The 144,179-nt window shown below is 43.4% G+C and overlaps 1 protein-coding gene across 3 annotated transcripts; it reads left to right on the plus strand.

Moving 5' to 3' along the window:
* Positions 1-11,978: 11,978 nt before the first annotated feature.
* On the plus strand, positions 11,979-114,483 carry UBE2N (ubiquitin conjugating enzyme E2 N). 3 transcript variants are annotated; one of them, XM_085653199.1, is made up of 5 exons: positions 11,979-12,040; positions 69,571-69,817; positions 69,993-70,133; positions 75,739-75,831; positions 112,271-114,483. In XM_085653199.1, exons 1-5 carry the CDS (start codon positions 12,011-12,013, stop codon positions 112,309-112,311), a joined length of 552 nt encoding a protein of 183 aa, XP_085509325.1. In that variant the 5' UTR covers positions 11,979-12,010; the 3' UTR covers positions 112,312-114,483. The 3 variants fall into 3 exon arrangements, with proteins under 3 accessions (XP_085509325.1, XP_085509327.1, XP_085509326.1); XM_085653201.1 differs by lacking the exon at positions 75,739-75,831; XM_085653200.1 differs by lacking the exons at positions 11,979-12,040; positions 75,739-75,831 and adding an exon at positions 12,268-12,336.
* The last annotated feature ends 29,696 nt before the right edge of the window (positions 114,484-144,179 follow it).

Below are 144,179 nucleotides of genomic sequence, written 5' to 3' on the forward strand. Positions count from 1 at the left end.
TGGTTGGATAATTGGGCAAAGTTTACAAAAGATGATGGAGTTTTAGTATTTCCCGAACATGGTTCATTTAATTTAGCGGTTTTGAGAAATTTGAGAGAAAGAATGATGAATTTAGAACCGAGACCTAGACCAACTCAGTTTGAAGCATTGACAGAATGGGAAGACGAGATGCATGACAGAGAACGACAGAGGAATGGCGGAAGGTATAAGTATATGTTTGGTAGATCATATGGACAGGAGAATCATGATGACAGAATGAGGAGATGGTGAAGTGCAAACATGACTAATGGTTTGTTTCCAGTGAGAAATGCTGAAGAGATGAGCAGTAGAAAATGTATGGAAAAGAGAAATAATACAGAGTCAGGAGGGTATGGTGTGCATGAATCAGAGGATGATGTTCTTGATGACATGTTTTATAAACATCCACCCCCATATCAATCAGATTCCACATTATTGACACCAAGTGATCCAATGAAAGAGACACCACGAAATATAAAATTTGAATTAGTACCACAAGAGGTAGGAAGAAATAATCCTTTTAGAGAAATAGAGAAAACACAACATGGTAAAATGGGTAATGAAAATTCAGCTGAACTCGCGAAAACCACCTTAGAGTTAACGGAAAAGATTAGGGAATTGACCAAAAACTTGGAAGCTGTAACTGTTACTGTAACTATAGGACCTGTAATGCCTATCTTTGATAAACAAAAGGATAGTGAGCATTGTCTGACGATTCCTTATAACAGTAATAAACAGACCGAGAGGCCAAGAAAGAGTTCAGATGAGAATCCATGGAGACGAACAGTAGATATTTAAGAACAAAGTACGCCTAAAAACTTGACTGTAAATCAAAGTTTAGTGGACAGAATAATAATGACGACAGAATCAGTCCCAGGATCACCAAAGGGTTCAGAACAACCTAGTAACGAGAAAAAAACAGTAGGGCCTACTTCAGAAGAATTAAGTGAATGGTTGAGAAGCTTACAGCGGAAAGATACAGAACCCCAACCTATAGACGTGGCCAAGCTGAAGATTGTTTTGGAAGAATTAATAGTAGGGACTATCCCCACGGAGAAGTTAAAAGCTTATCAAGATGAAGAATTATTATTCTTATGCAAAAGTATAACATGGAGAGCAAGGAATCTACATGAAAGACTAGAAAACTAGCATATGAAATGGGTATAGACTTTGAAAGAGTAAAGTCTTTACTAAAAAACCATACCGAGTAGATTTTTCTGAAAAAGATATTGAAAATTTGAATACTACAGGACGAACAACTCAGATTAAAGACTTAATCTTTTTGTTGAGAAAATGGGGAGATGGAAATAAATAGAAAAGTAGGTGGTTTCGGAAACGAGATGATGTCTCAGACAAAGCGTTTGCAGCTTTCCCAGTGAGAGAAAAGGAAAAGGTAGTAACAGAATGTCCCATGAGAGAAATTCCAGGTGGAGGATATGTACATGTCCCCTGGACTAGACAAGACATTTTGTCATTTACCAATGATTTTCCTCGATTGCACGAAAAGCCAGTCGAGTGGTATAAAGCAGGTAGATAGGTTTGTGAAGTTATCAAAAGTTCTATGGATTGATTTAAATAGTCTTTTTGACATAATAGTACCAGCAGACTTATGGACAGAATGTAAAATAATGATTAGCTGGTCTACACAAGAGTACTCTAGAGACCCAAAAACAGGTGCCCCTGATCCCGAAGTAATGAAAAAATATGAACAGGTAATTACCTTTCTAAAAAACAAAGTACCTCCTAAAGAAACTGATTGGGTAAAAATTGACCGAACTCATCAAGAGGCAAAAGAATCCGTACATGCCTATTATGAAAGGTTAATTCTCGCCTTTAAGCAGTTTAGTGGGGATGAAAATTTGAGTGAAAAGGATTTAAATCACTTTGTATACCGTTTTGTATATGGGCTGCGATCGGAAATAAGTGAAATGATTAAACAGCATACAGTGGACTGGCAAAATAAGAAAATAGAGGAAGTACTGAGACATGCAAAATATTTTTGTGATGAAATTGAAGCAAAACAGCGTAAATTAAAAGAAAAAGCTATGTGGGCACAGGTAAAAGTGGCAGAAAGACAGGAAGCTCAAATAATTGAACAGGCAAATGGTGCAGGTATGAAACCTAAATTTAATGTTGGAAAAGGAAAGGGACAATTTAATATAGATAAAGCCAAAAAGAAATGGCCTTGTCATAATTGCGGAAGAATAGAGCATTGGAAATCCGAGTGTAAATTTCCCCCGAGTGCTAATGGTGATAATGCATCATTGAATTCACAGGTGCATAAAGAGGTGAGTTGTCAACCACAGCGACAGCAACAGGTGGTTGCCCAACCGAATCAGGCACCAAAACCGCTTTTTCCACAGAGCGCAAATCCTCAGAAATACAGTAATGAGACAGGATTCTACAACGAAGAACAGGTAACTAAGCTGCTGCGCGCTAGTGCTGTTTCACAGTATTGGCTACAATGTGATGAGAGTGAGTCAGACAAAAACTATTGACGGTGCCGAGGGGAGGAAGAAGAGTGCGTGCTTGGCGCAACTCTATAAGTAGACCAGACAGGCCCCTTTGTGGATGGAAAGGTAAATGACGAAATTACTTTCCTAGTATATACTGGTGCTACTCATTCAACTGTTAGGTCAGCTGATGTTAAAAATCTTCCTCTCTCGGACGAAACAATCCAAGTAGTTGGAGTGTCCAACAGACAGATAAAAATGTATCTCACTGATCCAGTCAAAGTTAAAATAGGGAAATTTTCTGAAATGCACCGTTTTGTTGTGTGCGATTCAAGCCCTGTAAATTTATTAGGGAGAGATTTACTTTGCAAAATGAATTGCACAATATTTTGTACTCCAGATGATATAGCATTTGAGACTCCAGATGAAGATGTGCTATACAAAATGACAATGGCTAACATGGAAACCCAAATTACTGAGGCATTTGCTGTATTTGATCCTGAGGAATTACCTCAAGAATTGAAAAAGACAGTAAAAACAGAAGTGTGGGATTTTACAGGAGAAGATGTGGGTTTGATGAAAAATGTAGATCCCATAAAAATTTCTGTAAAGGAAGGAGTAAGTTACCCGAATATTCCACAATATAAATTGACACCCGAGATAATTACCGGAGTCACCCCTTTAATAGAGAAAATGATTAAACAAGGTATTTTGAGAGAAATAATGAGTAGTCCATGTAATTCACCAATTATGGGTCTGAAAAAGCCTAATGGAACGTTTAGGATAGTGCAAGACCTGAGAAAAATAAACAAAATTGTTGTGTCATGTTGTCCTGTTGTACCAAATCCATCTGTGATTTTGTATCAGATTGCTCATGATGCAGAATGGTACACAGTAATTGACCTGTGTCATGCTTTCTTTTCCATCCCATTGCATCATGACAGTCAACAAATGTTTGCGTTCCGGTTTGGCGAACGTATTTTGGCATGGTGCCGAATCCCACAGGGATATACAGAGAGCCCCTCAATATTTAACCAGATATTGAAAAAGTCCTTAGAAGATCTAAAAATGCCCGAGAGCTCAGTACTGGTGCAATATATTGACGACCTACTTGTGGCGTCAAAAACTCGAGAAGCCTGTGTAGTGGATACCATAGCATTGCTAAATCATTTGGCAGATGGAGGACTTAAAGTATCTCCGTCAAAATTACAATTCTGTCAAAAGGAAGTACAATATTTAGGCCACAAAATTGAAAAAGGATTGAGGAAAGTGACTGCAGATAGGATCAAAATAATTAAGGGAATGAGAGCCCCAATGACGCAAAGAGAAGTGAGAATGTTCCTCGGAATGGTGGGATATTGCCGTCACTGGATAAGTAACTTTTCCCTGATTGCAAAATCATTAGTACGTTTGACAAGAAGTGATGTAAAAGATCCCATTGAACTGAATAAAGAAGAATTGATGGCTTTTAAACAATTGAGAGACAGTTTGTGAGAAGCACCGGCACTTGGTATGCCTGATTATGAAAAGGAGTTTGAGCTCTATTGCAGTGAAAGGAATGAATGTGCACTTTCTGTGTTAATACAGAAACATGGAAAACTGCAAAGGCCAATTGCATATTTTCCAGCTATATTGGATCCCGTAGCTGTAGCATTAACAGGTTGTCTAAAAGCAGTTGCGGCTACATGTCAGAGCCTTGAACAAAGTGAAGGAATTGTGATGGGATATCCTGTGCGAGTGTTTGTACCTCATGATGTGGCAATCCTTTTAACAAGGAGCCGTACACAGTTCATGACGCATAGTCGTCTGACTAAATATGAGAAAGTCATATTAGGTGCAACAAATGTGAGTCTTGTGAGATGTTTGAATGTAAATCCGTCAACATTGCTACCTGATGCTGAGAATGTGGAAGTCAGAGATGATGTGGATCATGACTGTTTGGAAGTGCTTGACTTCTGTACCAAACCCCGACCTGATATAAAAGATGTACCTTTGACAGAAAGTGACTATGTGATGTTTGTGGACAGATCATGTTTGAGAACGTATGAAGGAATTTTGAGTGCAGCATATGCTGTATGCACAGTAGCAGCGGTATTGGAAGCATCATGCTTGAAAGGAGTAAAATCAGCCCAAGTTGCCGAACTGTTTGCCTTAACAAGAGCATGTAAGTTGGGAAAGAATGTGAGAGTGACTGTGATAACCGATAGTCAATACGGCTTCGGCGTAGTGCATGACTTTGGGCAAATTTGGTCCCAAAGAGGGTTTTTGACTTCAAGTGGAACCCCTATAAGGAATGCTGAAGTGGTTGGGAAATTGCTTGAGGCGATAAAGCTGCCTAAGCAATTGGCTGTGGTGAAATGTGCTGCGCATTCAAAAGCTAGAGATTATATCTCAGCTGGCAACCAGTTTGCCAACGATATGGCTCAATATTGTGCACGCAATCAGAATTCTGTAAATCGGGCAAGAGAAAAGGAAATGAATTCATGTCCCCTGTTGTTTACTAACCTTGTGAATACATGGGAAGAAGTGAGGCAGCTACAGGACGAAGCAGGAGATGAGGAAATGAGACAGTGGGTAAAAGAAGGATGTGCACCAAGGGAAACAGATCATGTGTGGGTTTATCGGGATGGAAGACCAGTTATGCCTGACAGCATGGTGTCTGCTATGGCACGGATGTATGATGGACAAGCACATGTAGGGAGAGACGCAATGATTAGATTGTTCAAGCAAACATGGTATAATGCAAAATTCAGACTTGTAGCTGAGAGCCTTTGTCAAAGATGCCTTATATGTCAGCAGTTCAATCCTGGTAAGTCTAGGAACGATAGGTCGAGAAGGAGGGCCTTTCACCAGAATGCAGATTGACTTCATTGAAATGCCCCCGTAACAGATTGAGGTATGTTCTAGTGATGGTCTGTCTGTTTTCTAGATGGGTAGCAGCATACCCCACAAGAAGAAGTGATGGAATTACAGTAGCCAAACTACTATTGAGAGAGTTCATCCCTAGATTCGGGTTTCCAATCACAATTGAGTCAGATAGAGGAAAATATTTCCATAATGAAATCATGAAGCTAATTTGTGAAGCATTGAATGTACAACAAAAACTACATTGTGCCTATCGCCCAGAGGCTTCTGGTGTGGTGGAACAAGTAAATGGCACCATTAAAAACAGGTTGGGAAAGATGTGTTTAGCCACAGGGTTGAAATGGCCTGATGTCTTGCCTCAGGTACGCATGACTATTAGATCAATTGCAGATAGGAACACAGGTTTGAGTCCCCACTAAATTGTGATGGGGAGAGCAATAAGGAATGTATTCATACCAGTCAACAAACTGTTGCCTATATCTGATGACTTGGTGTTGGATTACTGTAAGGGGTTGGCTGACTCCGTTAATTCTGTGTTTCATCAGGTTGGATCGGATACCACCACCCTTGAAAAGAAGCAAGCTCATGATTTAAGCCCAGGGGACTTGGTGAGAATTAAAGTGCACAGAAGACGAATCTGTTTGGTCCCACGTTGGGGAAAACCACGTCAGGTGATCTTGACTACAACAACAGCAGTAAAGTGTTCATGCTAGTCACACCTAGCGAATTCCAAACCCAGTGGATAACCAGGAAGGAGAATACTTCGAAGAATCAGATACCAGTTCTGAATCCGATACTGAAGACACAAGAACAAAACAAACTCCTGAAAGGGGGGAAACAGAACCAAATTCAGTTATTGCCCCAGATACCAGCTAAGAATCGGACACTGAACCAGTACAAGTACATGAAAAAAGGAAGACAAATGGTGAAGAGATTGTCCAAGAAATCCTTGGCAAAGAGATTCCGAGTGAAAGTTCAAGAGAAATTCAACCTGAAGTAATAACATTAGATGGTGAGTGTCAGATCCCCACAATTCTTACCTCCTGCTTGTGGAGAGATCCCATGGGGACGACGTGGACAACCCCCTCCTGCGCCCTTCTCCTCCTGGAAGGACCAAATATACTAACCAGGTCAAAGAGGGAACCGGGGGAGGCTGCCAAGAAGCGGGTGAGGGCAATATGGTGGATGTCGTGGTAGGGCCCCTTCTGTGGTTCTTTGGGTCTTGTGTCGACACCACCTAATGGCAAGAGAGGATGCAGGTGTAATAACTGCGCCAATTTACAGTGGGCAGACACATGCGCCAATTACAGTGGGCAGACACATGCGCCAATTACAGTGGGCAGACACAGGTAACACAAAACATGAACCCCTAAATGGTCACCTGCAATAAAGCGCTCCTGCGCTGATGTGAAGGGTACGTAAGCGTGAATCCGTGCCATCGCACGAGTCACGAAGGAAGTGCCAAGCGCTCCTGTGCTGGGGTGAAGGACCAAAGCAAGTGCGACTTCATGTCGCCGCACGAGCTGCAAAGGAAGGTGTCAAGCGCTCCTGCGCTGGGGTGAAGGACCAAAGCAATCGCAACTTTGTGTCGTCGCACGAGCCGCAAAGGAAGGTGTCAAGGGCTCCTGCGCTGGGGTGAAGGACCAAAGCAAGCGCGACTTCGTATCGTCGAACGAGCCGCAAAGGAAGGGGTCAAGCGCTCCTGCGCTGCTGAGAGGGGCAAAGGTAAGCGCGACTTGGTGCCGTCGCACGAGCCGCGAAGAAAGGGTCAAGCGCTCCTGCGCTGGGTTTGAGGGGTAAAAAAAAGTAAGCGCGACTTCGTGCCGTCGCACGAGCCGCAAAGGAAGGGGTCAAGCGCTCCTGCGCTGCTGAGAAGGACAAGGCAAGCGTGACCCTGTGCCTTCGCACGAGTCACGCAGGAAGGATCTTTGGGCGCCCTTGCGCGGTCCGGACGGGGAGTCCGGTTGCTGATGGAGCCTTCGCGTACGCTCCTGCGTTCCTGCGAAGCTCCGTGGAAGTATCCGAAGCGCTGATGTGGGCGTCTTTGGACTTGAAAAGCAGAACAAACCGGAAGAGCCGGCCGGCCGGTGGCGTCAGCTGCGTCGACCTCCAACAACTAGACGGCTACCCTGCCAGGCGGCCTTTGGTGGGAGGATTCTCGTTACGATAGCAGAATGCCTCGCTTCCGTTCAGCAGGAAGCGAGGAGGTGAGCGAGAACATGACAGTGAGGTGCCAGATACAGAGAGTGAGGGAAAGATTTTTCCGGAAGACCCCCGAGGAGTTGTAGGGAATTCACACATCCAGTTAGAGGAAGGGACTGTTAGTCAGCAGGAAGATTGTGTGGAAGAACCACGAGGAGGGACAGAAGTATGTAATAAAAGAGAAGTGGTGGAAAAAAGAACAGCTGAAAGTAAAAGTTAAGTTGAAACTGAATCAGAGGACAGTGATGAAGAAGTACCAGAAGGTCGAGTCCTGAGAAAGAGAGCATGGAGAACTGAGAAAAATGGAAAGGGAAATAAATTGAAAAGATCAGCAAGAGATGAAATTTGGCCAAACAAAATAAAGAGATTGAGATACAGACTGACACAAGTGAATTCATCTACAGCTGAACAAGTGAATGAAGTATCTAGTCAAGACAAATTGAAAGACGGGGAAAAAATGACAGCAGAAGAAAATAAGAGAACAAGAAAACCTAACTAGAAGTATAAGTCGCCGGAATGGTCATATGTGGCGCTGCCTGAAATAAAAAAAGAGGCGGACAGCCAAGGGGATCCCGAGGAGACAGTACCAGAAGTGGTTGAGGAGGACGAAGAATCGGAAATCCTGAGAGTTATCTTGTCCGACATTGGAGAAGAGATGGATGTTCAGGAAGTTATGTATCAAGATTATGAAAGAAAAGTGAAAGATGATCAAATGCCAAACTGAAAAGACCAAAGTGATCTAAATGGAGAGACAATAATTTACTGGAAGAGACATAACTGATAGAACCAAGTAGGTGCTTAGAGCCTGGGGTTAGACAAAATTAGTCGTGAAGTAGAAGAGGCTAAGTCAAAAGATTCTGATCATTTTTCGAAATGGCAAACACAGAAAGTAGAAAAACTAAATGTGTATTTCTTAGAAGATGGTTTAAAAGGTGTTGTTGTTGTATAGGATTACTAATGCTTCTATGGAGTGCGTTGGCTTTAATGGTTTCATTTAAGGTTACACTAGAAACAATAGAAGGATATAGTGAGAATAAAACTAATGTAGAAAAGATTCAGAAAGTATACCCGACTAAAATAGATAGAAGTTATTTACATAAAGACAGGTCTATAAATGAGTTCTCTAACAATGTATTTTCAAAATTATTATACGAATATGTAAAGACGATGGACGTGAGGGACTGCTATGTCTGCATGCAGTTACCTGCATCTGTGTCTGAGGGAGTGACCTATCATCACCTCCCAGTAACATATGGAATAACATGTAGTGTAATAGCAAGTTTGTTTTACAAAATAGGGAAATTAGAATATTATTTTTCAGATATAGATAACATATTTTTACAAGTACCTGTAGTTAACAAATTGAATAAAGTGAAACCTGCAAAGGTGTTAGGTGATTTTTTCTTAGAAACTAAAGAACTAACATTAGAGTCCATATTTAGAAATAATCTAACTTGCAGCTTAAAGAAGGAGGAAAGGATTTTCTTAGATATGGTTGAAGAAAGGAGATTAAAGATGCTAAGGAAAATACCGGAAGGAAAAGAAGAAAAGACAGTTTAGGATGTTGAAAGAGAAAAGCATTTGAAGGGAGAAGCTAGTCCAACAATGGCTTTAGATTGGCCTCAGAAAGGAAAGTTGTGTATTAGAACGACTCAAACTGCATATGATAATTCTTTTGTAGGCACAAGTGATTGCCATGATACATATCGAATCATGGGTGGATGGGGATTTAAAGGAGGAAATGATCCAGTCTTTCCTGGATTATATTTTATCTGCGGGAATAAAGCATATTACCGTTTGCCAGACCATTGGTATGGCACATGTTATATAGGCCTTGTTTTCCCAAAGATATTCCATGTGGGAAGAGGAAGAGATGGTGTACATGAGTTAGGTAGCCAACTAACACGTAGAAAAAGAGAATCTTGGTCAGAAATTGTAGGAGACATTTTTGGAGCATTGATACCAGCAGTGGGAATATCTCTAAATGCACACAAAATTAGGAAATTATCCACAGTAGTGGATCGCTTGTCAACAAGCACCGCCGGAGGATTCTTATTAGTAAATACGGAAATGGTTGCCATGCGTGCCATGGTAATGCAAAATCGACTTGCCCTTGATATAATTTTGGCAAAAGAGGGTGGAGTTTGTGGAATGCTGAAAGTTCAACATTGTTGTACTTACATTCCTGACGAAAGTCAAGATCTAAAGACATACATTAAAAATATAACTGATTTGCATGAAGAAATTGCACCACTGGAGGTTGAAGGTGTTTGGGAAAAGATTGGAAAGAAATTTCCCTTTATTAAAGATTTCCTATTAAAATTAAGTAGTACATTTATAGGTAAGATCCTATTTCCATTAACATGTGTGATATTTGTAGTATTAATTCTGAGACTAGGATGTTTATGTTGCAAAACAAAGAAAATACAGAAAAACATCAAAAGAGAAACTTAGAAGAAGAGAGAAAATAAAAGACGAGAAAGAGAATTTGAAGAGGTGGAATTAGAAGAAATGAAAGATAGTATGTATAGAAAAGCAAGAGAAGAAGAGATAGGTGAAACAGAAATGTGAACTAATAAAAAATTGAATTCATTTCTTTTTATAGAGTTACAAAATTGTAGGTATTGTGGTGATATAATCACCAAAGGGTGGATTGATGGAGCAGGTAGTGCAAAATGTTGTATACCTCCTCTATTTCTGCATGAAAATACTAAGCAGCGAGCATCATTACAGTACCGGTATGGACACTGTATGGGTACTGTCATGATGCTCGCTGATTTCTACTCCTTGAATTGGTGATCACTCACTCGGATTCACCTCTTTCTTCAACTACTCTAGAATTCCTGTACTGAAGCATACCTTGGTTTTCATAACCTTGCCTTATGATATGGGAGATATTACCATTTTGTTTATTACTTGTCCGGTGACACGGTGACCATTTGTCCCCATACTTTCATGTAAGGACTTAGATTATCTTCATACTTCAATTGGCTTGTCTTTTTCTACTGTGCTATATACGCACCCAGCCGGGTTGGAACTATCTCCGGTTTTGAGTCGTTTTGTTTCTAAACCATTAGCTTCAGCCCTGAAGAGTCGTGGGATGACCTTCCCTGACGAAACACGTGTCGGCTGGTCATGTTTTCGAAAGGAATAAAGAACATCTATAATGATTGAAGATTTGGGTCCATTTTGTTTTCGCTGTTACAATATCTAATTGATTTTATATATATGTGTGCACAGGTTTTGTTTGTACTATTTTGTAGTAGGGCTTGCCCTACACACATTGAGGGGTTTGAAGGGTCTCCCCTTCCTGTATAGCACCATATCTACTTGTTTAGTTTACACCTTGTACGCATACACGCAGTGCGCCACCACATCCTATTTACTTAATATCCTCTTCACTAGTTTTGTTCATCGTAGGCAAATATTTAAAATGGGGCATCTTTGTTCTTCTTTAACCCTTATAAGAGTACCTTCTAATTTGTGAGTCAAGGCTGTGAGCTGTACAAAAATAATCTGATGAATTAAGCTGAAACGATTTATGTTAAATAAATACTTGCTTTAATTTTAAAGACAACATATTTCCAGATTGTTTGTTACATGATTTAGAAGCCAGCTCTTTTAAGGGCTCCACTTGTGCACGCTCTTAGAGCCCAGAGACAGACACCGTTGGCTGTGCGCTCCCTGATAATTTGTTGGCTCGCCCACCTCTACATATAGATGCCAATAAGCCCGATTCGGGCAGGAGACTCCCGATTTCTGAAGCCAAATATGGCTGTATTTTGGCTGTCTTCCATCCTAAATTGCTTCTGTTTAAATAGAATTCAATGGGGGAAATACATTTTCATTATTCTTTTTTTTAAATGTCCCACTTTCCTCTTATAAACGTTAGCATATACGCCGGAACATTCCACTTTTTTCATTAAATACATAGCAAGGCAGCTCAGCTGTTTCGTATTCAGCTGCTGTGGTATACGGGGTAGCATAAAAATATCTGGGATGAGTAGGAACATTTTTTAATATATTTGTGCATGGATAGTACTTTAACACAAACACTCACAGTCCAGCAAAATTACTAAACAAGCGTTTTTGCCTTGTCGCGGTCTCTTGCACGATACGAGTAAACCGTGGAGTTCTATGTGTTGTAGAACATCAACTGTGGCGGCCATTTCAAAATCAGGCAAAAGCCCCAGTTAGACTTAACAGCCACATGCTAATGCTTATATACTTGTAATACTGCTGCTCAGCCTAAACTGTAAATTGTCTCTCATAGTGACAAATATTTCTTTAACGATACCCGGTGAAGGTCTGCCTTTGTTTATGAAATACTGCAGACTACCCAGAACTCCATTTCCCAGCATATCCGGACAAGTGGGTGTCAGTGATGACGTTCAGCGGAAGTGGCAAAGCTGAGCTTCCACTTATGCGCGCCAGCGCAGAGAGTCAGAGCCAGAGTTCTGTATTGAGACAAGATGGCAGGGCTGCCCCGCAGGATCATCAAGGTGAGGCGCGGCACACGGGCACTAAGTGAACATGTTGGGGGTGTATTGGCCTGGCACTGTCTCAGCCGTAGCATTGCAGGGGGTGAGTTCTAGGCCGCTGCTAGCGCCCATGAAGGGCCAGTAGAAGGAAGAAGGAGGGGGGACTGGGTGAGTTATACCCCACCCCCAATGCAGCATGGCGGAGGAACCGGGCTCGGGAATGAGGGGAGAAAGAGGTCATAGGTCGGGGTGCTGAAACCAGTATGAGCCTTTTGTGTGCTCTGGTGTCCGCGGTGGGGAGGCTCGAGAGAAGCAGGGTGAGACCTCACTTTTGGTCCAACGGGGTGCTTCACTTCGGCGGCGAAAGTGAAGTACTCCAAATGCAGGAAATAGTGAGGCCGGGGTGCAGAACTCTTGTTTAAGATGTTACATTTCTGCGAGGGAGAAAAGGCTGCGCAAGCCGGTGCTAAATAGCCCTATCGCTGCTTGGCATTCCGAGGCCATTTTGACAGTGACATCTCCGAGGAACGCGCACGGGGCGAAAGGGCGGGGTGCTTCCACAGTGTTCGCATATACATTACAGCAGGGGTCGACCTAGTAGTTTCTCAGATGTAGCACCCACACATGGGGAAGCACCGTTCTTGACGGGCCGCCGAGTCCGTTTCAGGGGTGTCAGCGCTGACTTCTTATGCGAGCAGCACCCTTGTTAAAAGACTGTTTCGCATGTGCATCTTTATCGAACCAGATGTTTGGTGCATCCGGAAACGAGTGTTCTTGCTGGACTTATCGCATGCAGAGCTTCTTCCTTCGTGGCCCGACAGCGAAGACCGGAACACACTGCTACTCGATACAAGAAATTTCTAACAACCGAAAAGTGTTCCGAGATATACTCGGATGATGACCTATACGTATGTTCTGCAGGCGCCACTAATTTTTGCGTGGATCATCTTCCACGTGCCTCCGTCTTTAGGTTATGTGAGACAGCTTATGCTCCAGACCTCCAAGTACTACTATCATATTTCGCACTGACGGTATCGGCCTTGCACTTTGTTGCTTTTTTTGTCATTTTTACCAGTTTGGATGTGATCGTTTTTGGTAGGCCGGTCTGTTACTTTTCGTGAAGATGGTAACTGTGTAGACTAGAGGACAAACCTCTCTCTCTCTCCCCTACCACCCCCCCACCCCCCGTTACTAACACATGCACGAATATAAAGCGAACACTGTTGTGTTTTGAATCATAGAATTTACACACCTTCAATGTCTACTTTTGAGCAGTGGCTTTTACATTTCCCTGTCCTTTCTTGAATTTTGTGAACCGATTATCTGAAGACGGCCCGCATTTTCTTGGGTTTGCACGTATCACTGCTTTGTGTTGCTGCTCTTCGCAGCTAAGACAAGGATACTTTTTGCGGCGATCTATTTTAGTCTCCGAACAAAAACTTACATTAAGCACTTCACAAAACTTGGACGTGCTTGAGGAACTTAGTCTCTAAGGGCAGCTATAACTGGACCGACTCCTGATGCAACTGTTAACAGCGTCCTGCGTTTCACCTTCACAGCCTAATGAAACGGAACAGACATTTGGAAGGCCATTGACTAATATTCCAATACGTCTAGCCTTATGACTTTTTATATGATGTCCAGTTTGGTTGAATATTCTCTGGATTTGGTAGATATTTTTGTGAGGGTGGATACATACATGGCTTAAGTGGTCTTTTAGGACACATTCTTTTTCCAGATAAACACTCAAGCTTTTATCCCTTGTGGGGACTTGTAAAATCTCCTCCTTTATCAGAAGAAAATGTATACCAGTTAAAATTTGCCACAATATTCTTGGAAAACAGAAAATGTACCCCCTGAACTTGGAGGAGGGCTGTTTTTTTTGTCATGTAGCCCTACTCCCTAAAGAGTCCATTGGTCCGACGCAGACTTTGCCCAAGCATCAATTAGGAATCTAACTACCCACTATCTACTGCCCATCGCCAAAGAACCGATATATCCAGGAATAGTGATTCTGAGATGGTCCTAGACTTTTTTTGTTGAGATCACCACTCAGTCATTATAATAACGTCTCATTACTCACTTGGTGTGTTTTTTTTCCGTGATGGAGTCAGTGGTTACTTGGCAATTCTTAATTGAATAACAGTCGTTTCATCACTGCTGTTCAATGCGCTGAAAAATGATGCATTGTTTTAAGTGTAAAAACATCCTATATGTGTCTTGATTGTTTTGGTGGTGGTGAGACTGGACAGTAAAGGTTTTTATCTAGTTGCTCATTATAGATGAGGAGCCTATAGGCATTGTAACACCATGAATTAGCACTACGTAAGTTAATATTCTGCCTGAGCTAAAAATATATTTACACTTTTGAAAACGATGATTAACGAAATGAATCAGCTGGTCCTAGGGCTGTCTAAACTGAATTCCAAAGGCTGTCCCAGTTTTAACGACATTGAACTTTTTGCCGCATGTCAATTATCAGGACATGCCCTTTGTAAGCAATTGTCTGTATTTAGTTCCTGTGGGTAAGTGGCTCATGTCTCGTCTGTTGAAATATTCTTTACAGCAGTTCCTTGGCAAACAAGAGTCTCCCAAGTTAGTGCAGGTGACCTAAAAAATAAAGATTTGGGTTCGAAGCCATCGTGACAAGATTGTCTTTTTCAGTGTTCAGAATCTTGAGGGGATCTATCCTCGAGATAGGACACTTTCCACCAGGGTCACCTTTGGTGTCTGGGGAAGAATTACTAGGGGTTAGCTGCCCTAGTGTTTCTATAGCAGTGCACATGTAGGCAGGGTGCATGCTCTAGAGGCAATCCTGTATCTTTAAATCCATGCGTGGACATTTTTGAGAGACCGCTTCACATTGCTAGACATCAGGCTCTAGGAGGCAGTTGTACGATGTTGTGTGAATTTGTAGAGCTCCACCTATTTTGTTGCTGCCACAAATTGACCAGCGAAGGACAAATGCAGCTCCGCCCCATTCTTAGAGACCTCTGCATCAGAACGTGCAAGGAGGCACCAGATTGGTGCTTTTCGGAAACAAAAACCCACTACCTCGGAAGAGCGGCAATTTATTAACCAGATCAGACAGGCCTTAGATGCAAGTGTATAAATGACTTTCCACAAGCTCTTGCATTTCAGAGACTGATTAATGGGCCAATAAGGTGCTGGCATAACATCCATGGGCAAAGAAGAGGTAGCCCGTCACTCCCAAGTGTTTTGATTTGAATATTGTCGCAAAATGAATTAAACTCCCGGATTAAAGGCAAAATGGACTTTGCAACACAAGATTGACTTATCGGAAATGGGGTTTTAAAGCTGAAGGGACGGCTGGGGAGGGGGGCGGCATGGGTGGGTTTCAATTTTAGCTTTTTGCTCTAATTTGAACTAATCGAGCAGTTAACAATCAATCAATCAGCATGGCTAATCACCCATGAGGATATCTCGGTGCTGAGAAGGGCAGGCCTGATGTGGCTGGAGATTATGCTGTTTCATATGGAAGAGCCGTGTCTAGAGGTTTCTTCGGAAGTCTATGAGGGAATGGGAATTTCTGAGGGGTTTTGGGAGACCGTTCCAGGTCTTGGCTGTGAGAAGGAGCGTCCTCCACTTCTGGGCTTCTTGATGCAAGGGAGGTATGCTCTTGCCAGAGAGGCAGATCAAAGGTGTCTGGTTTGGTGGTAGAATTTGAGGCGGTGGTTGAGGTAAGCTGGACCGGTGTTGTGGAGAGCTTTGTAGGTGATTACCTTGTACTTGCATCTTTCCCGGACTGGGAGCCAGTGGAGATTTTTGAGTTGTGGAGAGATGTGGTTATTTTTGCTGGATGTTTAGGATGAGTCTGGCAGTGGCATTGTGGGTGGTTTGGAGTAGACGTAGGACATGTGCTGAAATTCTGATGTAGAAGGCATTTCTGTAATCCAGTCTGCTTGTGAGAAGAGCCTGGTTGACCGTCTTCTGTTTTGTGGGATCCAAACAAAAGTCTTGCATAGCATTCGCAGAATGTGGAAGCATGATGCGGAGACGTCATTGATCTGTTTGTTCATGGAGATGTTTGCGTCCAGGATGATTCCGAGGGTCTTGGCAGGGTTTTTAGGGATGGGCCAAGTTCAGAGTGCCACGAGAGGCATCTCGGGGGAGTGGTTGTTGCCGAAGATTAGGGTTCCAGTTGTCTGTGAATTGGTGGCAGTTGTTTTTCATCCAAGCAGTGATGTTGTGCATGAGGTGGGTGAAGTTTGCTTTAGCAGTGCTGATTGAGTCGGTAAGGGAGAGGATTAGCGGTCTCATCGGCGTAGGATACTATGTTGATGCTATGGGCTCTGATGTACGTGAGGGGTGTCATGTAGACTTTGAAGAATGTTGGGCTGAGCGACGATCCTTGAGGGACACCATAAAGTTCTTTAAGGATATGTATGTTTTTCTAATTTACTTAATCTCTTCTGTGTAGTGAATGTGTTTTTAAACGCTGTTCTGTAGAAAGTAACCTTGGGAGTGGGCTAGACACAGCATGTGCCATAGGAGGATGCGCATCCTGACCTGTGCTTTACAGTGCCTCCTCGTATACTACTAGGGGTAATGGACATTATGCTGCACTCTCTACAACTCCATTATCTACCCCTCTTCCTTCCGGCAAGCACTCTGTTTGAACACCTACATCAATATCAGAAGTGGGTCACAATAGCAGTATATGATTGTTAAGAAACAGAGAAATCTGTGCCAGGAACCTGACACTCTACTGATTTTGTGTTGTAATGCCATTCATGTAGAAATGATGCCTCCGAATGCATCTTCCTCCACTGAAAAGGAGGGAGGGGATGCTTTTCTGGAACCACTTAGTTGAAACACAAAAGAACATGAGAATTTCAATACTTATCCTATGTTACTTTAGGGGCAAAGGAGGCCCCTGACTCTTTTCCAAAATGGGACCACAGGGCATTTTATTGTGTGGTTTCCGCTTGATGCTCCCAAAGCATGGTTTGTTCCTGAGGGCATTGCAGTTTATAGTAGCACGTCTACTCTATTGGTAGTCTTAAAGTTGTGGATTATCATTCTCGTAACATCCTTTTGTAGTTAGTGTGCTGAAATATCTTCACTCGTATAGCTGAGTAGAGGAATAAGAGTTCCAGACCATAACGTCAGACTTGGTTTTACTAACAATATACTAAGATATTACGCCAACCTATTTGAGAACGTCATCTATTCAAGGGTTCCTGTCATATCTGATTGTTGTACTATGAAATATTTTGTGTAGAGGGCTATTTTGATACAGTATCCACTGTACCTGCACTAGAGTAGTTATGATTCTAGTGTCCCACCTCAAATACCGCAACTCAGTAGATAGCAGTGAAAGGGTGCGCCTGCTGGGTGTCCTTAACCTTTGCGGTTGTTGACGCAGCCTGAGATACTGACAGATATTTTACTGCAAATTTAGCTCATTGTAAGATTTGCCACAAAGAGGATTATGTGGGCAGGATGAAAGCCTTGGCATTTACTGTGCACATTGCTGACGGGCCCTCATTTGCAACTGTCCATTTGATCAGGTTGATCATCGTGTATGAGTCATAAAGGTGCCTACCTGGAATGAACCTGTTCTGGCATTCATACACTCTACACTATATACACCTATTCAATCTCCTGGCTAAAGTTCCTGAAAATACCTTAGCAGATTTGTCTCACACTCAGTGCCTAGGTCCCCTCTCTGGCTTCCATTTTGGAGTGACCATTTATACCACAAGCCCATGATCTTTTTCCCTGCCAATATAGTATTAAAAAGAGGATGCACAATGCTTCAACCAATTCTTTCTATAATGTCGGGACCAGTTGCTTACCCTCCCATTAAAGTACCAACAGCGTTTAATTTCCCTTACAAGGCGTTGCACTTTCTGGTTCCTGCTTCTGTTCCATGTTCGCTTGGCAGTTCGGGCTGGACTGTTCCCATGAGGCACAGGGTCAGACTGATTTGCATATGGCCATGTCTGAACTGGGGTGGCAGAGTGGGCTAAAGAACGGTGATGGATTAAACCCAGATCAGTTGACTGGGGGTGAGTGCTTGCAATGTTCAACACTCCGTCCATCATTTCCTTTGGTTCTTGCTCTGTTCCATAGTGAGCATGGGTAGATTAAGCCTCCTTAACCAATCCGAATACTGATTTGATTGGACAATTGGTCTTCTCTTTAAATTAACTCGAGCATCTTAAGAAAGGCATACTCCCTTCAGCTCCATCCTAGGGGAAACGTGTGATAATAATGCAGGGCTCTCAAACCCCTGTATAAAGCTGTGTGGTCTTTCTTTCCTACCCTACCAAGGTAGGGAGGCTCTGTCAAACTTGTTACCTTCAAAGCTCTGGACCCAACTTTCGATCCTCTCAGACAGGTTCCTCATGAACTCACCAATGTTCAGCTTGTACCTCTTCCAGCTTTTTGGACATCCTCTGTCACACTAGGGATCTAGGAAAAGATAAGTTAACCTTTCTCCAAGTACTTTTAATTCACAATATTTGTGTTTAGATTCTTAGGCCATGCCCATTTTATAGGTTGATTAAAACAGCCCGGAAGTAAAGCTATAAAGGAATCCCACTTTATTGTAGCTGTCCCTCCATTGATTGTGGAGAAGTTCTGTCATGATAAAGTACTCAAATGATGATCATGTGAATCAGTTAAGGAAAGAAGGACCATGGTAAAAACATTCCATTGGCTGCAGGATTTCATAATTAAGAAACTGATAGACAGCAATTGATCCTTTTCCTGCAGACTCCTTAGGTTTTGAGAGGCAGTCCATGACTGAAGTTTCTTTCAACACCGTGGACTTATTTCTGATTTGCCTTAATCAGGACAGAGATTAGGCATTTCAAAATGTGACCGATTGTCTTCTGTTTTGAGATCTATTCGTTATTGACTGGACTTTAAATCCCTCAACATCATCCACCACATTTTTAATGCCTAATTTCTTACACTGAGACTAATAGTACCCTGTATGTTCTACAAATAAAAACAAATGCCACTTTTCACACAGTAACTGATAAATCTAAGAGAACATGCATTTTGGATTTACACAGAAATGAAGACCAGAAGTGTTTTACAGGAAAAGATGCAGAACCACACCCCAACAAATTGGACCTGAGCCATGGAAAGTTTAACTCATAACATATAATGTGGGGAAATTATGCAGGTGAAGTCTAATGAGCATTCCCTAGCTGTAATTACAAGATGTACTTAATTCTTTCAGTGAGAAATCAAATGTGTATATTTTTCTTATGGACCACAAAGTTGAGCAGATCTGGAAGATTTGATAAAACTTGAAGCAATGGCACTCGTGCAAAATTCAACATATTGTGTAAGAGGAGCAGTTAAGCACAGTTTAGAAGTTGACATTTAAAGTGTCATATAAAAAAAAAACCGGGAACAATTCAAAGCAGTGTTTGTAAAGCAACTACTTTATATGTTGTCTTGCTTACGCCTTTCAGATAATACCGCTCTCACACGATGGCTCAACACTTGGCGAAGCAAAAGACTTTAACACAAAACAAACAACACCTTTAGAAAAGGGTTTTATTTTACAAAATGCAAGGACAATCTCTTTTAGAGTAAGGCTTGGGGTTTTATTTTACACAATGCTCTCTAACAAAAAAGGCTTTCCCAGATGCCAAATGCACAACATTCAAATATATGTAAATATATACAATAATCTAAATGCATGAATAATACTGATTAATAAACAAGCAGCAAATAATGAGGTAAGACTTAAGCAAATATACTGGGACGTCCTGCAAGAGATCAGAAAGCTATATATACATCAAATGAGTACTTTGGACGTGCACCTTGACTCACTCACACATCCCAAAGAAAACTCCCCAAATGATCAAAGCCACTGGCCATAATCAAAACTCAGTACTTCACCTGGTGCAAACGCTGCATCTCAGCCCATTCCTGACTGGGGAAGTTAAACAGCCGTGGTTGAGAGCCTCAGCTCTGAAGTAGATTCGTCCGTCCCTGTTCGGATTCCAAACTCCAGGTTTCTAAGTCAACAACCCTCCGCTTTATAATCTCAAAACACTCGAAGGTTCGGGAAAGACTTCCCCCGCGCCAGAGCAATCTGACCAGAACTGGCCAGGTTCCAAGCAAGCACTCCCATGGCAGGAAGGAGTTCTCACTTCCCTTCTCCAAATCTCGCATGTTCCAGCCTTTATCTTGATGAAGCTCACAAAAGCCTTCAAGGAACATTACACAAACCATCTCTCATGAAAACAATCCTTGAACGTGATTAACCCAAACAACTTGCAAGCGCTGCTGTGCATGCCGAAAAAGCTGAAGCAAGGCAGAGTCAGAAAACAAGATGACTTGTATCAACTGTAGGTTGCACCACCTTACAAAAGAGTCCATAGAGAAGTAAATATACGAATGTCCGTCCAGTGTTGAGAAAAATCAAAAATTCTTTATTCTTCTTTATTATGTTGACAATTGTACAGCAAACGGCCAAACAGCCAACGCGTTTCATTCTATACCAAGAACTTCATCAGGGCTGTTAAACATTTAAAAATCACTACTTACTATAATACACTATAATGAAATACATATTGCTAAACATGTAATTTATTAAAATACATACAATTAATACCATAGCATAAAAACAGCAGAGCCTGATTTGCCTATAGAAATTTTAACAAGGCTCTCAATTTTAACCTTAAGACCTCACAGAAAATTACAATTTGTTATGAGAATTTTGACAGCATTAATTTTTGTTGTCTTTTTATCGTTTTCAAAAAGCCCCATTCCTACTTAACATTGTCACTAATAGTTACTGATTTCTGACCCACTATGTAACCATTGTGTTGCTGTCCATACGTTCAACTCAATTCATTTCAGGAGAAGCAACATTTATACATTGTATCCCCATTATTAAAGCAAAAGAGCCAGCATCAACACATTTTTGGAAACATTCCCCATGTTCTCTACTGGAATGAAACCAATGATCTAAATCCCATCATTTATCACTTTACGAGTTTAGCACCAAAACCGACATAAATTACAGCAATGTTGCACATTCCAAGTCTATTTGATGTTTCCAATTTTTGACCAAAATGAGCATATGTGGTCATCTAGTGTACTCCACTGATCAATCACCGTGGCCTGCCGCTTTCCCTCAAAAATAACAGCAGGCAAAGACCTAAATAGGTCTAGTTATGCCTGCAGGATATCAAAAAAGAAAGATACAAACGATAGTAAGCTTGCCAGGGCCGTAGGAACATTATTTGTACAGGAGTTCAAACTTTTCGTGAGAAAAGATAAATAGCGTCACACTTTCATCGGACCCATCATGGCATGAATCTCCAATCCTTTGATCATACTGATACAACCCCATATACCTATCTCAGCTCTTTCAGCCCATACGTATACCCAATAAAGAAAGCATCATCTTACCTATTGAGAGAACTACAAGTCCGACTCGGAAGATAAAGCATATAAATGGCTGATGTGCCTGTAATGCAATTGTACAGCATTAGGCGACCGGCCTCGTTTTATATTATATACAATATATAACCACAGAGTTAAAATTACCAATATTTAGTTTGTAGTATAAACCAGTTTAAACGGGTCCGAAATGTGCCTGCAATGCAGTTGTGCAGCGTAATGCGCCCGGCTTCATTTTACATCATTTGTTATATATAACCCAAAATTTCGGGTAGCCATTGCTAAATTCGTTATTGAAACGACTTTTAACAGTTACAAAATACGTGTCCCTACTAATAAAGTTCTCAAAACTTCCACTATGTTTATATTCAAAGTCGTTCCACGGGTGATTCTAATATTCAACCATCCGCCAAAGTCGATGTCAGAAAACAAGATGGCATGAGGCCATGTCAAAGCCAATAGTAAGAACTTCAGAATTCTCATCAATGTACAACACAATGCACAATTGTGCACAACTGCTTATAGATTCACATACTCCCATCTCTCAATGTCCTATAGCATCACATGCTTTATCTCTCAATATACAACACCGAGCACATGTGTGCGTCACTGCCAACAACACTGCACTTCAAGACCAAAAAGTACATTCTACCTCTCTCTCCCGCTCATGCTTTCAAATACACATCCCACATGTTCTGTTCTTGGCAAGGCTGTCCTACTTCGTGACAGCTCCCACTGAAAGACAGCAAGATTACAAGAAAAACTTTTAAGAGAAACCGGCATATGCAGGACATCGTACATTCAGGCTAGGATAAAATAACACACTAAAGTCAATTAAAATAATGGTAGTCAAAGTTAATCACTGGGTGTCAGACCATAAGAGTGCCTCTAGCACTACATATGTACAGGGATTGTAGGGTTGTGATGGGGAGGTGCTTTGTTCCATTGTATGATGGGGGGTTTTTAAGTTCTTTAGTTTGAAGGTGATATTTGGGGTATTCTATAAATTGTCATTTGCTGCTTCATTGGCACACTGGCTGGTTGGCTGCTAACTGTTAAATGAATTACCCTTACACATCAGAATACATCTTTTCAGTGGTGATGAGCTATTCTGGTACTAGCCAGTGGTCCATGCTTCAAATTGACCCAGTCCTGGACTGCTGTGTGTGGTTATTCTACAGCACATACACATTTTTACTTCATTGGATATGTCCGCTGCCTATCTTCAAGTAGAGTTGTAGCATGACTCGAAGCATCTTGCATCTATTGTGACTCCAGGGGTTGTTTATCTCTATAGGTGCATGCCTTTCTAGCTGGCATTGACGTCCTCTGTATTTCAGCGTTCCATGAATGTGTTGGTCAAGGATGTAGAAGGAATCGTGTTTCCAGGATGATATTCTGTTGTATATTGAAGTTCTGATCCAACATAATGAGGTTATTCAAAACCTTAAATTCTTGAGAGATGGCGGATTAACCATTTGAAAAGACAAATATAAAGTTGTACAAGGTGGGATTTATTATTTAGGACATTATATGGCCAAGAATGGAATTGAACTGATCCAGCGCTCAGGGACTAAACAAATTCTAAAGCCTATACCCAAATTCCAGTAACCAACAAGCCCTTTTACGTTGGGTTAGATGTAATTCTATGACTAAACCAAACTTACCGTTCCCTATTTATGTCTCTCTAATTTACCAAATATGGCGATTATATCTTTGTAATCAGACAGGGTAGACAAATTAACAATCATAAGTAAAATATAATAAAGACACTCGTTTGTAAATTTTATAATAATTATCTAAATAAAAATGTGAATGAAATCTCAGTACATACAAGAAATACAGATTCAATCATGGATCGTCACCAAGTAAACAATATTAGAAAAGAAAATGTCAAATTCATAATCCATGACAATACTTTGAGTGGATAGATTAAGAGACAAAAGTTTCAGAGAGAAAATAAATTTGCAAAGATTATGCAAACTTAGATATCAGGCTAATACTAAACCAATTAGGAAACCCTGTCACCTGGCCAGGGCAACGGCATAGGCCTTTCAAGTAGATTTGAAAGGTAAAGATTGAATTCAGGAATGCGAGAAGAAACAGCAAACCGACCACATGCAACGATCTCACCCCAACAGTTGCGGAAAAGTCTGTCCTAAACCTTTCCCTCCAGGCACCTCAATTAAACTTTCAAACCCAAAACACCATCCCATAAAAGAATCAAACTCGGGCTCTACTAGTGATGTGATTGGCTAGGAGGGGGGTGTATGGTCACTCCACTGTCTACACATACACATTTTTCTAAAGGCCATTATTTTACAAACGGGCTATGACATCAACCACGTAACCCAGGAAATATTCTTCATTTCATTATCCACATTTCCTCTATTCTAACATGTTAAAACATTGTATATCATTCTTCCACTATGCATCTTTATGCAGAGGAAGTTTCTCTTCATTCATAGTAATGTCCTTTTTGTTCTGAATTTTGGCACGTTCGTGAGTCTCTGGAGGTTACATTCAGGCTCTTTCTCTTCTGCTCGCACTTCAAATTTTAAAATCTTTTTCTCCGATTTTTCTCTTCGTGTTAACCCTCAACCCGTCATGCAGAACAAAACCCCATGCTTTGTTTTCCTAAAGAATGAAACACAAACATTTATTATTTAATGAACATATCTTCTTTACGCACCAACCCAATGCTGCATCCATCCCTGCGCAACCCATGTTGGATGAATTATTTTATTTTCAGCCAATATTAATAACGTGCATCATTAGCCATAAACAAGTTTTGCGGCCTACTTGTCAATTTAGTTTCGCACTTGCACATAAGTATTTTACTCATGTTAATCTCTTTCATTAATTTTCCCCTCTGCACATATTTAGTAAATGTTAATGAGGGTTCAATCCAAGCAGGTTTTATTTTACGAAAAAACCCGGCTCCATCAGAACAAAAGTGTAGAGCACTAAAAGCCATTGAAGAAGCTCCCTTTAATGTAGACCTATCTCATTTGCCGTCTTACTTGGGCTTGGTGGAGCATTACTCCATATTCTGCAGATAATACCTTTGTGTAAACTATTGAAAAAGAATGAAAGGTATGTGTGGGATAGTGTGAAGAGACATTTTGATTAATTAGGCAGGACATAGTTTCTACAAAACTGTTGATTGTTTGATTCTGGAAATACTAGTGACTGTGACTGATATTAGTGATGATGGTTCAGGAGCGGTTTTGATGCAAAGAAAGTCATGTGGCAAAAAATAGATTGGTGCCTGTGGTTCCAGGGCATTGAGTGGAGCTTAAGCTACTTATTCCACCGTTGATAAAGAAGTTCTGGCTTTGTGGTGGGTGTCATGTATTTTAAAAACTGTGTGACGTACAAATTTCATCTTGCGCACTAATCACAAACTTTTGTTCAACCTATTTTCTACCTGTAAGGGGGGGGGGGGGGGTGTTACCATTTTGCAGTCTGTGGTATAGCATCGCCTGCAAGAGTTTGCTTACAAGCTAGAGTATGTTCTGGATTCAAAAAACACCACAGCTGATAACTTATCCACACTACAATTCAAGAGGGTCCAAATGTCGTGGAGGATGAGGATAATATTAGTGATGTGCATTGTAGATCTAATTGCAGGTGCATTGGAAGTGCATGAATTGGATACAATGTATCACAAGTCAGAAAATATATATTTGAGGCGTGACCACCTATTAAGGTTTTGTCTTCGGACTAGGTGCTTCTTGGTTGCATTAGAAGTAAGTTGTCATGTGATCAAAGAGTAATCTGTTGTGGTTTATTGGTGGTTCCTGTTACTATGTGATTGGGGGTGCCATCTTTGACATATGAGGGTCACATGGGCATAAGGGAGAACTCCGAATCGGGGTGGGTTTTAGATGGTTAAATGTTCACAAAGCCACTAAGAGGTTTGTGCGGGAGTGTGATGCCTGCATAGTCGGCAACAAATCCCAGATTACCCTGCCGTCTCCTGTTGAATGTGGATGCAACTTTAATTTCTTCAAGATCTTGGTTGATATTTGCGGCCCATTTGGTATGTTTGTGGAAATTACAAAACATGTTTTGGTCATGATTGACTACACATTCGAGTGGGCAGAGATCAAGTTTGTAGAGAATGTGTGTACTCTTAGTGTAATTGAATTATTGCATGAAGTATTCATAAGGGAGTTTTATACCAATTCTCTCGTGACTGACCCCTGCATTCTGTTGGTCTCAGGCGAAATAAGACTTTTTACACTCCATGGGGATTAATCATGTCAGAACATCACTGTTTCACACTAGGAGTAATGACTTGGTGGAGAGGGTAAATCAAAAAACATCAAATGTAGTTGAATTTAGTGGATATAAGTGGTTGGAAGTCTACTTTAAAAAATGTTGTTGTGGTCCATTCTAACTCTTCATATTTACACCTGTATGTCACATTTTACCTTGCTAAGGGATAGGGTTTCCAAAACCAGTATGAACAGAGAATGGATGGGAAGGAAACATATTGATTCACAGAAGTTAAATGGTGAGGTTGATGCGAGAAACACTTTACAGTAAACAAATAGCACCTGAGCAGAAGGAAAGACGGAAACTTGGAGTAAATTGTGGTGTCTGGGTATGGTTTACAAAAAAAAAAACAGCCTGTGAGAATAAGGTTTATCCTCTTTATCATTTCTAGTGCATGTAAAGGAAGAGTAAGAGTGTGGAACAAAGTCAACTTTTCAGTTGTACTTAAGAACATGACCAGCTATGTATTGGATTCATTAAGGAAGAGCACACATTACGATGGAAAAGACAATATTGTGCAGGATGACAAGTGCAACAGGAGTAGGTCCATTCTAGTTTGGCATTTAGATTGTGATGTCATTTTTTTTAAATTTCATTTTCAATAACACCCGTCGGGTGTTGCGAAACAGTAACCACAAATACAAGGAGGACATTTGTTTTGTACACTTGTTCAAGCAATGGTAAACCTGTTGGAGAAAGACAGCATAGTTGGAACAAAGTACAACATGAGAAATTAAAGGACCAGTTTGGCCATACTTGGAATGTCCCAAACATAAATCCACAGGCCCTAGCATTTGTAAGTCATGTAGGGATCCATGCTTGCTGGAAGCCCTTCTATCCAGTCTCAGTCCCAAGCCATATTAGTCTATACAGTGACCCCCACACCGTGAAGAATATCTGTGGTAAGTCAACCTTTTGCAGCTATATAGAGGTCCATACCTCTCTTCCATTCCTAGGTAGTGGATTATATCTGCTGCTCTCCAATCTCTGGCTATAACGCGCATAGCGACAACTAGGTCCAGGGTAGTGAACGCAAACGTCGCTTGGAATGCCTAATATTTCATTTATCTGGGGTCCAGGCGGAGGGTAACCTCGAGGATAGTGCTTAGTTTGAGGATCTCGCACCAGTAAGCCTGAACATGGGAGTACCCTCATGTAGTGTATTAAAAAAATCCACCCCTAGCTGCATGTCAGCGTAGGACATGTGGCAGCCACCCTTCCCATGGTGTGTAACCTGCATCCGTCATAATAAACCCTGTGTACAATTTGTATACTGGATCAGGTGTCAGGATTTTAATGGCCACCTCCCTGGGGTGCATCATGGTGGCCTCCCAGTCAGTGTCCTCAAATTCTCCTATGTATCGCTCCCATCTCCCCTGGAGGGGAACCAATTTGTCAGGCATGTTATTGCTCAACGTTCTGTATGTTCGTGACACAGCTCACCTGATCAGCTCTTCTTGTAATAGTCCCCATTCCAATGGTGCCTACTCGGGTATCTCCGAGCCCACCAGGCCCTCTGGGTACCATGCATGTCTCAATTGAGCATATTTACAAAATTGGGACTGGTGCAGATTATATTCTGTGCGGAAAGTTGCTTGGGATTTGAACTTTCCTTGTTCCAAAACATCTCCAACTGTTGAGATCCCAGTCGAGTCTCACGACTCTAACTCTTTTTGCTTATTTCTTTAAGCGATGAACCCCTCCACAGCGGTGTTGCCCTGGTAATTTGCCAGCCAGCCACTTGTTCCTGATGATCTGTCCCAGGCTTCCAGGGTCTCCTGTGTTTCAGGAAACTATCTCCTGGCACCCTTGTCGCCATATAAGTAATGCAAGTGCAAGAGTGCTCCAGGATGGCCCTTTCCAGCCGATTCATAGGGTGATCTTGTGATGCATGAGTCCAGTCATTGATGGGGATTAGATGTGCTACCCAAAAATAGGTTTCAGTTTCGGGGAGGGCAATCCCACCATTATATTGATTATGTTTTAAGGTCTTAAGGGCTATTCTGAGGTGTCCGCCCTTCATTAGTAAATGCCTTGTGTCGCCATTTACACCGGTGAATGTGGTCCCAGGGAGTGAGTAGTATGTATTTTGTAGGGCGTATAATAACTGTGGTAGGCAGCCCTCCCCAGCAGCGAGAGAGGGAGATCCCTCCATTGCTCAGCATCTTTCTGGAAGTTGGATATACCCTCCCTGTATTATAAGTGTGGCACATTTCTCTATTCGGCGTCATGAATATCCCAAGATACTTAAATCCGTCGGATGCCACTGTAGTTTTTCTGGCAACCATGGCATGTCCCTGGTTGGCCCTGGGGAAATATCAGTGATTTATCCCAGTTGATTTTATACCCCGTTCGTGTCTGGAAGACAAGTGGGATTGTGAGTGCAGACTCCGGGTGTAGAAGAATATCATCCTTTTAGAGGGAAATCATTTCCTCTACCATGCCAGTGGGGGCGGTTTGAAAGCCTTTGAAACAAGGGTGAGTATGCATCTTACAGGACAAATATTCCACAATCCGGGCAAAAAGGAGGGGGGAGAGAGGGCATCCCTGGCGCGTCCCTCTTCTAATTGCAAATTCTGAGGACAGTATTTCGTTTTTTCTTTCACAGCTGCAACTGAGTCACGAACCTGAATTTGGGCCCAAAGCCAAACTTCAGCAGTGTGTGTTCCAGAAATGGCCAGTGGACTGCGTCAAATGCTTTTTCTGCATCTAGGGACAGGAAAACGTGGGGGGACACTAGGTCCACCTTATTGTCCTGCCGGTCCCAAGCAATCGACCTCCACAACACAGTCAGGTCTAGTTCTGGGTCCCAGTCTAACGAGGAGAGGGGAATGATTTAACAATCTCCGGGTCAGGTGCTCTTACTGAAGTATCTCTCCTACCTTACCCTCTGGGGCAAACACATAGTCTAGTTGGGAATATGTCCTGTGCGTTCTGGAAAAATACCAGTATCAACAACCCTTGAGGTGAGGACTAGTGACCCCCAAATCACTAGTCACAGATCCCAGACTTTTGGCCTACATGGTATGGGAGTCTGGGCTGCTCCTCTAGCCCAGCCCAGGCTTTCTCTGGGGGATTGAAAGGAAATGGGTTTGCCATGCTAGAACTTAACTTTGCCGGGAGCATCTACACGTATTACAATTGGAGGGTTCTCAGTTTTGCTTTAACCGAATCGAATGTTCGGCGTTGTCGTTGCACCTCCCGAGTATACTCAGGCAATACCATGATTTTCGAGTTGTTGTAGTGCACTTTCCCTTTGCGCTGTTGTTCTCGGAGGATCATGCCTCAATCCAGTAAGTTGAGGAACTTTGCTATGATGGGCTGGGTTGGGGCTCCCAGGGGCGGCCTACCGCCCAGGACTCTGTGCGATCTTCCTATTACAAAACAAGTGGAAAATTGGTCAGCGGTGAGCATGTTTCTCAACCAAGTTGCCAGGAATGCACCATTGTTGGTACCTTAATTCCTTCTGGAAATCCAACTAAACAAAAGTTGTTTCTTCATGCGCGATTTTCCACGTCTTTGAGACTCCACGTGACAACGTTACTAGTAGTGCAAAGCTCTTCTACCCCTTTCTTGAGGCCATGTGTTGTATCTTGATATTCTGGCAAGTGCATCTTAGTGTCATAGCCGTGGTATCTTAGCTACCCCAGCATCTGGTTGCTATCTCCACTGGATTCTGGAGTGTGGAATCCAGGGGACAGAGCAAGCAGTTGCTGAGAAAGAAGGACCTCTATGCCTTGGGGGTGGTTGTTGTACCTGCTAATAAACCTCTTCTTACTTATACCTGGACTCTTGTGGACTTTAAAAGTGGCGACGAGGATGGGATGCCTTTGATGGTGCTGCCCTGCGTGCAAGAAGAAATTGGAAACAAAATCGGAATTTTTTATGATGCTGACAACCCCTGGGGTGTGGTTTTCGTTTGTGAAGACACTCTAAACTGAGTGGAGAAAGGAGTCGACTATCTGCTGTTGGTCTGAACTACGTCTTTCAGTGGAGGTAAGGCCAAGTGAAAGATCTTTCAGGCCTTCGTGTGACAGTTGGAGGGTGCAGAGGTGCGCGCTCAATAACTCATGCCTACCTCGGTTGCGAGGCTTCCGCATTTACATTTGAATGGTGCAGGAGGTGTGCGCCCGACGGCTTGGCTCGAGTTGACTTTGTGACCGAGCCTGAGCCTCGTTGGCTGCATTACGACTGGTTACCTCGGTACCTTGGTCTTTGACGTGCGTGCCGTGCATAAAGGAATGCAGTGACAAATCGGCGTAGGGATGATTCATGTTGCCTGACTTCGATTTGCATGACCTCTGTTGTGATGTAGGAGTGTGTTCAACATGAAGCACATAGATATCTGTTGCCAGGAAACGAGTAATTGCGACCACAGCGACAGCAACAGTGCCAAGCAAGAAGCACGGACAGGCGTTTTGGCAGAAGTACAGAGACTTCTGCATTGCTGTTGGTGGATTGTTACGGAGTTTTATATAGTGCGAACTTGACCCAAAGGTATTGGGTATCAGAGCGCTTTACACTAGTACCATTTGCGTTACATGAGGACACATTCATTTTTTAGGCCCGGGGAGACTAAGTGATTTGCCCAGAATCACAGGATGTTGCACGCCCTTGCTAAGAACTCCTCTCCCCGGATTATATGAATTATTGGTAAAGCGCAACACGCTGTGATTGTGTATGTACTAAGAAGGTGAGTCCAACACAAGGATATAATTGCAGAACCAGCTGGAACAAAGATTAGTAAAGCTGTGACTTGGCAAGATTTTGTTGGTCAACGGTGACGACTTCTGTTTTAATTTCTTGTTTTGCCAAGCTGGGAGAATGTAGTCAATCAGGACTCGTTGGTTGTTTTAAATGTAGAGTGTTGTCAAATCTTTGATAGAGCTGTGGAACAAATTTCATTACTGGTGGGAGGTGTTTGTGTCCGTATACCGTTAAATATCTAGTTTTACACAGTATTTTTACATCAACACTTTATACTTTGAATTCCATTATAGAAGCCACATCTGTGCTTGCATCACCTACATTTTTACAAGGACCAGGGATTCCAGCCATGGTGTGGGAGGATTGGCGTTAATCTTTTGAAACCTATCTTGAAGCAATAGGGGGTGAAACGTTTGTAGCATCTCAAAAACTTGCATTGCTAAAACATAATTTAGGTGTTGAAGGCAGGAAAATGTTAAAAACTCTACCTAAACCTGCCACATCCACCAACCAGGAAGGAGAAGGAAGTAGATGAAACAAGTTCTGATGAAGTAATAATTGATGAGCATCTTGAAGCCTGAGACGCGTTAGACAATTATGGTAAAAAAAACAGTATAGTTGTGGAAAGACAAGTTTTCCTCTAGGACACAGTTAGTGGGTAAAAGTGTAGAATAGTACGTAGCAGTTTTAAGAACATAGACTGCCACATGCAAATTTAGAGACTTGCATGAAGAAATAATTAGTGATCAGTTCATCAACCGTACTAACAATGTTAAAATTCAAGAAAGATTGCTTGAGTTGAAGGATCTGTCCTTGCAAAAAACTATTGACATTGCAAGGAGGGTAGAGAACACCTCTTGTTATGTTAAGGAGCTTAGCAACGAGCAGGGAAGGGACATTCAGTGAATGTAAATGTGGTTCATAAAACTAAAAAACTTGCTGATAAGATAAAAACTCAGATTCGATTCAAACCGTTAGTGGATACAGCATTTGCTAATCAAAACAGACGCACAAGTTAAAGGTGCGGATGTTTCAGACACACTACTGAAGCCAAAACATGCCCTGCTTCTAAAGTCACTTGTTTCAGGAGCAAAAAAACTGGGTCATTTTTCCAGAATGTTTAAGTTTGGTAGCAATGATGCTTGGAAACTTTCTGTAAATGTAGTGAAGGGGCATGAAGACTAAGAATATTCTGATGGCGAACAAGACAACGACGTTTAGGTTATGGTAATTTGTGGTGATAGTGTAAATAAAATATCAGATGGGTATCAGCCACCCAAGTGTACTCTATCAATGAACGAGGTCAATGTGTCATTGTGAGCAGATTCATGTTCTCCTTACGCTATAATTGACAAAAGAACATGGGAAACCACAGGCAAATGTGAGTTGTCACCACCGGCCGTTGAACCTGAAGGGTATTGTGGCACAAAATTACCGCTTTTGGGGTACTTTGTGTCATTTACTTTACAAAGACAGACGCACACATAGTAAGGTGTATGTAGTGGAACAAGGCAGAGCTTTGTTGGGATGGAGAGAATAAAGGAATTTGGGAATCATACTGGATCCCAATCACTCTGACGAAGTTTTGTTGACACAAGATACTGCAAGATCAAACTGGCATGTGAAATACCCGGAATTATTTAATAACCAATTAGGATGCTTAAATAAGTTTGAACACGGCGTTGTTTTAAAGGCTGGATGTTCCTATAGTACACAAAGTCAGAAATGTACCATTTGTTCTACGCACACAACTTAGAGGAATTGGACAGGTTGTGTGAGGCCAAAGTTTAATGAACCAATAGAAGCTTCAGAATGGCTTAGTCCCATAGTTTTGGCACAGAAACCTAATAGCAAATTGCGTATGTGTGTGGACTTGAGGGATTTAAACCGTAACATCTGGGTAGATCGCCATCCCCTACTGCGCATCAGTGAGCTGATGGCTAGCATAAAGAATGCCATGTATGTTTCTTCTATTGATCTATCCAATGCATATAACCAGGTGAAATTACATTCTGATTCCAAACTCTTGACGTCTTTTTTTAGACCCAAAGGAGCATTTCAATTCCTATGCATGCCGTTTGGTCTGGCATCCGCCTCTGCGGTTTTTCAGAGGTTCATGAGTAGCATTTTGAGGGGTGTTACTAATGTAAGAGTGTTCCAAGATGACATTTTTGTTTGGGGAAATGACATGAATAACCATGATGAAGTGATGTTAACAAGGTTGCAAGAAGCTGGATAGACCGTGTGTGCTGAAAAATGTAAATTTGGAGTTAAGCAAATAGATTATCTTGGGCACACACTATCTAAGGATGGAGTCAGGCTCAAAAAGAATTTAGTAGAAGCAATTGAGGGAGCCCCTGCACCATCTGACAAGGAGCAATTGCATTCCTTCTTAGGACTTGCCGAGTATTATTTGAAGTTTGTTCAACATTATGCGGACAAGGTGCATAATTTTAAGACTTCTAATGAAAAAAAGTACACCATTTGTCGATAAATATCCATGTGTGTTTGAGGGAATTAAGGAAGACATGAAGGCTGTGGGTCTTAAACCGTATGATCCACGCGACAAGTCGATAGTCATGGTAGATGCTAGTGCATACTGTTTAGGCGCTGTGCTTATGTAGAAACGGTAGGGTGCTGAGTGTGTAATAGCTTTTGCTTCACGCACTCTTAAAGGTGTAGAAGCAACTTGCTCAGTAATTGAAGAAGGGGCTCTAGCCTGTTGGTGGGGGGGATTCAGTTATTTTAAAACCTATATATGGAGAACAGCATTCGAACTTAGAACTGACCACAGACCTCTTAGCATTTTCACCATCAAGGGTGCGGAAAAGGCTACGCCTAGAATCGCGAAGTGGTTATATCGTTTGCAAGAATATGATTTTCAATTGAAATATGTACCTGGGCACAAAAACATTAATGCTGATTGTCTATCTCATTTGCTTATACCCTATCAAGAGGAAGGTGTGCAGGAGGATAAGGAGGAGTGGATAGTGGCAAACGTAGAGGAATCATGTAAGGGGGCTGTGAGGATGAGTGGAAACCGGCAGTGGCGGAGGATGCCGTGATGCAGCAAACTGAGTCGTGTTTGAAAAGCAACACAGGACAAGTGTTGATAAAAAGGGAATTTGCTGACTACAGAATGGTGTGGTCAGAATTATCTGTTGTGGATGGTATCATTAGGAGGATTGACAAATTGGTAGTACCTTCGGGACTACGCGCCAGGCTTTTGGAGTTGTTGCATGAGGGACACAGCAGCATGTCAGGCATGAAGAGGAGAGCCAGGTGCGACTTTTGGTGGCCATGCATGGATAGATAAAGAGATAGATGTGTGCACAACTGTGTAGTGTGTATGTGTAGTGATAAATCTCATAAGTCACAGGAAACGTCTATATCGTCCAACATTATGCATAACAAACCGTGGGGAAAGTTTGCACTTGACATTTTTGGTCCTTTCAGTGCTAGAGACATTGAAAACAAATATGCCATAGTTCTGGTGGATTAATTTTACTAAATGGCCTGAAGTTGCTTTCGTGAAGGACATCAAATCGTCCAATGTGATTAACTTTTGTGAAGACTTGTTCCGCAAGGAAGGGTATCCTGGGTCAATTTTAACAGACAATGGACCGCAGTTGGTTGCCGACGAGTTTGAAAAATATTTGGTCAGAATAGGTATTACGCATCTCACCACTGCAGTTTACAATCCCAGAGAAAACGGTCTTGTGGAAAGATTCAACCGTGTGTTAAAGGTGTGTGTACAGTTGGCTGATGTGTGTGGGGAAGAATGTAAAAACACGGTGAAGGAGATGTTGTGGAGCTATTGGAACACTCCTCACACGGCCACAAAGGAAACGCTTTTTAGTCTTCTTAAAGGTCGTGTCGCGGGGACCAAAATGTGCAGTTCAAGGTTTACGTGTAGTAGGGATAACTTGCTATGCAGAGGGGAAAGTTATCAGGATAAGTATACTAACAGACCAATGATAGAATAAAGACTTGTGCATACAAAATTAGAATTGGTGACTGGGTAAGGACTTTTGTAAATGAAGAAAGGTACTTGTATGTAATCAGTCCAGTAGCCAGTAGTATAGATAATGTAGATTTATTCAGTTACAGGCACGATGGTACAAGCCCCTCCGGGAACAGAATCCTGCTGCTCAGCCCCACTCATTCCATCTGACCACTCATGCAAACCATGCACTCGTGAACATTCTATTCCATCACACTCACACAGGCTGAGCAGCAAGGAACTAGGAGACATAGGATATAACACATCACCTTGCTTTAGGAAACAATAAAAATGACAGGAACCAAGGGGAAGGAAAATACACATTCACACCTTCTGTATATGTAAGCAACCAATCCTAAATCGCAAGAAAAGATCACATTACATAAATAATTTCACTCCTAGATTGCAAGAAAGATAAAATCACATATGAAAATTAAAATCCTTAAATTGGAAGATAGGGTCACATAAGATTATTTTGCATAATTCATTACATTCCTAGAATTGTCAGGAAAGTTGACATAAGATTACCCCACTCAGCAATCCTCATTACAGCCCTTGAGTTTGTAAAGGAAGATCAATGCAAAGATAGATCACTATAAATATTACGTACTATAAATCTTGCAAGGGTACACCAGATATACATATATAGCAGGATGCAATCTCCACACCCCACCACTGTACACACTGCTGACCACTACAGCCCACCACATCTCATTAAGCAAAGGAACGCACATGTTCCAGGCAGGATGCAACCTCCACACCCCACCACTGTACACACTGTAGAACCACTACAGTACACCACATCTCATTAAGCAAAGGAACGCACATGTTCCAGGCAGGATGCAACCTCCACACCTCACCACTGTACGCACTGCAGGACAACCACAGCGCATCACATCTCGCTATGCAAAGGAACACACATGTTCTAGGCAGGATGCAACCTCCACGCCCCACCAACCAAAGACTTTTAAACATAAAGGAACTCATCGCTCACTCCAAGTCATCCAACACAACTCACTAATAGAAAATCATAACAAAGGGTATCGCACCCATCCATCCTCACACAGAGGATATATTCTAACCCACAGCCACACAGTCCATTAATGAGACCTAACCCAACACACACAATGCATAAGAATTTCCTCGTGCAGCACAACATGCACTATATAGACCACACTACATATAACACAATGCAACACTCTCCCTAACACTGGCAAATATGCAACACTGCAGACAGCAAACAATTTAAACATGGTAAACAAACAACACCGCAAAACTTTGAAGGATATGCATCAGAATAGACCTGGCTTTTGTAAAATAGTGACAGGGGGAAAAAAAAAATCAAAAGCTTCTGCCAAACCACCATGAAACTTCGCAATAAAATATTCCATTCTGGTGCCTTAATACAGTCACCCAGCTTGTTATAAAGGAAATCTCAGCTGAAAACTGTGTACATCAGTGACTATATCGCAGTGCATGAATATAACACAGATGAACTTGTATGACCACACAACAACCACAGACTCTCCAAAACAACACGTCTCCAGACATGTCAATCCTTCATGCTCGCTTGTGTGCATCTTGTTGGTCCCCCGTCACCGTGAACATGCACCCGCTTCAGCACAACTTGTGGCCCAGCACGAAACCTAGCGCAGTCAATCCTTAGTAGCTGGTGCGCATGCACTGCGTCAATTGAGTGTGACTGCACAAACTACCTTCCATACGTCACAGTGGTGCCGTGAAGATGACTGCAGCCTCGCGATTCTGCTTACATGACTGCAGTCATGGGAAATAGATGCTGCACTCGAGTCCTACCAACTCGTGGTCACCAGCTTGCTACTGTCTCAGTGTTCATCACACGGCTCACCGGTAAGCAGCCAGACCAGCTCAAACATAAACAGGTTGAACGTAAATACTGGCAACGGTTGAGTAGATTCTCTCCCCCTCCCAACCCCCCCCCCCCCTATAAATTACACATGTCCCCAACATGGGTTTTTCACAAACTCATAACAGTGCAGTTGATTAGACTTCCACAACACTAAAGCAGCCGACCTCCAGCCAACATCCCTCCGGGGCCTGATTACTGCCCCCGAAAGCCGTATCTTTGAACACCAAAGCAGGCAACTCCTATGATGCAGCAGGTTAAGGTGTATGCAGTTCTGTCAAAGCAAATGCTGCCGATTCAGTAAAGCGGTACAAAAAAGGGTGGTGATGGACGGAGCATCAGATTCCGTAAAAGCACAATTCAATGCTGCTAGAACCATTAAAAGTTGCCGGCTGATTTTCAAGTAACGTTGCCAGTTATCACCAAATAATCTCTGTAATTGTGTCTTCAAATAATTTATCCACATTTCAGATGATAGCAGACTGTCGGATTTGAACTCATTCAGGTTAAACACCCCAATTACAATCCTGAAGGCTGACTCTTCAAGCCACATATGTCAAAAGCCATTTCTGTAGGCTGACTGAAGCTGGCAGGTTTTAAGCATACATCAGCTCACACATCAAAGCTTCAATTATGTAGGCTGAGAAAGTATGGCAGATTTCAAGCCATCCATTGTTCAACGCCCAAAATGTACAATGTGTAGAAGACACCGGTGGGGCATCCAAGGCGTTGCTCAGGCTTATTTTCAGGCTTCTTTTCAGACTCTGGCAAAATCCTTTTTAGTTTCTGGGTTAGTTTGTAGGATCTTCACGCGTGGTTCTTTTCAAAATCGTCGCAGCATTTGCGGAGGAAGAAGGACCTCTGCCTTGTGAGTTGTTGTTGTTGCTACTAATAAAGCAAAACCAAAGGGGATGATGGGACGGAGTGTTGAACATTGCAAGCACTCGCCCCCAGTCAATTGATCTGTCTTTAATCCATCATCATTCTTTAGCTCACTCTGCCAGGCCACTACCACGCAAGTGCACAGGTCGGCCACCCTGCCCCCTGGCGCCCCGATGGCAGGAGTCACCAGGGGCACCATACCTCTAGTTCCTGGCAGGCCTCAGCTGCCAATCCCAGGCCTGTGCATACCGGGCCACTTCATCAGCTGCACGGCCCCTGTCACCTGTGCCGCCGCTCGTTGTCAGCACCCACTGCAGGCAGGCACTCAGCGTCCGGAGCCGGGCCCCCAGGGAGTCTGTGTGCTAATATCCCCCCCAGATCAATGCAGGATTCTATTTTTAGTACTTGTTTGCACAGAGTGCGACTATTCAGGCATTTTGCTGGCCACGCCATATAATTCTGCTTTTAAGTTCTATTCTGTACCATGCTTTTTTAATTAATCTGTAGATAGTGCTCTTTTCCCATGGGTCTTGCTTTTCTTCCTATTTGTTTTTGTTCATTTAATGTTAAGGGAGGGAGATATGTAAGGTTGTGCTGGATTCCATTGTTTAACAGGTGTTCTAAGTACCATAGTTTGATGGTAATACTTAGGTAAGTGGAGAGTCTGCATACACAGCGTCAACTGGCAACTCCGAGAATTTCCCGATAATCTTAGTAAATAAACATACCTTTACACATCTGAAGACCTCTTTTCAGGGATACATTTCTTTTTTTATTTTTATTTTTTATTTACACCACCTCCCCAACAATGGCTCATGTTGCTCGTCCTCCTCTCCCATTGCAGTCATTTTAAAGACTATTTTTGGAGGGCTCGGGAACTGCAATTTGGTGTCCCTTTTACAAAATGTGTTTTAAATCATGTTAAAATTTCTATTTACTGCTGCAAGATTGGCCTTTATCGTGGACCGCTAAGTAGCACAATGACCACAGCGTTTATATATACATACAAGTGTGTTGACATGGTCATTTTGTCCCCCCTTACCTCCTTTTTTTTATGTCTCGCCTACACAGCGCGCATACGCTGCATAGGAAAAAGACCTTTTGAAATCGATTCAGTTTTGCAGTCAAAAATGTGCACGCATTGCATTGCTTTGAATGACAACGCGTGTACGTTTGGCAATTCCCTTGCGGGAGCAAACTTTCAGACCATCTCTTGGTAGTTAACAGATGGTTCCTGCTCTCGCTCCCGCAAGGGAAACGGGCGCGGGCCCCCTCCTCTCTCACCTCCCCCTGCTGCCTCTCGTCAAACTTTTTTTTTACTTTGAGCGCTAGGCGTGCGTGTTTTTTTTTTTTTTTTTTTTTTTTTTTTTTTTAAAAAACACCTTCTGCTCTGGCTACTTTGCTACTTCGCAATATGGGTCTAAAAGTGGCAATATGCACATCGCTGTTAAGTATCGGAGTCGCTGAAGGTGTGACAGGTAACACGGAGTCTAACATCTATCCCCAAGAAGGTGCGTCCCTGGTTGCGCAGCCTGTTGACGCCCGGTCCGGCTGTGCTTTATTCATTGTTACGCTGCCTGCTCGCTAAATATAGCCCCTTCTCTTCTCAGAAGAGCGTCTTTTAAAAGCACCCATCGGCAGGCATCGGCCGTGGCTCGTGCACAGGCTCTGCTTTGGGGTCCGCCCGGGCAGTTTATGGCACCCGCTTCCTGATGGACGTCACTGCTCGCGCACAGGTACAACTCTGCGCTCCTCACGCGTAGCTGGAACCGGACAACTTGTTCCTCGTCCTGATGTCTGCACCGGACGTGGGGGCAACCTCCGCCTTAAGGACGCTGGGGGCGGTGCAGCTTCCCCACCCGCATTGGGCGTCCTAGGTGTGGACCATGGAAAATCAGGTCGGAACTGTCCTTCCGCAACTCTTGGCGGATGTCATGTAGTCCTGTTAAACTTCGTGCAGGAGCCGTCCGCGTCAGGATTTTTCCTGTCTGTCTTCATTCCCTGCAAGGCGTGCCGTCTGCACCAGGAAATTGTACACAACAAGAAAGTTACAGTGCTTGAAGTGATAGCAAGATATGCAGGTGCTTTTCAGCAGGCATCACGCGGAGGTCTTTGAAGGGATTTGTCGTCCCAGCCTGCGTTTAAGTTTTCTTTCTGTGTTTTTTGTTGGGTTGTTGTAATCTATTATAAATTAAATTTCTATTATAAATTAAGGACTACAAGTAGCAGCACGCAATCAAGAAACAAAACCGGGTAGGATTGAATGGGGTACCCTAGGTCTGCCATGTGAACAACTTGAGATGGTTTCCGAATTCCGTGTCACCTATGATGCAGCGTTTCCTCTGGCATGTAACCGCTTAGTGCAGTTTGGGAGCTGTGGTCTTCAGAAGAATGACTTTGGTTAAAGCGCAAGATTACTGTCGTTAGTATAATAAAGCCTAAATTGAAACTGTAGCACTCCTCTAAACCTATATAACTTTCTCCCTTGCTAGTTTTTGAAGCCTTGTTTTTAGCGTCCAGAGGCCTCCGCATACTTCGCGCTTTACAAACTGACTGCAAGCCACAAAGCTACCTTATGCAGAAAGCTAATGCCCTTTCATTTCGCTCAGTTTTTTATAGCGCCAGTTGAATACAACCTGTTGTCATCCGCGGTACAGTAACTTTATTTGGTAGTGTTGTGAATAACGTGCTCTCCAAAATCAATGATGGTCGTTTTATCAAACCTATATTCTGCGGGATGCACAGATATCTGCATCAGTTACTGACTGAGCTACATTACATTACGTTTTGTACACTTCTTAACCCGCAGGGCCGCGTAGCTGTGTCCAGAGAGCCCCAATCCGAAATGCTATAGGCTGCAACTTGAACAAGAGATGCCCAAAAATTGGTTGCACAATCTGAGGGTGTGTCCGCATCTCATCCATCTCATTGTCTGTTTGCTGGCTCTGTGGTCAACTTAGCCCCCGAAAATAATGTTCTACATGTTTGCAAGCATTCTACATTTTGGAAAGTGTGGGCAAAGGGCATATAAGTAGTGTGTGCAAGATGGCACAATGCGTTCAAGTGGGGCAGCGAAGATTAGAAATAAACTCACCAGGCCGAAAAGCTAGCAGTTTCTATGCAAGTGAACAGTTCATGCACCATCCACTAGCAGCTGCAGTTGCATCAGTCAGTAGGTGCCCAATTCTCCTATTTTGCGGAGAGCCCAAGTAATACTCTGTGAAACCCGTTATTGCTCGCAGATTGTGTTCGGTATCTGTTTTCTGGAGAACACCAGCATTCACCATTGTCCAGGAGCGTGCCATAGAATGAATCTCCAAGTCTTCCTATAATAGAGGAAAGAGATGTATACCGATAAGGTGCCAGGGCTGTGGTAAGTCTGCATCAACAGACTGACACAATGGCATGAAACAGAATGGCCCCTGCTGAAGTCACCAGTTGATCCGGGTTGACTTTCACGCTCCTCACCAACAAAGGATTGAATGGGTAAAGGGCTTGTGTCCCCAAGGACAGGGGGGGTAAGGATGTTTTAGAACTTGTTGGTGACTTGACTAAACCAGTCCAGCAGTTGTTGGGATGGTGACACACCAGCTCTATAAGATCCTTTCCCTTCTAGACACAGCCACCTTGGCTTACCCCCTACCTTTAACCCCCACCCCATCTGACCATTACAGGAGGCCATTCTGACCCCGCCTAGTTTGACCCTCACAGCAGCTCACTTTGCCTCAGGTCTGCCTGACCCTCTCCGGAGTCTGGTTTTCCCCAGGTCTTGCCTCTCCTGACCGTCCTAGAAGCTCTTTGTGTATGGCCCTAGGCCTTGCCTGACCTTAACTCGAGCCCATGTTTTGTCTGCCCCTGGCCTTGTCATGCTTGAACCTCACGACAGTTTTCACGGCTGCCTTGCTGTCCGCCTACAAAATCTGGTGGAAATCCCTGTTTGGTGTAGACGTCTTCACACCTAGCCCGTAACTTTCAATACTTCTCTCATAGACTAAAATACACCTTCTGCTTCACACTGTTACGGCACCGGATGATCACAGCTGGCACGGGCGCTGATTGGGAATACCTCACATCTGTTCACCCCTTTCCCCCCCCCCCCACCAGAAATGCGCACATATGTCTTCGGCGTTTCACAGGTGTTACAGTTTTAATTTATGAATAAAAAGGATTTCCTTTCGCAGATTAGCTATTTGTCTTACAATGACATGCTACTGTGTAGTCAGGGCTCAATAGAAAACCTATTGTTGTAGAAACCAACAGCGGTAAAAGCATCCTATGAATTTGTCAGCTCTGGTAATCCAATGTCACTGGTAGTTGATATTTGTTTTATCGACCTTGGAGGGATGGAAAGCTGAACAGCCCATCAGATTTCAAACTTGTGACCATAGGGTAAAGCAAAGAGTCTGGCAAAGCCAATAGGTCTGGCAAAACACTTATAAGGTCCCAAGGGCGAGACCTATTGGCTATGCCAATGCTTGTTTTTTGTTGGGGCCTATGCTTAACAGAATTGGCAAAACCAAAATGTCTAAATTGGGTGCCAAAAGCAGCAGCTGGTTGGCTTTACCAGTGGTTTTCCTCATAACCTATTGCAGTTCATCCTCCCATGCATTTGGTATAATATATGTATATACGTTTGTACACACACCCTCACCCCCAATCCCTTGCCACTGGGTAGGTCTAGTTAGGCATGCATTTCGAATAGAAGGAGCCCTTTTTTTGGTTAAATAACTTTGGTGCGGTTTGACCAATCTAAGTAAAAAAACAAAAAAAACGTTCATCGACTTAAGTCCCTTCCCGTGAAGTTTCAAAGTGATCCGTCGGGCAGGGGCTGAGAACTGGATAGTCCCAAAATGCAAATTCCCATGCATTTTCCATAACCTTCCAAGTGTTACAGTAAAACTGCTTAACAGATATTACCCAAAATTTGACAGGAAGCTTGATCTTGGTCCAAAAAGCATGCTGTTTGTGATTTGGCCTAAATCCGTTTAGTAGTTTTGAGATATTGAGGTACAAAACTATTTGCATATTTGGACAATTGGGATCAAGGGACTCTCAAAGTCCCTCAAATCCAGTTTTGAAAAAGAGCATTCTTAATTTCCCCATGGGTCAATTTGCTCCAATGGGAGACACTTGCCAGTGGGAGGAGGTGCTCTGATGGACTGCCTGCAACATGAAGAAAAATGTTGCACACATCCATTGCTTGACTCGGGGACTTAGTCCCCTGTCCGGAGTTAGATTGTGAAAACTAATATAATGGTGCATTGTAGGAATACCCTACCCCCTAGGTCCTGTGGGGAGTGAATAGGGGTCCACAAGAAACCATTAGAAGGAAGAAGAAAAAATCCCTGCAGGAGTACTGCCGTAAAAAATACATAAATACATTTTAAACAAGCATTGGCATAGCCAATAGGTCTCGCCTTTGGGACCTTATAAGTGTTTAGCCATGCAACAGTTGCATAACTAAATACTTCACAAAAGCGAGACCTATTGGCTATGCAAAGCGGCCGTGTGGCCGCGAATATAAAAGTGATCGCGATCAAACAGCAAAGCGGTCGTGCGGCCACTAAAGTGAAAGTAATCGCGGTAAAGCGGGGCACGCGTGCCCGCGCACATGCACTGTAGCTCCAGGCTGGCCTGGCAGCACTTTTTGGAGCCCTCTCAATAAGTCTCGCCAGACCAGCGCGTGCGCTGGGTCAGGCGAGACCTAAAAATGACGGCAAGGGTCCACTAAGAAAATTAGGGGGAGGGAGAACCAGCCTACCCATCCCAAGCCTAAATAGACCTGGGACCCCCCATGGTCAAAGACATAGGAGAGGGGGGCGTTTAGCACCTTTTCCCGAGCCACCATTGGGCCCCGGGAACCCCCTCCCCTGGGGCCATCATATAAGTATAGAGGAGGAGTGTGCCCCTCACCCTGAGCCTTAAAAAGCCCGAGGAACTCCATGTGTCGGGCACGGCTCATATGCTGTGTCTCGGGAAGCCCACCCCGGGACACAGTAGTTTCTCTGCCACAAGAGCATCGGCAGTGTAAACCAATGTTCTCCTATATGTCAGGAGCTTTGAAAATGCTCCATCTGGGTTGCAGCTGACTTTACTTTCCCTACCCATGCCTCTTGCGGGTAGGGAAACTCCTGATTGCTGTGCCTTGCCGTAGCACGCTAAAACAGCTGCTCCCATTGGACGGAAACAATGCTGACTCCCACTGTGATGGAGTCCCCTGGACCTATAGTACTTTTGAGGGGGGAGCTGTGCCCCCTTCCCATTTACAAATCTCTTTTGGCCCTATGGGATGGGTTCCCCGGGACCACTATTGGCTGTGTGCGCCCTCCTCACTTTAAAAAATCAATAAATAAAATGGCCCATAGTCAGGGGTTCCCTGGGACCAGAAGTGGTTTGGTGAGAGGGGATGCGCCATTGGGTTGGATGCTGGGCTTGACATTTTCCATGTACAGTATTTGAAATGTCATTGACAACAAGACTGTCCATGGCATGAGTTGGAGACAATTATAGTTGGTGAATTTCAGTGTTCAAAATCCCCCCGAACCCCCCCCCCCCCCCCCCCCCCCCCCACCCTGTCATTTGAAATACCATTTGGTGCCATACTGGTCCTAAAGTGGCAGGTGTACTAGGGAAGAAAATGTGCTGTTACGAAAGACTCATGCAAGGCCAATTGCGGGCTAAGAAAAAAAAAAAGCACTCGCACAAGCGTGTGTTCAGAGCTCAAAAACCCTTACTTAATGCCTCGCAGAGTAGCGCATGTGCACTGACTCAGGCGAGACCTAGAAAGGGGGGGAAGGGTAGTGGAAGCATGCACTGTTCGATATTTATGCTATTTGAATGTTTTCAGACATTGCATATGAAGACTCAGATACTGCTACGTTTAAACTGTATAATGCCTACACAAATGTATATGTTTCCTAAGGCCGACAAAGCTTTTATTAAGCAGATGGACGCTTTACGATAATTTGTGTGCGGCCAAAGTTTTGGTGATTCGAAGACGTCTGTTGGCGCCGGGTAGTTTAGCTCCTTGTTGGACGCCTTGTCTTGTTACTATAAAATTTTAGGGGTCACATCTGGTAAATTTCCTTAAATGCTGATCTTTTTGGAGAATTGGAAAACTGGCAGGTGTCTCTTACTCCTCCCACTGAGTCATTCTCTGGTTGAGTGGTGGTGTTGGGAGTCAGGCAAACCTGCCATAAAATCTTACATTTGCTGGTTTATATGGCAGAGCCCGAACCCCAAAATTAGTACTCACAATTGTAGGGATTTTTTGATGCATTACAACTTATTATGTGCTGTTCTTGGATAAATTAGATGTATAATAGTTATCGTTATATGGAGTGATGCTAGTCAGCGGCGGACGTGTTTTTGTGAAGCTCCAGCAGACCAAATTAAACCCTTCAATTAACCTTTCTCCAGAAAGGTTTTCCACCTCCTGAATCATGAGATGATTAGGTGCTGGATGAGTGACCAGCGCAGGTCCAACTTGCTGTGCTGCAGCCTGCCCAACGAAATGTGGTGCTCCCAAAGGAGCCCAACAATTAGGCAGACAGAGCGCACATCAAAGGCAAATCAAGAGGGGGCCCCGCAGATTCCTTCCCTCTCCCTGGACTACATATCGGAAACAGGCGGCTGAGGCAGTTGAAGCCTCCTGCATTATCAGTGCAGTGTGCCCTGGCAAGAACCTGACGTCCAGAGACCTAGGAGTTGAGGAGGATAGGACTACAGTGTTGGTATGCCAAAAGAGACCAGAAGATGAAAGTGGGTATGGAGAATAAGTGACTGGGATCTACAAGGTGTGAAAATAACCCAAGCTTTAGGAGAAACTACAAGTAAATATTTCGAAGGGAAAAAAAACAGTGGTCGACTAACTAGATGCTGTGAGACGGTTACAAAACAGTAGTTATAGTACAGTCTATTGAACTAGCAAACCTTAAACAAAAACTAAAAAGGGGTGGGACAGTGAGGGCCCTAGAGGCTGAAATACAAGAAAGGGCAGAGAGGTTGAGCTCTAATGTAGGGTTGGCAGAACAAAGAATCTTTTAAATGCAAAGGAATAAAATACAATGCATTGGTGAATGAGGCTAAACCTCAATACCTAGCCACATTGCGAAAGATATAAGCGACCGGTAACAAAGCTGGGAAATTGCTGGCCTGGTTGGGTTGCAGTGAGGAGGGTCTCTGATGGGTACAAAGTATAAGACACAGATGGGACTTTGATGCAGGAGGGTATCGCGTATCCCTCTGGATTTGTGGACTACTTTGCCAAAAGGTATGTGGACATGGAGGAAAGGCAAACACAACGATGGACAGAGTGCTGATACTTTTCAGCCACTCACCCCCAGTCTAGAGATCTGGGTTTAATCTATCAATCTTTTGGCCATATGCAAATCAGTCTTGATTCTGCTCCCCATGGGAACAGTCCTGCCCGAACTGCCAGGCCAGGTCCTCTCTAGATGGGAAACAAGCATCCTGGGACCGTGGTCAGGGTCTCACCCCATATCCGCCAGGCTAGCTTGAATCCAGTGGCACAGCGAGCAAGAGACACGCACCTGGGCATAATTTGGAGGAAAAGACATATGTTCTTTCAAAACACCAACATATAAACTCTGGCAACCGACCCAAAAACGCAAAACCACAGGGCCAAATGGCTTGGCAAGGGAGTTGTGCAAGAGGCTCTCTTCTGCCCTAATCTCCCATCTCTTAGGTATGTTCACAGAAGCAAAAGTGACATGAAGTTTCTATGAAGATGTTCAGAAAGTATCACTAGTTGTGATTCACAAAGATAAGGCCAGAGATGAATGTACATCCTATTGCCTAATTTCCCTCCTCAGCATGGAGTTGAAAACCCTAGCAAAGGTTCTAAAAGACCCAATAATAAATTACCAGCCTTAATACATGCAGACAAAACCTGTTTTATGCCAAACCGATGTACTAGACTGAAAATCAGACCGGTTCGAAACTGCAACTAAATGTAAAAAAGGCAACTAAATCAAAGCTGTCTTATCGCTTGACATTGAAAAAGCGTTTGATTCCATTAGGTGAATTATTGGAAATATCTTTGTGTGGGATAACTTGGGATAGGCCCAGCGTTCCGGGCTGCTATGCACACACTTGGTGGCAGAGATGAAAGTGAATAGAAAGACCATGGATCGGCTGGAGGTAAAAGGAGTCAGATGTCAATCTTGGGGAAAAAAGAGATCCCTATATGTGAATGACATCAATCTGTATGTGATATAACCAAATAACAGTACTTGTAGAACAATTTAATTGAAGGCTTAGCCTTTGATGGCGAGTAAGAAATATTAGTGACTCTAGACATCGAGTCGCTCTGCACTAATATTCCTCAACAGGAGAGCATTGAGATAAAAAAAAAAAGATCCTTGACACCCATCCAGCGCCTGTCAGCGTACCCACTGATTTCGTGATGGAGCTTCTGGAGATAGCTCTAACCACAAACTACTTTCTGTTTAACCATGACTATTACCAACAGTGCTCAGGCACATCCTTGGGAGCAATTTTTGCCCCAAATCTAGCCAATCTGCATGTTGGCCAATTTGAAGATGACTTTGTTATGAACGAGAAAAACCCATTCCGAACCAATATCCAGTGTTGAAAGAGATCTTTTTGGTAAGGAAGTGTACAGAATCTGTTTTGGCTGCTTTCATACAATACTTTAACAATAGCCAACAGTTTCTCAAATTCACATCTAATCGTAGCAAGAATAGCATTCCATTCCTTGACCTGGAGATCAGACACAATGACAACCACCTGATTGTTTCTCTCTGTAGGAAACAGACAGAACGCAGGGCTCGAAAAATAGTACTATTTCTGCAGGTCAAGTACCTTGAAAAATCTCCTCGACCTAACAGTAACCTACTTGACCTCCGTCTCTGAAAGCGGAGCAAATGTGACAAGATAACCAGATTTAAAGGCATCTTTATTGCTCATTTGCTTTGTGAGTGATAAAAAGGCCTTTAAATCGTGTTACCTTGTCACATTTTCTCCATTTTCAAAGCCAGAGGACAAAAGTTAGTATGTTTTCCTACTCGCCAAAAAGGGCGAGTAGGACCTAAAAATAGCTCGACCTCATTAAATTGACCTCGCAGATGCGAGTGGTCGAGTGGATTTGTCTAGCCCTGGAACGGAATACCCTACTAGAGTACAGGAGCTTTCACCCAAGAGCCCCTAAAGACTGCCTTCCTTATAGACAGTTCCTGCAGTTGCGCAGAAGCTGTACTCTCAAGGGAGTTTTTTTTCAGAGAAGGCACCATCCTCTGTTCCAAACAATGTGAAAGGGGCAACCCCAAACAGCTTGTGAGAAACTCTTATGAAAAGAGCCTGGTATAGTCGGAGTGAAAAGATTCTGCACACCAAACCGAAACCTCAAATGGGCAAAATTGTGTGTGACCACTTTCTGCCCAGAAACAAAATCGTGAAAATCATTAAACATTGGCCAATACGTTCGACCATGGACACGTTTAACGAACTTCCTCTTTTCTTATAGAAAGGGTAAAAACATTAAACAAAGCCTGTTACATACGAACACAGATAAGATCAACCAGAACAATACCATAGTTATCCCATTGGGGCCTAGAGCATATTAGAGGCCACTACAAATGAGGTGAGTGCACTTCATGTAAATTCACCACCAACACAAAAACGTTCACACATGGAAATATCCAAATTACGTTGCAACAACATACGAACTGTGCAGCAACTAATGTCTACTGTATTTATTTGGTGTCCTTGTGAGTTAATCTATATTGGGCCGATTACTCGACAAATCATGGCAAGGGTTTTCTAACATAGAAACAGAATTCGATGCGTGGTGGTCACTGCACCTATGGTGACTCATTTTCTGGATAAAAATCACATGGCGGTCAACATCAAATGACAAGTTCTGCAACAAGCGAGACTTCCACCAAGAGGAGGAGATATGAAATACCAACTACAGAGACTTGTATGCAAATGTATAGATTCCGGTTATGAAATCAGACGAGTCTTAAACTCAATCGAAGAATGGCCTAAGTTTGTGACATTATTGAAATAATGTGTCACCACTTCAAGTACTGTTCTCCCCCCCCCAGTTCTATCTGTAAAAACGTAATATCTGATGTGAATATGACAATGTCCCTTGCTCTTGTTTCCTCTTTGTTTGCACTAATTCAAGATGACTATGTGCAGCCGGCCAGTAGTATGCAAGTAGCATTGTAATGGTAATATCCACTCACTGTCATTACATTTGGCTATCATTGAATAGCCTAATATATTCTCTAATCTTTAAACATGCCGAAATATTAAGGTGTGTTCTCTATTCTTTAAACACGCCAATATTAGGGCTGATTTTCCATTTCGTTTGGGTCGACCATTGATTGCACTATTAATTAGTGTATTAATTACCTTGCATACCCCAATCCAACTAGTTCCCTCCCCTTTTTTTTTTTTTAGCTTGAAGCATCTCTCGTCACTCTCCCACCACTGTCGGTCCCCCACCTGTCTCCAAGGGTATCCACACAGAAGACTACTCCCTGTGTAGTCATTTATCAGGCTGCCCTCAGATAGCCAAGAGGTTTGTAAACCGAGTGTAGCAACAACCAAGGTTCAATGCTGCTATCCTCTCTTGATTTGTATGTTATTATTTATTATATTTCTTTCCCTAACTTTTCAGATATATATGTTTTTTTAATCTCCACGTATTTCACTTTAACATTATTGTTCTAAGGGCAGCAATCTGGTTCCGGTCCTACACCTGGAGCAATGCTCAGATTCTCCATACAGCAGGCCGAGCCCACCGACACTCGCCTTCCCTTTCCTCTCCCACCCTCACGAGGACGCTATGTGAGCAGCATCCTCGCGTATATCCTCTTGACAACGAATCTCCGTCTTCATGACTTGTCAGCCGTACTCGCACAGAACCGCACGACTGTCTGCGTGGCAGCATTTACAGAATTATCGGTAACAATTGATCATTGGAAATGCTCTTTACATAGGATTCTTCCTACCAAGCAGTCCCTTAATATTTTCCATGTTTTATTTCTTAAGGTTGTCTTCCGATAGCTAATTGATGTGCTATCATCTGGCATGCAAGATCCCTCCACCTTCAAAGAGAGCCAACTAAAGTTGCTCCTCCCCTATTAAGGTGACCCATGCTCGGCCCGTATACTAATTTGGGCAACACATAAGCTATCATCTCACTTGGAGTGCAGTCATTCGGCTTTTAATTTTCTTGCATCTCCATAGGGACATATCCGGGGATTGCTGCCTCCACCACTCGTAAATTACATTTTGATCCAATGAGATCCATTACTGTTACACCCTTGAATGGTCCTCCCTTCCCAGACTGGGCCTCCACTTCCTCACCCAGTATGTATTTCTTTATTCATCTCTTATCCTATTCTCCTGTTCCCAACTTCCTCAAATTAGCTGCCCTGTTCATCTTTTTCCACAGACCCCAGGCATCTGTCCTGATGAGACCCTAATTATTCGCCAAAGGGTCGAAACGTCGGCAAATGTTCTTTGAACTGTGATACAATGTTCTATTTTTCTATGTCTAGAATTTTACTGAACAGAAATAACGGCTGTCTCATTTTAAAGCAATGAATATACCATATATGTTTACATTTACACCTTGCATTCTCGTCTTCAAAATGTGTTTTGGTTGGTCTTGTCACCTGGGGTACACTCACTCTCCCTACTTTCCTTAAGAAACGCTCACATTTATATGTCCAAACTATTATTCCTTGCTCTAATAAATCCGGTTAGGCTAAACTGCAGTTGTTTAAAAATACTGGCTGCGCTGATTCTTTCTTTTCTCTGACTTCTCCATTCATGAGTAGTATTGATGTAATTTTCAAAACACTGTCATAGATTGATTCTGTACAGAAAAGTCTGTGAATAAATACCGGTTTCTAAAAGAGTTCCATGTGAACACTTGCTAAGATAGTACATGCGTAGGGTTATGAGTCAAAAACTCCTCCTTAGTTAGTTTGAAGTAAGAATAGTCAGAATATTTTGATAAGTACAGGTTTTTGTTTTATTTGTCAGAACATGAGACGTTCTTTTTCAGGTATTCCAACATTCAGGTTATATCCTTTATTAATTTTTTTATTTTATTGTTTTTCTTCACACTGAAACAGAGCTAACAGCCGACACGTGTTTCACCCAGTGGCTAAAATTGGGCCAGGGCTTTTTCAAAGCTTAAACTTCGAGGTAGTGGCACATCATGTTAGCATTGACGTTTTGTATTCAATAATACTTCACGACAGAGAGCAGAACGAATATTTTAATCTATTCGGAAAAGTCGTAGTCCCGGGATAATCCCAACACGGTTCTTCCCACTTCAACCGTGTTGGGATTATCCCGGGACTACGACTTTTCCGAATAAATAGTTTAAAACTCCAGCTGCTGTTGGCTGCATTAACCGCTCAACTTTATAGTGGCAATACACAAATCTCAGCAGGAGGCACCGAAACCACTGAGCTTACCACAGCTCTGTGATGTAGAGCTAGGGCTTTTTCACTGATATTTCAGACCTGTCTCTCGAACTTCCCGTCTGTCGGTTCTCTTCACAGAATACCCCCCCCCCCATCCCCAGCTAATAACTCCAGCTCCCCCTTAGGGGAAAGCTAATTGCTTCAGCACAGAAAGGCAGTCACATTAAGAGGGATCCGCAGTGTGTGTTTATACCAGCCTCGAAGGGATAAAGGTGGGGGGCGGAGCGCCTGGAACACAGACTTCCCCTGTGTGACTTCCCCCTACGGCTGCTGGCCTGTGGACCACAGGAAGCGCCCCACCCCTCCTCAGGTGCCAGTATTGGATTCATGTTTCAACCAGGTCCAGGACATCCATGGCGTGGCGTGGTAGGTAGCACCTGCTGTGTGTTTCTTGCCGTCCTGCATGAGAGCAATTCTATCACTGTAGTACAAGTTAGTCTTCAACCTTCCACCAGCCTGCCTTGCTTGCAACATGACTTATTTGCAATGTCGCCTTTGTCTGTGGTATAATTTGCCTGGTCTGATATTATTTAGATATGAGTATTACGGGAAAAAGGCCGCAGTTTCTATCTTCCACAGCAGTGTCTTATGCTCGTGGTGTCCCCCTCCTCCTCCCTAACTCTAACAAGGGATTGGAATGTAGGGCTTACGAACCTGGACCGACACTGCACACAGCCACTGTTCCTGAATAGCCCGAAGATGGTTATTTATCATAATTCAGGAGGTTTAAGGAGACCAATGAGAGGTTGAACACTGGATGGTCTTCTCCACAGCAGCCCTCTGCTAGCTGTCTCTCGCTAATTTTGTGCTCCTTTGCCCCATTATGCCTTTTGCTGCCATTTTTCCAGCCATAATTAATTTCCACTTCATTCAAGATGGCTTCAAAATAGACTTTAATCTGGAGACTCAGGCTTCTGGTTTAGCCTACGCTACTTCCAGCCTGTTGTCAGACTCTGTTCTTGGGCAGCCACACGATAGGCTAGTGGTCCACAACTTTTCTTCTGGTGTCAGTTTAGTGAGGGCAAGCAGTCAGACTTCTCAGGGAGTTTGTGTAGGGGGTAAAGACTCAGTACTCGACAATCCACCAACAGCCACAATAATTCACTGTTAGCCTCGTGCTTGCCTTTAAGAAAAGAGGAGTACTTCTGTGACACAGCAAAACTAAATACTACACATGGTAAAGAAGGCAATACAGTGTTCGTTACATTCGACTACAAGTAATCACTAGATGCTTCACCTCCTGGTGTCTGCTTCCCCATTCCTATCTGGCTCTACTAGGTCTGGAATATCGCAAGGGAATGACTTAGTGAACATGCACCTGTGCCATTACTACCTAGACTAAGTGAACAACATGTTTCATCCTGTATGGTCTTGAGCTAAAATGAGTGCATGTTATTACGGCTATCCTTCTAGGGCAGGTGGGTCTTCACAGTTAAAGATACAGTTTCTCTTTCTTTCAAGCCCATGTTAGCAGTGTGCTGGGAACTAGGCTGTAGCTGATTCGGTAAACGTGTGCCAGCAGCACCCTCTGAGGTTGTGCATGACAGTGGTGCACCCTCTCTGGTGGGACTGTTGTCCACAAATCAGTTGGCCTGGTTGTCTGGTGCCGTGTCCTGGACAGTTGTGGCCTCCTGGCTGTAGAGTTAGTCTTTTTGATTCTGTGATGGCTTCAGCATGTTGTATAGTGAGCTGCTGCACCATTTGTCCCTCCTACACTGCAGTTAGGCTGGACAGCACATGGCGTTCTAGTACAGTAAGTTTTCCTCCCACAGTTCGGCTCATGAACCATATCAGAAGACTTGGGGACCGCTTAAGTTTCGGGCAATGCCAATTGGGCTCTTGATAGTAGACCTGGTACACAACTGGGGTTCTCCTCCTGTACAGTCTTTCCTCCTACAGGGCCAGGCGCACCTCTTGCCTCCCTAAGCAGGGAGGCTGGCTACTAGGTAGACCCTCCACTTGTCCAGCAAGTTACAGAGTTAACATCATGTTCCCTCACTTCTGGTAGACTGGCTGATTTGCAGTCACTAGACCTGGTTTCACAGAGTGCTTCAGGTTTTCTGTGCAGCGCTCCCTTTCTTGGCTACAGAAGTAACATGGGGTGGGAACAAAGGGTAGGGGTTTAGGTCCCATTTTTATATTTATTTTTTATTTTGAAATCTTACAATTTGGATGCACTGTCATGGAGCAAGTTGGACATTGTTGCATTTCAGATGTCATTATCTGGCTGTAGCGTAGCCAGTCTTCTGTGCAAGGTGGAGACTCAGCAGGTATTTATTATGCTGGTTCTAAGGCAGGAGTATCAAAAACATGGGCAGAATATATATTTAAGTTTAAAACCTCTGCACCGGAGTATCATTAACCTTCCTGATTTAGCAGTCGGGGTGGGGGGACAAAACTACATGCCATGCCAAGAAACGTCCTAATTTTCAGCAACAAAATATGCTGACTCTCCCCTTTCCCCTACCACCCACAAAATGGCAGTACTCTGTTAAACCTAGTTGGCAGCTTTTGTGAATTGGACCTTGTAGGCTCAATTTTTCCTCTTTTTATTGTGGGTTTCTACCCCTATAACACAGGATTGCAAGCAGTATACTTCCTCTATGCTGGGAAGCTATGTCCCTCCATCTTGTGCCATACTAAATGAGGGTCCATCCAAAATGGATACCACTGGTCCCAGCAAACGTGCTGAAAGCGCACACAGTGCCACTATGATTTATGAGCTGCTCCTATATTTGGTATATGCTCACTCACACGGAATGCCTTTGCAAGAGCCTGGGTGTTCTTGTGAAACAGATTTTTTTTTTTGTATATATATGGCCAGTAGGTCACACTTCTTCGTAGAAAAAAATATACATATGCTTTCTAATCCTTCTGTAGTCTCATGTCATCAAAGAAGGAATGGTTGGTGTGTCCCGCTATGTCAGACAGGTTCTGGACCCCAGGCTTTACCATGGACAGGTCTAGGCTTCTGCACACACCAGATTAGCATTCTCACTTAGACCAAGAAAAAAAAGTTGGGATGTCAGTTTCCCATGCAGTTCAGTTATAAGGGCAGGGCAGGGGTACTTGTCCTTATGCCATGCATTCCATCACCAGTTATTGAAGGGATGTATTCGAGTCAGATGTTTGCTCTTGGTATTTTGAAATGGAAGGACCTTGCTGATAAAAACAAAGGCTTGAAGTAGCAAATACAGTGAAAGTTGCTGAAGTGAAATTGGAGCCAAGTTCACTGAAACATGTTTGAAAATTGTGACTTTCTGGTTACTCCTACTGAAAGCTTTATAAAGAATGAAAGGTATAAGTTTAGTAAACCCAAAGTTACCAGAAGCAGTTTGTTGGCGCACGATGAGAGGGTGTGTAGCTACATGTGATGTGTTGACTGGGAATTCCAGTTGTGTTGGTTTGATGTTTGTAATAAATCTGTGTGTGATGGTAAGGGTTCACCAGAGATTGAGCATACAGCATGTAATTCACATGGGCAAAAAAATAATAAAGCTTTCTAATGAATGCAATGCAGTGGATGCATTGGATATCTTTGAAAGGGCTGATGTGCTGGACACTATAGCTTACAATTTGAAACTGTTGGAGAATTCTTGTAGTCTACACACTTTCTTTGATAACTTGTATTTATTTACCAATTCATACCACATTGCAAGGCTCCAAAGCTCATTATTGGATGGGTTGCCTGCCATCCAGTAGTGGGATCCTTGGTAGGAAGGGTGTACTACTCTCTCTCGGCCTTTTAAGGACATTCAATGGAAAACGGAGTGGTGATCTCATCATGAATTGGGTTGCAACATTTAGCGTGTGATGAGGAAGGATAAGTGAGGGAAATGGCAATTTCAGGTACTATTAGCTGGCTGTTATAATTTACGATACGTGTTTCATGTTGAATTTCTAGTGATAACCAATGATTTATTTTCAATACATCCCCTAATCTGTATGCAATAGTTAGGCCATCCACACTGTAAATCTTGTTAGTCTTGGAGAAAAGAGATGGGTAGATGGAGTACAAACCTGCACCACCTGGATGGCCAGTCTTAGTCATCCCACGAGTAATGCTTAATGATATCAAATGGATGTCCGCAGTGTTTGGCCACTTCCTTTGTGCATTGGGGCCATGTCCTAAGGTTCCCGCTAAAGACTTCTTGGGGACATTCAAAAAGTTGACTTGGGAATGCATTCTGCCCGTTGTTTGCCATTGGCTTTGTTGTTTGTAATTGAAGTTGTCTTGCTTTCCATTTGCTCACTTTATTTGTTTTATGCTGTCTAGCATGAGTCCATACCGCCCCTTGCCCAAACCTTATTTACAGTATCCTTCCAAGTGCTCCTTTTCTGTAAACAGGTGTGTAAATCTTGTTCTTATCCCGTCACATTTGCTGTGCATTCAGAGACGAAGGTCAAATGTTAGGTGCTGTCTTCCGAGGGTGCTTGTTTACTTTTCTTTCTTTGACTTCAAAGTGAGAGGATTTATGTGACAATCTTGCTGGATAGTGGCAGTAGGAAAGAGTTTTTTCGTCTAGCACACAATAGAATTTAAATGAACTTGTTAGAATTTCAGAATAAATCTGAATTAGGAATACAAGTGAAGCACATCTATTTTCTGAAGTGTGTTGGAAACAAATACTTTAATGTGATTCCATGCATTTTCGTTTGGTCTCTGTATAGTTTTATTAGTAAAACTGTAAGTCTGTGCAAATTTGTCAATTTAATTGAAAGTGTGTTGTGTATAATGGCAGTGTACTACCACACCATGCATACTCCACTCCACACCACTGCACTCTGCACCACTCCATACCTCTCCACACCTCTCTACTCTGTGCCACTAAACTCTATGCCAATGCACTCTGTCACTACGCCACTGCACCGTACACCACCCCAGTCTAGGCCACACCACTCTGCTCTGCACATCTCCACTTTATGCCATTCTGCAACACACTACGCCACTCTACTTTACTCTGTATCACTCAACTCTATGCCCCTGCATTCTTTGCCAATCCACTGTATGCCACTCTAGTCTACTGTGAACCACTGCACTCTACATCACGTTCTACGCCATTACACTCTCTGCCACTCTACGGAACTGCACTCTACCCTGCAGCACTTCATTCTACGCCACTTCACTCTGAAACAATCTGCTCTATGCCATTGCACTCTGTCACTCTACTCTACTCTTAACCACTACAGTCTATGCCACTGCACTGTACTCTCTATCACTGTACTCTACGCCACTGCTGTCTACTCCACTCTACACCACTGCGCTCTGAAACTCAACTCTACAATACTACACTCTCTGCCACTGCAGTCTCCACCACTATACCTGTCTCTGCACCACTGTATGCTTCTCTACTCTGCCCCACTTTACGCCACTCTACTCTGCTACACTGCTCTCTGTGTCACTTAAGTCCACGCCACTGTACTCTATGGCACCCCTCTCTGCACAACTGCCCTCTGCACAACTGCCCTTTGCATCACTCCACACTTGCTCTGCTGAGCCTCTGCGCTACTGCACTTTGCTGAGCCTTTGTGCTGCACTATACTATGCCCCACTGCATTGTACGCCTCTGAAATTAATGCCACTGCACTCCATGCAACTATACTCTGCAACACTACGCCAATGCACTCTACACCAGTGTATGCCACTCTACGCTATCACACTCCAGTGTATGCCACTCTACGTGACCCCACACTGCCACTCCAGTATACAATACTCTACCTGTCCACTCTACTCTTTGCCATTCTACTCTACAACACCATGCCACTCTCCCGTAAACCGCTAACTTTTAGCCATGCTGAACAGCAGCCACACTGGTGTACAACATGGCTAAAACACCAAAGTCAATAGCTTTTGCATAGGCAAGACCTTTTGGTTTTGCCAGTGGATTTTTTTGAGTATATCGGTTTAGATTGATGTATGGTGGTATTCTGAGACTATAGAATTATTTTGTAATAGCCAGCAGAGTAGAGGGTATAACGGAGTACACATGGTCATGGCATAGTTGTGTTTTGGTGAATTAGTGACAGTTGGCGCATCCCTGTTACACAGAATTCATTCATTACATCGATCTTCTTGTAATGTTCCTGTGACTGTTGGGCACTCATGGGCAGTGTGTTCTGTTCTAACCTTGAACGTTGTTCTGTGTCAGAAGACCTGATTTTTCTGCATCACTTTCAAAAGACACTGGTTTCTGCACTTTCTGACATTTCAGTAGTCTTGTATATTTCATATCTTGCCAGTGAGTTCCAAAGATTCCCCACCCACCACACGCACAACATACTGAAAATGCTGTTTTATCTTTTTATTTTTCCTATGTGTCTTTTGGTGTCTTTTTACACCGCACTGCCTCGGAGGTCGTCTGCCTAAATTAGGCCCCGCTGTGGATTGGTTGTCGTCCCAAATAGAGGGTGGGTGCTGGCAGAATTGTCATTATTAAAATGGTCGTACTGCCCCGCTTTTTGTTTCTTTTCCTCAATATCCCCATTTCACTCTCTAGCAAATTCTTCGACACATTGCAGGACATGCTCATCAGATTGATTTGGGCTGGCGGGCAGGCACGCATTAGCTGGCAAACGCTGACCATGCCCTTTCAACGTAGAGGGTTTGGGGTCCCGGATTTTTACTTGCACTATTTAATCGAGCAGGCACTGTTTGTCTATTTCTGGTGTCATCCAGACGCCTGGCTGCAGTACTTGAAGCCTGAGTGTTCGCAGGCTCATCCTGGCTCTCTCTCGACAATTGTTCTGCATGCACTTACAAGGTCACCCATGGAAATACAAATGCTACATACCAAGTCCAAGGAAAAACTATTTTGATATGTACATGCTGGGGGCATTTACTCTCTGCAGTTGACCTTCATAGGCAATTCATGGATTCCCCAACCACCAAAACACTGAACAAACAGACGCTGTCCCGATGTGGGCTACATACTATAGGGGATCTATTTTGGAATACCACACTGTATGATCCATATCAGACCTTGCAGAGGGGCACGGGTGTCCCAGATAGACAGATTTCTGCTGCACAGAACACTGGTTTCCATTCATGCCGCATTGTGCTCCTCAACAGTGGAGCCGGGTGATTTCCTCTGACTCTCTTGTCATTACATCAGCCAGTAGCACCCATCTGGTTTCCTGCCTTTATCACTTAGCTCAGACACTTCTACTTCCTGTGCGGCGTGGAAGGGATCTTGGCCAACCTCTATCGGATCAAATTTTGTTGACTCATTTCATATCTTACAATTTCAGACCTAAGCTTCTCCACTTCAAATAACTACACAGAGCTTACATTACACCAAAACCTCTTGCCAAAATGGACCCCTTGAAGTCTCGCAGTTGCCCTAGATGCGCAACCGATGACGCCGATTTCATACTCTTAGCGTGGAACTGCCCACCAGTCATGGCGTACTGGGGGGCAGTTTTTCACTATCTCGCACTGATGACCGATTCTGAATTAACCCTTTCCCCGTTGGCAGTGTTGGGATACATCCAGCCCTTGGGTGCTGGAATTTGACATTTCATTGCTGTTGCCCTACTCCTCGTAAAAAGGCGGATCTCCAGACATTGGGGCAGCCCCACGGTTCCAGCGGTTAAGGCCTGGCTGAGCGACTTGATGTATTGCGATACAACCAGCGATACATATACATTTCTGTCCCCCTCCTCCAGGCCCAAAAACATATTGCAACACCTCCGCTCCTACCTGTTGCTCCATCTCATGGAGACGAACCGAGGTTGCCCATCTCTGACCATCCCAGGACCCTCTTGAACAGCGATGGGGAGGGATCATGGTGAATGCCACACAGGGGCATGTTGTGCCCACATTTAACGACATAATGATGATTCTTCCGGTATGGGTCCCTTTTTATTTTCAGCTTTCTACTTTCTGTGACTAGTGCTATTAAGTCCATATCGCTGTTCCAGGCTCTTTAATGATGCTATGGCTGACCATTTGTTGTTTTTTTTTCTCTATTGATGCACATCCTTGTATTGATGAATTAGTTTATTTGTTCTTTAGATGCTGCTTACGTGACCCTTCAAAATTATTGTACTCCAATTGTGTGTTTCATGGCAGCTATTTTGTTGAAAGATGCAATAAAAACATTTACAACAAAAAAACCAATGTCTAGTTATGAAACCTCATGGTCCCAAAGTCCCCCTATTTCCTCTACTCCCATCCCCTAAGTAGTCAACCTGCTCACCACTCTTCTAAAGCAATTAGGTCAGAGTCGCTTAGCCCCTTATGGCACAACATCGCCCCTTCTATGCCATCGACCCCCATGCACGTTATTGCGGACACTTATAGTGCCCATAACACTCCCCATAGCTACACCTGTCACGCCCATAGTCTGATCTCCCTAACCAGGCCAGCAACGTGTCTCATAAGACCCTTGTACCTCTTTGTAACCAGTTGCTACTCTTCCCACCTCGTGACGCACTTCACATCTCTACCTCTTCTACGCATCTCTACTTTTTCCTCCCCTAGAACTGAAGCCATCCACTCTGATCCATTTAGAGAACCTATGGTAAACTCTAGATCCCTAAATAAGAATAACCTCACTCGAGTCCCCACCACTATTCCTCCCTCCGATGATCCCAAGCCATAGCTTAAATGCATGCTTCTCAAAAGCAGATCAGCAGTACGACGTGCTGCAGACATTGCTGCCCTCATCCTTGCTCATGATCCAGACATTTTAGTGCTGAATAAAACCTGGCTTAACGATTCATCTTTACCAATTATTGACATACTAGTGCCCGCTACCTATGACCTCATTAGGCTAGATTGATCGGGTGTACAAGGTTGAGGCATCACATATATACAACAACTGCAATCCGATTCCTTGTCGTCGTGCGAATACCTGTGCTTCGAGGTCTCGTGCAACAACAGGCAAGCATGCAAATTCTGTGCACTCTACCACCCTCCATGAGACAATCTCCCTTTCATAGTCATGGAAATCATTTCAACGAACGGCAAATACCATGGCATCCAGATCTTCCTTGGAGACTTTAACCTCCATTGGAATGACTTGTCAGTCAATCGCCTCATCCTTCTTACTAGACCTCAACCTCACTCAAATATGTGATAGCCCTACACACAAGGGAGCTGCCTTAGATCTGGTCATCTGTAAGATCAACTCCCTTCAACTTGAATCTATCGTCCACACTGATAACCTCTTGCCCCCTCCTCTGAACATGTCTGATGTCGGCGACTGTACAGACCACTGTAATCCCTCCATGACTAACACCTTAGACTCAATGGCTCCCCTATAGCTAAAAAGAATGCTCTCCAAAATCGCCAAACCTTGGAATAATGGTAGGTAAATACTGAAAGAAGAAATCTGAGACTTGCGGAACGTTTGTGGAGATCCTGTCCCTCCTTAGACCAGGTCACTCAGTTGAGATCTCTGAGAAATATAACAAACTCATCAGATGCGTTAAAGCTAGTTACTTCAGAAAGCAACTAGAGCAAGCTTAAAAAACCAACTGAGAAAATTGTTTGGACTCCTCAAGCTTCAGTCTAACAGCCAACCTAACCCTCCCTCAATGGATCTCTGTTCGCAGCCTAATTGTGGGGAATTTGCCGCCTTTTGTAAAAAGACAAAAATCGAACTGGAACTATGGGCATCTTTGGAGAAACTACCTTTCACCCATCCTCCCTCTGGGTTTGATGTAACCCCCCCCCCCCCCCCCTTCCCCCGCCAAAACAATGCTTCTTGTAGCCTATTCCAAACCTTGGACGAAAGCACCATTTGCAAAACTCTGGCTACACTAAAACCATCCAACCTCTTCAGCGATCCCTTGCCATTGAACCTCTTCAATTAGATCAGATCATCCAAGCTCTCTCTTTGGGCAAAGGTGGTTAACAGATCTCTCCTTCAAAGTCCAATTCCGGATTGCCTAAAATCGGGTCACGTCACCCCCATTCTTAAAAAAACAACAGCAGACCATACCAACCTTCACAATTTTCGTCCAATTTCCAGCATTCCTACCCTGGCAAAGCTCCCAAAGAAATCTGTATACACCCTGCTATGTAGCCACATTGAGCAATTCCAATTGCTTGACGAATTCCATTCCGGCTTCCGTAAGGGTCACCGCACGGAATCAGCTCTTACCCACATTGTTGATGCTCTACGACTGCTGGACCAACATGATTTGTGCCTTTTGATCTTCCTGGTCCTATCGGCAGCTTTTGATATAGTCAAGCATGATACCCATATCGATCTACTCTAGTTTAGGATTGGGCTATCGGGGACTGTGCTACACTGGTTCTCCTCATTCCTACACAATAGAACACAGACTCCAGTTGAATCTGTCTGTCTAACCCCTCTCTGCACACTCTGGGGGTGCCACAGGGGGGCCACACTTTCACTCACTCTCTTCAACCTGTTCATGGAGCCTCTAACAGAAATCCTGAAATTGTCCAATATCCATTATCACATGTATGCGGATGACACTCGACTGTACCTGAAATTCTCCTCCCTAGAGGACATCCGGTCCCTCAACTCAGCACTTCAGAAAACGCATAGTTGGTTGACATTCAATCACCTGAAATGAAACGCTCTCCTCCTTATCTCCCCTTCCAAACAGGCTCCAGACATTGAAGAATGGATACATCAACTAACCGCTCTCAACTAGACTTCAAACTTCTTTGATTCCACAAGCTTTCTGGAAATTGTGCTAGATACGCATCTGAACATACAGAAGCACATTAGTGCTCTCACCAAAGGTGCAAACTTCCAACTGAGCATCCGAAGGAAAATAAACCTGTTCCTACCCCACAACGACATCAAGACTGGTGCAAGCCCTAGTGATCTCTAAACTGGATTATGGTAGCACAACCCTCTGTGGCCATCCTAGATCAAAGTCTGCGCCACTTAGGGCCTCTCTGAACTCTGCTGCAAGGCTCATTACAGGCTCAGAACGTTATCACATCATGCCTGAGTTGAAGTCACTAAATTGGCTTCCGTATGAAGCAAGGATACATCTAATAATTGCATGCATGACCCACAAAGCTTTACATTTTAACACCCCAATGTATCTTGTGCAAAAACTTGAGCTCTATATCGAGGGGCTCCAGCACTTTACTACTTGGGCCACAGAAAAACCATAAAAAGAAAACCTACAATCTGGTATTGCACCGAGAATTTGGAATTCCTTGCCACCTGAAATAAGACTGAATAATTCCACGGCTTCCTTCAAAACGGAAGATGGAGATACTGCCGAAGAAATTTCTGGGCTAGATAACCAATCACCCTAGGACTCCCTAGTTTACACTTGTTTTATTGAACTGTTATGATCTATTATCTTTGTCTGGTTCTGCTATGGTTTCCACTTCCTGTGAAAAGGGGTAGGAGCACACTGTCATCACGTCTCAGCATCATTACATTTGGGCATCTTGGTCGATGTAGTGCATCATTTTCAGTTAAGGACAATGTTCGTAGTAATAATGAGACGTGATGACAGTGTGCTCCTACCCCCTTTTACTGTTTGAAAGGCTCCCTCGAACCGCCTGAGCTGATGAGCTTGGGAGCTCCTGCATGCCCTGAGTGGAATTATGCCTGTGAAAAGTAAGCGGCAGCATGTCCAGCAACTTACGACCTTTTCCCTACTGATGACGTAGGATACCAGAAACTCATGTCTAGGGATACGCAATAACAAATTAAGGCATTAGCCTATTATTACTACGAACTTTGTACTGAATTAAAAATGGTGCACTACATCGACCAACATGCCCAGAGGTAATGACGCTGAGACGTGATGACAGTGTGCTCCTACACCCTTTTATGGTTTCCACTTCCTGTACCTTCATAACTGCCAATCTGTAAAGCGCTCGGATACCCCATGTGGTCTAGTTTATGCTAAATAATACTTTTAAAATAAAAGGTTTGGGCTTGGCAAAAGGTTTATTTTGCCAGGCTGACATGGCAATGTAAACTGCACACACACATGGTTGGAAGGCTACCCAAGTGGGTGGCACAATAAGTGCTATATGCCCTCTAGTAGCATTTAATTTACATACCCTGGCCACATGGAATGCCCTTTACTGGGGCATTATAAGTAAATTAAATATGCTGATGGGGAATTGACCAATATTACTATGTTTTAGTGGGGAGAAAGTGCACACAATTTAGCACTGGTCATCAGTGGTAAAGTGCACAGAGTCCTAATATCCGCAAAAATGAGGTCAGAAGAAAGTGGTGGAAGGCTAAAAAGCTGGGGGGGAAGACCACCCTAGGGCTGTTAGGTATAACTTCTTCACTATTGCACTTTGTTAGAAGCTAAACATATCTGTATAGCCCCTGGTATTGTTCTGATTCTTCAGGGTACATGGAGAAATTCTTCTAGTTCAATAGTTTCCCACCACATACAAGGCAAGAAGTCCTGTAGAGCTTCACTGCCAGAATGGGTATTACCATGTTTCAAGGCAAAGATGGTTTGTGTCCTTGCTCCTTTTAATGGCTCGTACTAGAAGTCTTAAATGTGAACAGTGCATCTCTTATTCAAGTGCTGCCCAGGTTCACTAAAGGAGAAGAAAATACTAACATTTCTCAATACTGGTGCAGCAGCCAGACACACATGCAAGCTCGTATGGATAAATCTGAAGTATGTTGCCTCCTTCCTGCTATTAGAATTTGTTTTGTAATAGGCTCAGTTTTGAATATTTTGAAAAATATATAGTTATGCTATCTGACATGCATACTTCTTATTATTCCTTGAAAGCTTTGGAAGTTAAATATACAGCACTCCAGATGAGACTCACATGGTTAATGAGTTGTATCATTTGTTTTTAATTGTAAAAAATGAAAATGGTGACAGTGGTTATCACGTATACCTTTTTACATACTTCATACTGATGGGTTGTCTTTAGTAAGCCCTAATTGCAAAAAATGATTTAATCGCCTCCCGTGAGAAGTCTTAATGCCTGTGCCTTGAGTCCAGTAGCCAAGATGTTATGGTTGACACTGACAAAGGATATTGACTAATCTAATAATACAAAAGTGTCCCCTTCGGTCCTATCCACATAATCATTGTCATATCCATTGCGAAAGCTTGGACTTATTCTTTTCCATTCTATGGTTAAAACTGTCAAGAAATTAGCCACTAGTTTGTAAGTGGATATACATTCTTTATAACTGTCTCCCCAGAAGGTGGCTGGTTGTTTGGATCCTCCAGATTCAGAGAGGTTCTTTGAAAGAGTAGTTACCTTTAGTGGTTTCCTCTCTGTTGGTACCACAAGTGTGCCCCTTGAGGAACTTCCTGTGTTTGCCGGGCACTGAAACAAATTGTTCATGGAGCTTAAAAAAAATGAACCAGCAAAGGCACAATCTAAGAAGCTTTGTCAGAGCCGCAGTGTCTGTTAATAGCAAAGGCTTGATAATCTCCTTAAAAGAGAGATCACCCATACACAATCTCATGTGAAGTTCATAGTCCTAGTTTTGCAGCGGAGGGTCTAGCTTAATTTTGGTATATTTAACTACATCCAGGAAAACTCTGAGACCGTGAATGGTTAAACTGCGATGCATGCTTTGTTGAAAGTCTAGAGAGAACCTTCTCACCACTATTACCCCTTATGAAAGCTGTAGTACTTCTTAAAACTAAATCGGCCGTTACTTGATTATGAAGGATGCTTTGTCAATCTTTTTGGTAACAATCACTATGTGAATGAGGATTGGTTTTCACACTAATTGAAAGGATCATTCACTTTCATGCAAACCCCTTTAATAGTCTGAATGCGCACGATGTTCTAGACAAATATTTTTCATTCTGTTCTTATAAATCAAACCATTGAACTGGATTCGACTCCCAGATAAAGATAATGCATAGGATGAAAATGTGAAACATGCCAAGCTGTAAAACTATTTTTACTTGTACGTAACTTGTTATTTACTTGTATAATTTGGCATTTTCCGAATATAAAATCTTTCGTACTCTGTTACATAATTTCCTTATATTTTTAAATCTGTGGTTTACTTGCACACCAGTGTGAAATATTGACGAAGTGTTTTAGTAGGATTGTAAAACCATCGATGATGTTAATAGAATTCTTTATTGTACGATGACCCCTTTGCATGCTCGCCCATTAGAAAGACGATGGGTTTCCATTTAAGATCTCTACTTTGTGAGCGGGGATTCTTTACCTTTTTTAGGTCTCGGCTAGCGTTGCTGTGCACATGCGCAGCTCGCACAGCGAGATTTAATGATATTGACTACTTTTAGAAATGGGCTTTAAGCCCCGCCCCTCTTTCCCATTGTCCGGCGTCACCGTTTATGCTAAACGGTGGACAGCCATTGGAAAAGAGCTTTCTATGTTGCCTCCCTTTGGCTTTTTGGGACAGCCTACTTGGGCTCCCTCGCCTGCTTTCTTCCCGTCGCAAACGTTTTCTTATCTTTATCGGGCCATGTGTTTCAAACACATGGCCCCATAAAGATAAGCTCCGGCGCGATCCTCTTTCGCTTTTGGGACCGCGCTGACCCCTCTCGCCCAAAGCAGAGAGAGAGGAGCATCCGTGCGCCGCGCTTGTTTCCTCAAGTATGTGGGCCTTTGGCTCACTACTTTACACCAGTGTGCAAAGGACAAAAATAAAGTAAATTCTTGCCCTTATACGATGTCCACTTACTAGAACGCAAACTTTACTCCATGGTCCTTTGTAGATCAAATCCCTCCCTCTGCTCGAATATTCTGAATGTGTCCACAGAAGTTAAATTCTCAAACCTGCCTGATTCCCGAGTGCTTGTGCCGACTCTCAGGCGCTTGTGATGTGGGGGTGACGGGCCCGCCCTGGGAGGGGCGAGGGGAGGCACTGACCCGCCCCGGGGAGGGCAGCTGAAGCGGAGGGACCGAGAGCCGCCACCGCCCCGGAGACCAGCACCATACCAAACACGCCCCGAAGCGCGGCCCGGAAAGGGGCTTAAGTAGCGCAAGAGACCCACAAGAAGCACGCGGAGCCGGGCTGGGAGCAACACGAGGCCATGGCTTCTGAGACTTCCAGGTGACTGACCGGTGGGGTAGGGTCGCCAGGAGGTGAGGGGGAGAGCACCTGGGGTGAGGACAGTCTCTAGGGGAGAAGGAGGGGAAGTGGCGAGGGGGAGCGCAGGCCTCTGGCAGGAAGCGAAGAGGCCTGGCGGTGGAGGCCAGGGAGTGGAAGCGTGCTGGGGTCTTGGAGGGGAGAGGCCGGAGGGAGAAAGGATGCAAGGCGCAGCAGCCCAGGGACCCCCTCTCCCCTCTTTGTGACATCCTTAGCTACTCCTATGTGTAAGCCAGCAGAAGTGACATCCTTAGCTACTCCTGTGTGTAAGCCAGCAGAACTCCGAGTGCTGGGAGAGATACTGCAGCTTACGGTGAGAACTACAAGTCCCAGAATGCATTGTGCTCTTGGCTAAGATACCAGACTGGAGAGTTGTTGGTAGATGCAAGGGGCGTGAAATAGGGGTGTGAGAAAGCAGAGGGCAGCGGTGCACAGTGGGTCATTTTTGCAGTTTTATATAGGGCAAACTCAACCCGAATGAATTGAAGGACTTTACATGAGCATCATTCATTGCCGCACATGGCTGCCAAGTGGTTGTCATTGCCCCTGCTGATATTTTCAACAAGTGTTGCACGTCCTGGAAACTGTAGTTTCATTTTCACTAGTATGAGCAGAAGCTTAAACATGTGCAAACTGAAAACAGGACGTGCTCAAAGTGTCACAAAGTTTATTCACTTGGCAGCAATGGGTGAAAGAGTAGTACTGGAAAGAAGTCCGATCAAAGCAAAGGCACAGTAATGAACTTGGGTGGGGGGGAGGTGAACAGGTACGGAATGGGGATAAAGGTGTAGATAGTTGCACTGGGGTAGGTCACATAAGGAGGCAGATGTTTGAAAAGGAAGATGGTGGTCTCAAGGGAGAGGGGCTGGTAGCCCTCGATGACAACAGCTTGACGTTCGTTTGACACAGTACAGAATAAAATGCCCTATGCCAGGAAGCTGATTTGAAAGAAAGTTCTGTGGAGACCGGCGTCTTTGAAGAGGGACATACATAAAAGAGCCTGGAGAAATGAAGACTATGGGACATCTATGTCCCTCTATTAGTGAGAAAAGTGACTGAAGACCAACAGGTAGTTGTCAACTCACCCATATTTCGAAGGTGTCACCTTCTTTTTACTTCGGTTTACCCGCCTCACAAACCATAGAGTGTAATGGGGTCACCTGCTTTTCAAATCAATATTACTCTCCAAAGAAACATTTAATTTGGCATTCCCCTTAATGGGATCACCCCTTAAACGCCTGACTTCACTTGCATTTTTCGTCAAGTGGTTGACCGTTGTTACATCAAACAGTGACTTCGAAGTCCAATTGAGCGTCCAGTCTCACACTATAGACTGGATCTGTATGTACACGCAGGATCCCTACTGTAGGAGCTGTGATATTTCACGGACACTAAACAATATGTGCTTAGTTGGCACGCTGTATAAACCAGCGTGCCCCTGTAGTTGTACTAATCAACATCACACAGATGTTTGTTTGGAATTTGACCTTTCCACTGCCACTGCAGACTTTAATTCGGATGAACCTGTTCCTGCGGAACCCACAAACTGGTCCTGTAATTGGGTAATGCAGTGATTTTCCCCGAAGTATTGCTGTGGGCCCCACAAACATGTCCTGAAGTTATTTGACTGCCCCTTGTAATATGGCACCTGTGAGCCCCCCACAAAGGTCCAGTATTTAGTTTATTCAATCTTCTCTGATGTATAGCCTTGGGCCGGCAGAATGTCCTGAAATTGGGCTGTTCAACAATACTCTCTAATTCTAGCCGTTTTGCACACCAGAAAGGTCCTTAAGTTTAGTTATTCAGCAGCCCTCTTCTGATGTATCTTCTGTGGTCCCCACATATCCTTACATTAGGTTAGTCAGTCATCCTCTTTGCTATTTTGCTTGTGGGCGCTTCTTCCCCAAGATAGGCCATGGCATTAGTTTATTCAGTGACCACAACTTACTTTGTTAAATTAGTTCCATCTCCTTATATGAATTGCCTGTGGGCGCCACAGATGTGCCTTTAAATTAGGTTCAATCCCCTCTGATGTATTGCTTGTTGTCCCCCTAAATGTGCTCCTGATGTCAGCTATTTAGTGATTTCCTCTGTGAAGTATTACGTGTGGGTCCCTAAGATATATCCTTATGGTCTTAAGGTAGGTCTGATCCCCTGTGATGTGTCAGTTTTGGGGTCCCACAGACCTAACCTGACATGCGGCTAGTCAACGTTATGCGGGCCCCACAGAAATGCCCTTAAGTTATTTAATCCACCAATTCATCCCTTGTGGACCCCTCATGCATGTTCTGAAGTTTGGACAGGCAGTGATTTGCACTGATATTTTTTTGTCCACGGGCTCCACTTGCAACTAGCAAAATAAGGTTATTTGATTAGTCCAGCTAATGTATGGCAGAAGTTGTTTTATTCTATGGCCTCCTGGAAATAATGCTAGAATGTAATTTCATGTGTCCCCACCCCCACCCCAAATGATTGAAGCCATTATTTCAGTCTTTACTTGACAACCTGACAACTACTCTTGTGGTTTTTTTTTTTTTTTTTTTTGGTTTTTTTTGCTGACTACTACGTTTTGTTGTATACTTAATTTTACTGTACAATACCATTAGCAAAGCAAATGGCTTTAACTTAATCAAAGGCGAGACCTATTGCATTTTCAATACTTTTGTTCATAGTAACCTCAAGGGTTTTTGCCACGTCGGGGTGATAAAGGCTGATGTTACACACATAAACTGTACTCGAGAGTGGTGCAATTAGAACCCTTTCTTGCATCAAACCGTGTCTCCTATTTGTGCTGACAGTTTTTGGGTCTCACTTCTAAAAAAGAAGGCAATTCTATTGTTAGTCACATTTTCTGTGGCCTGTTCACAGTGTGTACAGACTGTCACTGTCCTGCATTAATGCTGCAGCATTAAGTAACAACGTGATATTTTGGTCTGTGCCAGTAATGTGAACACCTTGTCTCCAGAGATGGCATAGAAACATTCCCATTTATGTTTCATTTCATAACACAGCCACCACATCATGGTCAGGGGATTGAATAGGAGCTAGCTGGTGAAAGGTTCTTTCCTGCTTTTGAAGAATGCAGGAACAGGCGTCAGCCCATGCATTATGCAAAATAGAGACGCTGCTGCAAGTCATTGTTTGGTCCTTCCCTGTGACTAATTCTGGGCCAACTTGGGACCCAACTACTCATTGTGGTACTAAGCACGTGTGGCAGCATGTATACAAGTCAACCAAATAGCTTTTTTTCTTTTAACTTCTATGATCGTGAATATCTTTTATTGCCGTTGTATTCCTGCAAAGATTTAAAATATGCCCATCGAGTTTTTTTGGGGAAAACTATGTCCAGCTGGGCTTGCGAAAATTTTAGGTTGTTTACACTTGGGAAAAACTGTAACTGATATGCAAAACTCTAAATTTGTGCACTGAGCAGTTTTTTTCCTTTAATACTTTAAATCGAAATGTTCTATACTAGCAAAAAGAGTGAGTTTAGGGTAACTGCTAACCGCCTGAAAAAGTTAGTGGAAATTTAATTCACCGTTTTTGAGTACTTTAAATTTCCTAAGAGAAAATGCAGGTTTAGAACCCTGTCACCCTAATAACATTTTCTAACATACAGCACACTTGTCGAAAAAGGTTTGGTTACACAGCTCACTGCTTCCCAAAAGGGCCTTTTCTCGGGAAGTAGCGTCACGCATTCTGCCTAGTCTGTTGAAATATGTATTTTGAAAATGCGCTGAGAATTGAACTTTTCTTTAAAGAATTTGTGTTTTGTAGGTGATTGTTGCCATTTCTGTTACATTCTTGATAAAATCTTGTCTCTCAATGTCAATAACAAGGTTGTCCTCAAAGGTTTTTCTTTTTTTCAGGAAACCCAGCGCTTACTGGCCGAGCCTGTTCCTGGAATAAAGGCAGAACCAGATGAATGCAATGCACGGTATTTTCATGTGGTCATTGCAGGTCCACAAGATTCCCCATTTGAAGGAGGGGCATTTAAGCTTGAATTATTCCTTCCAGAAGAATATCCTATGGCAGCCCCTAAAGTACGTTTCATGACCAAAATATATCACCCTAATGTAGACAAATTGGGAAGAATCTGTTTAGATATTTTAAAAGGTAAGTCTTGGCATTGCTTCCTTTCCTCCCAAACTATTCCCGTCTGTTTGTTGTGATTTTAAAAGCCAGGCTCTTTACAAATAAAATCTGTGTTAATCTTAAACTCAAATATCTGAACTAAGAAAGTAAGATTTTTGATGAACACCTGCCTATTTCATTAAATGTTTTTTTCTAGATAAATGGTCTCCTGCTCTGCAGATCCGCACAGTTCTGCTATCAATTCAGGCTTTGTTAAGTGCCCCCAATCCAGATGATCCATTAGCAAACGATGTAGCTGAGCAGTGGAAGACCTGTGAAGCCCAAGCCATAGAAACGGGTACTGTATGCGTTATGGCGTCAGAGCTTAGAACTTTAAAAAAAAAAAATATGTAACATGTTATTACTCACGATTCTTAATGAAATGTTTTCATCACTGTGCTTGATTGAGGTTTGTTGTAAACGTAAGTAGTCTAAAGAACTCCAAATTTAAGGTAATATCTGTCCCTTGTACAACGGTATTCGTTCCCTCCTAGTTTAAAATTGTAGGTTGCTGTTAAGGATAGATGCTCCCTGTTTGTTATCAAAATGTTTTGTTTAAACAGCATACGAAACATACAAGTGTTTATTGTGGTAGAGCATGCACCACGGATTTTACATTTATTTAACTCCACACACGGACTGCCTCGTGGTAGTATTTAGTCTGACAAACATATTGCCATGTTTTTTCATACATTCGTTTAGAAAGGAGCAGAGAAGGTAATTGGAAAGCAGCTGTTTAATTAAGATATACAGTTAAAAAGCTGGGCATTTTTAAAGTTTTTGGGGATATTTTGTGCTTTGCAGGCCTTTAATTGAAGCACTGCCCTTCATAAATGGAAAAAAATGTTTATCCATGCAGTGGCCTACCCTCGCCCAGCGGGGCTGAACATCACACAAATGCTTACTGCCGTCCCAAATTAGAACTAGGTATCGTTTTCAGAACGTTAGTCCTTTAGCAATAATGTTGCTCACTGCCATCCACATGTGCATATGTTGGATCACCTCTTCTTTGTAGTTGTCAGTTATTCTTTGTAACAACTGTAAAGATGATCCTGAATAAGGTTATCAGAAATGTGGCATATGTTTAATTCTCCCCCCCCCCCCCCCCCCCAAAAAAAAAACAAGAATGTGTTTATTCGGATGGCATTTGTTTAAATACCCACACTGCACCATGGGATCCTAAATCTAATGGGACCTAACCTCCACATTTTTACTCTAGTTTGAGCAAGACACCATTCTCAGCATTTGTGTCCGATTTGCAACAGAAGTAATTGCATCTACTTCTTGCCAAAATGCCATGCTAGAGCTGAGCAGTTCCGTGTTCCAGTGTTTAGTCATGAACCCAGATAAAAAGCCAAGCAGATTATCCTTCTGATGTGAAGGGGTGAGGTGGTGGGGAGAATGTGGGTTAAGGCAATAAAAGATGCCTGGTTTGAAAGAAATAATTTCACACTAGTGGAGGTCGGTCTTCAGTTTTATTGCATCCAGAATTTTTGGCATTTTTAGTGGAAAAATAAATTCACATTTACTGCTATCTAAACAAGTTTTTTTTGTGTACGATTATGGCACGTAGGATTTCCTACAAGGCAACCAGTTCTAGAAAATGTACAATTCAATTTCGGTTAAGAAGAATGTCAAATTTTTGCACACCAACTGATTTAGATAAACGTATCAAGTAGCATTGTTTATTAGAGATGTATCTCGAGGCAGGTTCACAGAAAAAGCTGCTACGCCATGCAGAGAATGGAAAGCATTTTTTAGCGGATTTAAAGATTTGACTTCCCACACTTATTGCTTAACTTAATGCCTATTTTAGTAGGTATGCTTTGATAGTTGTAAAATTGGTGTCCATGTCTTTTGACCTCTGTCTCTGATTGCAGAGCAGACTTGACACGATAAATACAAGATTTTAAAGGCATCTTTATTTCTCATTCACTTCTGTGTGAACAGAACTGCTGTAATTTATCAGCTTGCTAGAATAGGCGAGTAGGCCATAAAAATAGCCCCTCCTTGGTGAAATCTGACTCGCCATAGCGGGTGGGCGAGTAGATTTCTCGAGGCCTGCAACCGGTAGAGGTGCACTCCTCCTCACTCCCATTAATCTCAGTCCCATTGTGTTTGACAAGTCACTGAAAGTAGAGGTATAATAAAATAGTAATCCTTTACCTTGTGCTGCAGATGTAATCTGGAAAGGAAATCCCACAAGAGAGATCCTGGCTTAACCAAGCCATACTTCGGTCATTTCTTTGTCCAAAATTTAGAAAGTACTGTGTATTCGATTTTCCCAGCATTCTCTTGAGTTAACCCCTTCGACGCGCATGACGGAACGGTTCCGTCATTTACGTCGGTTGCGCTGTGCGCATGACGGAACCGTTCCGTCATGGCCCCGCCCGCGCACGGAACCTTCAGCGTGGCGCGGAAATCCGCGCCGCGCTGAAGGGGTTAAAGCATACCAGTACATTGTTTTGTTATTTATGCTGGTGGAGCTGTTTAGGAACCAGTACATGTAGAGACTGGAGGAATTGTTGACAGATATGGTACTATTGGTAGGGTAGACATTTATCCGTCATTGAGTCACTACCCTGAAGTGCTAAGACTTTAAAGTTTGGGTGGTATGGTAGATGACCACAAGGGAGTTGGTGGTGTCTCTTGCGATATTAATGACCTGACCCAACCTGTGTATCCACATCAACAGAGCACGGCTTCTTTGAGTCTTAGTTGCGTCCTCATTTAAGTTAGAACAACGAAAATATCTTCCAGTTTCAGGCGAAGCACATTTATTTTTTATTATGGTTCAGCGTGGACTCTATTTAACAAGATAAACAGCCTGTCTACCTGCTGCCCTCTATTTTTGCCTCCTCTAGTTGCTTGCTCTGTTTTGACTTTTCTGCTCATTGTTCTACCCTATTTTGCCTTTTTCTGCTTGCTTATTCCTTCTGTCGTTTCTCCTCCCCCTGCTGTTTCCCCTCCTCCTGCCATCCAGTTTCACCTTCCCCAGGACCTGCTTAATGGAGGCTGCAGCGCAACCCTATTGAGCAGGTCCTCATGCCAGCTGCCCCTGCAACAGTTTTCCTCTCCAGCTAGCCCACAGTCCACTACACTCTGTTGCCAGCCTACCTGCTGCCCTCCGTTTGTGCCTCCTCTTCTCCTTTTTCCTGCCTTTGGTTTTGCCTTTTCTGCTCATTTTTCTGCCCTCTGACATTTTCTGCTAGTTTTTCTGTCCTCTGTTTTGCTTTTTTCTGCTAGTTTCTTCCCTCTTTCCGCCATTTCCTCAAGACCTTGCTTTTCAATGGAGACCTCGCACCCCAGCGCCCTGATACCCCTAGGGGTGCCAGTGCCTTGCTCTATAAATTATGATTGATTGAGCAACCACTTAACATTTTGGCTGATTAGACAATTGGATGCCACTGTTAATGGCAATCATGTCTAAGACTGTTGTACAAATGTAATTTACCACAGTGGATTTTCGTGAAAATGTTAGAGCTAACACAGTTGGATTGTATTAGTCATCATATAAAGAGGACAATTACCACTCTATTGTATTCTTAGGAGTGGAAAAGGAGGGAAAAATATGAAGCCAAGATGTAATATAATTCCAGAGGAGATTGTAACATTTGAGAAAATGTCTTCATTGAGACAAACATTATTAACCTAGTTTTTCTGGAAGGATCTTTTTCTTGTAGTTAGTGAGCATTTTCCACTCCCTGTATTGGTGCGCACCACCTGGGTGCTGTCATTATGGATGCACTTCATCAATGGCCTAGGTTTCTCGGTCAATGTGTATTGAGAGAGGAACAGAGCTATGATTTCTGTTCTGAGCTACTGATTATTTTCATTCTCATCATTGGTTCCCGCTGGTTTGCTGTTTATATGGGGCAGTTACCATATTTTATATTTGTTGTACTGCTATTGTCACTGCTGCTTGTCCTCTACATTTGATACTTGATACCTCAATTTCCACTGATTCTACATGTTAAGCATCACAATGATCCGAGGACTTTTGTGTCCTATCTAATGTTTAATAAATTCAGGTGCTTTATTTGCTCATTTTGTTGTCTTGTCTTTCTTAGTTTACTGTACCAAAAAGCATTTTGGGCCCAACTACAATAAATTCTTCTGGGTGAGAACATCTGTGTGGCACCCTTGCATGCTGCCTTAAATCTGCACACATTTCCTGCATTTCTGGTGATCCTGTTCCACCTTTCCTTTTTCTGATAGAGAATGTTTCTGGCCCTTTTGAGCTTCGGTTAGGCAAGCTAGTTTAGCATCTTTGTCACTCTTGATGCACTTTCATTTACATGAAGGTGATCACATTCCACTCCTTTGTCAAGATCTGATATGCTCAAACTCCCTTGACCACTAACTTCTCTGATTGCTAGTTTCCAGAGAAGCAGACTGCTCCCAATTCCCCATCTTCTCCCGGGCCTCATGGCTCAAGTAGAGGGATAAGGGAAATGGGAAATAAGAGACTGCCTCAGGACTTCTTCCACATTGTCTTACTGCCTACTCTTGCTCTTTGTTCTTCTCTTGCTGTCTTTGTCTTCTCTATATTACTCTGTGGATGCTTGATTTCTAATGCTTTGCAGGAAATCTATAATATGTTATATTTTTACATGTTTATGGATTATCTGACATGACCTATTTGATTGTTAATACTACCGGCTAATTACTATTTCATATTTTCACCTAACTTTCTGTCCTAAAGATTAGCTACTCTTCTGTACTAGAAACGTAGAATAGTTGTTTTTGAAATCTTTATCAACTGACTGTAGTCTCCTAGAACAAAACCTTTACCTTACTGACTGTAATTTGTTACTATGACTGATCAGCTGGAATTCGTTTTGACAGGAAGCTCAATGATTTGAATAGATACACAAGTTTTAGGATTATCCGAATTATTCTTTCTCCGGTTCAGTAAGGTACTGTTCTCTTAAGCATGTTCACTAACATCCAATAGGTGTTACCGCTCTTTCAAATGTACGTCGCTCAAATCAACTTCAGGGAAAAACTCAATGAACCCAGTGGGCTCAAAGGATCAAGTCTAGACTGGTGGGTATAACCTGGCTCTGGAGAAGAAAATACAGAATAATACACATACTAGGAATCTAAACTAAGAATATAATACATCAAGGTGTGCATGCGCAAAACTCTGAACACTGCTCTTGCTCCAAGTCAGTTGTGCAGTTATTAATGTATGCTTCTCAATTTTTCAGTCAGAGCAGACTCTTATGAGAAGTCGTTTCAATTTGCCTTTTCTAGCTAGTGTGCCAATTTGCTCACCATATCGGATTGCCTCTGTCTTTATCCATTCACCTAGACATGTTTTTTGGGATTCAATTTTTACCATGTCTTGAGGCCAATATAATACAGGCTAATGAGTTCGAGACACCCTAAATTTTGATTAGGAAAGCCTTCTTCAACTTGCCTGCTATATTGGTTGTTAGTTTTGGAGTACAATTCTGACACCTTTTTAGGTCGAGCCTAGAGCAGCGCATGCGCTGTTCGCTCGACTTTTAGTAAGGGGGTTTTCAAAGTGCTACCAGAGGCTTTTGCTGGCCTCATGCTTGTGTGCATGTACGCGCGCAGCCGCCATCTGTCTTTTCTCCTTCACGGGTAATTAAGTGCATTGCAATCACTTTAACTTTCGGCGCCAGCGCGGCCAATACTTTTCGCGCTTTTTTTTTTTTTTTTGTTCTACAACCTTGTTATTTTTTGTAATTCTATATATACAGCCGATTGAATTAATCTGCAGCAAATAAACCACGTTTCCAGTCGGGTCATTAGGCAGACGATATTAGGTGCCAAATTACATAAACTGCTAGGGATTTGCTAATTTACCCAGAGGCGCTATATAACACTATCGAATATGATAGGGGTGCTTTATTTTTATCCATGTCTTTTAGTGGTCCCTAGTGCTGCTTTGCAGTTGAAAAAAAACAATCTTGTTCACACGCACCACGAGCCGCATCCTGATTTCGTTCACCATCCTCACTCAGGTGAGAGCTGTGCTCCCAGTTTTGAAGACATTGCTGTGTTTTCAGTCCATGCTTTAATTTAGTTTATCCGTGAGTTGGCACGTACTGCGGGCGCTATGTTTGGAGCTTCTGAGCTAAATCACGCAACTACTGAGTTAGTACATGCAATGTAAACGGCATGGTTTCTTAAAGAACCACTCCCAGCTCTGTTGCGTCTTCTTCTTCCCCCTGCCTGGCTTTTCCTTTGTTTAAACCCCCGGCTTGACACCTCCTTCCCTGGCTGCTCCCCACTCCGACATTGACTATTCTTAACACCCACTCCCCTCCCCGCTCCTACATGAGTGCCCAGCCCCTCACCATCACCTTTTGGTTAAAGGAAAAAAATGCCCTGGATCGGTGGATCCTAAGCAAAGTTGATGGCACCAGTGCTCACACTGAACTTTCTCTATTAAATTTTCAGTCTTCTAGTAAAGGTAGTACACAGTCCTGTCTCTGCTCTGTAACCTGCACTTTGACATAATCAGCTCAGACTGGAAGACATGCGTTGTGGGTGTATTCTGCACATATAGCGCTTTGAAATGAATTCATATGATTTATTTACGTTAAGTCGCGATTAAGGTCTATTTTAGTTCCTCTTTTCCCTTGTTCTGTGCCATAAATGCCGAGTTGAAAAAACATCACTTATGCCAGAAGCCGGCAAGCCCCGCCGTCCTGCATCTGCCTGTTTGTGCCATATAATGTGCTGCATATCACATGGCTTCGCTACACACTGAACGTGATCTGAGATATGCCTTTCTCCCATGCCTTGTTCATGTTTTATGATCCATTCCCAGTAAAAAAACAGTGGAGACTGTGGAAGCAGCAGCATCTCACCAGACCTGGCCATTGACCATTTGAGAGCCATTCTAGGTGGATTGGGAATTTTTTGTTGTTTTGTTTGAAAATCCCTCTGATCTGGCTATGACTGGTTTTGACCTGAGTCACTGGGACAGCTTGCAGTAGAAGTAAAACACCTTTGTATGTCCAGATTTGGTCTTGCAGGCATATTTGAAGCCTCATTTGCCCTTGTATTTCCTCTTATACTTGGCCAGCCACACTTGACAAACAAAGCACATATTGCCACTCGTTTTCCGCGTTTACATGCTCATTTTACATTGCCACATGAATCTATGTGGGCTATGTCTGTTTCATGATGTACAATTCTCTTCTACTAAGTAAGATAATGAAGGTATGAGTAGAGCCTAAGAATTCAAAAAGCAAAGCTAGAATATGAGATTTGATGCAGAGATGGCAACAGTGACAGCTTTTTGCATTTAGCATATCCGCCCAGGGATCTTTTGTGAGTTGTATATGCTTATAATAAAATCACCTTGGGTTTTTGGAACCTCCCTGTGATACAAATCTATTTACAGCTTGTATATTTGTTATAGCGGAACTCATAACAAACACTGCAATAACTGGGCAGATTGTTTTTTTGTGCATATTTTGTCTATTGCAATGTCTCTGCATCTGCGCGAGTGCTTCCACGTGTACACATTGACTTCCAGAGCCTTGGCTTTAGCTCAGTACAATCCTTGCAGTCATTATTCCTTTCACTCCTGGGTGTGGGGGGGGGGACAAGCACTGTTAATTTGAAATGCCCTCGCGGAGTGCAGAGTCCCACAGTAGAGCTTAGTTTATGGGTTTCAAATGTACGGCTTAATCGTGTTTCTTTCTCAGTGATGCATTCCTCAGTAAAGTTGTTTGTCATCTTATTTTTTTAGGCTTAACTTGTCCCTGGCACTGATTCTTCAGGCTGTTCAATACTCAAGTGACTCAGTCACACACAGAATGTTATAGTGCTGTTAACTTGCAAGGAGGAACTTGTCTTACTCTGTGTGCATTAAAAAGCCTTGGAATGTGTCCATAAATGTTTCTGTAGTCAAGCATGTATTACCAAATCAGACTGCATGACCCAGTGTGTTGTAATTGTATAGCTAATCAATCTCTGGTGACACAGCACCCAGGATAATGTGCTGCATGGCTACGCACTTATAAGGTCCCAAAAGCGAGACCTATTGGCTATGCCAATACTAGTTTCTTTTTTTAATAGGGTGTTTCAGTACTGTGGTCTTGGACCCATTACCTTATGACGCCTCCCACAAATTGCTGCAGCAGGGGTGTAAACTTTGACAACATTCCTTTAGGTTTATATTATGTCTCTTACCACCACCTCCCCCCCATCCCCCCCGCAATAAACTCACAAGTAATGACAAATGGAAATGTACTGCATTATGCTCTTAATCCTTGATGAGCACAACCAAACTTGGACCTGCATTTGGGTTCTATTATTTACTCATAACTTGTATGGCTTCACAACACTTGAACATTCTGCCGTCTCCTCATAATCTTTGTGTGGCACGCTACTGGATTTACAAATACTATTGGCTTTGTGGATTCATTTATGTATTTAAAGTTTAGATTGTTTCATTGCGTTCTTGTTCTGTGGTGCGTTTGTTGATTTGATGATAAAAAAATAACCAATTTTGATATATAATATAATGGTATACATGAACAAATATGGAAATGTTATGTCACTGACTTTAGATTGATTTTTGTCGCAAGACTATTTCTAATTTACTTCAAGGGAGCCCCATTACTAGATATTGTTGAGGCAAAGTTAGAAGTAATGTTGATGTTACTTGGAAAATACTATTGGTGGATATTTTCCTATTGGTGAGAAACATTTTCCCCTATGCTAGATTAATTATGTATTATATTAGAAAGTATTTCAGAATAGGGTACACACAATGGGATCTTGATCTCTCGGAACATGTGGAATGATGTGTGGGGTATTCCAAATTTTTTCTTCACTTGACTGGTGAGAGAGAATAGTTTTCAGAGCTATTGCATTTTTCTCTTTCCAAGACTAAGATTGAAGGAGTGCTTGAACACAGGAAGTAGGGATGAAGCCTAATTAAGCTATTGACTTTCTTGAAGGCTTTTTGCCTACCCTTGTGGTGATTTTGGGGACCAGGTTAACTGGCTGCTCATTTAGGGCCACAAGGAGAACGAATGATGTCATTGATTTGATTAAGAAGCTGTGAGATTTTAGGACTGGCTTAATGAATAGCTTTTCTCTGAATAAAGGAACAACTCTTTACAAGTTGTAATTAGTAGTAGTAGTTGTCTAGTAATTATTAGGTGTATCCAAGAAAAGCACAGCTCAACAACTTCCAGTGCTTAGTAGAGGACCTTTAAAGCATCCCATTTACATAATACAATCTGTAACAGAAATAATTTCACAGAAACAGGTAGATGACAAGGACAGAGATTACAGCAGATGGACACAATGTACAAGAAGGCTATATATAACACATTTTCCCCTGCAAAATCAAGAAATACACCAAGTCTTTAAGCTAATGTTGTTTTTATTGAGCTCTAAAGCAATTCATCTTTAAATATCTACAGTGGTGTTCTGACTCAAAAATATTTCACGTTTGAAGCCACCGAGTCATCCTAGTATCTGCCGCCTCATTGGTTTCTGTATCCTCAGAACAGCTCCGACATGTCAGTGCTGTTTCCAGGTATAGCATCAGACATGACCTTAACATCTACTATCACAAGAGTATAGAATTATTCCATTTCCATTTATCCGACAGAATCACTGTTGGCTACACATCTGACATTCCACACAACATCATCTCAACTCACAACACTGTGGAAAAGAACTTTAACAATTTTGATAAACTTTCCAAACCTAGGCAACCATTTTAGTACCCATCATCTGGTTTCCGAATTGTCATTACTTAAGTGCGACACATTCAGCTATCCTTGGTTTGCTCCACTATGATCTTTCCCTTTTTTTTTTTTTTTTTTTTTTTTTAACTACCATGGGAATAACATGCACACAGGTTCTTTTCCTTTCAGTAAATAAAATACTCCCTTCAGTTTTGCTGTGAAGACTAATTCTATACACCCACAAGTTAAAAACTCCTTACAGTCCATACCTTTGTATTATTCTCTTTAATGACTAATCATTCACCTTGCTTTTTGTACTGATCTAATGCTCTGGTGACATGTTTAACACAACAAGTCTTTATACACTTCCTTTATTCATAACACAGTTAGTTCAAAACCTTTCAGTGATGGGAGTTTCTGGATATCCTTCTATTGTAAAAATATCTACAAGAAATTCAGTCACAACTTATGCAGTTACTAGACTTAAAAATGTTACTACTCGCCGTTTGGAATGCCAGTCTACCAAAACTAAAGCAAACCTAGGGTCACATGGTAATCTATTAAAAGATCGAGAAATGTCACTTGCAATACTCGGACAAACAAATGTGGCTAATTAGCCAATAAGTGGTTCTGGCATTGTTTCGAACAATTTGTTACTGCACTCTTACACTTTGTATGGTTACTTATGCATCATTGGTGCCTGCATCAAGACCTTGCCACCAAAAAATGTCTAATATTTATGTGGAATGACTTGCACATAAAATGTCTTTCACAGACACATTCTAGAATGAACCTTTTAACACTTTGACGACACACATTTAATAAATGTAAAGAACCTCTACTTCACTCATATCCTGACTAAAAGATCTGACAAATGTAGACACATTATTGGGGTATATCTTAATGTGATGCCCCCTGTCCCCATTCAGAATTTGAATCTTTCCTCAACAGTTTCCTAAAGGAAAATTAATATAGTTATAAACAAAAAGCAAGCTATCCTTGGAGTCAGACAAATATTCCTGATGGTTTCCATCCATTAATTCTTTGGAACAATGCCCCCTCCAGAAGTTTTATGACCAAATGATAATCTTATTGTTGAAAAAGCTTACAATTTTCTTCAGACATCAAACCATGCTTTTGTACCTTTTACAAAGTTCTGCCATAAGTTTCTTGTGGTAACTTTTATATATTAAAACTACCATGAAATACTTTACAGAATGATGTACATCTCTAAAGATATGGTACATCGCCCTGGAAAAAGATAAAAGCTATTTAAGATAGTACTAATGGCATTCTCTTGAAATTAAATGTCAAAAATGTAGCAAAAGAGATGGAATCTTCCAATAAATCTATTGATCTACAGACCTAAGAACCTACTAACATGTTCAGTTTCATTCATATGAGAACGCATAATGTTACTTTCCTGCCATCTGTGGTTTTCCAGCATTTTGTTATCTAGTTGCTGGCTAATAAAAACATGAGTTGACGAAGCCAGTAGGTCTCTCCTTGGAGAACTCTTGGGAAATGGGGAAGCACATAAGCAGAAGGGGGTGAGGAAGAAAGAATGGCAATTAAAAAGTGGGCTGCGGGTAAGAAGCAAGAGCGGCACCGGAGGGACGATTACAAATATGAGCAAGAAGTAATATGAATTACACTAGAAAAAGCTGGAAAATACATGCACGTTCATAGAACACTTAAACAACAAGCATTTGCAATGTAATAGGGTCTCGCATTTATGCGAGTTTAAGCTATTGGCATTGTAAATGATAATGCCTTTTATTTATGTTTTAAAAACCAAAACATAAAAGGCTCAAACTTGCGTAAATGCAAGACCTATTGTATTGCAAATGCTCTACAGAACCGAAAGCATAAGGTCAGCAACGTGAGACATTAGAGCACGGTGTCCCTGAAGCGGGTGGCGCGCTCACTATTAAAGTTAAAAGGGAAAAAACAGCGAGCAGTGTCCCTGAAGCGGGCACAGCTCTCAACATGAAAGTAAAAAAATATATATATATTGTAACTCAGCGCGGTGTCCTGAAGTGGGCGCCGTGCTCAACATGAAAGTAAAAAAAATATATATATATATATATATATATATATATACACACACACACACACACACACACACGCATACACGTGTTACCATCCTTGTGGGGACTATGTGTGAATACCTGCCTTGTGGGGACTAACCTTTCCCAATGTTTTTAAAACACACTAATAACAGAAAAATGTTAAGAAAAAATTCATGAAACAGGATCCTGCTTCAAATTTGCAAATATATTGTTATTTAATCCTGCGCACAGCACCATCCTTGTGGGGACTTGAACACGTGCTACCATCCTTGTGGGGACCTAGTCCGTAACACTATTTGTGATTGAATACAGTCGAAGGCAGATGGCTAAATGTTTATTTTATGAACAAACTACACAAACAACATTATAATCTATTCATATATGTTATGTTAATGTGTCAGAAAATATCTTATTATGCTTAATGAAAAACACTTGAAGCTGTATGTGACCTATTTATTAGTGCTTAAAATCTTAGGAGATTCGGGAACTAACACATAGAAATTAACATATGGAACAAAGGAATATGGTCAAGTGGAACCCGGAGCTTCATTAGCTGCTTACATTTTTGCTAAAATAGATGTTTAAGTCCCCACAGAGATAGTGGGTGAAGATCATTGTGTTTAAGTCTCCATAGAAATAGTGTGTACATTCAAAGCTAAAATCCCATTATAAAGACCGTGAAGCTCATGATGTTCAAGTCCACACAGAGGCTGTGTGTAGTTATAGGAATGCTCAAGTCCCCACAGAGATGGCATGTTATTATAGCGATGTTTAAGTCCCCACAAAGATAGTGTGTTATCATAGAGATGTACAAGTCCCCACAAAGATAGTGTGTTATTACAGTGTAGTTCAAGTCCCCACAAAGATAGTGTGTTATTACAGTGTAGTTCAAGTCCCCACAAAGACAGTGTGTTATTACAGTGTAGTTCAAGTCCCCACAAAGAGAGTGTGTTATTATAGCAATGTTTAAGTCCCCACAGAGATAGTGCATGAAGGTGATTGTTTTTAAGTCCTCATTAAAATAGGGTCCAATTTACGAAGGTAAACTTAGACAAAAAGTTTAACTTTACTACTTTTCAGTATTCACAAAGCCCCATACAGAGAATGTAAAGCTGATGATGTTCAAGTTGAAGCAAACACAAGGAGATGAAGGACGGAGTGCATAAACTTTTCAGTCACTCACCCCCAGTCACAGATCTGGGTTGAATCTATCGTTGTTCTTTAGCTCACTTCACCACCCCAGTTCAGACCCAGCTATATGCAAATCAGTCTTGACCCTGTGCCTCATGGGAACTGTCCAGCCCGAACTGCCAAGCCAGGTCTTCCGTGGACCGGAAACAAGCATCCTGGGACCGATTTCGGGGTAACATCCCCTCATCAGCCAAGCTAGCTTGAATCCAGTGGCAAAGTGAGCAAGTGACCCACGTCTGGGCATACCCTGCCAACTTAGGGCAAACAAAGCAAACACACGGAGATGATGGACGGAGCACTGAAACTTTTCAGACACTCACCCCCAGTCACAGATCTGGGTTGAATCTATCATCGTTCTTTAGCTCACTTCGAACCCCAGTTCAGACACAGCTATATGCAAATCAGTCTTGACCCTGTGCCTCATGGCATCCCCTGGTGCTTCAAGTCGAAACAGAGCTTGCATTTAGTTACAGGACTGCTCAAGTCCCCACAGTGATGGTATGTTTTTATAGTGATGTTCAAGTCCCCACAAAGATAGTGTTTTATTATAGGTTTTTTTCAGGCCCCCACAAAGATAGTGTTTTATTATAGCAATGTTTAAGTACCCACAAAGATAGTGCATGAACATGATTGTGTTTAAGTCCTCATTAAAATAGGGCCCGATTCACAAAGGTAAACTTAGAGACAAAATCTAACTTTTCTACTTTTCAGTTTCACAAATGTAAACTTAGACCAAAAGTCTAACTTTACTACTTTTCTGAGCTGATGATGCTCAAGCCACAACAGAGCTTCGAGTAATTACAGAAATGCTCAAGTCCCTACAGAGATGGTGTGTGACTATAGTATTACCACGGTCGCCAAAGAGAATGTGTGTGATTATAGACATGCCCAGGTCCCCAAAGAGATAGTGTGTGACTATAGTATTACCACTGTCGCCAAAGAGAATGTGTGTGAATATCGACATGTTTTAATCACAAAAAATACTCCATTAGACCAACTAGTGGTCAGTGGTGTTAGTTAACTAACTACACGCGGGAAACAAGGAAGATAACTAGGCAAAAATAGGGGAAGGAAGAGGAAATAGGGGGCCTCTATAGTGAAAGGTTGTACCTAACTCAACCATAAATGTTGGGAGGGGAACCTTAACATTTATTTAATTACCCTCACACACCCTAGTGGTGTCATGCTTCATCATTGGGTCACCCCGACTCCTACAAGTCGGGGTGGGCTCGACCACAGTGTTGGGAGCTCTTTGGATAAATGAAGGTCAGGGGGGTTAAAGATTAAGAAACCTCAGGCAGACCCCTGGTGTCCCTTTATTCTTGGGTCTGTCTGGGTTATTAAAAATTGTAAAAAACGGGTCTGTAGGAGTGTTATGGTTCTAGGACCCTGGTGCCATTATAGACATGCCCAGGTCCCCACAGAGATAGTGTGTGATTATAGAGATGTTGAGGTCCCCACAGAGATAGTGTGTGATTATAGACATAGTATGGGTTTTGGAATGGTAAGGGATATTTTAGGGTGGGTATAGGTTTTTTGGTGGCAATTGAATTTTTAGGGTTTAGGGTGGGTATAGGATTTTGAGTTGTAAGGGATTTTTTAGGGTTAAGGGTGGGTATGGGTTTTTTGGGTGGCAAGGGCATTTTTAGGGTTTAGTGTGCGTATGGGTTTTTGGCTGGCAAGGGAAATTCCAGGGTTTAGGGTGGGTATGGGTTTTTAGGTGGCAAGGGAATTTTTAGAATTTAGGGTGGTTATAGGTTTTTGGGTGGCAAGGGAATTTCTAGGGTTTAGGGTGGGTATGGATGTTTGATGGTAAGGTTTAGTTTGAATATAGGGTTTAGGTGATAGGAGCTTTTTAGGGTTTAGGATGGGTATGGGTTTTGGGGTGGCACAGCATTTTTTAGGGTATAGCGTGGGTATGGGTTTTTGGGTGGTAAGGTATTTTTTAGGGTTTAGGGTGAGTATAGGTTTTTAGGTGATGTGATTTTTTGGTTTTAGGGTGGGTATGGGTTTTTGGGTGGCAAGGGAATTTTTAGGGTTTAGGGTGAGTATGGGTTTTTGGGTGGCAAAGGAAATTTTAGGGTTCAGGGTGGGTATGGATTTTTGGGTGGCAAGGTATTTTTCAGGGTTAAGGGTGGGTATGGGTTTTCGGGTGACAACTGAACTTTTTAGATTTAGGGTGGGTAGGGATATTTGGGTGGAAAGGGATTTCTTTTTAGGGTTTAGGGTGGGTATAGGCTTTTGGGTGGTAAGAGCTTTTTTAGGATTTAGGATGGGGATGATTCTTGTGTGGTAAGGGTTTTTTTTAGGGTTTAGGGTGGGTATGGGTTTATGGATGGCAAGGGAATTTTTATCATTTAAGATGGGTGTGGGATTTTTGGTGGCAAGGGCTTTTGTATAATTATGGTGGGTGTAGGTTTTTGGGTGACAAGGGAATTTTTACGGTTTTGGGTGGGTGTGGGCTTTTTTGGGGCAAGGGAAATGTTATGGTTTAGGGTGTGTATGGGATTTTAGGTGGCAATGGAACCTTTAGGATTTAGGTTGGGTATGGGTTTTTGGGCGATAATGATTTTATCAAGGTTTACCATTTGTATGGGTTTTTGGGTGGCAAGGGATTTTTTAGGGTTTAGCATTTGTTTGGGTTTTTGGTTGGCAAGAGAATATTTAGGGTTTGGGGTATGGGTTTTTGAGTGGTAAGGGATTTTTTTAGGGTTTAGGGTGTGTATGGGTATTTGGGTGGTAATTGATCTTTTAGGTTTTAGTGTCTGTGTGGGTTTTTGAGTGGTAAGGGATTTTTTAGAGTTTAGGATGGGTATGGGTTTTTTGGGTGGCAAGGGTATTTTTATTGCTTAGAATGGGTGTGGGATTTTTGGTGGGAAGGAATTTTGTATGGTTTACAGTGTATATGGGTTATTGGGTGACAAGAGAATTTTTAAGTTTTAGGGTGGGTGTTTTGGGGCAAGGGAAATTTTATGGTTTAGGGTGGGTATGGGTGTTTCGGTGATAAGAAATTATTAGGGTTTAAGGTGGTTATGGGTTTTTGGGCTGTAAGGTTTGCCTTAGGTTTCAGGGTGGGAATGGGTTTTGGGTGGCAAGGGAACCGTTAGGGTTTAGGGTAGGTATTGTTTTTGGGGTGGTAATTAATCTTTTACGGCTTAGTGTTTGTATGGGTTTTTGGGTGGCAAGGAATTGTTTAGGGTGGGTATTGGTTTTAGAGTAGCAAGGGATTTTTTGGGGTTTAGGGTGAGTATGGGTTTTTGAATGGTTAGGGATATTTTAGGGTTTAGTTGGGTATTAGTTTTTGGGTGGCATTTGAATTTTTAGGGTTTAGGATGGGTGTAAGTTTTTGAGGGGTAACAGATTTTTTAGGGTTTAGGCTGGGTGTGGGGTTTATGGGCGGCAAGGGAATTTGTATCTTTTAAGATGGGTATGGGATTTTTGGTGGCAAGGGATCTTGTAGAATTTACGGTGGGTATGGGCTTTGGGTGGCAAGAGAATTTTTAAGGTTTTGGATGGGTGTGGGTTTTTGTGGGGCAAGGGCAGTTTCATGGTTTAGTGTGTGTATGGGTTTTTGGGTGGTAAGTTATGTCTTAGGGTGGATATGGGTTTTTGGGTGGCAAGTGAATATTTAGAGTTTAAGGTGGGTATGGGTTTTTGGGTGGTAGGGAACGTTATAGGTTTTAGGTTGGGAATGGGTTTTGGGTGGCAAGGGAGCCTTTAGGATTTAAGGTGGTATTGGTTTTGGGGCGATAATGCTTTTATTAGGGTTTAGCATTTGTATGGCAAGTGAATTTTATAGGGTTTCGGGTGGGTATGTGTTTTTCGGTGATATGGGCTTTTTTAGGTTTTAGGGTGTGTATGGGTTTTTGGGTACCAAGGGACTTTAAGGTTTAGGGTGGGTATGGGTTTTGGGTGGTTAGGATTTTTTAGGGTTTAGGGTGAGTATAGGGTTTTAGGTGATGAGGGCTTTTTTAGGCTTTAGGGTGGGTATAGGTTTTTGGGTGGCAAGGGGATTTTTAGGCTTTAGGGCGGGTATGGGCTTTTGGGTGGCAAAATAGTTTTTAAGGTTTAGAGTGAGTGTGGGTTTTTGGGGGGCAAGGGAAATTTTATGGTTTAGGTTGGGTATGGGTTTTTCAGTGAGAAGGGATTTTTAGGGTTTACGATGGGTATGGGTTCTTGGGTTGTGAGGTTTGTCTTAGAGTTTAGGATGGGTGTAGGTCTTTGAGGGGTAACAGATTTTTTAGGGTTTAGGCTGGGTGTGGGGTTTATGGGTGGCAAGGGAATTTTTATCTTTTAAAATGGGTATGGGATTTTTGGTGGCAAGGGATTTTGTAGAATTTACGGTGGGTATGGGTTTTGGGTGCAAAGAGAATGTTTAAGGTTTTGGATGGGTGTGGGTTTTTGTGGGGCAAGGGCAATTTCATTGTTTAGGGTGGGTATGGGTTTTTGGGTGGTAAGTTATGTCTTAGGGTGGATATGGGTTTTTGGGTGGCAAGTGAATTTTTAGAGTTTAGGGTGGGAATGGGTTTTGGGTGGCAAGGGAGCCTTTGGGATTTAAGGTGGGTATGGGTTTTGGGGCGATAATGCTTTTATTAGGGTTTAGCATTTGTATGGCAAGTGAATTTTATAGGGTTTCGGGTGGGTATGTGTTTTTCGGTGATATGGGCTTTTTTAGGTTTTAGGGTGTGTATGGGTTTTTGGGTACCAAGGGACTTTAAGGTTTAGGGTGGGTATGGGTTTTGGGTGGTTAGGATTTTTTAGGGTTTAGGGTGAGTATAGGGTTTTAGGTGATAAGGGCTTTTTTAGGGTTTAGGGTGGGTATAGGTTTTTGGGTGGCAAGGGGATTTTTAGGCTTTAGGGCGGGTATGGGCTTTTGGGTGGCAAAATAGTTTTTAAGGTTTAGAGTGAGTGTGGGTTTTTGGGGGGCAAGGGAAATTTTATGGTTTAGGTTGGGTATGGGTTTTTCAGTGAGAAGGGATTTTTAGGGTTTACGATGGTTATGGGTTCTTGGGTTGTGAGGTTTGTCTTAGAGTTTAGGATGGGTGTAGGTCTTTGAGGGGTAACAGATTTTTTAGGGTTTAGGCTGGGTGTGGGGTTTATGGGTGGCAAGGGAATTTTTATCTTTTAAAATGGGTATGGGATTTTTGGTGGCAAGGGATTTTGTAGAATTTACGGTGGGTATGGGCTTTGGGTGGCAAGAGAATTTTTAAGGTTTTGGATGGGTGTGGGTTTTTGTGGGGCAAGGGCAATTTCATGGTTTAGTGTGTGTATGGGTTTTTGGGTGGTAAGTTATGTCTTAGGGTGGATATGGGTTTTTGGGTGGCAAGTGAATATTTAGAGTTTAAGGTGGGTATGGGTTTTTGGGTGGTAGGGAACGTTATAGGTTTTAGGGTGGGAATGGGTTTTGGGTGGCAAGGGAGCCTTTAGGATTTAAGGTGGGTATTGGTTTTGGGGCGATAATGCTTTTATTAGGGTTTAGCATTTGTATGGCAAGTGAATTTTATAGGGTTTCGGGTGGGTATGTGTTTTTCGGTGATATGGGCTTTTTTAGGTTTTAGGGTGTGTATGGGTTTTTGGGTACCAAGGGACTTTAAGGTTTAGGGTGGGTATGGGTTTTGGGTGGTTAGGATTTTTTAGGGTTTAGGGTGAGTATAGGGTTTTAGGTGATGAGGGCTTTTTTAGGCTTTAGGGTGGGTATAGGTTTTTGGGTGGCAAGGGGATTTTTAGGCTTTAGGGCGGGTATGGGCTTTTGGGTGGCAAAATAGTTTTTAAGGTTTAGAGTGAGTGTGGGTTTTTGGGGGGCAAGGGAAATTTTATGGTTTAGGTTGGGTATGGGTTTTTCAGTGAGAAGGGATTTTTAGGGTTTACGATGGGTATGGGTTCTTGGGTTGTGAGGTTTGTCTTAGAGTTTAGGATGGGTGTAGGTCTTTGAGGGGTAACAGATTTTTTAGGGTTTAGGCTGGGTGTGGGGTTTATGGGTGGCAAGGGAATTTTTATCTTTTAAAATGGGTATGGGATTTTTGGTGGCAAGGGATTTTGTAGAATTTACGGTGGGTATGGGTTTTGGGTGGCAAGAGAATGTTTAAGGTTTTGGATGGGTGTGGGTTTTTGTGGGGCAAGGGCAATTTCATGGTTTAGGGTGGGTATGGGTTTTTGGGTGGTAAGTTATGTCTTAGGGTGGATATGGGTTTTTGGGTGGCAAGTGAATTTTTAGAGTTTAGGGTGGGAATGATTTTGGGTGGCAAGGGAGCCTTTGGGATTTAAGGCGGGTATGGGTTTTGGGGAGATAATGCTTTTATTAGGGTTTAGCATTTGTATGGCAAGTGAATTTTATAGGGTTTCGGGTGGGTATGTGTTTTTGGGTCATAAGGGATTTTTTGTGTGTAGGGTGGGTGGGTATGGGTTTTTGGGTGGCAAGGGAATTTTTAGGGTTAAGGGTGATTTTAGGTTTTAGGGTGGTAAGGGATTTTTTTAGGGTTTAGGGTGTGTAAGGGTATTTGGGTGGTAAGGGATCTTTAAAGTTTAAGGTGGGCATAGGTTTTGGGTGACAAGAGAACCTTTAGGGCTTAGGGTGGGTATGGGTTTTTGGGTGGTAATTAATCTTTTAGGGTTTAGTGTTTCTGTGGGTTTTTGAGTGGTAAGGATTTTTTTAGGGTTTAGGATGGGCATGGGTTCTTTGGGTGGCAAGGGTATTTTTGTGGTTTAGGATGGGTGTGGGATTTTTGGCGGGAAGACGTTTTGTATGGTTTACAGTGTGTATGGGTTATTGGATGGCAAGATAATTTTTATGTGTGGGTTTTTGGGGGGCAAGGGAAATGTTATGGTTTAGGGTGGGTATGGGTTGTTAGGTGATAAGAAATTTTTAGGGTTTAGGGTGGTTATTGGTTTTTGGTTGTGAGGTTTGTCTTAGAGCTTAGGGTGGGTATGTGTTTTTGGGTGGCAATGGAATTTCTGGGGTTTAGGGTGGGTATGGGATTTTGGTGGTAAGGTATTTTTTAGGGTTTAGGGTGAGTATAGGTTTTTAGGTGATAAGGGGTTTTTTAGGGTTTAGGGTGGGTATGGGTTTTTGGGTGGCAAAGAAATTTTAAAGGTTAGGTTGGGTGTGGGTTTTTGGGTGGCAAGTGAATTCTGTAGGGTTTAGGGTGGTTATGGGTTTTTGGGTGGTAAGGGATTTTTTAGGTTTTAAGCTGGGTATGGGTTTTTCGGTCATATGGGCTTTTTTAGGTTTTAGCGTGCGTATGGGTTTTTGGGTACCAAGGGAATTTCTAAGGTTTAGGGTGGGTATGGGTTTTTGGGTGGTTAGGATTTTTTAGGGTTTAGGGTGAGTATAGGGTTTTAGGTGATAAGGGCTTTTTTAGGTTTTAGAGTGAGTGTGGGATTTTGGGGGGCAAGGGAAATTTTATGGTTTAGGTTGGGTATGGGTTTTTCAGTGAGAAGGGATTTTTAGGGTTTACGATGGTTATGGGTTCTTGGGGTGTGAGGTTTGTCTTAGGGTTTAGGGTGGGTGTAGGATTTTTGGTCGCAAGGGAATTTCTAGGGTTTAGGGTGGGTACGTTTTTTTAGGTGATAAGGGCTTTTTTAGGTATAAGGGTGGGTATGGGTTTTTGGTGGCATCGGAATTTTTAGGGTTTAGGGTGGGTATGAGATTGTGTGATAGGGGATTTTTTTAGGTTTTAGGGTGGTATCGGTTTTTAGGTTATATGGGATTTCTTAGAGTTTACGGAGGGTATTGGTGGCAAGGGAATTTTGAGGTTTTAGGGTGGGTATGGGTTTTTGGGTGTCAAGAGAATTTTTAGGGTTCAGGATGGGTATGGATTTTTGGATGGTAAGTTATTTTGGGGGGTTTTGGGTGGGTATGGGTTTTTGGGTGGCAACAGAATTTTTTAGATTTAAGGTGGGTATGGGTATTTTGGTGGAAAGGGATTTTGAGTGTTTAGGGTGGTGGGTAAAGGTTTTTGGGTGGTAAGAGCTTTTTTAGGGTTTTGGGTGGGTATGGTTTTTGGGTGGCAAGTGCATTTTTAGGGTTTAGGGTGGGTGTAGGTTTTTGAGTGGTTAGGGATTTTTAGGGTTTAGGGTGGGTATGGGTTTTATGGGTGGCAAGGGCATTTTTATCATTTAATTTGGGTGTGGTATTTTTTGTGGCAAGGGATTTTGTAGAATTTACGGTGGGTATGGGTTTTTGGGTGCCAAGGGGATTTTAAGGTTTTGGGTGGGTGTAGGTTTTTGTGTGATAAGGAATTTTTAGGGTTTAGAGTGGGTATGGGTTTTGGGTGGTAAGGGAACCTTTAGGGTTTAGGCTGGGTATGGCTTTTTGGGCGATAATGATTTATTGGGGTTTAGCATTGTATGGGATTTTGGGTGGCAAGAGAATTTTTAGGGTTTTGGTGGGTATGGGTTTTTGAGTGGTAAGGGATTTTTTAGGGTTTAGGGTGGGTATGGGTTTTTTGGTGCAAAGGAACTCTTAGGGATTTCGGTGGGTATGGGTTTTTGGATGTCTGATTTTTTTAGATTTAGAGTGGGTATGGATATTTGGGTGGAAAGGGATTTTTTAGGGTTTAGGGTAGGCAATGGTTTTGGGTGGCAAGGGAACCTCTAGTGTTTAGGGTGGCTATGGGTTTTTGGGTGGTGATGAATCTTTTAGGGTTTAGTGTTTGTATGTGTTTTTGGTGGCAGGGGATTTTTTAAGGTTTATGGGCACTTAAAGTATAATAGCAGTTAGGGAAATGAAGTAACTAGGCCCTTAACTTTAGGAACAGCTTCATTTTTAACAACAGCAAATGTGTAAAAATATAATAGTCTTTTCAAAATTCAAAAAGTGTATTTCATTGACCTGTAGAACCATTTCACTTTAGTAAATCAAATTATAGCAGTGCATTCAGAAGTATTTTTCTTAAAGTGATGGTTTTCAAACATGAATTTAGAAACGTTCATGCTTCCCCCCCCCCCCATCCTGACAACAATGCCATTACCCCCAGGTCTCTCCTGTCCTCGTCCCCTTCATACTGACTAGTGAGATAACCTATCTCCTTGACAGTAAAAAGAAAAGCAGGAATGCTGGTACACCCCTCCCCCTCCCCACTGGGAGTACATAAGGGTACCTTACCCAGCATTCCTCCTGTTCTTTTTTCTGTCTTCTGACAGTACGAAGTGGACCAGGAGCCTGGAGGCATTGTCTGTAGAATTGTCGTGGTTCTTATACCACTTTTTTAATATATGGTTTGGTCCCCCCCCTGGGGCCCTGTGATTCCAGTGCTATTTATTGTATCTATCAATGCTTGTTTGAATTGTAACTTTACCTCTAGCCTCATAAAGAGACTTGTGGGATTCTGTCTAGAATGAATACATATATTTTATATATATATACCTGTGTGGACTACTCTTTGATTTGGTCATTCAAGAGGTTATCTATGGTGAAACAATAAGCTTAACACTCCTTCAAGACTTAGCCTGAAGGCTGCTCTCCACAGCTACCTCTAGGATAGCTTTCTTTAAAGGTTGTCTTTAACCTATCACCATAAGAGTCGAATGGGACTGGTGCAAGGTGTTCCCTATAACTAGAGGACAGCATATGCCAGGCCAACTTCTCACATTGGAGGTTGATTTGAAGTTTGTCACTTTTAAAGTTGTTTTTTTGGTGGCTATTACTTCTGCGCGTCGCCTGGGGGAGCTGGGGGCTTTGATTCAGAATGTTCTGGGGGATGACGCTAACTTTGGTTTGGGGGTGCTTCAGGCTGTGTGCTCCTGATCCCCCTTTTTTTATTTGCAACTGTGCTGTTTTCTAATAGATTACTGGGTTTGCTATGGCTCTGTGTCCTGGTGGTTTGTTGGGTGATGATGGCCGGTTGCTGCTTGGGTATTCTCACTAGTCAGTATGAAGGGGACGAGGACAGGAGGGACCTGGGGGTAATGTCCTATTACTTACCGGTAATCTTCATTACTCCGGGTCCCGTTGTCCTCGTCCCCTTCATACCATCCCTCCCTCCCTCCCGGGCTTTCCGGCCCTCATCTGGGGCTTGGTGGTTCAGGAGGAATGCTGGGTAAGGTACCCTTATGTACTCCCAATGGGGAGGGGGAGGGGTGTACCAGCATTCCTGCTTTTTTTTCTGTCAAGGAGATAGGTTATCTCACTAGTCAGTATGAAGGGGACAAGGACAACGGGACCCGGAGTAATGAAGATTACCGGTAAGTAATAGGACATTAGTGATTACATCCAAGCATAGGAAATGGTTTTGAACAGTATGCATCCTGAAATTGTGTATTTTGACTTCCTCTTATATGTGATAATGTAGAAAATGAAGTAAATTGAATTAAACATTTGCCTAGGGTCACACAAGTTGGTCACGTGGAGAAGCCAGGATTCATCCCAGACAGATTGTGCTCTTGAGGCGGAAGCCGAGAGCGTTTTACTCATTTTAAGAAATTTTCTTTTAAAAATACTGTTACTTTATTCTGTGTTCACTTACCTCTCTGGCACCGTTGCTGATCCTGCGCAGCTGAGTTAGCGCTGCTGCAGCCCTCACCATCCACAAACTTTTCCCGCCGCCATCTCGGTGAGGACGGAGGCCACGCCCCTTTGTGAGGCCACGCCCCCCGACGCCACCCTTAAAAGCGCGGACTACTAGCGCCACCAGCCCAGACAGATTGTGCTCTTGAGGCGGAAGCCGAGAGCGTTTTACTCATTTTAAGAAATTTTCTTTTAAAAATACTGTCACTTTATTCTGTGTTCACTTACCTCTCTGGCACCGTTGCTGATCCTGCACAGCTGAGTTAGCGCTGCTGCAGCCCTCACCATCCACAAACCTTTCCCGCCGCCATCTCGGCGAGGACGGAGGCCACGCCCCTTTGTGAGGCCACGCCCCCCGACGCCACCCTCCTACGCCCTATAAACAATGTGCATTTCTCGGTCACGCAGCGGACGAGCGCAGCGGGCGCGCCGCCAGCGCGCCAAAGGCAAGCCCGTCTGTGCCCGTCCGCGCCAGATCGGGCCTTAGGGCACGCCACGCCGACCATCATTTCTCGTACTCCTCTCAATCCCTTAGAGACTTGCAACATCTCGCCACCTCCCCTCCTCCAACGGCTATTCGCCGTATACGCACTGCCGGCCTTATGCACCCTGACCGACACCACCTAAGCGGTAACACCCCATCAGCTACGCCGACCAGGAATGTTATGACTATCAGGGTGTTATATTTAAACACTCGCTCTTTGGTTAAGCACTCTGAGGACATCTTTATCTTGCTATCTAACACCAATCCAGACATGCTCCTGCTCACGGAAACCTGGCTAACATCAGAGTCCCTCCCAGATATCTTGGCTGCCCTCCCCCCTGATTACTACATCCTTCACGCCGACCGTCATGGTGATCGGCCCGGGGGTGGGGTGGCAGCCATCATATCCAAACGCCTGAACTCCGTCTCCTCTTATTCTCTCCCCCTCCCTAAGGTGGATAATTTACTTATCAGTGTGCAAACCGATACCGGTACTCTTACCCTCCTGCTTCTATACCGGCCTCCCTATCCTATGCCATCCTTTCCCACCACCTTGAGTGAACAGCTGTCTAACCTTCTAACGCTGCACTCCAGTTTCGCCCTTTTCGGCGACCTAAACTATTGGTTCAACGACACCAATGCTGGCCCCCATGCCACAGAGCTCTTCGAGACCCTCAATAGTCTGAATCTCACTCAACAGATCACTCATCCCACCCACAATAAGGGCCATATCTTGGACCAGATCTGGACCTGTAATCTGGCCTCATCTCCACCAGACGTTTCCCCGTGTCTGGTCCGATCACAACCTAGTCGACACTACCATCACTGTCGCCGGTCAGATTCCTCCTCCTCTGATGGCTGGCGGCTTCTCACGGAAATGGAGCACATACGACTCTCAGGGCTTTCTCACGGCCCTGGCCGACACCCGCCCTGCCTTCCCCCCCTCAAATGACATCGACGGCATAGAACATGATCTCGGTTCCTGGCTAGAATCGGCCAGCAACCTCTTTGCTCCCCTGGTCACATTTCCTAGTACCAGGCACCACAGCTCCCACAGGTGGTTCTCTGGTGATCTTAAGCTCCTGAAACTAAAAACACATCAGTTAGAACGCACCTGGAGACGCGACTATTCCGACCCAGCTCGACAGTCCTACCTGGCTGCGCGTAAAGAATACAAAGCTGCCATTAGCCTAGCCAAAATGGAACACTTCTCCTACAGGATCTCGTCGGCAGCCGACAAATCCAAGGAGGTGTTCAGAGTCATGGATGAACTCACTACAGATGACAGAACCCTCCCAGCCCAGACCCCCACTCAAGAGGCCTGTGACACCCTCAACTCCTTTTTTCTAGACAAAATCACGAAAATCAAAAAATCTATCCCTCCCTCTGCCCAGTCACCTTCACCGGTTTCCTGCACTAACAATCCCTCGACCTTCTCTCTTTTCCCGGCCCTAGATCCCACTTCTTTAGCGGAACTGGCAATCCGGGTAAAATCTGGTTCCCCGAATGATTGCTGCCCGCCATCTGTCCTACGGAGTATATGCCTGAACCTGCCTGACTGCATCCTACCTTTACTTAACGGGGCACTCAACAGCGGCATCGTTCCGACTTCTTTCAAGGAGGCCATTGTAGTGCCCCTCCTCAAAAAACCCGGCGCCGACCCCGCGGAGCCTTCGAATTACCGCCCCATTTCCCTCCTTCCGTACTTTTCAAAATTGATGGAGGCCCACGTCACCCGGTGCCTGTCAAATTTTATTGAATCGTCCAATTGTCTTGAGCCTAATCAAGCCGCCTTCCTACCTGCCCACTCTACTGAGCATGTCATCCTGGCAGCTCTGGACACACTCAGGAACAACGCGGACGTTGGGTCTCCCCAAGCCCTCGTCCTCCTGGATGTATCAGCCGCGTTCGACTCGGTGGACCATAACATCCTTCTCCACCGTGTCGGGCAGGCTGGCATCCAGGGTACCGCTCTCAGTTGGGTCAAGTCCTTCCTTACTGGAAGAACACAGGCGGTTCGCCTGGGGCCCTACACTGCCACTAAAACCCCCACGTTTTGTGGAGTCCCTCAGGGCTCCTCTTTATCGCCGCTTTTATTTAATCTATACCTCCGGCCTCTGATCCAATCTCTTCAGAAATGGGACATCGTCGTTTATAATTACGCTGACGACCTACAGATCATTCTTCCGCTCAATTCACCTCACGCCACCAAAACGTTTCATGCAGTCATGATCCACATCCAATGTTGGATGAACCAGAATCAATTGAAACTTAACCCCAGGAAAACTGAGCTCCTCCTTCCGGGACTCAACTATGCTGACTGGGGCCCGCAGTTCTGGCCCCCGGAGCTAGGCTCCCCCCCAATCCCGGTGAAAGCAGTAAAGAGTCTGGGAGTTATCATTGACACTGAACTTTCTCTCAGAGCACAGGTGGGTTTGGTAATATCTTCCTGCATGTACCAGCTTCGGAAGATCCGCAAAGTCCGCCACCTACTTCCCCCCGCTGCACTTACCCAAGTTGTCATTTCACTTGTGCTCTCCCGTCTGGACTTTTCTAACTCCATCTACCACGGCCTCCCATCATCCCTGACACATCGTCTCCAAGTTGTTCAGAATCAAGCGGCCCGCTTAATTTTTAATACCCCTAGATGGCAGTCAGCCAAACCCCTACTCCACAGTCTTCATTGGCTCCCAATCGACCAAAGGGCAGCTTTCAAGGTGGCATGTCTCACTTTTAAAACCCTCCACTGCTCCGGCCCCGCGTTTGTAAAATCCCTTATCCGCCCTTACTGTCCACAGTGTGACCTTCAATCTGCCCATCGCCACCTGCTAGCCACCCCCAAAATTAGAAACAAGAAACTCGGTGGTCGCCGGTTTTCCTACCTAGCCCCTGGACTTTGGAACCCCCTCCTTCTCTTCATCAAATCCTCCTCCTCTCTCATGAACTTCAGAAAACTACTTAAGACTTATCTTTTCCCTCTTCTTAGTTAGAATCCCGCTTCTTTTGTTTCCCCCTCATTTACTCTGTCTTTCAGCGCCAGGAAGCTTCGGCGACAGTGCGCTTTACAAATTGCACCTAAGATAAGATAAGATAAGATCCCATGTGTTCTGGTTTCACATTACGCAGTTGAGTTTAGCCACGACATATACATGCTTTGCTTCCAATATACTGAGTTTATACCCCCTGCTGACATCAGTGCAGCCCTTGGTCACACCAAAGACCAAACTTTGTGGCCCCCAGGAAAATGTTTGTGAGTACCCATAGCATAGAGCATGAACAATGGGTAAGCCCATTTTAGCCATTGGCTAACTTCACTGTGTGCATCGGCATTGTGCTCTATCACAGTTGTTCCATTCAGTGCCAGGAATTGCTATGGCGATGTGTGGTTTTGAGACCTAAAAAGATTAGCTGTTAACCAATTTTGTTAATATATATATTGATGATTCTCCAGCACCTACCCCAACAAAATGTTTCACCAAAAAAGTGACAAAACAAACCATGCATTTACAAAGTGAAATGGCTGGTGGCCAACACCAGACCTATTTGCTTTGCCAGTGGTTGTTATGTCTTGTACTTTGTTCCTGTTACAATTTCAATGTTCAAAGACACATGTTTCTTTATTGCACAATGATGGTGATTTGTGCTCTATGTAGCACTTGCTTTAGCAGATTTCTGCCATCCGTTTATTGATACTTGTTTAATAAATTCAAGAACATGATAGGCTGTGAATCCCCTGCTGATATTAATAATTGTGCCATATAGAATAGACACAGATATCTGCAAAAGTCACTAGTGGACCATTTATCCATATTAGAACTTGCCAAACTTTGTGTTACATAGACCAACTCTTCTGAAATTCACAAATGTTGTGTTTTAGCAAATTCTGCAAAATTTCTTGGCATTTCATGAGTGCAAATTTGTTTTTAATTTGTGCCCACAGGACACTAGTCTGAGCATAAAATGTCTTACAGGGAGAGCAAAACCACAGAAGAGGTACATTTTTCTTTAAATCAACCTCCTACTGGTTTCTCGTGGGGCTCTTGTACACAAGGCATGCCCTCACGTCCAATTTTTACTCAGGATTCAGGCTATCTATTTGCAAAAGGGCCATCTATATGCACACATTACTTGCATTTTGAAAAGAAATGCGATTGTGGGCACTCCTAACCATTATGTTATGTAACATCATACTATGACTATTATATACAACCCAATGCCACAATGTAAAATATATGTTGTACAGTTCAAGTGAAAATAGTGCTGCAAGTTATGATTCTCCTTCTCCTTGCATTACTAAAAAACACATACAGACTACTATGAAGATTTTTTTCCTAATGGGACAGGCACTGTTCTTTGTCTTTGGAAAGCAAACCTCTTTCCAGAATATCATCATAGCCCGCTTTGCCATGTCGTGTCATATCATGCCATGTCATACTGTTAGTAACTTCCCTTTTCTGCTTTTGTTTTAATGGGCGCATGCAAGGCACGACACACGGGTCAGACCCTGGATGGCTATTCCTGCTGTTTGTTCTAAATTTGTGGTCTCTTCTATTTTAAACCAAGACGCCAGGACACATTATGTAGCCCACTTGGCTGTTTATTATTAAGAAAGTGAAAGCATGTGAAGCAATGTACAAAAAAAAAATTAACTTAACGGAGGCCAGTCAAGTTATAAATGGCTCTCCGTCTTCAAGCAAGATGAGTGACCTTTGGTCCGTCTGCTGAAGTCCAGTTGGCCCCTCTTACGGCAGCTGACGGGGGCTGGAGCCCTTTCAACCTAATGGGTGTTGTGCCCCTGTACATATTGCGATATGCCTGGTTCCTTCCAATTGAGTGCATCAATCATGCACTGCTGTCACATGATGCAGACGCCTACATAGGTCTCGTAAAATACCTTACACATTTTCAAAGCTTTTAAAATGCTGCTGTGACTCACAAGGTGAACAGGTATTTCATTATTTTGACAGTCATACTAGCATGTCCCTCTTCGGCAATGAAACTGTTCTTTTTTAAAGTACCTCACATTTGGTTGTATGGGGAGTATAATGCAAAAGAAGCCTGTCATGGGCACATCAGGCGCTGGAATGCTATAGAGAGGGAAAAGCCTTCATGCCTTTCTCTGAATATTAAACATAGTAGTTTAAGAGGCACACACAATAGAAGATAAATACATACACATTTTTATCACTGCTTCTAAGTCTAAACTGCACAATTAAAGACACAACATAGTATTTCCCCCTCTAAAAACAAGGAAAAATGGGCCTTTGGATTTACTTCTAACAAACACAATGAAATGAAAATGCTCTGAGGGCTAGTCACATTACTTCTGTTCCCTCATCACCATTAAAACAAAGACGGAAACTTTGCATTTTGAGCACAGTAAAAAGAAAGGCCCTGCAAAAAGCTGTCTGCAAAGTTTAGAAAGGACAACCTGCAGCGTTCTCAGGACAGGAGCGAAGAGAGCCCTGGATTAGCGGCACAAAGGTTTCTAAGCCACCCACCCGACGAGGTGTTTACATATGTAAATGACCCCTTTGTTTTTCACCTCCCTGGCTGGAAGCGGAGGTCAAAGTCAAAGGGTGAGGCCAGCAGTACAGGGACACCTCTCCTTCCCCCAGCCGGGAAACACATTGGTGGCTGCAACTTATACATTTGAAAGGCGAAGAGCTGAGAGCCGAAAGCAATGTTCAGTGTAATGCAAGCAGGGTGCTAGTAAGGAAATCACTAATGTTACTTTGCACAAAAAAAGCCTTTATTTTTTTGTCACTGTACACCAATGAGACTCCAAAAAATAGTAAATGCCTATTATTTAATAGTGTAATGTGTTACATACCAACCGACACACCAACCCATGAACGTGATTTACAAGTTTCAATGTTATTAATTGTATCTGTCATTTCTAAAAAAATACAAAACAACATGACTAATTAACCCTACTATAGTTTCCAGAATATAGGCCACAAATGTCCATAGGACAAAACTAAAGTACAAACTAAGAAATAATTTTAAAAGTGCTTATTCGATTTAAAATATGTCATTCAACAGGATACATCAAATGGTGTGAAAAGGAAAAATAAAGATGAATGAAACCTCTTTCTGGGACATTTTGTCCGATGCAATAGTACTTAAGTGACCTCATGCACATATTGTTCCCGTTTTAGCACTAGAATTGATAAGTAAAAATGTTGCTCATTTCTCCCATTTGCACTGAAAACTACAATCAGGTTTTACTGGGTTGTTTCTGTTAATTCATGAACAATTACTAATATCGTGTGCATAGTGGATATTAGTGCTGTTTATGTGTATTATTACCTATTTCGTTGCAAAGAAACACTAAACAGCTGCAAATAAAAAAACAAGCACTGGCAAATCCAATTGGCCCCTCCTTTTTTTTTTTTAAACAAACTCTTGAGGTGCCCCTGTGCATCATTTTGTAGTCACATGCATCACACATGCCTGCCTACAAAATGGTGCAGGCTTTTAAAATTATTTATGGTTAGCGATCCAAGTCAGATCAGTAACTAAAAAGAAAGATGCCAGGGAGGAGCGCCAAACCAAAACAGGGATGAGAGTGGACTGGGAAGCAAAATGGGGGATGCTGGTCATGCGAAAGCAACATGGGGGACAGAAAGAACACTGGAGGGGCAGAAGAGCACAAGTGCAGACAAACCAGCATGGAGCGAGCACAGAAGCACGGGGAAGCACATGACAAGACAGAGCAACACGGAGGTGTGGGAAGCAACAAGGGGAATGAAACAACATGGGAGGGGTAGACAAGCACATGAATCATATGGTGGAACAGGAGCTCCTAGACAGTCACACATGGATCTATGATATGCAGCCACATTTTCCCTTGTCTTTGTTTGTCATCAGGATTTTGTATTTACAGCGGAAGAAGTTGGACATATCTGAGGTGGAGGAGTAACTGAACCAGGCATTGGTGATGACTGAAAGACAGATGTGTTAATGGAGGTCACAGGTAGTCTTAACTGCTCCATAGAGCATCAATAAAAACACACAGTGAGGCATTAGATGGGAAAGGTGATGATACTTAGTCATCAGGGAAGTAAAGAGAAGGAGGAACATGAAGTGGAGGCACAGTAGCAGGGTGGTAGGATAATACATCACATGTTTGTGAACAGGTGGGCTTGAGAACCTGGTTATGGAAAGGTCACTTGAGAGTGCTTTGATGTTGTTAAAAAAATTATTATTAAGCCATTATCATGCCATTGTAATAGATGTTGATGGTGGTTGTTGAATTATGAGATTTAGCGGAAGGTATAAGCTTCTGCTCATCAGCACGAGGGGTAGGGGGCAGATCATATGGAAAGACCTTATTGTTCCAAGCATTGGTGTCACAGGAGGTTGGTTGTGATAATCTCATTTTAGGGCCTGATTATGAGTTACACACAGTGCTTAATTTGAGCTGATGGTTGCCAGTGGGAGGGTTTGCAGGGTGTCACAAAGTTCCTGGGAATGGGTGTTGACGATTTCTGTGGCTGAGGGGTTGAAGAACTCTCTGACTAAGTTAAAGAATCCTTTGCAGGGGTTTGGGCTGGCTTTAGTGCGGTCTGCCAGGGAGTTGTTATTCATCTCCTTCAGGAGCTGGTGGTAGTGGTTGAAGGCTGTCTTGAAGGTGGCTCTGTCTGTGGAATCCTTGCTAGTGCGCCATTTCCTTTCTAGTTGCTTGTAGTTGCGTTTCATGGTCCTTAGTTCCATGGTGTACCAACTTTTCTTTTTGGTGGATCTTTTGCATTTGCTGGGCTTGGTGGGGGCGACTCTGTCGGTGCAGTTAGTGATTCAGACAAAGCCGTTCTTGACAGCCTGTTCTAGGTTTGATGCAGTATCAGGGTGGGAAGTGTTGAGGGCATCTGTTCACTGCCTGTCTGACACTTTGACCCAGCTGTGGAGGGGGAAACTGGGAGGCTTGGTGAAAGTAATGGGAGGGTCTTCTGATGACGAAGTGGATAATGGTGTGGTCTGTCTAGGTGAGCTTGTGACATGACTGTGCTTGACTCTGTCACTGGCCGTGAAAATGGGGTCATGCATGTGTCCTGTGTTGTGAGTGTGGCTGGTAACTAGTTGGGTGAGGCTGATATTGTTCATGCTTTTGAGGAGGATGGCAGTGTTGAGGTGGGAATGTAGGACTCTGAGGAAGAAGTAGCTCCTACATTACTTTACAACACTTTACACTACGCTGCTCTACGACACTATTCTACACCTCTCCACTCTACATCACTCCATTCTATGACACTCTATTCCACTCCACTCTTTGCCACTCTACTGTAATCCACTTTACTCCACTCTATGCCATTCTACGCTACACCACTCTATGCCACTTATCTCTCAGCCACTCAAATCCACTCTGAGCCCCTATACAACTTTACTCCGCTCCAGACCACTTCACTCTGACACTTTACTCCCCTCCCCTCTACGCTACACCACTCCACTCTATGACACTTCACTCTATGACACTACTTTAGCCACTCTATGCCACTCCACTCTATGCCACTCCATGCCTCATCACTACGCTACTCCTCTCTACCACACAGTACGCCACTCTACGATACTCTATGCAACTCTATACCACTCCATTCTATTACTATTACACTCCATGCCACTGTACTCCACTCTACGACCCTCCATGTGGCAACACTCCAGTCTACACTACACCACTTCACTCTATGACACTCCATTCAATGCTACTCCATGCCATTCTATGACACCCCATTCTGTACCAATCTACAACACTCACTGCCACTCTACTCTTCTACCCTCTACTACCCTCCACTCAACACCATTCTACACCACTCCACGCTTCTCCATGCCGCTCCGTTCCTACACTATACAATGCTCCACTCTTCTATACGCTACTCTATGCCACTTCACTCTAAAACACTCACCATTCAACTCTATGCTACTCTATGACACTTCACTCTGTGACACTGTGCCACTGTACGCCACTCTATGCCACTTAACTACTACACTCCATGCCTCTTCACTCCACTCCACGCTATGCAACTCCTTTCTATAATACTTTACTCTTCTCTTTGCTATGCCACTCCACTCTACTCTACTCCACTCCACTCTACTCCACTCCACCCCACTCCACAGTACTCCACTCTACTCAACAGCACTTTACTAAATTTTACAACACTTTACAACACACTATGCCATGCCACAATGCAACTCTAGGCCTCTCCACTCTATATCACTCCACTCTATGACACGCTATGCTATGCCACTCCTCTTTGTGCTACACCACTCTATGCCACTTAACTCTAGGCCACTCTCCTCCACTCCACTCTAAGACACTATGCAACTTTACTCCATTCTACACCCCTCTGATCTACAACACTTCCCTCTATCCCTCTATGCCCCTCTAGACCACTCTGCAACACTCTACACCACTGCACGTCCCTCCACATTATGCCCCTCCACTCTGCAACACTCCATTCTACCTCACTCTTTGCTCCTCCACTCGCCTCCACTCTGCGCCCTTCTGCTCTACAACCCTCGACTCTACGACCCTCCACTCCATGACACTCCACAGTACTCTACTGTGCTCCAAGACACTCTACTCAACACCACTCTAGAACACTCCACTCTACCACACTCCACAATTCCCTGAGACACTCCATGCCACTCTACACCACTCCACTCTGCATCACTCTACTCTATTTCACTCCACTCTAATCCACTCTATGGCGCTCCACTCTATGGTCCGCCACTCTATGCCTCCCCACTCTACGTGCCTCCACACTATGTCCCTCTGCTCAGTGACACTCCACTCAATACCACTCCATGCCACTCCACTCTATGGCACTGTACTCCATGTTACGACACTCCACTTTACTCAAATGCACTCCATGACGTTTTACTCACTGTAGGACACTTTAATCAACTTAATGTTATGCCACTCCATTCTACGACATTCCACGACACACCACTCTGTTCCACTCTACTCTTCCCACTCCACTCCACTTCACTCTAGTCCACTTCATTCTATCCCACTCCATGGCACTCCATGATACTTCACTCGATGACACTCCACTCGACGACAGTAAATGCCACAACACTCTATGCCCCTCCACAGTACTCCCCCTACTCTACGTCACTCCACTGTATGACACTCTGATCCAGAACACTCAACACCCCTCTATGCCAATCTATGCTACTTAACTCTAGGTCACTCAATTCCACTCTACACCACCCCACCCTATGACACGCTACACTACAACACTTTGTCACTCTACGTGACTCCACTCTATGCCAATTCACTCCAATCTATTCAATTCAAAGCTGATTTACTCAACTCTGTGCCCCTCCACTCTACGCCCCCCACTCTGCAACCCTCTACTCCGCAACCCTCCACTCCGCAACCCTCCATTCTATGATGCTCCACTCCATTACTTTCCACGCCTCTCTAATCCCCCTCAGCTCTAAACCCATTCACACTATAGCCCTCCACTTTGCACCCTTTTACTCTATGCCCCTTTATGAGACTCCCCTCTGACACTCTATGCTCCTCCACTCTGTGATTTTACTTTACTCCACTGTACATCCCTCCACTCTGTAGTCCTGCAATCATTGCTACTCTACACCACTGTACTCTACAACACTTTACTCCCCTCCACTCCACACCACTCCACTCTACTTCAATCTATACCGCTCTACTCCTTTCTATACCACTCTCCACAACACTATTCCACTCTACTGCACTCTACACTACAACACTACATGACACTCCACTCTACTGCAATCTACCCTACTCCAAGACACTCCACTCCACTTTCCACTACTCCACGACACTCCACTGCACTCTACACTACTCCACGACACTCCACTCTACACTACTCCACGACACTCCACTCTACACTACTCCATGATACTCCACTCCACTGCACTCTACACTACTCCACTCCATGACACTCTACTGCACTCTACACTACTGCACTCCATGACACTCTACTGCACCCTACACTACTGCACTCCACAAAACTCTACTAACCTCTACACTACTCCACGGCACTCCACTCTACACTACTCTTCTCCACAACACTCCACGACACTCTACACTACTCCACGACACTCTAATGCACTCTACACTACTGCACTCCACGACACTCTACTGCACCCTACACTACTGCACTCCACAACAGTCTACTAACCTCTACACTACTCCATTCTACGACACTCCACTCTACACTACTCCACGGCACTCCACTCTACACTACTCTCCTCCACGACATTCCATGACACTCTACACTACTCCACGACACTCCACACTACTCCACAACACTCCACTCTACACTACTCCACTCCACTCCACACTACTCCACTCCACTCCATGACACTCAACTCTATGTGATTTTACTTTACTCCACTCTACATCCCTCCACTCTGTAGTCCTGCAATCATTGCTACTCTACACCACTGTACTCTACAACACTTTACTCCCCTCCACGCCACACCACTCCACTCTACTTCAATCTATACCGCTCTACTCCTTTCTATACCACTCTACTGCACTCTACACTACAACACTACATGACACTCCACTCCACTCTACTGCACTCTACCCTACTCCAAGACACTCCACTTTCCACTACTCCACGACACTCCACTGCACTCTACACTACTCCACGACACTCCACTCTACACTACTCCATGAGACTCCACTCTACACTACTTTATGATACTCCACTCCACTCTACTGCACTCTACACTACTCCACTCAATGACACTCTACTGCACTCTACACTACTGCACTCCACGACACTCTACTGCACCCTACACTACTGCACTCCACAACACTCTACTAACCTCTACACTACTGCATGGCACCCCACTCTACACTACTCTCCTCCACGACAGTCCACGACACTCTACACTACTCCACGACACTCTACTGCACCCTACACTACTGCACTCCACAACACTCTACTAACCTCTACACTACTCTATTCCACGACACTCCACTCTACACTACTCCACGGCACTCCACTCTACACTACTCTCCTCCACGACACTCTACACTACTCCACTCTACACTACTCCACGACACTCCACACTACTCCACTCAATGACACTCAACTCTACACTACTCCACGACACTCCACTCCACTCTACACTACTTCACTCTACACTACTCCACTCCACTCTGTATATAAGGAATAGTGGCAAGGTGTGGTCGATGCTTCAGGCAGTAACACTGGACACAAAGGAGGGCCCTCTGACTGTTGCACTTAATTTTGCGAGGCCTCACTTGGCCGTGGGAATTCCCACCTTTGTGTCCAGTGTTACTGCCTGGAGCATCAACCACACCTTGCCACTATTCCTTATCTACAGAATCCAGCCCTACATTCAGAGGCCAGAATTGGCTCTACTACCTTGCCAAGCAGTGCCTGACCACGGTGTTCTGGAGCATGTTCTTGCAATTCAATAGTTCCTTAATTAAGGACTCGTGCCTCTATTTAGGCGCTAGGCCGGACCAGGCCCCTTTTACACTTTACACTGCACCCAATATTTGTTTATTGCAGCCATACATCAGTATTGTGAGGGTACTCGCCCGATTGAGCCCTGATGAAGTTCTCCATGAGAGAGCCAAACGCGTTGGCTAAGTTCAATGTTTCAATATCATAAGGAAATTAAGAATTGAAAATAAAGACTGTTTTTGAAAATCCACTATCAATCTCTAGACTTCATTATCCAGCGCACGCCCACCTTTTGCATTAATGAAAAATCTGACTGGGAACAGCAAGAGTGGTATGTTTTTAGCTATGAAAGTCTATTTCTGTATGGAATAGCACGTCTTACTTTTGGAACCAGCGATTTTTGTACACAAACCAAATAAGAAATGCAGAACTGGGTTTGAAGATCCTCTAAACCTTATATTATTTAAATTGATTGGCTTATCATTTAACAAACGTAGCCCTTCATCCATTGCCCTCAAGTGACCCTCATTTAGGGGTGAAAAATAATCATTCTTTTTCATGGCTGGACTGGCTATTGGGCGTTTTGGTGCTGGGGGCTGATTTCGTTGATGGCGACCTGTGCGTGCATTAAACCATTCGTTTTGCTTTGTTTATTTAGAAGCACACGCAGGTCCCCATCAACAAAATCAGCCCCCACCGCAGTGTAATCAGCTCCCAGCTTGGCAGCACACCAAAACGCCCGGTAGCCAGTCCGGCCCTGTTCTTTTTACTTGAAAAAATGACTGCATCATCACTAAACAATCATCTCAGAAATGCATTTTATATAATATCCAGGCCCAGATTTACTAAAATATTGTCTCGGTTGCATCACTTATTTGGCTCAGTTGAGATGCAAAATCCATTGTGGACTTAAAAAGCTATGAAAATCCTGATATGCGTTGCCTTGTTAAAAACAAGTAAGGCAAGGCAGCACATAGAACACCCCTTTGTAAATGGCAGATGAACACGACTAATAGAAACCTACATACATACTTAGAAATCCTGGACAAGCTATTTAGAATGATTGACACTGCTAAGTTTGTCTCCTCCCAAATTCAGACAGGCACACACAATTAACGATCTTCTTGCTCCTCATAAGACAGCTTTGTCTGCCTCTTCTCTTTCCGCACCAGACTTTGCAACCAGCTTCTCATTAAAAATCACCCTCCGATAAACCCTAGCCTCACTACTAACTTCTCCTCGTTCCACACTTGGCAACTTTGCGTGTAAATCCATTGGACCGTCCTCCGATACTCAAATCTAGTAACTTTTTGCGAGCTTTTTACCCTTCAAATCCACAACCATTAAACTTCCTGTTCTAACCACTAAAGTACTACTGTGTCTGGCATCCCTGTTTCGCACTCTCTCCTATTTGGTACTTACCCCTCATACTTTAAAACTGTGTTGGAGATACCTTTATAAAAAACAGCAAACCCGCATCCCAATCCAATGTTTCTACTGCCCTCCTTTTCCCAAAAATTAAATGTCTCGCCTTCAATCACGTTCAAGTCTTACATCCTGCTCCATGAGTTCCAGTCGGGATTGTGAGCCCTCCACTCCGCTGAAATTTCCCTCATTCACATAGCTAACTTCCTAAAATCAGCCTATTGCTACCTTCTCTGAGCTATCACACTCACCACATTTGACACCATTAACCACCTACTTTACTTGAACTACTAAGACCCATAACATTATAGGCTCGACATTGAACTGGTTTTCCACCTCTTTGGGTGGTATGTCTGTGCAGACTGGCAATCCAACAAATCATCTCACCCCCGACTACCAGCTGGTGTCCACCAAGGTTCTGACTTTGGTCCTCTCCTTTTGTTGCTTTACACCACCTCCCTTAGTGATGTGATCTACTTGTTTGTGTTTGCTAAGAAATGTATGCAGACAAAACCAAATTTCCCCAACTTTTTCACCCCTTCTGAAACCTCAGATATTAGACTGCCTTGAAGCAAGACATTTTCTGCATAAACCAGTCTTATGTAGGCAAACGATGGGAAATTCCGTACGTTGAAAAATGTGTTGCTAGTGTCTTTACATTTATACCCATGCCTACTACTGAAACTGAGGTCAGGAAAGCCTAGGATAGATGTCCCCAGGCACATAATTATTGAAAGTAACCCAGGAAACTACTGCTCCTGGCACAAGGATAAGCGGAGCATTATCAGGTGCCTTGCAAGTATCCAACGTGCCACTCGGTTGAGACCCTCTGCTGGCCATTCTCCCAGGAGCACAGCAGCACATTAGAGATGAATGCTGAGAGAGAAATCGGAGTCTCATATTTTCTTTCTGAAAGGAATATGTCACTAAATATTGTTAATTTCTTATTTTACAAAACTGTACACCTTGTATCAAGAAGCAATTCAATGAACATAAAATATTCGGAATATATCGGTTCCTCTAAAAATAGAAATATCACATTTTCAAGTTTACATTGATGTGTTTTTACTAAGTATGTAAAGATTATAGGATGTAACATAGAAAGCTTTTTTCTCGGTTTTTCATCTGAAGGAAGTGAAGCATATACTTTAAGGGGCATCCAAGAGCTGTGTTCAAGGCAGCTTCTGGCATTTTCCTATTATAGTACATACACCATAGCTGAAACCAGATTTTGATGTGAGGGATAAATTGAAGGATAGCTGTCCGGTGTGAGAATTAGATTTTTGATGCTTGTAAATCTGAAATATAGCTGTGTTCCATGAAATACAAGCACTCAAAGCTATATGTAACAAGAAGGGAATCACTCTGTTCCTATGTCTGAGCCTGTAATTTGTACTCTGTAATACCTGAGCCTGTATGAATATTTGTCACCTGAGATGTGGTTGAGACAAGAGTCAATTAATCTTTGTACCCTTTGGATTACTTTGACTTTGTAAGGCCTCTGAAAAGTGCATATGTGGGGTAGTGGTTTAGGATGGGATTAGTATGTGCCTGGGGCCCTCACATGGTACTTTCTAGTGTGTGCCCTAAGGATTTGTTATGTGTCTGGAATAGATGTGGCATGGTCACTCGGGTACATCAGTGAATTGTAGAAGTTTTCAAACTTTGATTTGCCTTGTTATATGCAATACATAATCAGCACAAGTTTCAAAAGAATTCCTCGCCTGCATCGACCATTTATAATAGCACTTATTGATCTTACTCTGCTAATAATGCCTAAAAACAAGTGTGTCCTTGTGTAAAGTAACTAATGCTCATGTAAAGAGCTCTAGTACCTTCGGGTTAAGTTTGCGCTCCATACTCACTGACTCCCCTAAGAGAACGTGTGCCGATAACTTATGAATACTTTAATGCGGTCATGTGAAAACAGAGAAATACCCACTAGGATGATGCTCCGTTTATTCAGTTCAGAAGCAGGACATGGCTGAAGAGTGTAAGGGGTCAAGGAGTTGATCGTCTCCACACAGTCAAAGGTGATGGTGTTCCCTTCAACCTGAGGCCGTGGGAGGAGGGGATGGCAGCCTATTCATTTTGAGTTGAGCAATTAAGGCACCTTGAACGAGCTGCTCCTAAGCTTTCACATGCAAATTGACCTTGGCCTCTCAGGGTGTTTTTAACTTCCCAGGCTGGTTTCACTTCATTCCTGAGAATGGACCAGGAGGGTGGAGTGTTAGACGATTTTCACTTTATATGCAGAAACCCAATTTGAAATAAGGCTTGGATATTCCTACTGAAGCTTTAATGAGATGAGAAAGACCGTCTTATGTGTTCCCGAAATTGCACTTTTAAACGCTGTTTAAACTGTACTAACACAAAACAAAAGAAAAACGCTTTCAGCGTTTACAGCTACAAATGAAAATGTGCTTTAATCACATTTTAGACTGCTTCTCATTTCACTTGGGCTGAGCATTCAGACACGGAATGAAATAAACGGCAGCTTAGTTTGCCGAACATTTTGGCGCAGCAAATACATGGTTAATGTAACCATCCGAAACTCCTCAAACTTTCAATTGATATAAATAAGAAATAATGCAATGTGACCCACATGCTTCTATTTTTTTTGTGGTTTATAAACATATTTATTTCTATCAGACTAACATATTAAATAGTGAATCGGTTAAGTGTTGGAAGTGTACAAAATTAGAATCCAATTAATTGTTCATATCAATGCTTTTCAAAGAAAATAGCCACCAAACAAAATAAAAGTGGAATGTAAGTAGTTTCATTTGCTTCTAAAAAAAGGAAAAAAGGTTACATACAATTAAAAAGGTCATTGCATTCAGGCATTATGGTTTCTGATCGGTATGCTTCTTTAAAATCACTATCCTCTGTGTTGCTAGATAGGATACAATTACTGCAGTGTGTTTAATATGCTAAGTGTGTTTAAGGCTGCAGTGCCACCTCCTGTCTACAGGGGCAGAGCTGAGCAAAAAAATAAACACACTTGGTGAAACACAGGTCCCCACAAGGCAGTTTTTTAAAAAGTTGTAAAAATTGGCACAGATGCTTTTGAAGTCATTTCCAATCATTTAGAAGACTTTACCTTGTGGGGACTTGGGTTCAAGTCCCCACAGTGCAATCAAGTCCCCACAGCGTGAGTGTGTTATCATACTCAAGTCCCCACAAGGATAGTAACACAAACCCACACACACACACACACACACACACACACACACACACACACACACACACACACACACACACACACACACACACACACACACACACACAATCCCGGTGTCCCTAATAAAGCGGGTGCCACGCTCAGCATGCAAGTTAGAGCAGCATAGCGCTCAATAAAAAAAAAAAAAGCTCCCACCATTGTCATTTGTGGGCGCGCTGGAAATACAAAAAGCAGCCACCATTGTCCCAGTCAGTGTCAATAAACAAAATAGTGCTCACCCAATAGATAAAGCAGACCGTGTTACGAGCCAAGTAAAAGATCCAGTCGTTACGGGAGTTAACAAATGCAGACAAGGAGGGACTAACGAATCTACTTACAAATCAGAAGCCAGCATTTATGAAGGACAATGGCATATATGGGCGGAGAGTGGGTGAGGCTTCCAGTGCATACTCGAATACAGCATGCCTCTCAGAGCGAGCAGGGAATGCGGGCTGCCGCTTGGCTCGACCTAAAAAGAAAAAAGTTGCACTTTAAAAGGCAGCAGTGTAAGGAAACAAGTAATGGGTCCATGCTTCAGGGGAGGGTTAAACCATAAGGTAGGAAAGCCAACGGAAGCGAACAAACCAGAAACAAGCAAATGAGTGACAAAGCAAACCAATTGTAAGCAATGGACTGGCTCTAAGCGACTGAGCTAATACTATATCTCACAACAGGCAGCGCATGCGCTGTGTTAGAAAAGACTTGAGACTTAAAAAATCCTCACTTTGATTGAGCTATAAAATTCATATGGCTGTTGCACCATATCTTATTTCTAGTTTGACACCAGGGAACATTTAAAATGGCATATGAACTGGCTTTGGTTAAGTAACTTGCTAATATAGGGCTAACTGTTTGTGAATTCTTAAGTTATCAAGCTTTTGGTTTTCTTGGGTTCATTATCAGAATTCACATCTTTATAGCCATATTGATATTAATGCAAAATAAAGATTGTGATTCTACTAGTTTAACAGAAGTCTGGTTGCATTTTTACCTTTCGACTTAAACACTTTAAAGAATATCACTGAAAAAGTGGCACAGTCCGTGAAGTTTTTAAGTTTGATTAGAAGGAAAAAAAAAGAATGGAACTTGGCAAATTGAGTTTCTGTTGTGCGTTTTGTAATGTTTTTATTTGTAGTGTGCTAATCGAGCAATAAGTCTCATGCATATTCAGCAAATTGTACTGTGTATGGCCTTACGTGTGCTTTTTGGGTGCTTCAAACAGAAAAAGAGTGGGCGGATTTTGACAGATGTATGTTCTAATAAAATAACTCGCAGTAATTCATATGCAAACATGCTACTCTAAAAGCTGATATTCATATATTAAATATAAAAAATGTGATTTGTACTTAAATTGTGAATGTACTAGTGTGTAATTTTAGCTTTTCTTTTTTTTCTTTCTAACAGCCAGAGCATGGACTAGGCTATATGCCACGAATAACCTATAATTTCAACATGAACATCAAGTGTGCATCACTTTTCCTGTTCTGCCAAGACCTCTTCCTTTTTTTCGTTTGCATTTAATGGACACAGTCTTAGACAACATTACAGAATAAGAAAGAAGCCCAGACATCATCAGTAATTTTGTGATTAAATGCATATAAGCAATTCTGTATTGTCCTGATTCACTGTTGTAAAGCATGAGCAGAGGCTGAGTATATCATCTGGCTTATTAATGTGTTAAGGATCGTATCCTGTCTCTGCTTTCATTTGTCTCTCCCATCATTTGTCTCTCCCATCATGGTTTGAGTATAAGCACTGTGAATGAATGTAGCTTGTGTTAGCTGCAGGAAATATACTTTTGTTTTGTGGGTTCCTTCTCTTTCACAGCAGCCCCCCCCCCCCTTATTATGGTGATGATAATTGCATTATTTCATGCAGCTAACCAGCACTTAGGATGTGCCCTTTGGCAAGTCTGTAACTTAGATGCTATAGATGAACAAGCTTGATTGTTCGAACAGAAGTGGGAACATTTTAAAAGAAACATCACATTCACTAATAATACTGACTCTTTATCAAGTGCAGATTTCTCCCTCCGAAAAGCTTGATCATTTTTTTTATGGCTTGTCTGGAAAATCCAATGTTTTAGTAAAATATTTTTTGTTATTCTACTTTGCCTTTGTACAGTTTTTTTTGCTGTGTTTATTTCATTATGTCTATTTGACAGTTGTATTTAAACATTAAAGCAAGATTGAAACTTGTTTAGTATTTAAACATTAAAATAAGATTCGACAATGTCAATGTTTTTCCTCTTCACCGCCTTCTGCACTTCACCCACAAGTTCATCATTGTGTCTTGTTGATACTAGCGTGTCCATTACCTTTATCATGTAAGTGTTCATGATCTGGCATAAGTAAGCCAGGAAACGTATGTATGCTTTTGGTGTTCTAGGTCTGCACCCATATGTGGTATTGAAAGAAGAAAAAAAAGATTAACTCGTTTTCTTGTACTGAATTTGCAATTTGAATTAGAGGTGCCTCATAGCCTAGATGACCAATGGTAATGCTGTAGCCTGGCAGAATATATTTTCGTGTTTTGTCTTTTACCATAGAAAAGCTTTTAACAAATGAGCCTAAAGTATTTTGTCCCCACCCACAAGTGTTTGGAATTAAATGTATACACAGTAAAAAACTTTTTTTTAAATTCCTGTGATGTTGTTCTAACATTAAATTACCCCAGCCTCAACCCCTTTGACAAACCCAGCGTTTTCCTGATTTTCTCCAGTGAAAGTGAAATTTGCTGCTGCATGTTTTGAACCTCCCTTCTATCTACTATTAGCAAGACCGCATCTGATAACCAGAGTATTAAAGTTTAGACTCTTTGCCAGGATATACCTAAAGTTCAGTTTTAGATTGAAGTGCACAAAGTCTGACTCTAGGTTAGGATTGAAATGCCATGTAGCTTTAGGTAAGGTTCAATTCACATATCCTACAATGAGGACATCATCTTCAGGGTTCCACCTTGCATTAGAAATTTGCCTGTGTGAGTCAGATAAAGAATCTTTTTTTTTTTTATTTTAATATATATATATATATATATATTCTCACTCGCTCTATAGCTATGCTGATTTTGGGGTTAGATAAGTGTCTACGTTTGCACCGTGGAACAATGCGTCAGTTAATTTTAAATTTTTTTACTTGTTCCACTTAAAGTGCTTTTAGAGAACCAGCTAACGTCATTAAATATGCTGACTTCTCTGGTGGATACTTATTTGTGCCTCACGCTAGCAGTGTCTTTTCATTAAAGTTCCAATTGTCTCACCATTCCCCATTTAAACAGTAAGCTGTTATTTAGAACACTATACCTACTGATGGTCTGTTTTGGTTTGATGAAGTGAACCTTGTGGTGGCTTACCGTTTCAGAGCAGTAAGATTTATTTAACTGATCGAGAGTTAAGGGAATTTTTTGTGTAATTGGAACATTATTAAACTAAAGTAAATGCAACAGTTGGAAAGTTTGAGTTGATTCGTAAATTGTCACCTTGCATTTATTTGACAGTGTGTTCATTAATTGCAACAAAAGGTGTTACACGATCTGTAGAAAATACATTTTTCTGTTAGTCGAGCCATTTACCTGCTCTGCTTAAATAAAGAACTTAACATTCCTATCATTTTTAAAAAGATGTCTGAAACTTTTAATGTCATTTCCTTGTTAAAAATAAATAAAAAACCTTTATAGGTATTTAGGTTTTTATTAAAGTTCAATTAGTAAACGTGTATACTTATGGTTTCTAATCTTCTAGAATTATCAAACCTGTATTAGGTTTTTGCCTCCAAACCTGTACACTGGTTTGCTAAACAAACCTGACTATCTAGTAAAAGTCTGTGTATTTTGGGCGATGTCCCATGTTCAAGAGTAACACACCTTACTGGAAAACAGAGCATGATGCGTATCCCTCAATTTCAAACCACATTTTGTTTTGGCTAATTTTGCATCTAATATCACACGAACACAAATATTCTAGTGTTATATGATTGCCGATAATTTAGGTGTAAATGTAGTGTGTATTTATTATATGCAAATTTATTTGTTTCTGGCACACTAGTATTTAGTGTTTATTTTGAATCTGCACTCCTGTCTCTTTTGCTTTCTGTTATCCATAGCCCTTGCTTATGTTCAATGCGAAAGTGATTGTCTCTCTTGAGCACTCTCGCCAAATTTATTATCTGTCTGCTTACCCAGCAAACTATTAATGCATTAACTGCGAATGTGACAATTCACAGTTGAACAGCATAGAAATAGGATTTGCCACTAGACAGTGCAGTAATTTAATTTCCCTGCATGTTTTCTCCATACTAGTTCACACTCTGTGGTAAGCTTTTTACATTGCAATCTAAGCATCCGGCTGATAAACTTTTTTTTTTTGTTGTTGATTATTTGTATAGATATTTATAGAACACAAGCCCAGCTAGGTAGCATTTGCGCGCTGAACAAAGGGAGCAACCCCTAATTTGCAATTCGAGATTGCTTACATTGAAGCCTCATGTGTGTAGCTGTGAACCTTATCCTATGGGAATATGTTGTGCTCTCCAAAGAAGTGGCTCCACAGTTCCACTCTGAATTGTAGGAGGGTTTTGGCTGATCTGATGTTGCTGAGGTACAATACAAATGGGGAAATATATTGAGAAGGCTTGCCTTCAGGTTTCTTTTATGCTGTCTTCTGGTGTGGCACTGTACACCTAAGCTAATTAATATATCTGCCAGATATGGAGCAGTGCCGGCATTCTGATTACGATCTTTATTTAATACAAAGAACCAACAAAAAGTCCGCTGCCAACATATTGACGCATGTGGAACACTCTTAAAGAATTAGGAATTACTCCTTGTTAACGTTGCATGCATAATTATTTTCTTATAATATCTGGGCTAATATTGCATTGAAACAATTAGTAGCTAAAAGGTTTCTATGCCATTCTCTGGTTTCTAAATTTCATTTTTCCTTGTTCTTAAATGTCTGCATCTGTATTGTTTCCTTTTTTGTACGTTTGATAATGTTCCTGTTTGCCAATAAACTACATTCTAAAATTCCAAATAGCATAAGCTTGAACAGTTCTATGTACTGCCGCACTCAATGTTGTTCCAACTCCTTGGTGCCCACCTCAGTGGGTTAACCATTCCAACACCATATGTTAAAACAATATTACATAAATTAGGATACACCAGACCATGTGACTATTCATCTTTTCTTAATTCATATAGCAAAAGGCTTTACAATCCAACATTCAAAAAGCAGGTCCAGATGCATAAAATGATACACTTGTATCATTCAAAGGCAGCTTACTTAGTAAAAGATAATCTTTATTTCATCTTCGTAACATCAGTATAATATACAGCCAATGCATTTTGTCCCATCTACAACAGAGCTTCAGGACTATCAAATTAATAAAAAAACTTTCATTAAACAATCAATGATTAACTAGACCGTTAAACAAATGCATTAAGATAATTTCAAACAAAATACAGGCTCCTGATCTACCTATCCTAAAATACCGTAAAAAAGAACTGGCACATACCATGCATAGTATAATTTCTAAATTTTAAAGACATTCCAAGACCTATGGACCTTATTATTTTCTTATAAATGAAAAGATGATAAAGTAAATCCCTTCTAGACAGTAAACTAAGATGTATATCAAGAGTAAAGTCAACTTAGTTCAACCATATCAAACTATTTTTCCAATTTTGCACATAGTAAGATTCCTTGAAACGTATGCCGTGGTTTTCATAAAGACCGGATAACACGCCTCATAATTCTGTAAAAACAAAGAACCCTCGCTGCTAGTTTCTGGTTAAATCCTAATCTTCACTAAAGTGTGACATATCCCCACCCAAGTTTTCGAGAGTAATTTCTGAAAATACATTTTCCAAATCTTTTCCTGATGTCTTAAATACATTCTTTTCTTAAGATAGCATCCATTCTAAGCTTACTTTATGTATACACTGTCCAGTATTAATTTATTTATTACTTATTTTCATGCATGAGTAGAGTCCTTGACTATTGCATTATTCTCCTGTAAGTGGATGATATAGCCTTGCATTGAATCCTGGTACATAACTATTTAGTTTCGCTACCGAAAAAACAGAAAAACATTCATGATAACCTAGATTAATACATTGCACACCATATTGGATAGTCTACTTAAACATTTTAGTCAAACCACTATCACGTGGCCTGCCTGACCTCAAAATGGCAGAAGCCTAAACTAGCTGCTTTTATAGGTGAGCCACAGATGCTGGGGAAAGGGTGCAATAGCAGTGACTGGGGCAGCTTTCTTCAACCACAACCAAGGACATTAGTAGGTATGCTAACCCGGCCTGATCACAACACCCAAGTGAGTAATAATAGTGCTCGGCAGTCAAGATGTCGCCCAACACATGTTGAGACCATACGTTACATACGGCAGTCTTTCCTACAGCATTTGATGCATTGTGTTGCAGGATCCCAAGAAGCTAACCCGGCGTCCCATCAAACTCCTGTGTCCTTAAAGCCATGTAGCTGCACCGGAATCTTAGTCGTTGGCCGCAGCTATGCACCTTCCCTCTACATACAAAACACCCCTCTGAGCAAGACTTTTTCCACTACTTTCACCGCTAGGGATCCTTTTCCCTTTGACGTCGCCGGTGATCTCTCCCTACGCCCTCCGAGCTGGAGGATGAGGCGGACGGCGCCACCCAGCAACATCGGGACTGATGCCGAGGCAGACGTCGCTTCCCAGCAACACTGGGACTGATGCCTTCTTTGGAACGATGACCCACGGGCTGAAACTATAACTATTTGTACTTACCGCGGAGCCCGAGTACCCTTGGCTGATGCCTGGTGGAGCTGTCCTATGCAGCTGTAGAGGAGTCTGGCTCTGGGACACCCCCTCGGCCATCACCTACCCAGCCGGACATTGTTTTTTTTGTTTTTTACGGTTCTTCTCGATTTTATCTGTCTCTCTTCGACTGCTTTTTCTACTTTATTCCCCCTGGAGTAATTTCCCACTTCAGGTCTACCTGAATGTCTGCTCTTCCCCTTCACCATTTCCCCACTACCTTCCATGCCCCATAAGACGTGTGTCTTGGATATTATATAATTTTATAAGCTCACGTTTTTCTCCTAAGCATGTACTGGAACTGATGTAACTATGTACTGAAACCATGTCCTGTCATGTAAAGCGCTCTGATACCTCTGGGTCTAGCCAGTGCTATATAAAAAATTTCAAATAAGATGAAGGCTAATGCTCTTATCGATATGAAGGGGACTCCATAAAATATCTAAACAAAAAAAAGTAAAGAAATCCTAATACATTAGTACTCAATGGCATCTTATACTGGCATGGCTTCAACACTCAAGCCCCTTTTAAAAACGTCATGTGTAGTCAATCAAGATATCTGCGTTTTCTCAATCAACCTTTTTAAAATACCACTTAAGTTGTCCTTAACACAAGGCAAGTGGCACTTAAAGCAGAAAAAGTAAACACACAACGAGACAGTATTGTAAATATGAAGTCAGATGATTAGCCGGGTAGAGGCTTTCTTTAGAAAAACATGTGGTCACTTTGTAAGTCAAAGCTCTCCAAATCCAGAAGACAAACAATCCAACTTAGCACACAGGGTTCAACCTAAAAACATCAGGGTAATAGACTGTAAAATATAAAGTATCACCAAGAAAAATGAAACGAACTGATCGCATCTAACTGCATTTCAATTTGCAACTAGACATCTTACTCTTATTACAGCACATTATCCTTGCACCATTCATGTGGCACCAGCCATCTTGGAAAAGTATTGAAGTCCTTCAGAATAGCATATGGCCAATAGTTGTCTCAATTCCAAGATTAGAAAAAGGCTGGCATAGACAGTGTAATAATATTGGTGTGAGGAAAGATAGAGGGTAGTGCCCTCTCAATTGATCAACGTTGGTAAACAATAAATGTCAAAGAATTTTTCGGATAACTATCACATATTTGGTTATTTGTATTTCCATAGATAGAGTGCAGATAGAAATTGTAGAGAGAAAAGCCGACACGTGTTTCGCCCTAGTGGCCCATTGGCCGTGGGCTTTTTCAAGTGTAATAATAATGTTGGGAAGAAACAATGACGTAAAAACCGGGGAACTTAATTGTCATACCTGCATTACGAATTGTCTCAGGATGTCATTGCAGCATAATAACTTGCTGGAAAGGTGCCATATTGGATCGCTCATTTATGTAAGGTGAACCAAACCATTTCCCTAACGTGTCTCTGACCATATTAATTGTTTTAAAGAGTTCTATCCATCATCTTTGAATGGTCTACAGATAGTGCTGGTCCTTTGTCAAAGTACGACTAAAACAGCAACTTGAAGGCTTACTAAAACCCCATAATGCATTACTGCAGCATTATAGCTGTACTATAGTTGTCATACCATCTTGCTACTGTATCTAGACCATATTGATTTTTGATGAAAAAGAAACAAATCAACCCATCACTTGACACACTGGTAGCAATAGCATATCAGCCTTCTTGAAACGTTCAACCAATCATAGGTTTCTCCAAAGTCCAAAAATAAAACCGCTTAACAGTATAACGCCCCATAATTACCAAAACCACACTGAGGACCTGATACACAAATGTGTCATTTTACTTTGTGAAAGTTTACTCTTTTTGAGTGTTCACAAACTACGATTTAATAGTAAGTTTACAACTGTGGAGATTCCAGCATGTTGCATGTGAGAGGGACAGTGCTACACAGTTGGTGAAAACAGTGCCTTGGTGCATGTGAGGGAGACCTCTAAATCTTTCCCTTCCTAAATACAGCAGGGAGGCACTGGGGAATTCTCCTTGTGCTGTAAACAAACTGCATCAAGGAGTATGTTACTGCCATATTTTCTATCTGTACGTTTCCTGGAGGAGAATGAATGGCATTGGCTTCCCTGGTGCGCTACAAGAGCTTTGGGAGCATGTTCTAGTGCCATCAGTTGGTCTTTTAAGGACTCCACTCATGGTGGACTATCTCCCATTGCTGTACCCCTCCACCCCACTGTCCAGCTAATAAACAGTAGCTCTATCATAAGGTACTACACCCTTCACAGATCCTGTTTTATCCCCTTCTTATCCAAAGCAAATAGACTATGCCCAAGATGGTTGGCTGATAACTAGTGACCTCCTCAATAAAGCCACTAGGGACCTTATCTTTGGTGTGGCCATGCCCGGGCAGTGGTGGCTTCAGTCCTGATACCAGTGACCCAGGAATAATTCAACTTGAGTTCCCCTTCAACAGAAGAACTTGTTCATTTACTTGGGTGTTGAGGTTGTCCAACAGTACAAAGCTGGTTGTGACCAAATCACTGAATGCTACCAAAACAGCACAGCTGAAACCTCAAGCTTTGATTCAGCTGATGAAAGCTTTCCAGATGTTCTGACCTCTGGGATGAGAGTTGGATGATGGGGCTACCTAACCAGCCCGGGACTGAGACCGAGGCCACCCATCGAAGGACGTGGGCTCAACTTCTTGGTGCAAGTCTCGAGTCACAGAAGTGAACTGAGACTTCATCGCAGAACCTTGCAATAAAGGCAGGATGATTTCACTTCTTATTGAATATTGCCTATACAGAGGTGGAGACTGTTGGAACCTTCAGTGAAATTGGGACATGAGGCCTCCTTGACCTCAGAGGTAAATAGGATCTAGAGTTTATGAAGCAGGTGTGGATTTTCGTCCCTGAAAGGCCTTTGGCTCCAAGGCACTTCAGTCTTGGTTTAGGGACGGTGTACATAAGTACAGTTTTGAAAACATCTCCTGGTTTAAGGCAGGAAAAAGGCCTGGAGGCCAAATACTCCACCATCTTTACGTTTACTTACACCACTTCTGTAAGCCCACTCAAGATGACCTTGGTATGTAAAATACCTTGTATCCAAGACCCGGAATTTACCTCTGGACTCTTCCCAGTAATGAAATGCAGTCACTTTTCATGGGTTGGCACACCCTAGTTCTGCATGCATGCCAGGTGGTTTGAGTGACCTTGCATTGACAGTAGCTATGAATGCGTAGTTGTGCACTGAATAGCTATGGCCTAAACACAGAGGTTATGTTGGTCAGTTGCCAAATGTCAGGGGGCCTAGTGCCTAAAACTGGAACGTTGTGCTATAACCCCCAGCCCCCCCCCCCACACCTCCCGAAGGAAGATGATAATAGGGGGGCATAAACTGGGAAAGAAAGATTCAATGAAATCGCTGAACATGAGGGACTGGTTCTAATCCACATCCCGTTTCATGAAAAAGGTATTTGGTGAGGACAATCAAAACAGACAGGGTCTGAGGGCAAATATTTAAAGACCTACAAAGATTCCTAAGCCCCCTTTCTAAATACTTCAAAAACCAAGAGAGGAATCCGAGGTCTAAAATACAACTCTTGATCTAAGATTCAAGAGAGTTGGCTACTGACAATTTTACGCCAATTGTGAAATAATATAGGTAAGCATGTGAAAAAGCGATACAACAGTTGAAAGAAACAGAAGGTGAAGCAAACCAGCTTGATCTAAGGATAATCAGCATCCCATCATTACACTCTTAAAGTGCCCAGTGTCATCATCTGGGTTACCAAACAACTCTTCTCAAAGCCCTCATATTGTATCGTGGCTGAATGAATGAGTTGTATCCTCTTATCAAGAAACATTCAGAAAAAGAGGGAAAAAAGTGGAAGTTTTGTAAAGAGTGCAAAGAAAATAAACAAATATTTTTGTATTTTACCAGTGCTCATAAAACAGAATAGCTGGGGGTCGCGTAACTAGTTAGCATGGAGGAGTCTCGTTCGTTATCGGAATTAACCAGACAAATCGCTCCACCAACTAAGAACGGCCATGCACCACCATGCTAACTAGTTACGCGACCCCCAGCTATTCTGTTTTATGAGCACTGGTAAAATACAAAAATATTTGTTTATTTTCTTTGCACTCTTTACAAAACTTCCACTTTTTTTCCTCTTTTTCTGAATGTTTCTTGATAAGAGGATACAACTCATTCATTCAGCCACGATACAATATGAGGGCTTTGAGAAGAGTTGTTTGGTAACCCAGATGATGACACTGGGCACTTTAAGAGTGTAATGATGGGATGCTGATTATCCTTAGATCAAGCTTGTTTGCTTCACCTTCTGTTTCTTTCAACTGTTGTATCGCTTTTTCACATGCTTACCTATATTATTTCACAATTGGCGTAAAATTGTCAGTAGCCAACTCTCTTGAATCTTAGATCAAGAGTTGTATTTTAGACCTCGGATTCCTCTCTTGGTTTTTGAAGTATTTGGTGAGGACACACAAGTGTAGGGATGGAGCGTGGATATATATATATATATATATATATATTTCCAATCTGTGTGAAAGCACAACAAACACGACCGCACTTCCAGGAAGTTTGACTTTGCAAAATTTATTTTCCAGCACAAACACTGGAAAATAAATTTTGTAAAGTCAAACCTCCTTGCAGTGCACTCGTTTTTGTTGTGCTTTTGCACAGATTGGAAATTGGTAACTGGCATGATTCAGCTGGAGGAATTATGCACTGTCCGTTAACAGAGTACCATCCACTAAGAGGAATCAACACAGAGAGAGGAGATGTATATACACACACTGAAAAAACCAAAGGTTGCAAGGCTGTTCTAGTTAGGAATTCGATTTATTTTATTATTATTTTTTTTTTTAACCTTCGATATTCACTGAATAAACCAAAGGTTACAGGGACGTTCTAGTTAGGCTGATATTTCACTTGTACAAAACCAGGGAAATTCAGCAGTTTAGTTAGCTGAGCTAACCATAGCTTGCTTATGACCTCACATATTACATCACTCATGACATCACACAGCGACTTTGAGTGTTTGTAAAAAGTCTTAGTGTTAAATATATGTATACACCAAGGTGTATTGATGAATTAGTAGATGTAGGAGTGCCTGTATGGATGATTTAGTGGGTGTGTGACTAAGTGTATAATCGAGTGATTATATAGGTCTCAGTGAATGTATGGTTGAGTGATTAATTTGTGTTAATGTCTGTGTTGGTATGTAAGTGGCTGCATGGGTTGATGAGTAGGTACATGAGTGTCTATATGGGTTATTGATTGGTTTTCTGAGTACCTGTATGGGTATATGAGTGTCTGTATGGGTGGGTGAGGATGTGTGTGAGATTTCATGCAAGAATGAGTGAGTGGCTGAATCACTAGCTGTTTGGGTTTGTGAGTGTCTGAGAGGGGCGCTATGGGTGAGTGAGTGTGTATAGCTATGTCGAGTGAATGGATGTGTCTGTGGTAAATGGGTGAATAACTGTGTATGCGAAAGGCAGTATAGGTGAGTTGCAGTATATGAGTGATTGCATATGTGACAGTGATTTTGAGAGTAGCCGTATGGGTGAGTGTGTGCTTGTCACAGTATAATTGAGTGAGTATGTGTTAGTATCTGTATGAATTAATGTGTGTAGAACAGTATAGGTGAGTAAATGGCTGTGTGATTGATTCTATAGGTGAGTGAGTAGATCTGAGTGACTAGGTGTATGAGTGGATATATCAGTGGTTGCGTTAGTGAGCGAGTTGTTTGTGTGGCTGACTTAGTGGATGTGTGTGTAGTTCTAAGAATCAGTGAGTGGGTGTGGAAGTACGAGTATGGGTGAGTCAATGGTTTTGAGAATGCTAGTGTGGAAGCTGGAGTGGGTGTATGAAAGGTTATATTGGGGTATGAGTGGGTACATCAGGGTCTGAGGATGAGGTCAGTGATGTCATTTGAGATTTTGTAATTAATGTCACTGACCATGCCATGAGTGATGTAATATGTGAGGTCATAAGCAGTGCATTGCGGGGACGCGGGTTCTAGTTAGCTCAGCTAACTAGAACTGCTGAATTTGAGTTTTTTTTTTTTTTTTTTTTTTTAACAAATGAAATATCAGCCTAACTAGAACGTCCCTGTAACCTTTGGTTTTTTCAGTGAATATCTAAGGTTTTTTTAAATGCTAATTCCTAACTATAACTTAACTGTAACCTTTGGGGGGTTTTTCACTGAATTTCCATGTTTTTTTAAGTAGCAATGGTCTTTGCAGAATGGTGTGGAAAGGGAGCGGGCCTCTGACCAGCTTTCAAAAATCCCGCTGAGGAGGACTTATAGAAAGTACCAGGAGGGCTTCTTGGTCCCCAAGATCCTTTAGCATCCAAAACAACTGTATTCCCCAACCAGTAGCGTGCTAGATGTTTGCAGAAAGGCGGTGTGGCCTCCGAAGACCTCGTAGCAAACTGACTGTGGAATTTACTGGAGGTAACAAGAGGGATACTTGGCCCCCAAATACCCTCAATAGAGAAGGGGACTTCATCCCCCAACTAGTACTATGCCAGGAGGCGTGTTTGCAGAGTGATGGAGAAAGAGCGTCCTTGATGATTACACAGGCATGGCATGTATGATTCTATGAGTGCCATTGCCAAGGGCAGACTGCGAATGCCGGGTGTTTTTACCAAAGTGTAAAATACATATATAGACATATTTTACATAAGGTTTCAGTGTAGCTATTTAGTAGGTTACTAATTTAACTTTTCCCCTTTTGGATTCATTTGTCAAATTAACCAAATCATAAATGTATTTTCCTTCACATCAACACCTGAGGTCGCAATGACAGTAGTCACAAATGAGATAGTAAAAAGACATATTTTACACAAGATTTGAGTCTAGCTGTTTAGTAACATATTGGTTTAACTTTCTATTAACACATTTATAAAAAAAAGAACAGTTTAAAAAAAATAGCTCAACATCTGAACTCACAAATAGAACATAGCTACCAAACACCTGTCAAACTACCCATTTTTACCAAAACTCATGGGGAATAAAACTGCTACAGAACTACTGCAATGCACAATCTGCGAACATCCCATGACTGGGAAAGTCAGGAATATAATTGCACGATATACTTTTCAGTAAAATGAATAGGAAGTATACACCCACTCCTCCTCCTTGAATCTTCAGAAGTTTATTGCGAGTAAGGTGGTAGATTTTGGCTGGAGGCTTTTTTTTGGACTCGTGGAACGACGTTCATGTTATATCATCTTAAAACTCAAAACATTTCTCCACCTTCTGATTATGCAGAAGGAGGCTGGAGGACCATTTAAATCAGTGGCAGCAGCAACAATTCCTGACCAGAAAGTCCCTTCAGAGGTACAGACTACTACAACAGATATGGCTCCAGAGTTTTCAAGAATGGCCACGTATTGCATGGACAATAGTGTTGATATAAGAGCTGGGGAGCAGTTACAGCTATTCGCAATGCTGACAAAAATCATACATTGTAATTCTTTTCCACCTTTTTATATTTTTTTGCACATTTCATAAGACAAGTTCATAGTGAGCAGCAAGAAGGCAAAGCTGGAGAACCCTCGACCTCAATAGCAGCACAACCCCACCGAAGCAGAGTCCATCCAAAAGTCCAATTTCTACTTCAAGATTTAGCTCCACAGTTTTCCCCGATGGCATCATACTGCATGGATCGTGAAGTTGCAGTGAGTGCTGGACAGCAGTCCATAACGGCACTTTGCAAAGAATAATAGATGTTGATTCATTTTTTATTTTTGGCCCTTCATAGTCTTCTACATTAGCAGGCATTTTATGGGTATTTTATATATGTGTTTTTCATTTTGTCATCTTCTAATTTATTGTAACACTACTTGTGTATATAACTTGCCATATAGACAAGTCAACCCGTTTCCCCTACAAATAAATACACTGGTAACTTTAGCCAGTTATTTACTTTTTCAATATAAGTCAACAGTGTGTTTAACCCCTTCGGTGCGTCGAGTGGCCAGGAGCTGTCCGACGCACTAGTGCGTCGGATGACCCTTGGCTGTCTGATCATATGGCATAGGGAATCCCTCTAGTGTGGGCACCAGCGAGATTGCTTCCCCAGCTCCTGAGGCTGTGTTTGGTTTCTGTGCAATGACTATCAGCGCGCACGTCGCGCTGACGTTATTGCACAGTAACCAAAACTGAAATGAGCTGATGGGCTCATTTCAATTTCACTTTATACATACGAGCACCTAGTCAGGAGGGATATCATTGGAAAGGGGAGAATCTCCCCTTTCCAATGGTACCCCTGCATGAGCAGGACACCCCTACAGACACGAGTCTATTCTTCAGGCTTCAGTGTGGTCCGCTTTAACAAACATAGTGGACATCAGTCATTACGATATGCCTAAATATATAGTGGCTGCACCAAACCCAGTCATGTTTGGTAACAAACATGTTGGAACATACCCCAACACAGATTCCAGTGTTGGAATTATGACCCCATGTACTGGGTGTGAGAAGGTGGGTTGGTATGTCCACTAGTTAAAGTGGGCACCTTGTACCAGGCCACACGACCCTTATGATGTCTGAGGGCAAACATTACCTTATTGAAAGCTATCCTAGTGGTAGCACTGAAGAGCAGCCTTCAGGCTTAATCTTGAAGGAATGGAAAGCAGTTTGTTTTACCAGAATATCACTTCCTAAACGACTAAATGAAAGGAGAACCACACAGTATTTATATACAAATATGTATTTATTCATATAACACTCTCTACTAGTCTCTACATGAGACTAGGGCATAAAGCATACAATACTAAATCAATAGAACATTCGTAAATAGCGAAATATACAGTGGGCTCCAGGGGGAGACCGAACCATATACTTAAAAAAAAAATGGTATGAGAATTACGACTTCAATAGACAGTGCCTAGAGCACGTAAAATCGCTGGGACCACCCAGAGGAGTGACACAGGGAGCCCACGGAGGACGGGTGCAGTGGGGAAACAGACGTGTGCTCTGTACAACTCTATGGGGAAAGTCATGGTTGGAAAAATAAAAGTTCAGGACACTTCTAAGAGGACTTCGAGCATACCCTTTGGAACTAAGGAGGTTCTAAGGCCAACCCACTAGTGAGTACCAAGGTACCCGTGTTACCCATCACAGAGGAGCCGGGTGCATAGGGGTCAAGTGCTGTCGGAAACCTTAGTTGTTTTCAATGGAGAGCTGCAAAGAAGTACTGCTGCCAGGAAGGCGAAGAGTGTCTGGTGGAACCCAAGCCTGGATTCAAGATGAGAGGAACATGAAAGCAGAGGGGACAGTCTGGGTCACTTCTGGTGACCAGGGGCTCAGTAGTCGAATGCCCATCGATGCCGGGGGCTTCAGGTGCAAAGAAGGGTTGCATGACTGCAGCCACGGGGACCAGGAGACGTCGAGGACTACCAAAGTCCGAAGGTGAGCTGTCCCACGAAGGATGTTGAGAGCTTAGTGGTCGATGTCCAGCTGGAGCACCAACAAGCCTTGGCAACTTCAACCCACGAGGTCAGAGGAAGCATGTTATGGTGTGGATCAGCAATGTCCAGGGGACTCTCCAAGCAATGGAGAGTCAGGGCACGTCTGGTGCAACCAGGTAAGCCCAAGAATTAACAAGGTGACCCTTGGAAGGACCCACAGGCCAACGGACCAGGGATCGCGAGGAGACCTCAAGCAAGTCTGCAAAGCACCAGCCCACAGGACACTCGGAGAGTGGAGGTTGGAAATCTTCAAGCAAATAATGCTCGGGGTCGGGACTACACAAAGTCCAAAGCACAGGCTCAGGAATCATCGCTTTGGGTTCGGGTTGCACGGTCCCCACGAGGGATACTGGTCTCAGAATCGCTGAGAGGGCAGATCGACCTTCGGGAACCCACCTCCTGTGTTGCGGAAATCTTCGGGGTCCTCAGGAGCTCGGGAGAAGCAAACCGGTCAGATGCGTTTAGGTGCCTGCGTGGAGGTATGATTCCAAGGTGTTTGACTTCAAACACGACTTGTTTCGAAGCAACCGTTTTAAATTTAGCATTTGCCGCGAGGTTATAATGCAGTTAAACATGTATGTCTGGCTGCATCACAGACCACCCCGGAGAATGGTCTCTGAAGGCTGCAGAGGGGCTCTGCTCATGCAGCTGCACCGTCTCGCATAAAACTCGGCACCCTGCCTTCAGTATTGTTAAGGCCTGCCATAGGGGTGACTGATGGGTATTTAAGTGTAGTGATTTAGATAGATATAGTGAACCTATATCTTAAGTAAGTGGTGCAAGCACCAGCTTACACAGTCTGCTGTAGCAGGCTTGTGTCAATTTGAACGGCCTCGCAGGGGTGGCATAATACATGCTTCAGCCCATGGGCGGCCTCTGGGGTACCTATGCCCTGGTTACATGTTGTACATATACTAGGGACTGATAAGGGTACCCCAGAATCCAATCTGGAGTGTACCTAAAGTACATGTATAACAGGAGAAAACAAACAGACTGGGGTCCTGGATAGCAGGATCCCAGTCATACTAGGCCAAAAACAGTGGGACATCAGCAAAAAGTGGGAGTACCCATAAGAAGCCGATACTACTTTCCTACACTGGGGGACTGCTTAGAGCTAACAGCCTTTCAGGGTCTGCAGGCAAGCTAGTGTTGCAGCCAATCACAGGCAGGATTCTTCCCACCTGCTGCTGAGCCAAGCTCGCGCAGAGGAAGGTAGAATAATAGGTTTACTGTCACAGGGAGGTGTGACCACCTCTCAGACAGGACTTGGTGTATTGGGCTGGGGTGGGGGCGCTTGCCAGCACCACTAAACTGCTTTTAAGGGTACATATCCCTTGGCTCCCTCTCTGGTGCGAAACTGGACAAAGGACCTGTGAGTATCCTCTGCTCTGTCAAGCCCCTTCTCTGGGGGGGACCCCCCAAGTCGTTCCAACCCTTTCCTTTGGGTACCTAAGGGCTTACCTGTGGGTGGGTCCTTAGGACTCTATGCTGAAACTACGTCGCTCTTCACTTTTCTGGGCACTTGACCTTCGTTGGACTCTGTCTGGAACTGAGACTGCACCAAGGAAGGCTCCTGCTGCTCTTGGTCTCGTTGTTCAAGTCTTCGTCTGTGGCTGTGCTTCTTCTGGGTTCTTCAAGTGACCTCTGGGCATCAAGGAGACCTGAAGAAATCTTCCTTGGAGTGAAGGAGTCACTTCCCTGTATCTACAGGCACTGCAACAAAGCGGACCGGTCTGCTGCTACTGGCGTCCTAATGGACTTCCTGAGACTCAGCGACACAGGTGGTGGTTCTGCAACTCCCTTCAGGCCTGACTTTGCAATTTTGAGGCCAGTATCCCTTGTTGGAACCGCTGGGACCAAACCCCTGGGCACTGCATTGCCGTTGCCAAGGCTTGTTGGCCCTGCACTCCAGAGATCTTTGGGCTACATGAGGCTTCAGCAACTCTTCCCTTCAAGATCAGCGCCCTTACCGCATCCTCTGCATCGTGGGCCTTCATTTTTTGTGAGTTGCTCGGTCCTCTTGGAGCTCCTGTGCCTTCAGCCTGTGGGTCCTCCTGAAGGTCTTCTCTTGCTTCTGTAAGCTCCCCTGCTTGCTCGGGGCGTGGTCTGTCTCTCCTGCTGTTGGTGAGTCCCTTGGACCTTGCTGGTCTCAACATTGCTCCTTTTTCGTCCTCCACGGCAGTTGCTGCTGCCAAGGCTTGTTGGTGCTCCTGCCAGACACTGACCACTTAGTCACAAAATTCCGACTTGGGACAGCTTGTGCACAGCTCCTGGTCTTCCTCAGAATCGCCTGGTCCTCACAGCTGCAGAGTCAAGGTCACCGTCTACTCTTGAGAACCTCCTGACATCGGTGAGCATTGTCTCCTTGCCTCCTGGTCACCTCAGAGTGGTATAGACTCTGTCCCCTCTGCTTGCAGGTTCTTCACTTCCAGAATCCACCCTTGGATTCCACCATACTCCTTCAGTCTTCTCCAGAGGCGGCATCCTTGAAGTCTCCCATTGCCGTCTATAGCAGGTTCTGAAGTCACTTCACTCCTATGCACCTGGCTTCCCTCGTGCAGGTAACGTGGTTCCTGGGGCATCCACGGGTGGTGTGGCTCTCCAGCCTTCTTTCTTTCAAAGGGTTTTTCAGGGTCCTCCGGGAAGGGTCCTTCTTCTCTAAAACTGCAACCACGACTTCTCCATTGACTTCTAATAGACACAGTTGTTTCCACTCAGCACACAGCCTCCGTCGGGTTCCTGGGTACTTACCTTAGGTGGTTCCTTGTGTCCCCGGCTTCTCTGGGTCTTCTGTTCCAAGTTACGTCCTCCGTTGTAGTACGCATTCCACTTTCTTAGTATATGGTTTGGTCTCCCTATGGAGAACACTGTATTTAGTTCTACTTACCGGATTGCTTTTGAAGTATTTTTGTGTATTGTATTGATATCTACAGGTAAGAGATATACCAATGTGATAGTGTGTTGTAATATAGACCTATTTTTGGTAAACACTGCGTGGTTTATTTTCATCTAACTTACACTACGGATTAAACCGGTAAAACAAGTTGCTTAACACTCTTTCAAGAGAAGGCTGCTCTGCACAGCTACAACTTTGAGAGCTTTTTTTGGTTATCAAAGACTACTAAAATCACCATATGGGTTGCCTGGAATCATGCAAGGTGCACCATTTGAATAAGTATGCACCATATACTAAGCCAGCCTCCTACACTAACTACAGAAGCAGTTTATGTTCCCATCACTTGGTGTCCCTATTACTCACATAAAAAGAAAATGCCAGGACATAAGAATACCCAACTTTACAAGTTTTCTGCAAATTTGAAAAGCACTCATTGTTCATCAAGCGCTTTTTGAATAGCTCGTCCAAATTCCACAGAACCTCATTGAATACAATTTCATGTATTTGTTGGAATGTTGCAAATGTATTGTTATTGTGTGGCACAGAAATGGGCATGTCCTCAATTACTATATTTATCCCAGGGTCACCCTCACCTATCAGAACCCATGTTTCTGAGGGGGAAAAAGAAGCACGTTCCCTGACACAAGTAGAGGTGGGAATACTGCACCCCTCTATTTAATTCCTCGGATTAACCCCTTCAGTGCCCATGACGAGCTGGACTCGTCATGGGCCGCGGTGGCGCTGTGCCCATGACGAGTCCAGCTCGTCATAGACCCCGCCCGCTAATGCAACGGCCGGCACTGGGCGGGGAAAGGGGCGGGCACTGAAGGGGTTAATTGCATGGTTCCTGAGGATTTGACCTCAACATAGAGAACCTGGAGGTCATGGGCGTTGACCGCAAATTCTCCCTTGAGAACCCAATATGAAAGCACATTGCTAATAAATAACCACTTTGTTACATGTTCTCTGGACGATATAATGTAAATGTGAGCCACCATCTGAGAGGAGGGCAAAAGGACATTTTTGCAAGACCTTCCTTGTGTCCATTACATCTAACTGTAACAAACTGAAGAAGTTCTGCATTTTCTTTTAGGGTGTCCTTCCGCCCCGTGGGGGCATGAACCTTGTAACCAGGTTAAAGCATGAGCCTAGTTTGGTGCAGTACATTCTAAGCTATACAAAACGGATTTAACCATTATCCATTTGACAAAAATATGCGTAGTGAACTTGCTCTTTTACTGCTTACCCTTTATGTAGTTGAATCTATTCTACTAAAACCTTTTTATACTGATTTGGGTGTTTCAGTGACCTATAAATCATTCTTAAACATGTGCTACATATCCGTCCACCATTTCATGAATTCATTTAACACGTTTTAACAAACCAAATAGGTCTAGATTCGGCTGTAATCCTTTTGGTTTGAAAATGTTTTTGTCTTGATTTTTGTAAAAATGTATTATTGGAGGAGCTGCCAAAAGCATTTACAAAAATATATATTTTTTGTAAAAGTCTAAAAGCAAAATTTTTGGAGTCTCAAACTAAATTGCATAGTAGTTGGTGGCACAGAACGGAACTACGTTGAGGGTGGATATGCTCTTTGTGAAAGAGCAGAATACTGTAATTCACAGTGAAGTTAGCCAATGGCTGTAGTGTGTTGACACATTGCCTCAGGCTGTAGTGAGGGGAAGAAAAATGCGATTGACAGACCAATGGATATCGAGGGCTTGCTGAAACCACAAGAAGTAAGTATACTGTACATATATGTTTAGTAAAATCACAAGGTCTTGCGTAATGCCAGACCTAACCGGCAGTGGCAAAGTCAATAGGTCTCGCCTTTGCAAGCTATTTCATCAATACTATGCAGCAAGGTTAAAGAAATGTTTTTAAAAGCCTATGATGAGCCTGCCTGCATCATTTGTTAGGTAGGTGCTTTTTTTCCCCTTTATTTATTGATCAGAGTTTGATTGCTAATTAAAAGAGAAAAAAACACAAAACTGGGAAAGCATCATGGGGTGCAGAAAAGCAATCAGGAGAGAGTAGTGTGATGTGCGTAGGGGGTACGCGCAAATGGGTCAGACAGCGTGGAGCTGGGGGAGTAGAAGTACCCATGCGTGTAAACAAGGTGGGTAGTGAGATGCACACGAGAACGAGCACATTACAGAGGAGTAGGGGGAGAGACGCACTCGGCCAAGTGAGAGCAGCCCAAAGGGAGGAAGCAAGACATACCAGAGAGTCCTCTGGAAAACACAAGCACTCATGGAGTGTTAAGACGAAAGAAAGTAGCTCTCTAAAAGTGAGCAATAGAAAGACTCCAGTAAATTGGCAGTGCTCCAGGTGAGGGGTAAACACAAGATGGACAAGACAAGCCAGGGAATAAGGAGGTAATTGAGAGTAACAGTAAAGCAATCCAATGGTAAACTATGGGCAGGCTGCAAGCCCCTCTATTTTCATGGTAAGCCCATAATATGTCTTTTGTAAACAGACCGCTGCGCTGTCATGTAGGCTCAACCTAACAAGCATTAGGTCTCACATTAACGAGCGTTTAAGCGATTGGCAATGCAATAGATTACAGTCTCGCAAATGCGAGACCTATTGCATTGTAAATATTTTTCTTTTTTTTCTTTTACTAGCGCCCATGCGGCGCTTTCACATTGCGAAAGCCGCGCCCATTTATTTAGACAAGTCTTGTCCAAAGAAAGGGGTGTGTCCGACATTAAAGAGAAAATGCGGTATGAGGGCTTTGACAAAGAAAAGCATCCGTTTGTCAAGTTGACAAACGGTTGTTTTTTTGGGGGTAAAAGCACCCATGCTGCAATTTCACTTTAATGTCAACCGCGTGCCTTTCTTTAGATGCGGTTTCTGTAAAGACGGGGGCGCGGCCTCTATGAATGAAAGTGCTGCATGGGTGCAAGTAAACCAAATAAGTAAGCTCAGCCGCTAAATGTGGACCATGTTGCTAAAATAAATTATTAAAAACACAGCCGCTATAGTTAAAGCGGACCCCCATTTGTAAAAAATGTAATAAAAGCAGGCAGTGTGCTGTGAGGTACTGGGTGGGAAAGGGGAACTGCATTAAATAAAATAGTGCTCACCGACTTATAAACCAGACCATGTAACAACACTACAAAAGGTCCAGTCGTTATGAGAGGTAACAAATGCTATCTGAAAGAGACATGTTAGTGATAGATTCCTTACCTTAGAATATCCCCAGGCGTCAAACTGGATCTGGAAAGTTTTGCTAGCAGTACCCCTGCGCGTCAGTAGGTGGCATCGTAAGCGCTGAGATGACGTCACGGAGACTACTTAGGCGCCACCCATGTGCGCTGACGTCAGTTCTTTCTTTTTCCGCGCCAGAAAGTGCAGATCCAGTTAGAGCAGGGTTCCTCATAGTACGGCCCGCGGGCCGCTGGCGTCCCGCCCGGCCTTTATTGGCGGCCCGCGGACCTTGATCGATGCCAGTACACTTCCTTGGAGGGAGTAAGCAGGGAAGATGGCCGCAGGAGCAAGCGTTGTGAATACGCTTTAATACGTATTCACAACGTTTCCTCCTGCGGCCATCGTCTCTGCTTACTGCTTGCATCGGATTGGCCTGCCTGCCTCTGATGTCACACGAAGCTCACGCCCTTTAAAAGTCAGCTGTAACTAGCGCGAGTTACAGCTGACTTTTAAAGGACCTTTTGGTGAGCTTCCTGTGTCCCTCTTCACGACGTCCATCCTGCCCGCAGCCCCGGAGAACCTTCAAGCAGCACCTGCACAGGTATGTTTATTTTCTTTAATCGTTTGTGCGCGAGACCTACGAACGTGCTTTTTAATATAGTGAAGCCATGCGACCAGGAAAATGTGTCATGTATATTTTCCTACAGTTACTCCATATGGCTCCTGCGCGCAGCCTCCCCAAGTCCCTATAACTGTGAGCGCATGCACCGGTGACGGCCTTTAAGCCTCCGAGTCTTCCCTCTCTTTCGGTCTCGCTCCTCAGTTAGTGCAAAACCAAGACTTCAGGAAACCGGTATTACCTTCTCTTTCCTCCTTTCCTTTATTTGCTCCCCTGTGAAATGGATCCAAAAAAGAAAACATTTTTGCTAGAAACGTCCTTTTTCTGACACCAGTGCAGCCTAGGGGTGTAGAGGAATAAAAGATTCCAAATGTCAAAAATACATAACTAATTAAAGCAAGACAAGAGTGGTTGCAAGGTGGCCAGATTGATTTATTTGCACCTAAACACATTAGCGCCACGTTAGTGTTTGCCAGTGAAGTGATACTTTTGTTTTCTCCACTCTTTGAACAATATTGTTTTCCCTGTGTGGGAAAGTGCACCTTGCCTGGAGGTACTGAATGGGAATTGGAATTGGGAAAACGAAATGTATACAGCGTCTGTGTGTTTACGAATGTGGTCTTTTTAAGCCATACCGCCTATGTTTTGAAAGGATATATGCAATGGGCACTGAAACGGGTCCTTTCCGGGCCCTGTATTCATGGCCTTACCTTTTCATGCGAAAGCACTCACTGCTTACATTTCACATGCTTTACTTAATCTTGCATTCCCTATGAGTGTTTGCGTTTTCTGTGAATTTTTTTTAAGCAGCATATTGTTCTTGTCAAGTGCGTAATTAGAATTGAGTCACATCCAGGAGTTTATAGCGGGTCAGTGCACTGCAAGTTGCTCTTTGTAGTTGCATCTGATTGTGAAATTCAGCATTGTCTAATGTTTTGAAAGTTTTTTTTTTTTTTAACTCTAGCTCTGGCCCCCACTGATCCCGCCCCCACAGACTCCACCCCTATCAGTGCGGCCCTCGGCCACTAACCACACTGTAATTTTGGCCCCCGACAGAAAGTTTGTGAGTACCCCTGGGTTAGAGCATGTACCTTAGTTGCTTTTTGACTAACCTTTTTGAGACTTTTGTCTCCTGTACAATTTTGGTTCCTTGGTGCATGTAGGGATGCCTGGATTTAAGTCTTGTGAGACCTGCCATCGCAATATGTCGGTGGCGGACCCCCACGATGTCTGCCTCTACTGCCTGGAGACCGATCACGACTCCCGGGACTGTCGGGCCATGGCCCCGAAGGTCTTGCGGGAGCGGCGCCGGAAGCTGCTGGATGTCTGGTACTCGTTCCAGCACCGTTCCCGGTCCAGGGGCCGTTCCAGGGAATGCTCGCAGGGCCGCAGTCGTAGCTCCTCCGGCTCAAAGTCTTCACCCTCTGATTCGGGTAAGAGACGACACAAAAAAGTCAAGTGTGTTCGATCTCGGACGTCCCCTCGTCGGTCCCCGGATGCGGATGAGGGAGACAGGGGCTCTGTCCCTGCAGCTCCTTCGGAGCCCGAGAGTCCCGCGGCCGACCCAGCTTACCCGGGTCCGTTGGCGACTCCCACACAGGTGCAAGAGTTTCTTGCTACCATGGACCGCCTCTTTAGGCCTCGGGCTCCCGCTGGTGCGTCTTCGGGCCTCGCAGTCCCATGTCCGGATCCTGTTGGGCCGCCGGCGGATCCAGCTTCGGCACCACAGGATCCTGCGCCGTTGGCTCTGGCCACGGTGCCACATGGTCCAGCGCTGCCGGCTGCGGCCCCAGCGCCACCCTCGGCTCCGGCACCGCAGTGGGTGCCATTTGTCCCGCCTTTGCCCAGGTTCCAGGACCATTTTATTCCTACCTGGGATCCGCATTGGGACGCGGCGCCGGCTCAGCCATGGCCGGCACCGTTCTCGGCGCCGTTCCCAACGTTGTTTGTTCCTTCTCCTGCTCTGCCGCCGCGGTCTGTTCCTCATGCGGCAGAGGTGGAGGACGACTGGGAGGGGTCTGATGACCCTCTTGCCCGTCAGTGTGACTCCGAGCAGGACTTTGTGGACGACTTGGAGGATGCCGGTGACCTAGACGTCTCCTTCGTACCCGGGGTTTGCCTATCCCCGCCTAGATTGGAGGAGGGCGCCTCCTACACAATGGTGCTCCGTCGGGCTGCTGAGGTCCTCAACCTTGATCTCCCTATGGTGGCCCTCAAAACTGATCTCCTCACTGAAGTGCTCCAGACGGCGTCCACTTCGTCGGAGCCCCTGCTACCATTTAATGACGCCCTCACAGTGGCCCTTGTGGATAAGAATGTCGCCTGAGAGCCTGGTCATCCAAGCCTCGATGTCGCAGAGTGCCTTTCCCACGGCTCCGCCGGACAATGACTCTAAGAAGCTGGAGCAGTTCGGTAAGCGGTAGTTCTCTTTGGCCAGCTTGGAGCTGCGGTCGGTGAACACTGCATGCCTATTGGGCCGCTATTCCCACACGGTGTGGGATTCAGTTGCGCAGGTGTTACCTCAGTGTCCTGAGGAGACCCACGCTGTGCTGTCCTAAGCTGTTGCTGAGGGTAAGGATGCGGCTAAGTTCGCCATTCGGTGTGGGTTGGACACAACGGACTCACTGGGTAGAGCGATCTCTACGACTGTGGCGCTTCATCGCCACACCTGGCTGAGATCTACCGGGTTCTCACCAGATGTCCAAGGATCGCTCATGGATGTGCCTTTTGATGGCACTCGCCTGTTTGGCGATAAGGCCGACAGTGTACTGGAGCGTTATAAGGACTCGTGGGCCACGGCCAAGTCCTTAAGTCTTTCCACAAAGACCCCAGCCACACCTGGTTTTCGGTCCTTTCGTGGCCACAGCAGAGGTGCCCAGGCACGTTCCTTCAGCAAACCTGTGTAGAACCAGACTCAGCACGGATGCGTCTTCTGCAGGGGCGGGTCTGGGAATCAGCGTGCGGGTCAGTCCCCCTCCGCCCGCTGCTTCTACCACCAAACCTTCCTAATCCATACTTTGTGGAGCACCCCACACCAGTGGGTGGCAGGATCCGCCATCACCTCCCTCACTGGCACGCTGTTACATTGGACAAGTGAGTGCTGCAAATCATCTGCAAGGGTTACTCCCTTCCCTTTCAGTCCACCCCTCCAGCCATGCCACCTCAGTACCACCGCATGTCGGGGGACCACTTGGCAACTCTCCAACAGGAAGTTAAGGCCCTCTTGGCCAAGGAGGCCATTGAGTGCATTCCTGGGCCGGAAGTAGGGAGTGTGGTTGTTATTCACGCTACTTTCTGCTCCCCAAGAAGGACAAAGGGTGTCTGCGTCCCATCTTGGACCTCCGGAACGTCAACCACTTCCTCCAGAAGGAGAAGTTCAAAATGCTGACTCTGGCTCAGGTCTTGGCTGCCCTCGACCCTGGAGACTGGATGGTAGCGTTGGATTTGCAGAACGCCTATTTTCACATCCCCGTCCTGCTGGCCCACCGGCGTTACCTGCAGTTCACGGTAGGCCAGGAGCCTTTTCAGTTTGCCGTGCTCCCTTTTGGCCTTATCAGCGCCCCTCGGGTGTTCACGAAGGTGATGGCGGTGGTCGCAGCTCACCTGCCCATGTCAGGGGTCTTAGTCTTTCCTTACCTCGACGACTGGTTTTTGAAGGCGGGCTCGCCCCAGGCAGTCGTCAATCACCTCCAGACTATGGCCAACCTCCTGCATTTGCTGGGGTTCTCCATCAACGTGCCGAAGTCGCACCAGAGTCCCCCTCAGAAGCTCCCCTTCATCGGAGAGGTTCTGGATTTGACGCGGTTTGGTGTATATCCTCCCGAGCAGCGAGTCTGGGATATTCAGGCTATGATTCCGATCTTTCAGCCTCTATCCCGGGTTTCAGTCAGGATGACCCTCCGGCTCCTGGGCCTGATGGCCTCCTGCATCCTACTGGTGCCAATGCCAAGTGGCATATGCGGGCTCTGCAGTGGGACCTGAAGTTCCAGTGGGCGCAGCATCAGGGCAACCTGTCCGATCATGTCCAGATCTCGGAGGGCACTGCATGACAATTGCAGTGGTGGCTCACGAATCGCGATTGGGTCAATGGCATGTCCCTCTCCCTTCCCCAACTGGAGCACACAGTGGTGACGGATGCGTCTCTTCTGGGAAGGGTAGGCCACTTGGGAGAGGCGGGGATCAGAGGACTCTGGTCTCCGGCGGAATCCCTGCTCCATATCAACCTTTTGGAGCTTCGGGCGATCTGACTTGCACTGAAGGCATTCCTTCACTCTGTTCGGGGAAGTGTGGTGCAAGTGTTCACGGACAACACCACCTGGACCCTATGTCAGGAGGCTCTGCGCCTCTGAACATGGCTGGAACATCAAGGCATCACCTTGGTGGTTCAACACCTGGCAGGTTCTCTGAACGCCGGGGTGGACGAACTCAGCCGCCGTTGCTTGATGGATCACGAATGGCGTCTGAACTGACGTGGTGCAAGGTCTTTCAGCAGTGGGGAGAGCCTTGGTTAGATCTATTCGCCACCGAAGAGAACGCGCAATGTCATCAGTTCTGCGCGTTGGAATTTCCAAGGTGGCACTCGCTCGGCGACGCTTTCCGTCGCGAGTGGAGTTGCGGTCTGTTGTACGCCTTCCCGCCTATACCACTTCTGCCCAGAGTGCTGAAGAAGATTCGGTGCGGCCTGGCCCAAGTCATTCTTGTGGCTCCGGATTGGGCACGAAGATACTGGTATCCCGAGCTACTCAGCATGGCGATCGACTTCTCCCCCCCCTCCCCGATTCATCTGCCTCTTCGGGAGAATCTTGTGTCGCAGCAGCAGGGGACGGTCCTCCACCCGAACCTGTCCAGCCTCCACCTCCATGCGTGGAGATTGAGCGGTGGAAGTTGACAGCCTTCGATCTTCCTCCCGAAGTCTGTGATGTCATTCTGGCAGCCAGGCGTCCCTCCACTAAAACGGTATACGCCTGCAGGTGGAACAAGTTTGTGGCATGGTGCACAGCTAAGGCTGTGGATCACCTCTCTGCCCCTCTTTCTGAAGTCCTTCTGTTCCTTCTTTCTTTGGCCCAGCAGGGCTCTGCTCTGGGCACTATCTAAGGTTATCTTTCGGCCATCTCCGCCTTTTTACGGATTCCTGATCAGCCTTCTCTTTTTAAGGCTCCGGTGGTTAACCATTACCTAAAAGACATTACGCACACATTTCCTCCCGTGCCGTTCATAATGCCTCAATGGGACTTAAACCTTGTCTTGGCATATCTGATGTGCGCTCCCTTCGAGCCCCTTATACCTGTCCTTTGCGTCTTCTCACTCTCAAGACTGCCTTCCTGGTCGCTATCACCTCTGCCAAAAGAGTGAGTGAGCTCCAGGCTCGTTCTTCTAAACCTCCTTTCCTTTCTGTTCATCCAGACAAGGTGGTTTTAAGGACCCGTCCTTCTTTCTTGCCAAAGGTTGTCACGCCCTTCCATATCGGACAGACCATCACTTTGCCCACCTTCTTTCTGCTTCCGCATCCTTCGAAAGAGGAAGAGAGGCTCCACCGTCTGGACCCAAAACGTGCGCTCTCGTTCTACCTGCAGCGCACACGCCAGTTCCGGGTGGATGATCAGCTCTTTGTTGGCTACGTGGGTGCCAAAAGAGGTTGTGCTGTGCACAAGTGGACCATCTCTCAGTGGGTCGTTCTCTGCATCAAGGCCGGTTACTCGTTAGCTAAGAAAGAGCCTCCTGTGGGGCTGTGTGCCCATTCTACCAGGGCAAAAGCAGCCACTACTGCCTTGGGACGCGGTGTTCCCTTGCAGGACATTTGTCAGGCAGCTACGTGGGCCTAGCTGCACACGTTTACCAAGCATTACTGCCTTGACACTCGGGTCTGGAGAGACGGCTTCTTTGGCCGTTCTATTCTCCATGACCTGGTGTAATCTATTCGCAGACCCACCACCAGGGGTATCTATTCTAAGGTAAGGAATCTATCACTAACGTGTCTCTTTCAGATGCACAAGTTACTACTTGTGTAACGATTTATCAGTAAGAGACATTAGTTTGTGATAGATTCCTTACCGCCCCACCCATCCTCCCCGTTCTGCGAACTGATTTCTAGGGTTAAGGTCATCCCCTTCAGGGCCCTAGTTTCTTGGCACCAGTGGTCAGTTTCTTGCTTGGCTCTGCGTCCTTGGCGCGGAAAGTCAAGTACAGAACTGACGTCAGCGCGAATGGGTGGCGCCTAAGTAGTCTCCTTGACATCATCTCTGCGCTTACGACGCCAGTGACGGACGCAGAGCCGCACAGCGCCACCTACTGACGCGCAGGGGTACTGCTAGCAAAACTTTCCAGATCCAGTCTGACGCCTGGGGATATTCTAAGGTAAGGAATCTATCACTAACTAATGTCTCTTACAGATATATTGTTACACAAGTAGTAAGTTGTGCGACAAGGCAGTACCAAGGAGGGACTAACAAGCCTAATAACTTGGAAGCCAGAGTTTACGAAAGCCAATGGCACGAGCCAATTAAAAATGTGGGAGAAGAGTAGGCGGTGCTTCAAAGCCATACTCCACTACTGCATGCCTCGCAGCAGTGCATGCACTGCCCAGGCTCGACTTAAAAAGGACATTCGTACGGAATAGGATTACACCAATTTTTCATTAACAGTTTCTGCAGCTAAGTTAATATGTACACAGCAGCCCTGCCTGTAATATCAGAGGTTAAAACAAAATACTACAAATTGATGCACATATGCAGTTCGTTTACTGATTTTATTTAACCCTGCTGCCTAAAATGGAACATCTGCCAGTCAAGAGTCTAATTAAAATTTTCTTTTACATGTTGATCTAAAACTCAGTCTTATCCATTTGTTTTATGCACTGAGATGTACAATGTTTGATTTAAAAAAAAAAAAAAAAAATTATTATAAAGTACTGGGTTTGAAGCAATGTGAATGAACCAAACTGTTGACATAAGACCTGGTAACTTTTCCATATGTTTGTCTTTCTCCATCAAACTAGCTAATAATCAAACTTGGTATTTTGATGACTTAAGAGTTTGCTTATTTCCTTCGATAAAGTGTATCCTGCACTTGGAAGCACTTGGCGTATGAAGAATGCTGCTGGTTCCAGCTGATAGTTTGTCTCCTGACTGTGTATATATGCTCCTGGCAACATAGGTTCTCTAATGGGATAATTATCCTGGTTTAACAGTAGCTGGCTTGTAATGCTGGAATTTAAGGATTGTCCAAAAATTCCAGGAAACCAAATTTTTTACTAATCTGAAATGTTACTTGTCAAATTGTATTAGTCATGAATCAGTTGATTAAAACCATTACATGATAAAACAACAATCTATTTGGTACATTTGTGTTCTGGTAAAGGAAGGCGTGGATAATCGTCAAATTAATAGAGCACAATAGATAAATATACAGATTACAGATAATTAAACTAATAATCTTTGCAAGCCCCAGATCCAATTGACTGTAGAAAGATGACTTGTGTAACTGATTGTTTTGCAAAGACCTGTCTCGTGAATTAGGTCTCATAATATTAAAGTGCTGGGGCGTGCTTAGTACTTCTAAAAAGGGATTTAAGATTTTTTTGACTAATATAACTTACAGGATAGTTTAAGTGTGAATAGTTAAATTTAAAAACAAAATATTTTTTTAAATCTAAAAATTGATGATAGTTACTGTACTTATTTAAAATGGGACAGATCCCTGGGCAAGCCCTAGCATTATGCTAACATGGAATATAACCAGCAATTATGCACATGGGTATGGCAAAAGATAATAGTGTGCTGAAGCCTTTTTCTAAAGAAACGGGCGCAGTGGGCGGGATTGATTAACTCCCATCTTCTTATGTAATAGTCCATTATAAGTTTCTGCACTTTGTGCCCGGGTTGTGGAGTTTCAGGACGGGATTGTAAGGTGTCTGAGTCTTTTTGCAAATTTCCCGCAATGTGCAAGAATGGTAGCGTCCGTTCGAGAGACAAACTGCTGATAGCTCTGCGCAAGTGTGGACTTCCTGCATCAAAGATATTGGCTTGAGTAGAGCCCTCCTTTCTTCATCAGTGGCCGGACAGCTACACAAAAGGTGTAACCAAGATTCTTGTTTATAGTTTAAGGAGCGCAAGATCTCAGAGGACCTTAGATAGGCTAAGTCTTGCTGAAATGAGGCCAGTCGTACCTGTCTACTGATTGTCTTTTTCCATTGCGTGTAGGTGATAGACCGAGCAGCATTCGCCCTCGAGTCTATTTCATAAGTCGCTACTGCTCTCTGTAATTGTTCCCGGTTCCTCGAAGATGACTCTGAAACGGGCCTTGAAAGTTTTCTGGTGCTTTGAATGTACGTATATAGAATTCCAGAAAGTCAGTGTCGCTACTAAAAGTTTGTTTCACAAGGGGAGAGGAGTTGGCCCAATGGCTAGGGTGCTCGACCTCTGACCTGGGGAACTGGGTACGAGTCTCGGTAATGACGCTGAACATCCTGCGATTCTGGGCAAATCACTTAATCTCCCCGTGCCTAACAAAGAATGAATGTGTCCTCATGTAACGTAACTGGTGCTATGTAAAGCGCTCTGATACCCGATTGGATTCGGGTCAAGTTCGTGCTATATAAAACTCTGCAAAAAAAAAGGCAGAGTCCAATCTAAGTCTCGTTCAACTGAGAGATTTAGAGAGTTGAAACATTTTCTTTATCCGACACACTGAGCGTATTCCGGGCAGGCACAAGGAAAGGCTTAGTGTCCATTTTGTGATGCTGGGAGAAGGGAGGCCTGGATAACTTTAATTATTGTCACAGCAAAGGGGCTGTTTGGTTTATTGTTGAGCCTGGCTATACCGTAAATGATTGCTGTTGATTTCTGTTTTTTACCAAACTTTTATGAGCGGAGGGTTTGGCAGATTCTGTGAACCCCACCCCCAGATAATTATATTTGGCTGCCGAAGTGATATATCTTGGGTCCTATGGTGCATGAAAGGGAATTCTTGTTCCTATAATGGCAGAATACCACCATTTAGTCTCTCCTGGTTAATGATGAGAAAGTTCTTCTCGTTGTATGCATGGAGGCTGGTCAGTGCTCGTTGGAGTCCCACCTTTGTATGGTCCATAATAACATTGTCATCCACATACTGAAGCACGTGAAGTGGTCTGTTGCCCAAACGGGGGAGAGCGAGGCTACTGTTTGCTAGCGCATTCCAGAGATTTTCTGTGTATACATTAAAAAGTAAAGGTGCCAGCACGCAGCTTTGCTTTAGGGCCCCAAAAGTGGGGATTTGGTGTGTAAGTGTGTTTGGGCTGATTCTCACACAGACCCATGTTGCAGAGTACAGAGAAATTATGACCCTTAAGAGGTTGGGTGACATTCCCCAGTGTGTTAGCTTCCTCCACAGTGTAGGTCTGTCAAGTTTATTGAACGCCACACTAAAATCTATAAAACAGCAGAAGAGTGGCAATTGTTTACGTTGAACAGCTTGGTAGCTGAGGGCAGCTAATACAACTATGTTATCAGTGGTGGCCGCTCCTCCACGAAAGCATTTTTGAAACCATGAGAGCAGCCCGTTTTCTGTTACCCAGGTTTCCAGGTTCTTTAATAATAGCTGCTTGTATGCTTTTGCCTCCAAGTCTAGTAAAGCTATGAAGCAATAGTTGGACGGCTTTAATAGGTCACCCTTCTTAAATATCGGGCATAGAGTGGAGCCTCTCCAAGCTTTTGGGATTTGACCCAAGCTAAAGGAGGATTAGAAAAGTAGGGATTAAAGTGATGCCCATCCCACAGGTGCGCATTTGAAGATGCCTGCAGGATGCCCGTTGGGGTCTGGGGCTCTGTCATCTTTCATTTCCTTAATAAGTTTTCATAATTTAAATCTGTGAAGTTAACTCATGTTGACCCCCTAAAAGCTGCTAAGTGGACCCTTGGTTGTCCAAACAGATTGTAGTTTCTGGGTGACCTAGAAATTTCAGATACCCTGTTTTTCCTAGTTGAGTAAGTTGCTTATAGTTTGGTCACGTAGCTCCAGATGCGGGAAAGTAATCTGTCCTTAAGCATTCTGTGTATCTTTAGCCATTCCTTCTCTTGCAATGCTGTCTTGGCTTACCATATGGTTTTTTTTGTATGCTTTTTGCTAGACTTTAGCTGTCCTTAAATTATTTCTCATGGGATTGGTTTTGCATGTGTGGAGCGTTTTTGGGCCAAGGAACAGGATGTTTGGAGGCAGGGTCCTTGGGTGACGCTAGGAATAGGTTTGTTGGGGGCCACTCTGAAAGTTGGTCAACGAGTTCCGACCTTGGGTGATCTGAGATCTTGCTCCGTGTTAAAACTTCAACTGCTACCTCTGAAAAGCACTTCAGTACAAATAAACTCTAAACAGTGAGCATTGCTTGGTGCGTGCCA

The sequence above is a fragment of the Triturus cristatus genome, chromosome 4_1 (assembly GCF_964204655.1).
Source record: "Triturus cristatus chromosome 4_1, aTriCri1.1, whole genome shotgun sequence".
NCBI lineage: Eukaryota > Metazoa > Chordata > Amphibia > Caudata > Salamandridae > Triturus > Triturus cristatus.

Bases quoted from the DNA above. Each gene is read 5' to 3' on its own strand.
- UBE2N (XM_085653199.1), top strand. From the start codon at position 12,011: ATGGCAGGGCTGCCCCGCAGGATCATCAAG. The intron at 12,041-69,570 runs GTGAGGCGCGGC...TCTTTTTTTCAG, and splicing joins TGCCCCGCAGGATCATCAAG to GAAACCCAGCGCTTACTGGC. The intron at 75,832-112,270 runs GTGAGAGCTGTG...TCTTTCTAACAG, and splicing joins CGTTCACCATCCTCACTCAG to CCAGAGCATGGACTAGGCTA.